Source organism: Corvus moneduloides, chromosome 2 (assembly GCF_009650955.1).
Source record: "Corvus moneduloides isolate bCorMon1 chromosome 2, bCorMon1.pri, whole genome shotgun sequence".
Classification (NCBI taxonomy): domain Eukaryota; kingdom Metazoa; phylum Chordata; class Aves; order Passeriformes; family Corvidae; genus Corvus; species Corvus moneduloides.
In genome coordinates, this window is record NC_045477.1 from 47,732,052 (window position 1) to 47,863,806 (window position 131,755).

Consider the following 131,755-nt stretch of genomic DNA (forward strand, 5'->3'; position numbering starts at 1 on the left):
GGGCCTCAGAGGAGACCTGTCTGCAAAATCTGTCTCAAGTCACAAGTGGATATAATTATACACTGCAGTCTAAGGGGAAGCTGAGGGGAGCAAGTGGACTGCAAAAGTGTCCAAGGAAACCAAGTGTGCAGGATAATCTTGGTAACTGAGAAAGAACCTGAGTCCTGCTCAGCAGGCTTAAGAGTGGGGCCTGCAGGAAAACTAAGTGTGCAGTCCAGAGCAGTTGGTTGTGTTTCTGAAAGCTCACGTTCATTAGTAACCAGCTGACAAGCTCTGGGTTAGCCCTGAGCTTTGAGGAAAGAAGCAGCTCATTCCGCTGTGCAGGACTCACCTTTGTCATTTTGTTATGCAATGCCTGTCTTTGTCATCGCGCTGATGTGCACTAAATTGTGTATTATCGGACCATGAGTCATGGCAGTATTATTCCCTGGGGTCTGTCATAGTGGCTCCATGGTTTGAATGATGTACCAAAAAAAAAGCAGTTGGTATTTTTCAAATTACAATGTGCTCACTTTTCTAGTATTTATAGCAATGTATTTTCAAAGAGCTCAGTATGCATAATAATTATTTCAATGTAATAAATAAAGCAAAGGCAGGAAGAATGGTCCTGTAGTTAATGTGCCAGACTGGGAGACAGGATATCTTTATTCTATTTTTGACTGTGCCAGATGCCGTCTGGGACCTTAGAGAGAGATTGTTAAACCTGAATTTCCAAAAAGATGCATCCTCTGCTCCAATTACTAATGTTATACACAGAGATTGGTTCTGGGAAAAAAAAAGGAAAGAAACACATATTACTCAGAATTTATTAGTGTAGTGGAAAACGTAACAGCCTAATCAAAGGTGAGAGCTAATTATTACCGAAAAAGAAAGAAAAAAAGAAAGAAATTAAAGAATGCTACTACTACTTCTGAAAGAAAAAATCAGAAATAATAAACCATTTTGGTTTTTTGTAGACACACTCTCCTGTCTGCCTTTTTTTTTGGTGTGGTGCTTACCCTTCCACTGCCCCTCTGGGACCAATGGTCGACAGTGCTGGCCTTTGTAAAGCAGTGGGTGTTGGGGCTGCAGCTAGTCATCGGTGTTTTCCCAACAAATTCTTTGCTGAGAAAAGCAAAGAACTGTTATGGGGCTATTTTTGTGTGGTTTTTAAAATGACTTCACACCTTGCTCTTTATCCATTTGTCTACTGCTCCACTTTACATCCAATTGTATTATATGGGATGCCATTTATGTATGTTACATATTTGTTCTTTGTGTAATCCCTCAACTCTCTTTGTCCACTTCCCAGGTCTGCACTGCTTTAGCTGACTACTGATGAGCTCTTTGTAGCTGCAAGTTCTCTACTGCCAAGGCTGTGCTCCTTTTTTTATCATCCCATGCCTCTTCTACAGTGTCCTGGGAGACCACTCTCAGGGGACTCTGCTGTCATACCAGGCCTGTATTCCGCTATATATTATTATGTTATGCATCATTATGTTAGTTATAAAAGATGTTATACATCATTATGTTAGTTATAAATATCTCATTCTCCACAGTAGAACTTCTTGTCACTCTCCATATAAAAGCCACAGTGGCGCCATACAAAGTTAAACAAAAGTAAAACAGTTAGACATAGCTACCTACCCATTAGAGACATTGGTGTTGCAACTAAATAAAAGAAAGCCACAGACAGGTCAATAAAAGCTCAGGCAAAATGAGGCTCAGTCCCAAGGCCTTGCAAAGTCAGTACAAAGCCTGTGGCCTCCTGCCAGCAGTGGTGGTATTAGGCTACAGGATGAGAGTAATTGCATGCAAGTTCTGCTTGTCTAACTCTGCTTGTCTTAAAAAAAAATAAAAGAAAAACAACATAATAGACTCTCTTGCTCTTAAACCAGATCTTTGTGCTGTGGTGCTTTGTCCTTGTTTACATGCACAGGATCAAAATGAGCATGATGCAGATAATATGCTGAGCTACAGGGGAGGTGTCTGTCACTCATCATGACATTTTTTAAAAGGTCAAAAAAAAAGTCAAAAAGTCAGGACTTGCTGTTTCTAGATTGATAGAGAAAGTGTGCTTGGCATCATTCAGCTCAGGAAAATAAGTGAAATAACTTAAGGATCTTCTTTGCAGAGATGCTGCTATCTATAGACAGATACAGGATGTGACCAGAAATATGTGGACATGTGGCAATGCATGCATGGCCCACCTGAAATCTCCTAAGGGAGCTGGAGTCTCCTATACTTTATAGAGCAGAAGGGGCTCAACAATAACACTCCTCTTACAGTTAACTATACCCACAGATTTAACTTGAAGGTGGAAAAAAAATACGATGAATTGCACATTCAGTGGGTGCATGGGAGAGGGGTGGAGGGGGAGGGTAAACCATTACCTATAAGTGCAATGGGAGAAAAAAGATTAAAAATTTGGAAATGTAGGCAACTTGATTAGTTACATGCCATTCAGGTTTTTCAGGTTTTTGAAAAAAGACACATGTAAATAAAATTGCGATGAGTACAATAATCATATTGATATGCTGGAAACTGAAATTTGTACTTATAGCAGGAGGTGATCTGTGATTTGCCCGAAAATTACTGAAAAACTTAAAAATACCGAACCCATTCTATTTTGGCACTTGTGACAATAAATAAAGAAAATAGTGAAACTGAATAAAGAAAAATAATGTATTTTTTCTAGTACACTCAAGACTAAGAACTTGTAATGACAACTTCTTCATACCTGCAAGTTAGTTCAGGAGACAAACTGTGCTTGCAGTACAGTTTTACTTTACCAGAATAACTCCAAGTTTGTATGGTTTTAAAGATATATTTGAAATGCAGTAAGCTAAATTGGAACCAGTGATTTTTATTCCATGGCAATGGCGTCAACAGAAAGAATTCGTCAGGCTGGAAATTGATGGAAAGCTCTGTGTAGAATAACCCTTACAAATGCTTTGCACAGGAAAGACATATGGTACAGTAGACCATAGTTTGGACCTTAACTTACATGGACCCAAGTTAGTAATTAGCTAGTAATGAAGAAAAATAATGTATTCTTAAGCAAAGAAGAATAATACTGAAGAAATTTAAAGTTTAATGAAGAAATCATAGTGATGCCATGAGGATTTTTGCCTTTTCTTTTATGCCCCTGTTGTGCCTTTTTGCGGCTTCCGTATTCCTGGTGCTTTTTGCCTACATTCTTGGACTTGTTTGTTGGGCTGGGAGACTGAACGTTTTGGAGGCTTCGTGGCTGGGGGTTGGTGAGCCCCCGGACCCCGGGGTCCTCTCCGGAGCATATTCTGTGAACCAGGATGGAGCCATCCAGGGGAGGGTTCCTTGGGGAGGGGGGCTCGCTTGGGCCTCTCATTGGGGAATCTTTGGTGGATATGCTGGTTAGTAGAACCTATAATGTTATACCCAATGCTGGGGGGGGGGGGGAAGACAGACACAGAGATAGACTCGGCGGGGTGCATCTCGATGCACATGACCTGGACGTGTACACCTAAGGATCCTTAAAATAAATACCAAGGTAAAATCCCTTTTCCCCTTCTAACCGTGTATGACTCTTGATTTTAAGACCAAGAAAAGGCATCAATAAAATCATAAAATGGCTTGGGTTGGAAGGGACCTTACAGATCACCTTGTCCCAACCCCCTGCCATGGGCAGAGACACCTTCCACTAGACCAGGTTGCTCAGAACCCTGTCCAACCTGGCCTTGAACACTTCCAGGGATGGGGCATCCACAGCTTCTCTGAGGAACCTGTTCCAGAGCCTCACCACCATCACGGTAAAGAATTCCTTCCCAATATCTAATCTAAACCTGCCCTCTGTCAGTTTAAAGTCATTCCCCCTTGCCCTGCCACTCCTGTCCCTGTAACAAGTCCCTCTCCAGCTCTCTGGTCAGCCCCCTTCAGGTACTGGAAGGTGCTATAAGGTCTCTCTGGAGCCTTCTATCTCCAGGCTGAACAGCCCTCTCAGCTGTCTTCATAGGAAGTGCTTTAAGATAAGATTGATTTCCAGAATGTAAATAGTTCTCAAAATGCATGAGGTGCATTTTCATTATTTTGATTCACTTCTCTGACCCACAGCTAGGTTGCTGGCTAATGTGAGTCCAATATTCTCTGGCTTTGTAATCAATGAGATTGGTGCAAAGGGAATCCAAGGCAGGCATAAAATGCTGCCATACTGATTTGGTGGCACTCACTTTGTACAGTTGTAAACAAATGCAGAAAAGCAAAAGTTAGTCCCAAGGAGATGTGCTCAGAAAGACTAAGAAGCTTGAGAGAACGGACTTATTTGTTAAGGTAAACCATACTCTAGAGGAAGTGTGTAAATATTCTGAAATATGTTATGAACCAACTACTATGGCCAAGGCACCATATGATTGGAAATAAGGGAGTTCAGTATATAGTTTATCTGTGACTTAGATTTTGCTTAAAATACTTTGATACAAAAAGAAAAAAAAAATCAAGTGCTGTGTACAACACAGAGTAAGTAAAAAAAAAAGGAAGCTCTTTGCGGTGAAGGTGGTGAGGCACTGGAACAGGCTGCCCAGAGAAGCTGTGGATGCCCCATCCCTGGAGGTGTTCAGGGCCAGGTTGGAATGGGGCTCTGAGCAACTTGGTCTAGTGGAAGGTGCCCTGCCCATGGCATGGGGGTTGGATTTAAGGCCCTTTCCAACCCAAAGCATTCTATGATTCTGTGATTCTATGCATACCCTAGAGACTAGCACTCACAGCTCTGCTTGTTCACATTGCTTTGGCAGACTAGGATAAAAGGGTTGCTGCTGATGCCTGAAGTGGCCACCTAAAACAGAGACTAGACAAGAATAAGAGAATAATAGTAGGTATTTATTTGAAGGGCCTTCAAAGGTACACCTTGGGCAGTCAAAAGGCTACACCCAAGATGGACCCTGGGTCACAGGTTCTTCACCGTTTTATAAGTTTGGTTCATTTGCGTATTAGGGTTAATTCTCCAATTATAACCTCAGTTAATTATGTAATTACCCCAAGTTTGCCCCCCTCTTCAGAAGCTTTTAGTTTACACATTTTGGGGCCTTGAAGAGCAAACCTAGAGAGGTTTGTTATGTCTAACCAGCATGAAGGAACAGCAGCTAACAGGCCACACAAAGCTTCAGAGTTACACACTAAGCAGTACAGGATTTGAAAAATATAAAAGTTAAAACCTAAGGCATCACTGCTCTCTGCCCTGCTGCTGTTCAGGAAACACGTCCAGCTCTGAGGGAGCAGTTCCTGCAGGCTGGAAATCTGCTTCTTGGACACCCGTCTCCAGGGAGCTTACAGAGAGGCAGTGCCATCATCCTCATTTCCCCAGGGCGGAGGAGGCAGAGGGAGCGGCGGTGGCTTCCGTCGGGGCATCTGGAGAAACAGCGCTGCGAAGGGATGTCCTGAGCGCAGGCTGGCGCTGTCTCTGCCCTGGGGAGGGCCGTGTTCCCCAAACAGGATCGTGGGAGCCGCTGCAGCACCTCGGAGAGCTCCCGGGGCCGGGCCGCGCCCGGAGGCGCCGCCTCCTCGGTCCCGTCGGTGCCGCGAGTCGAGCAGCAGTCACCGCGCTTGGCTGCTGGCTTTCCTCGGCATTATTTCAAATCGACCTAATTCATTTTGTTTCGGAACTGGCATTCATTTAAGATCCCGTTAGTATTTCCACACCCAGAGAAAAAAAGGCCGCAGGTGCAATGTCCAAGGAGCTTCTGCGCTGCCCCCCCTCCCAGGGCAGCGCCGGCCCCGCGGAGCGCGAAGGGAAACCGCTTTTCCCGCACCTTGCGTTCTTCCTCCCTCTCAGGGGAAGCTGGGGCTCGGCGGGAGGAGCAGCGCGTCTCCCCCCGCCTCCCGGGTTCCCGGTGTATAGAGTCCCGGGGAAGCTGACTTTAGTCGCACCCCCTCCCAGCTCAGGCTGCTCTATCGTATGAGAAATGCCCATGAAGTCTCGGCCTTGACAAACTGCACCTGGACTAAGCCCCTCTCCAGCTTATCAGAAACGCTGTCTGTTCCCAGGAAATAGTGTTGTCTAATGAGCACTTGTTTTATAACAAGCAGCCTTGGAAACTTATTTTTCTTGACTGACTAACAACCCAAGTGGAATAATATTTCTGTTGACGAACCTTCAAAGAAAGTTACCGACTTGAATTGTGGCCAGTATGAAAAATAATTATGACTAAACCCCACTCTCTTACAACTCTGTGGACAGTGGTCCAAAGGGAGACCCTTTTGAGCTCTCAGTTCCCCTAAGATAAGGGGCTCATGTGTGTCTCAAATACCGATGACTGGATGGCTGTGCAGCCAGCCAAGGACTGTTAGTAATAACAGACAAGAATTGTTGGGAATAACCAAGGACTATTGGTACTAGCACACTGTGAGAAAGAACCAGTTTTGGCTGGAGAAGGGGGGCCAGGTGGAGATAGGGCAGCACTTTTCTGTGAGAAAGATCCACAGCACAGTACAGGAGAGCGCAGGAATGATTGGCAGGAAGTAGACATGGTCTGTAAGGTGGGATTGGGACCACCAAAGTCTCCTGTAGCCCTCCGACCCATCTCCAGAAAGGCCTAAAAGAATAGACTGCATGATAATTAATTAACATGGAAAATGAGAAACCAGTCTTTGGGGTGGAGAAACTTGTCAATAAAAAGGTACTCCCAAGCCCAGGTGGTGACCCCAGAGCCCAGACATATCATCAGCTGGGCTGACTCAACTGGATCACCTCTTATCAGCTGGATTGATGCTGAAACGAGGGCTGATGACACCTTTTCATCTCTCTTTTCCTCTTTCTTTTCCTCTCTTTTTCTCTTTTCCTTTTTAAGATTAATATTTCCCCTTTTAGTTAACCTCTTTAATTTCCCTTTTCCCTCCCACCCTGCCCCTTTATCCAAAACCCACTGCCATGTGCCTAATTTTTCTTTTCCCTTCACCCTATGCCTCTAACCAAAATCCAGTGCCATGGGCATATACAGCAGGTCTGGAACTAACATACCAATTTCCACATCAAGTGTGTTATTTGCTAATAAAACTCCCTGTTTGTGGACCCTCGGACTTTTGTCGCTCCTTTCGACCAATGAGCATTTTCGAAGCTGAAGTGCTCCCTTCCCCTTAAGGGAGGGTTGTCACACGGTGCCCTGCTGCAAGTCACCCTCCTCTTCACAGGCAGGTCTGTGCCCCCAGACGCACCGCCAAGCCACCACTTGCTCCTTGTTGTCTGGCGCCCTCTCCTGCTGTGAGACACTTCCTCTTGGAAGCCGAAGGTTTCATCCGAATTCAGCTGGTCCAGGCAGCGCACAGGGATGAGCCATGGGCTGCTGTGGGACCCTGTGCACTGAGGCTCTGCACAGGCTCTTGCTCTCAGCGTGCTTCTGTCCAAAATAGTCCGGGTTATTCAAGTTGTTCTGGCTTCCCTAATTCTACCACCGCCATAGTGAGAAGGAATCTCATCACGGTACTTTCTGGGAGTTTGGATGCCTCAAATTGCATTACTCACATCTCACAACCTAGATCACAGAGAAAGGAGCTATAACTTGATTCATGTCAGAGCAGAGTGGATGCAGGGGAATAATCAGTGACTGAAATCAGCTGGGAGGCCAGAATCAGTTTGAGATTCATGTAACGAGAAAAAAAAATTGGAGTCTGTACTTGGAGATGCCTTAAAATAAAGGGGGAGAAGGGCTAAATTTTAAGAGACCTTTTGCTGAAATAATATGATTCTTTACTCTCACTGCGTATATTCAAGTTAACTGCTACACATATGCAGATTAACCTCACTGTATGCTCATACACATACTGGCAATTCCTACTCTTTCAGTGTTTATATGTATGCTGTTAACATTGAACAAATGGAATAAACTGTATGCAAAATGTGTTTAAGAACACAGTAAAAGAAATAGTACCAGCAGCCAAAGTGCTCTATTCCTGCATTACTCACTCAGAAAAGGGCAAGACCTCTGTATTAAAATAGCAACATGATACGCTTTCTTGGGCATGCATGCCTGAAGGTAAAGGGTGAGCCATTACTAATGTAGCTCAAATGTGTGTGAACTGCAAAAATAGCTCACAGGCTCTGTAAGGTATGACAGATGCTCAGCACTGCAGAACCAGTACTGTGCAAGGAAATACATCACAATGGAACTGGCCTAGTTGAAGTCTTAGTACTACTGATGAGATGGAAACGTTCAACATAAAAATCAAGTGTTTTTGTTGGAAGTACAAGCAGTATACTTTATCTGTCCCACTTTACTCAGGACAAGAACCCCAATTGCCTGAAGTTAGGCCTTCAAAAGGACTGCTTAAAATAATGGGACAAAGTGATCCCACATATCCCATTTTAGCTCTTCAACCTGTAAAAGAAAATCAAAGCTGTATTTGTTTTGTTTTAGTGTGTATATGTTTCACTTTTGCACTTCAAGCAATTTACATTACACTAAAGATAAATTTAGTGCTGGAATAAACACCTTCTGGAGTAAGTGTGAATGCCAAGGAGCAACGTGCACTGAGTATCTGGTGAACCTGCTCCAGGTCTCTTTCAGACTAGTCAAAGTCTAGTGTAAGCCCAAAAGAAAAAAAAGAAACTGAAGAAATTTGGCTTTGAGGTGCCTTGTGTGCCCAAAAGGCGGGCTAATCCCATTCCCTCTGTAAACATGAGCAGGCTGAGGGAAGTCTGCAGTGTGCTGGGCAGTGCTTGCCTGTTGCTGATGCTTTCTGCATGCAGGCTGAAATCAGATTAGCTGCAGAGGATCTCAGGAGAGCTAATTGTATTTTTAATTTTAAAGACTCATCTCTGGCAGTGTCTTTTGTTCTGAATGCTGCTCTGACCACAGCTGGGTATGCACAGCTCCACAGTTATAACTGTGGTATACGACTGGATAACAGTAATCCTGAGCTTTCTGACATTTGCCCCCTCTCTCCCTTGAAATCCTGCAGACTGCACTGATCTATGGTCAGTGCATTCAAAAGGAGAGTCAGGTCTCAAAGCCATTTCAGGAACTGGTAAATCCTACAACCCACAATGAAATTAATGTCGGTGTCTCTTTTTAGGGGTAGATATTGAAAGAAAGGAAACTGGCAAGAATACATACTATTTTCTGTGAAACAATAATGCAGAGATCTTCTGGACTGTTTGTCTGAAGATCCCACCTGTCTCTTCTTCCAAACAGGTGGCCTATTGCAGACAGCTACCACAACAGTGACCATGCTGGTCTGCCTGCTACTCGTGACCTGGCTCTCAGCTGGCCTCTCATCCATCCTGAGACAGAGCTCACACATTCCTGCTGCTCTCGCCACAAAGGGCAGCTCCTCCCCATCGCTGTCCTTCCTTAAGAGCCTGTATCCATCCATTGCAGCACTCTGGCTGTGTGAGCTATCCCACCAGGTCTCTGTGATCCTGATAAGATCAGAGCCTGTGAACTGCTTTCTGCAGACCAGCACTTGAGATGCTGATTTCTTAGAGAAAGTAAGGTATCTGCCTCCCCATACTGGCCTGTAGGGCCTGCTTTATTTGTGTGAACAGACCTGGAGTGAGTCCACTGCAACTCTCTTCCGTTAAGAGATTTCTTCTGCCCACATCACCTTTCACACTCTTGACTGCCAACTTGGCCCACCGCTTCCTCACGTGGCTGCAGGATGTCCTGCCTGTCCCCACATCATTCCTAACTGGCCTAGTGGTCAGGCTGGTTGGGCTCTGACCAGTCACTTGGTAGTTACCAAATGACTGCGCAGGGTTACTTCAGCAGGAGCTTGGGCATGGGGAAGTGGCATCTCCTTTTAAAAGCAGAATAGTTATTTTCCATCAAGGCAAAAGCATGAAGTGGCAGGACATAACCTGCTATCATTTAATGTTTCCTTTTACATTTCCAAATTTGCATGTGTTGCTAATTGTGTGGTATTTGGCAACATGGGAATCCACTTCGATGTCATATTATTAAAGAGACTATTACAGAGACATACAGGGCCATAATACCAGCTAGAAAGTCACTGATAGCACCACACAGGCAAGAAATGGAAAAACCTATTAATTCAGCCTGATATTTCTCTATATTTTTGCAGGGGTATTGTTCAAGGCAGCTCTCTGGGTCATGTTCCACATTAAGGTTTTCTACAGGCTCTAGATCAGTGCTACTAGTTGAGCTCAATTTAATATTTCATTTTAAATAAACTTATTTGTAAAAATTCTGCCCACATTTTTCTATTAAATTCCATATAAATAAATTACTTTTCTTAATGTCACCAAAGGACAAGGCAAAAAAAGTGTTTGGAGGGTGGGGGTGGCAGAGAACTGAAATTTTATCACAGAAATGGGGGTAACAAAAGCCAATACCAAACGGAATCACTAAGATTTAACTGGTCCCATCAATGCAATTTCTTGAGAAAGCTGAGTAACAAATTACATGCTTCTCAAATGGAGGGGAAATACTTGACAGCTTCCATGTGGTAGGACAGGAGTATTGTAGTGGAGGCTTCATGTTTCTTATCCCATAGCCTACTATTTCTACAGAAAGCTCTCACTGTACTTTGGCATATTCTGCTCGCAGCTCAGTTAAACATACCTGATCATAGATGATCTCATCTTGAACCATGTACCAAATTGTGCTCTTGCAGCAAAATCCCACTTGAATGAAAGAAGGCACAAGGAACCTCCCTTTACCTCTAGTGCATCAGCGTAGCAGTTGTAAGGATTAAAGCCAAAACTGACCTTGAAGAACCTGACCAGCAAAGCAATAGTGAGCCAAAGGCAGGTTTCTACATATGTGTCTTTTCAATCGGGCAGATTTCAAATATAAAAGAAAGTCATAAAGAAACAAGGAAGCAGCAGAAGGCATATATACATATATTTATATATTGTCAGCCTCAGGAGGTAACAGAAGTAACAGGAAAAAAAAGTAAAAAAATAAGCTAGCTCTGATAATCACATTTAAATCTCCTCACTCTTTATTGCAGCTAAGGAAGCACTCAAGGGAGGGGTCAGCAATGTTTGCAGTAGTTAACAGCACAAATTACATCAGAAGAGATCTTAATCATATCCTTAAATCATCTAAATCTCATAATAGTTTCTTAGAACTACTTTTAGGAATGAAAAAACGCCCTTCTGTGAAATTTATGACCCAAGTTTTTCACTTGCAGAACTGAAGTAGACATCCAATAGCCCACACTGGATTTTATAGCTACCCTTGAAGGATGAAGTATGTAATGAGCAGATGTTCTAAGTAAAGCACCTGGCTCAGAAGCACATTTGTCAAGGCCACTATCTACAGGCAGAGAAAGTCAGTAGAACCTGTGCACATCAAGTACTCTTTTTACTGCTCAGAATATACACACACCAGATAATTGCACAATTCTGCCTTTCTCTAGGGACTGAGGTGCAGGTTGCTCAGAAGATGAGCTTTGTAACGTTCAGTTTCTCCCAGAAACCCCTGGAGCGCTTTGTGCTGGGCTTTTATGTACCATAACAACTAACAGGCCAGGAACAGAGCTGGGGAAAAGTGGGGAAAGAATAAAGTGAAAACTGAGACTGAACATCAAGAACAGTAAGTCTTATTAATCTACAGGATATGGCTCAACAGTAATTCACACAAAGCCTCAATTACTTATCTTGCAACTTTATTTTGGTGTAAGTCATTGGTATAAAGTTTAATATCTAATTATACAGATACTGGGGACTTTCAGGGAAGCTTATTTTGTCCTTTTTAGTGTCTTTTGCCATTTAGTCCTCAGGCATGTTTCAAGAGGACTAATACTATATGTGTACCTTAAATTTCTGTACAAAAGCACTTCAAGCCTTTGTTTTGTTCTTCTGAGTAGGATGCCAAAACATGCATATTATAGACAATATCATGGTCAAGGAAATGTTTCCCCTCTTTAAACGAAGGCAGTTAAAACCCCAGGAATATCAACTGAGTAATTTGGAAGAGTAAAAAGGCTTCCTCAGCGCTCATTTATTCTTTGAGCAAGTAAGACACACCCTCTTGGAATTACCAATTTGACTGCTGTCTGCATTGAAAAGACAAAGATTGTCCAAGACAGCATTTAATTATGCACATTTCATAATGCCACTAACTCATCCACTTCTGAATAAGAACTCGTCAATGTTAAGAACTGTGTAAACCCACATGCAAAAATTCCCATAGAATTTTTTAAATAGAACCAAATTGGCAAGTTTTTGGAAAGGATATTTCAATGTTTTAAAAAAAAAGTCTATTAAAATGAGCACTTCAAGTAACTTAAATATCTTCAGCAAACATGTCCAGCAAGAGACTCTCTGTAAAAGAAATTGTTCTTAGAACAAAAAGCTAACAAATGGCTATTTAGCCACTAATTTTTCAACACAGTGGTGGGTCTGTGTGAAACAATTTGTAATCTAAATAAAGCGAGTCCATTACAATGTTAAAAAACATACATTAAGCAGGACTGATTAACTATTGCATTTCTGTATTTACAAAAGTGCTTAGCATAACAAAATTGCCTAAAAAAATATAAACTTTACCAATATCATTTGGTTCTATGTGTCCTCCTAGACCTGCACTTGGAAAAAATAGTATTTACACTGTTAGATTTAGATAAGTTTCCTATAATTTTTAAAGACATTTAACAAAACTCCCCCCCCAAATGGACCCCTATCTAAGTCAATGCATTTCATCTGGCTCATTACAAACAGAGCAGGAGCAGATCCTTGAGTACTGATCAGTACAAACAATTCTAGCCATTATCTGTGGCATTAGACCCCAAAACTGGCTGCCGACAAATTGGGCAAGTGGAGTTTTCAGAAAGCCAGCGATCAATACAATGAATATGAAACTCATGCATACAAGGTAACTGCCTTAGTTTATTCCCTGTTGCATATTCATTAATGCAAACACTGCACGTTTTACTCCGTTCGCTTTCAGTGTGAATATCCCCATAGTTCCGTGTAGAAAGATTGTCAATCTGCTCTTTGGTTAAACCTCTTAAGCGATCATCATCATCATCTTCATTCAGCAGGAAGAAATGGGCGAGTCGAAGGATGGGCAGTGTTCCGTTCTCCACTAGGTTGTTTGCATCTTGAGACTGCCTGTTATCTTGGTTCTCATGATTGCGCCCAGAGCGTTGACTACCACCCCTCTGTCCATTTCTTCCCCTCCTGCCTTCCACTGCATGTCCATTTCTAGACGAAACCTCACTTGGGACACTGCTGTTTGCTGAGCTTGAGTTATTCTGTGCATCTGCTAAGTGATGACCGCCTCTTTGTACTTCCGAATTAGATTCAGTTTCCATTAAAGAACTCAGTTCTCCAAAGCCTGTCATTATCTGTCTAAGGATTGATCGAAGAGCCACTGATGAAGGTTCCCCAAGCCCAGTTTCTGAAATCCGACGAAGAGGTATCCGTATAGTGCTAACGTAGGTCCGAATACCCGCGCGTTCTGATCGTGATATCGTGCGCCGAAATCCCCCACTGTCACTTTCAAAGGTAACAGTGTTTTCTGACATTCCTACTCTAGAACGAGTTCTACTGGCAATGCTGTCCCGGTCTCTGTTTTCTCCAGGACGAATTCTTCTCACCTGAAGATCTAGTGTAATTGTCGGGTGCCTTCTGACAGCAGCTACTGGCCTACTAGATTCTTCCTCTGCCGAAGTTATTCCTAAGGACGGGGCTAAGGAAGGCTGAGGAGCCTGAGCGTTACCTCTTGCTTGCTCTTCAGTAGGCTGTGGAGAAGCCTGAGCTGTTTGTCTCCTACTTCTGTTAACCTGCTGTGCATTTCTATCCTGCCTCTGACCACGTTCCTCAGAATGAGCAGTATCATCTTGCCTTTGCAGTGGGGAGCGGCTTCGACTACTTAAGGTAGACCTCAGCCGCAAAATTTCTAGTCTTTGGTTTGTATTCATCCGGACATTAGTTCTAGCTCTACCCCTTCTAACTCCTGCAGAAGCACCTCTTTCTGCTGTTTCTCTTGGGTCACCAGCAGCCGCAAAATTATTTTGTGTACTATTATTTGTCTGGCCTGCCAGCTCCCTCGTTCTGCTCCTGAGCCTCCGCGAGACTGCATGAGAGACTATTTCTGACCTTAGTGCCATGGCACGTCTTAAAAGCCTGGTCCTTGCAGCTTCGTTGTTTGCCTCTCTCACAGCCATGCTCCTTGTTCGTGGGGCTACTGAACTGGCAACTAGCTGACGCCTTCTTTCTACGTACAGTCTGGTAGCATCTATATCAACGTACTCCTCCCCAGCTGTTTCAAAACTATTATGATCATGATTTATATTGATTTCAAGACTAAAGCGAAACTCCCCACTGTTTGGATTCGTTCGACTCACAGCTCTCCAGGTTTGGTTCCCACTCTGTCCACTGCGAGTGGCATTTCCTGTGCGACGAAATGTGTTAAGCCATTCAAGCAAAGAGTCGCCATTTGAGTTTTCCCCAAGAACTTCAGAATCTGAGAGAAACAAAGAATTGCAAATATTCATACAGCTGCATGGCACAATGCACTCCAAATTCTCTACTCCAAATCCTCTTCACTTGCTGGGCTCCAATTTCAGACACGATACAGTAGCAGGGCACCTACCTTGCTATGCTCATGTACAAAAATATTCTCTATGAAAAAATGTCAGCAAAACTCACCAGTTCAACCTAGAATTTTTGTCTCACCAGCAGACTCACAGAGAAATGAATATGCCCAGATGGCCTCTTACGAGCCAGTGTTCCGATTCAAGTGGTCCAAAGATAGTTGTATTTGTCGAATACCTGCCCCTTGCTGAAGTTATCAGCTAGGGAATATTTTAACTACTCATTTTGATACAGCAGGGAAAAGAATAATAAGTCTTGTCTTCTTTTGGAAAACATTTTAAAGAATTGTATCTACAAGCAGTAGAATAAATGATCACAGAATCATTAAGGTTGGAAGGGACCTCTGGAAATAATCTAGTTCAACTCTGCTGCCAAGGCAGGGTCACCTAGAGCAGCTTACACAGGAATGTGTCCAGGTAGGATGCATGGTTTGAACAGATTTTCTCCTTTTGCGCAAATATACTCTTTTCCTATTACAATACCCACAGCTCCATTTTCAAACCTCCACTAACTACAAGCTCAGGAACAGATACAAGTGTTGTGGTTAGGGCTAACTATGTGTATAAATCAGGCCAGTTGTCATGACCACAGTGAAGATTTTCCCTTGAAGGGATCAGATTAAGTTCTCCCTACTCCATCATCTCTCAATGTCCAGGAAACCTCCAAGAACTTTGGTACCTTTATTTCTGAGCTGCCAATTCTTCTCCTAAATCTGACTAGAACTGGCCAAATGATTAAGCCAGTATTTCTGGGGAATTGAAGACATTAAATGCAAAAAACACAAGCCTCGCTTGACTAAAACAAATGGAAAAGAAACAACAAAAGTGGCAAAACAGTGAAGAGATTAACTGTTTTCCAATTAACTTCCTTTCCAACTGCTCTAATACATGATAAAAACCTCTAAGAACTGAAATATTAGTATTTTTTGTGCTATTACATTTACTAACAAAGCAAAATGAGGGAAAAAAGAGCAAGTAATTTGTGATTAACATAAACAAGTTTTCATCAAGTATTTCAAGTTTGGCTTGGTAGCATTAGGAAATCTCTCTTACTTTTAAACAATACCCAGAGACACATTGAAAAAAAGCAAGAGAAATGAGTCTCTCAAATATCTTTACAGAACTGTATTTATGCACCACATACTATGTGTCTACATATATGAATGAAGAATGTTTACCTCCACCCGTTCTACCTTCACCTTCTCTGTTATCCAGATCAGACTGTGATGTCAGACGCTCCTTAGCCCCCTCCAAACGTTGCTGCAACTCTTCTGCTGTTATTTCTCCTGAATTAATTTACATTTTGATAACACTGTTAGATAAGACACTATTACTGCCTCAACACAGCCATGCAGAAATAACATTTTCTATCTTGAATGAAAATCTTCAGAGGACAGATAAAACTGATGAAACCAGAAAGAAAACAGCACTAATGTGAGATTATAATGCAGGTATCAGAGGAAGTAGGTAGTGGGGTGGAAGAAAAACATGCTGAATATGTCAAGAGTATGCCAGCTTCCAGTAACAATTCAGAGGGCCCCAAAATTGCCACATATCAACAGACATACTGTAGTGTACCGAATGTTAATTATCTGTGTTTAGACACTCAAATGCAGCATCTTTGTATAAAGGTGAAGTGTTACACTGTTGTTCCATACGGAGGATTTTTTCCTTTCTGCAAAGCCACAGAAGTCAGGCTGCTTGAGTCACACTACCACACCTGGTGCCTAACAGCAGGTGTGTTGCTCCACCTTACGCCTCTTCTACTGAAGGTATGCATATCTTACCAGGAGTGCCAAGCAGGTTTCGGTCCCTCATTAACCTGTAGTCCTCCTCGTTGAGTTCGTTAATGAACTGGTAATAGGCCTCCTCCCTGCTGAGGCGCTCCAGCTGCCGCTGTCTCTCACCTTCGCCGTGGCTGCGCTCTCGTGAAGGCGCCTGCTCATTGCCATTTCCTGCACGGTGTCGGGAGCGATCCATAATGATAATGCCAAGCTGTCCTGGACAAAACCAGAAGATTAGACTGCACAGGAATTACAGGAAGAATTTACCTAATTTACAGTAAAACGTTCCCAGCATTTTCAAATGAATTAGTTTATTAATAGCTAAAGATGATTAAGGTGAACCAAGCTCCACATTATTTGCCAAGACACCAGTGTAGTTTATTATGCAAACATATAAATACTTCTAGCTTGCTGAAAAATAGTTTCAAGCCCCCTTCCTCACTGAAAGGGCATACTGGTTGGTATGGCAACTTTAAAATAAAAATGTAATGACAGGGTTTTTTTTTTTAGCTAAATAAGGATATTCTAGAAAGTTAAAGGAATGAACATAAAATTTATGTCCTTTCTCCCAAGTAAAATACAACAGCAGTGTGGAGTATTTTAAAAGCTGAAGTATAGCTAAAAACATGGTTCTCTGATTATTGGACTGCAATTACCCAGTGTAAACTTGTGACAACCCCAACATAAGACTGTATTTAGTATTTCCATCAGTAATATCCCCCACATAGCATACAGCCTACAGATTTGTTTTTGGTGGAATGACTCTTCTGACATTCTTACATTATTTGCATATTTTCCTTGCATTCTCTAATCCAAGGACTAGCTAGCAAAGGGATACACATCTCCAGAAAAGGGGTGTAAAAGGGATGGGCCATGCTTTAGCCACAGTTCTTCATCACTTACCAAATATTGAACCAGTAGGACCACACTGTTAGAAGGCAAGAATAACCTTCCAGTGTCAAAGAGGGATCATCTCCATTGCTTTCTGTGTCATTACCACCTCTCTCTGGTTAGGAATCAATCCAGGGCAAATCAGTGCTCAGACCACTCCTCAACTTTTCTATTTTCTGAAGGAAACCTGTTCTTCCACTCTCTATTTGGAAGACGATAAAGTCTCCTTTCAATTGAGCTGCCTGTTTAACAAAAGGCACCTGCTGAGGCAGACACCTGACAAAAGAGACCACTTCTCTAAAAAGCTCAAATCACACTGCATCATTCTGCTTGCACTTGGGTAAATGCCTTTCTTTTTTGTTTGCTTTTTGTCAATTCACATACACATAAAAGTCACTTCAAGTTTAAATTATGGGGAAAACACAGAAAACAGCATTCTAAGCACACTCCTGATCAGTAATTAGTCTTCACAAGACAGGTAATGAGACAACAAACAGACCAAATCAACTGACTATTAGAAATACAGAAAAAAAAGCCAATCTTTATCAATACTGCAAACAGATACCAAAAATGAGAAAATGTATTTGTCAACAGCAGAAACTGGCATACATTTAATATACCTTTCTTATGTTATTTGTGGGATCCATTCTGATGTATCCTTGGTTTCATTATTTCCACACCTCATGTTACTTCCCCCCACCAGCCCCTGCCCCAGGTAGCTGCACTTCTAAACACTTCTTCCAAATCAATCATCTTCCTCCTGTGTCCAAAACCACATTTTGATGCATTTAAAATCTTTTCTCCCCGCTCTAACTCAAAATAAATTAAATCTGAGTATCTTCCTTTCAAGACATTTTCCATTCCCGTAATTTTTTTTTTTAATCACTGCTGCCCTCTTTGCTCAGTCTCACAAGCTGTAGATAACTGCTGACTTCGATTTCCCACAAGGGCTATGTTCAAATCAGGTCACTTCTCATATCACACTTCTAAACACAAATTTCTCATCCAGCTCTTCCTCTTACTACCCCCGTTTCCTCATAACAAAAGCAGTTCCCACACAACCCCCAGCCCCTCAGTTAGCACATTCATTACCTTGACTACACCCATCATGACTATTACCATGAAAATCCCCAATCCATACTGCACTGAATACTGAAGTTCCTCTCTCCCAGGTGACTTACAACTTGACACAGGTGCAGCGGGGAGGGGATTGTTAAAATCAATTCAGTTTCACTTGAGGTTGTTATTTAGACAAATGCATTAAAACAACATGTGGCTGCTGGCTCGACAATGACCATACCAAGTTAACCGACTTCCCAGGTACATCAGTGTATTGCTGCACAGAAAAAAAATGCGATACATATTCTTAAGAAGTCCACCACATGTAGTCCCCGTCAACCTAAATTTAAAGTGTTGTTCAAAAGAGAGGTTCTTTAGTTTTCAGCTATCATCCACAGAAAATCTGGAAATCTCTTTGATTTTGTAGGTAGTTAGGGAAAAAAAATACTCTTTTGTTGACAACTGTATGGTAGGATGATTAGTCACACTCCTTAAATGACTCACTTAGAAACAGTAAGAAGTGTGAAGTGCTCGGTTGTCCCATCTGTTTAACATAACTCCACGGATGACAACTACTATCCCTACTTATCAAATGCCATCAAAACGAAGTACTTTGACACCTAAAATGTTTTAGAGTTGTGAAAGTTGAAGGGTATTAACTGCATCAAAAATGAGGTACTTTGCACTAGAATATTTCAGAGTATTTAAAAGATGAAGGGTATTAACTACTAAGATGCAAAAAACTGAAATCGAAATCCACTTATGACTCGGATTACTCTTCGTTTGCAAAGAGGTAGGGGCCACATGCCAACAGCTTACGTTTTCTAGAATTTTCAACCTAAGATTTACTCCATTAGTTCTCCATTCGTGGTTACTCTGGACTATTCCTTGAAGTTTACGACTATTTTTTTAATATATACCTTATGCTTTTAGGTTTTAGCCTGTATCCCTGAAGTACTACCCCCGGTTCAATTAGGTACTCATTTTCTGAAAGACTACCACCTGATTGCAAGGCGACTACGGAGTTAAACTGAGGAAGCCTCCTCGAGCCAGAGGGCTATTTAGCATTTCTGTCACACCGCAGCCTCCAGGCAGGATGATCTCACCGACTTCGGGAATAAAAAAAAAAATAAAAACAACCCCCAAACCAAACCCAGAAGCCCCCCACGCACGAAGCCTGGGGAAGGAGGGCGGAAGGAGAGAAAAAGGGAGAGTCAGAAGGTAGTGAAGACACAGCCCCCGGGACACCCAGAGCGACCCAAGCCGAGAGCCTGAGACTGTCCGCCCGCCCCACCCCCACCCCCGGCCGGCAGCAGGGCCTGCAGACGCCAGCGCCGCGCCAGGCCCCGCCCAGGGCAGGGCAGGGGTCGGGCCGTGCCCCCGGGCCGCGGAGCCACGAGGGCTCCGGGGACTCCGCGAGCCCTTGGGCCCGGTCCTGCCCGGCCCCCCCGCCTGTTGCCGGGGGGACGGGAGCGCCGTGACTGACGGGGCTCCCGCCCAATCCCCCGGCCGGCCCGCGGCCGCCGACCAATCGCAGCAGCGCGTGGCAGCTCGTGCCCTCCTGCGCCGCTCCCCCCGGGCTGCCCGGCCCGGCCCCGACACCGACCGCTCCGGCCGGACCCGCGCCCTGCCCGAGCCCACGGCTGCCCTGCCCGCGGCGGGCCGCGTCACCCGCTGCGGCAAACCGGGGAGGCACCCGTGCCGCCGCCTGCCCCGGTGGGGGGAAGCCTGCCGAGAGCGCAGCCGGGGAGACCCGAAAGCCCGTCCCTGCCTGCTGACCGGCCGGCTCAGCCCCGCACCGCGCTCTGCGCCCCGTCCCTCCCGGCGGCAGCAGGAGCCGCCTCCGCCGGGACACCGACCCTGGGTGTGCGAGCAGGGCGCGCTCCAGCTCCAATTGCGGTCCGGGTGCCGGCTCCAGCACGGATTGCGGTCCGGGTGGCTGCCAGCGCTGCCGGCGCAGGTTCCGCTCGCGAGTGAGGGGCGGGCCCCACCTGGAGCCCCGCCCCCTCGCGCGCACGCGTGTTGGCACCGTGTAATAACTTACATAAGGAATGACATTTTAGAGTTGGTGTTCTCTCTGCTGCTTCCTTGCCAGGCCTCCTGCGGCGTTAAATGGGACGCTTTTCCTTTTCCCGTGACCTTGCCTCCCTTTCTTTTCTTTTCTTTCTGTTTACGTTTCCTTCTGCAGGAATCTCCCACTGAACTTTTTCTAAAACGTTCAGAAAATAATTGCTCGGTGCCGTCACCTGTCTCAAGCCGTGATTTTAGTAATTTCCATTTGGAGAGCCTTAGGCAGAAGTTCTCCCACGCGAGGTGCGGAACCTCTCACAGAATTTTGCGCGTTCTAGTTGCGGATGCACTGAGGGCACCCACAAACTCGCTGTCCCGCAGTTGCCTGTGCAGATCTGTCTCTACACGCGCTGGAAGCTGCCACGCTGTGACAGCGGAGCGCATTTCACATCTTGCACAAACTCTCCGAACCGGCAAAATGAAGGGATTGCGCCAGAAGGGTTCTTCTATGGAAAAGCACCTCATCCCTCTCATATCCAAACTGCTCTTGTGTTCAAACAGGCTTGCAGAAATAAACAGAGTTTGGGTATTTTCCGTGCAACTGGTCTCGATACAAAGGAACACGACCCCAGTAATGAATGAGGTGGTAGGAAGGGCTCAGGGCCGCTTCCTAGGGAAGATACTTTCACACCACACCCAGGATTTCTTTATTCTGCTTAAGGGAAAGAGTTTACACAAGTGTTATGTTTAGATTTGGTGGTAGTTTACATTCCTGTTCTGCCATTAGATGGTTTCCATGAGACAAACTCACGGCTGGGATGCATTCTTATCAACGAAGCCAGATCAGGAACTACTCCTTGCCCACTGCATTCAGAAAATGGTAACCTCTTTGTTTTTCATGTGCCTTGCCAGAGTATAAATAATTAGTATTCTATTATGATTCACCTTGCCTGAGGCAGTTAAAATATGTCCTTCCTGAAGATCAATTTTACTTTCATAATAGAAGTCAGAGTATATACATATATATATGTGTGTGTGTACATATGTATATGTATATAGATATAGATATAGATATGTATATATATATATATAGTAGTGCATGGATCCCTTGAAAATTCAGTTTCTTCCCACAACTATTTTTGGTCCCGTTTTTTAAATATTTTCCTCATATGGTCTGCTTTTAGTAATCATTGTTCCCCAATCAAACACTACATCTTCTCTAGTATCAAGCCCACATACAGACTGTTCATCCAGAAGGAAGTTATTATTTAGATGGGTGAATAAACGTGTATTTCCATACCAAAACCTGGCACTGAATTAGTTTATTTTCCACTGACCTGTTCTCCAATGCAGAATTTGGCGTTCATGTCCTGTTCATAGTGATATTTCACAACAGCACGCTATAACTAAGTAAAGTACTTGTTCATTTTATGCTGTGTTGTTAATACAAAATGACAGGAGTAGATCTTTCCTAGAATATTATTGCATTGTAGCAATGCTTTCCACACTGAAATACTCTCTTTGCAACTATAACAAAAATAGCCTGTGGAGGGCAGCAAACCTCAGGCAATTATTAAGTTTTGTAATAACAAAGAATCTGAGAACCTGGATTTAATATGATTGTTCAGTCTTTTAAGTTCTTTAGAAAGTAGCTCTGTTCTATTATATTTTATTGTTTGATATAAGTAAGGCAGGGCCGCATAATCGGGCTTTTAAAATTGGATCTTAGTATGTCCAGGTGACACCAAAACGGTGACATGAAGTTGATTTGCTTGAGAGGAACTTGGACAGGCTGGAGGAATGGGACATCAGCAACCTCATGAAGTTCAATGACGACAAATGCAGTCCTCCATCTAAGGAGTGACCAGCCCCCTGGGACAATCCTGAATGGGAGCTTTACTGACTGTCTCTGCTGGAAATGTTGGAGCATCCTGGTGGCAGTCATTAAAGAGGATCAAGATTTCACCCCAGCAGCCATTAGCTTGGAGAAGAGAAGGCTGAGAAAGGATCTTATCAATGTATATAATGTGTCAAAAGGATGGGGCCAGGCTCTTTTTGGTGGTGCTGAGCAATAGGACAAGGGCGATGGGCAGAAACCGATGCACAGGACATTCCACCTGAACATGAACAAGAACTTCTTCACTGTGCAGATGACTGAGCACTGGAACAGACTGCTGAGAGATGTTGTGGAGTCTCCTTCCCTGGAGATATTCAAAAAGCTGTTGGGACACAACCTTGGTTAACGTGCTCTAGGGGACCCTGCTTGAGCCAGGAGGTTGGACAAGATGACCCACTGTGGTCCCGTCCAACCTGGCCCATTCTGTGATCCTGTAAACACAGAAAAATGATTATCAGGACATGACTGGGAAGTGATTACTTCCCTTTACATGGCTCTTGTTTGCCTGCATGTGGAATATGATGCCCAGTTTGGGGGTCTCCAGTAGAACAATCCTGATATGGAAAATTCCTGACAAATTGGAGTGAATTCTGCTGAGAGCACTGAGGGGCTGGAGCACTTTCCATGTGAGAGAGGCTGTGGGCCCTAGGGCGTCTTGAAGCTGGAAGAATGGGCAGCCTGCCAGTACTGACAAGGAACTTACTGGAAAGACAGAGGCAGGATTTGTATTGAGAGAAGGACAGAAAATTTCACCTGGAGGATAGTCAGGTCCAGAGAGGCTGTGGAATCTCCCTCCATAGATGCTTGAGTGGACAAACCCTCAAGCAACCTGAATTTAGGAGTAGCTCTTCTCTGAGCAGGATATTGTCCTAGATATCATCCAGAGGTCCCTTCCAACCTGAATATTTCTATGATTATATGAACGAATACAAACTAATATTTAATTGCAGGGTTTCTTTCCCCTCAGGCAAGGCTCTCCTCAGTAAGAAAAGTAACCATGAGTTCATAGTCTGAATTTTCAAGGTTTGAAGAGGCAGAATCCTAGAATCACTTAGTTTGGAAAAGACTTACAAAATCCAGTCTGAACCATTAACCCAGCACTACCAAGTCCAACACTAAACCGTGTCCCCAAGTGCCACATCTGCATGTCTTTTTAAATACCTCCAGGGATGGTGACAACTGAATCTCTGTCAGGATCATAACGCAGGCTGATTGTTACTGTAGGTGGTCCCAAGTCTGGCAAACAGATGTTTCACTGAATGCAAGCACAACTCTCCTATACAGCACCTGGATCCAAAGCGCTTGCACTCCAGCCAGAATCTAGGATGCTTTGTTAGATCAAGTTGATAAACTTTATAGTAAAATATAGTTGAATGGAAAATAATTTAAAAAAACACCAAACCCAACACATTGCTTTACACTGTTTGTAGAATCAGTACTCTACTTACTGGCATTAAGTAAATTGCGTTTTTAAGTGCTGCTAGTATTCAGCTCACTCATCTGCAGGTAAAAAACTGCAAGGTTACTGAAAAATACTCAGACTGTGCAAGTATGACAGTTTTTCTTTACATACAGAAAAGAAAAAAGCGCCACCACTTGCCTTCAGCTTTTCCTGGACTAAACAAAAAATGGAAGATGTATAGCACTTAACAGGACTGGCACTTTTTCAGTCAATACCAAGCTGGGAACACCTCAGTCACACCACTAAAGAATGTCCCTTTGGGGGTATGGGAAAATTTTAGCAGGTAGCTACTGTTGCATGAAAAGTTTTCTGAAAAGCAAAAGTATATTCAAATTTGGCAAATTAGTAAGTGGAATGAGCAGACACTCTAATGGCATGGGGATGTGATTGAGTGTTGTAGGTTATCTACTTATAAAATACAAAGAAAGCAAAAATATAAAAAATGTACTTCTCTGTATTTTTATTCTATTTTTGGAGACTGCAAAACAAAGAGCAAGTAGTTTGTTGTACATTCCCCAGCTATAAGTTTTGCTTCAGAAACTCTGACTCTAGCACCAACAGCATTGCCACAAGCATGCAAACACCTACCAAAACTAGCTTTGCTTTCAGTATTGATGCTCCCATAGCCCAAATGACAGCATCTGCTTATTGTGACAATCCAACCTTCTTCCCAGACAATCCAGGCTTTCACCTGAAAGACAATTCCCTGAAATACATTCAGAAATGTTTAATGATGTCAGCCTTCCTTGACTACTATCCTGTCCGGTCACAGCTCAGTTTGGTAACTCTCTCCAACACACTGCACATTACCAGTGCTGACATGGCAACAGCGGCTTTCCTGTGGAGAACTCAGCTATCCTTCACAGGTGTGGTAATGTCAAACAAAAAAAAAAGTCAAAAGGGTGTGTATTCTGGACATACTAGAAATTACACAAACTTGGATCAGAAGGATATGATAAAGCAAACCATGAATGTCAGGGGAAAAAAGAGAAAGAGGAAAGCTCCAAAAATCCAACTTCAGCAGGATGTGTTAAGCATATACTTTAAGACTGATTCCTGGGAGACCATGAAAGAAGGGAATGAAAAACAGGCAGTAAGAGATAAGAAATCCTATAAATTGAAAGGGCCACTGTGAGGATGGGGACCTGAGAGTCAAGAATACCAGATCCTGGTTTTGTCTGTCTTTTGAAGAGCAGACCCCAAAATGAAACTTTTCCTTGGAATTAATATTACATTGTGACAGATTCTTAAAATAAAGTACAGAAAGTATGCAACTTTCCATGAAACAGAGCTAAAAATTGACCTTGAAATGTCAATATTTATTTCTCATTATAAAAAGAGCCAAAGCGTGCTTTCTATTTCAAATTTCTCTTGAGTCAGGGACCATATGTCTGAATTGGTAAAATCAAACACTGGAGTCAATACAAGTACCTGAAGTGGAAACAGTGTGAAGGTGCAGCAGATTTACAGCTACACTCATTCTGGAAGGCATACAATTCAAATGGTATGTAAAACTAAGGAAAGAAACATTTGAAGAAAACTTGTAAATATTCTTACAAAAGGACCAACAATCTGGAAAAGAAGCTATCTCAGTTGTGGTTTTGACTTCTCAGAGTGTGTCAAAGTATGGAATTCTTTCCAAGTGTTTTATGCAAATGGGAAACATAGCACAGGTCGTCACAAAACGAATCTGGATTGTCTATTCTTGTTTTCCTTCATGATCTCTTTTCTTTCTAAGCAGACGTTGTTTGTCTTCCACACCCTGCAATGTTTCAGCTCAGGACGGACTAATCCCAGCCATTAGTTACCATGCAATGATTGGATCTGTGTGGAGGAGTTTGGATGTTCATTGCCTCCACGAAAAAGTGATAAATAACGCAAAGAAGAGTATAAAGTTACAGAAGTGTGGATATTGCTACTACCCTTGCTGATAGGACTGAGGGTAGTGAGCAGGCAGGAGGTGCTGTACATGGTGGGTTTGGCCATGCAAGCTTGGTCCCTTACTGTCCCTGAAAGTCCCCAAAGCCAGGCATCCCTGAAAGCAGAGATGGGGCTAAGGTGGATGAACTTTGTGAGGTGGATGGCATCCTCCAGACTGTTTGATCTTTATGGGCTGCTGGGCTGCCCTGACCTGTTTCTGTTTGATTGATGCTGTGATGTGCTGGGGAATGTTCTTTTAAAATTTAGTTGAGTGCTGGGCAAATAAAGTGTAATTTTGCTGCTTCTCTCAATTGCACTTATTTTTTGTAACACATGCCTTTGCTTTATTTAACGTACATAATATCCCTAACAACTGCATAGCAACATACTGAAAGTCCGACTGTGGGCATCTGACACGAGTCTGATTGAGTGATTCCAGCTTGAGAGGCAGGTAGAACCCTATCCCAAATTTTCAGGGATCAGTGCTAATGTGTAAATGAAAATGGAGATTTGTAAATGAAAACGGAGATGATTTCAGACCATTCCAGAATATGTTGCTTCTTCTTTTAGGAGCCCCCACATTCTATGATGTCTCTAAGTTAGGGGATTTGAGTGCCCACTTGTTTACTCAATGTGCTGCATTCTTGGCATGCAACGTGAAGCATACATGACAATTAAAAATGCCAAAGCTGGGCTGTAAGTAGAAAGATTGCTGTAGCTTTAGTTTAGTTCCAAGCTGTTTGTTCTAGGAAATTACCGGCTTTGTGTTGGGTGGGCAACTCTGTCAGCCAAGGGAGGAGTCGGGAAATGTCCAGTTACTGGTCACATACAAGGGCCTTGCTAAACATAACAGTTTTTGTGTTACATCCCGAGTGATCTCAGCAGCCACACAGAGGTTTGTCAGCACTGTGACGTGTCTTGAGAGCAGCTTTGGGCACCACAGTATAAGAAAGACGTTAAGCTCTTAGTAAGTGCCCAAAGCAAGACAACCAAGATGGTGAAGGAGTGGCTGAAGTCACTTGGTCTGTTCAGCCTGGAGCAGAGGAGACTGAGGGGGAACCTCACTGCAGTTACAACTTCCTCATGGAGGAAGAAAGGGGAGCAGGAACTGATCTCTTCCCTGTGGTGACCAGTGACAGGACCCGAGGGAATGGCCTGAATTTGTGTTAGGGGAGGTTTACTGATTATTAGAAAAAAGTTCTTCACCCAGAGCTTCAACCACCAGAGGGTGGTTGGGCACTGGAACAGGCTCCCCAGGGAAGTGGTCACTGCACCAGCCTGACAGAGCTCAAGACAATGCTCTCAGGTACGTGGTGTGACTCTTGGGGACGGTCCTGTGTAGGGCCAGGAGTTTGACTTGATGAACCTGATGGATCCCTTCCAACTTAAAATATTCTGTGATTCTGTGATTTCGTCCGTGTTCACAGTCGTGGAATTATCTTAATTACAACGATGCTAACAGATGCTCACAGCAGCACGAACCAACCGCGCTTGCCCTCTCCAGCCTGGATCGAGCCGGGGACCGGAATATTCACCTTAGCCAAGGCCCCGCGATGGGACCCCTCGCTGGTCGCGGTCGCTGCTGATGGCGGGCCCCCCGCGCCTCGTGCCCTGCCCAGAACTACAGCTCCCGGCATGCAGTGCGGCTCGGCTTCCCTCCCTCCGCCTGTACTACACCTCCCGGCGTGCGGCTGCGCCCGCAAGGCACGCCGGGACGGGCCCTTCCACGTGGTGCGCTGCCCGCGGCCGGGGAGGTGCCCGCGGTTTGCGACGTCCGTTTGCGGCAGCGCGCGCGGGCGCGGCCCCGAGAGCCCGCCCGGGGACCGGCGGCGGTGCCGCTCCTGGCGCGGAGCGAAGAGAGGGAGGGAGGGAGGGAGGGAGCGCCGGGGGTCGGGGCTCGGAGCGAAGGGAGCAGCCCCGCCGCTGGATGTTCCGCGGGGCGGCGCGGGGGCCTCCTCCTCCTTCTCCTCCTCCTGCTGCTGCTGCCGCCGCCCGGTGTGTGCGGCGGGGCGGGGCGCGGCTGCCGGGGGCGGCGGCGGCGGCGGGTCGCGGCGGGCGCCCAAGATGGACTATGACTTCAAGGTGAAGCTGACCGGGGAGCGCGAGCGGGTGGAGGACCTCTTCGAGTACGAGGGCTGCAAGGTGGGCAGGGGTACCTACGGGCACGTCTACAAAGCCAAGCGCAAGGACGGGTGAGTGAGCGAGCGGCGCGGCTCCCCACGGGACCCCCGGCCCGCCCGCGCCCTCCTTCCCCTGCCGCCTGCTGCCCCATGGGCTCGTGTGGCCCCCCCGCTCCCCGCGTTAATGCCGTCCTTTCTCCGGCCTTGCCGATCCCCCGCCCGGTGAGCCCCGCGTTATCCCGGCCGGCCGGCGCCTGGTTCCCCGTGGGTCGCGCCGAGCGTCCCCAGCCTCTCAGCGCAGTGGCGGAGTCGTGTTTCGGTACTGGTGGGCTTGGAGAAACAAATTTTGTGCTCGAGGAAAACCCTTTCCTTAATGGATTCTCGTTGTGAGTGAATCAGTGGCCGCTTACAACTGTTCAGCCTGACCATCGGCTTCATAGACGGTTTTTTTTTGTTGTTGTTGTTTGGTGTGGTTTTTTAACAATGCCCTTTTTTTGATATGATTTATTACTTGTAGTCACCATTTTGGGTTGTCTTGCTGGCTGCTTCTCGTGCCTTCGGGGCTTTAGAATGCTTTAAACCGTTTTTTGTGTATGACCCGTTCTCGGTATAGACCTGAGTAAATTAATTTCTTGGCATAAACGTTTTAGAGAAAGACCTAATGAAACTGTCATTTAGGTTTCTCTCGTCCGTGACACGGCATCACTTGCTGAACAGCGGAACAATAGGAAGTAGGGAGCGGGAGAAACAGGAGAGGCACGGGTTGTTCCTGTAGCAGGTCCTAAATTTTCAATTACATCCAGTCTTTCTGTTAAAGTCTCACCGCAGTGGTGCTCTGTATTCTGTCGTTCAAATAAGGTGCATTTTGAAAGTCTGGCTATTTTTATGTTGAATAAATAAACTTTTAAAGCAGGCGGTGGTCAGTCATGGCCAAAATACGATCTGGTTGGGTTTACATAAGCTTTTGATTCTAGAAGGAAGTGCTCTGGCTATTATCTAGAGAACAGTTGTAATAGAAATGGTTGCACCTTGTCTTGTCTGTGTCTTACAACACATGCTGATATAACATGCTGATATTAATTGCAGTTACTTCAGCCTGGATTTTGTTTGATGGTAGGAGTCAGGTAACTACCTTTTTCCATAACTTTTGTATTTGGATCCTTCCAGCTGTTCATAGGAAAAATTCTTTATCTTGCATGAATTCTTTCTATTCTGGGAGGGCAAGAGGAAAAAACCAGTTCTCCGTGCAATAGGCTGTTACCTCAAGCCTCCTTGTACACCAGTGCCAACGCTGCTGATACAGCCAGCTCTGGTTTCTGTGCTCATACAGAGATTGTACATAATAATACAAAAAATAAATCGAGGTGCTGAAAGATATGGCTACATTTCTAATGTTTATGTCAGGCTCTTTGCAGCTGTTCAGCATGTTGGACTGCAGCAACGTGTAGGGAATTCAGCATGTCATACTGCTGAAGCATTTCTAGTGAAATCATCGGTCTGCTTGATGTTGTCTGGGAGAGAGTGTTTAAAAATGCTGGTGGTAGTGCCATTTTGAGAAATTTCAGGAAAAAAATTGAATTGTTCGCTTTAAAAATGGGTAGTTACTCAAAGGTGGTTTTAAATCCTCACTCTTGTTGGTGAGTGGGGAAATCAAGGTATGGTATTTGATTAAAGTTTGGGGTAAAAAAAAAAGATGAGCAATGTATATTGTCTCATTTTTTCTTTGCTTTGTTGTTCATTTACTGCTTTGTTACCAATCCCTTTCCATAATACTTCCCATTTGCCTGATTTCTGTAAACTTTTTCTTCTAAATATGCTGTGTAATTGCTCTTGGACAGTCACTAAAATATATGAAATAGAAGCATCCATAGATGCTTTTGTAGCTTGTAATATATTTGTACGTATGTGATCTTAAATTACAAGGGTGGAATTAGGATTGAAGGTTTCATTTACATCCTTTTATCCGGAGGGAATCAATTAAATCAAAGAAGCAAATGTGTAACAACATTTAGTTTTCCTGAAGCTGTGGTAATGTATGGATGTTATGTCTTGTGGTGGGGAGTACCTGCTGCAGCATTCGGTGTTTGTGTATTAGTACATGCATATATTGAAATAATATTCTTGCATTGTTTTAGTATTCCTCAGATGGTAAGTAGTGATGGGTCAATCATTTTTTTAGCTGTTTCTGGTATCTCTACAGCTCAAATCTTCTTTTTTACATTTCCCGTGAGCTTGCAAGTGTTCTTTAAACTTTGTTGCATGATTCTAATTCTTAATTTAAATAGCACAAATATTTTAAGATACACATGGTAATTTTTAGAGTACTTTCAAGAGTGGGCTGCAGGACTGCAAATATTTAGTAAACAATATTGGTTCAGCTTTTTCTTAAATGACATCTTCTAGTATGGATGTCTAAGGGATAGAAAGATCACAAAAAAGAACTGAATTTTAGTAATCGGGTTTGTGCAAATGTATCTTCTAAGGCCCTTGGTGATAAAACCCAGTTCAAGAATACTAGGAGCAGTGTCTGTAGTACAACTGCAGTCTTCATCTCCTTTTTTTTTTTTGTTTTACTGCTTTACAGGTTTTACTGCTGCCTCTGAGGTGCAGTAAGGCAATTGAAAACTAGATAGCAGCTGTGTATCCTAGTTCTAGGAAGTTAATTGCATCATTGGAACTACACAGGAATGTTGTGGAGGACAGTTCTTCAGGAATCTTGGAGTGAGAATCCTTCTAATGAGGGAGAGATGTCCTGCAGTATGTGCACTCGTGACCAAATGAGGGTGTAACCAGGGTTTCGTGCCTTGCTCCAAGAAAAAAGCCAGTCCAGCCCTGAAGTGCCCTTTGCCACAGGGTGAGGCTTGGGGTCTCTACTGGTCCGTCTCAGAGGATCACCAGGTACACTCCATGGGGGTTTCTCACATATTAGCTGCCAAACTTGACCCAACTGAACACCAAATCAGCTGAGTGACAATGTCAGCCATCATAATTGAGCTCTATCTGGTGCATTGCCTGCAGCAAAATGGTATTTTCAAGTTTTTATTTTAATCCCTTTTATTTTAGGTTTGTGGCCTGCCTATGTGGTTGAATCTTCCTGGCTTTTTATTGAATGATGGTGTCTTTCTCATCAGTGCAGTACCTGCAATGGGCTCTAAAACCTGCTTAGAACAAAGTCTGTGAATTGATGGGGTTTATTTTTATAGCAGAAAGGTGTACAAGGAGGCATTTGACTCTTAATGGCAGACATTGGGAAGGGAGCACAGGCATGGCATGTTGAGCATCAGCCTTCAGATAAAGGAACTATTGCTCATCTCTAGTGTTGGTAGGATAGTTTACTTTTTTTTTTGGTCCAAAAAATGTCAGTTATTTCCTGCATAAAAGCTGCTTTGCGTGCCATTTGCGTGCTCCCTCACGAATGCTATTCAACCCAGATATTAAACCTACCTATTTGATTTATGCTGGGCTTGGAAAATATACCAGCAGTTTTTTTTTGGTGAACTAGCATGCAGATTTATTGGTTTTTATTTTTTTTCTCTTCTTTGAAGCTCACTAGGAGCCGAATGCCAGGTATGGGCAGACTGAGGTGGCAGGATGCTGGGGGCTCTCATGCAAGCCTGGCTGCCCAGCTTGTGCAGCACACCGGGTACAGCCCCTCCTGTGGCTGGCACCATGTGCTGAGCATGTGCTGACGTCAAAGCTGTGTGCCCAAGTTTAATGGGATTGGTCTTCCACTGCTTTCTTTGCTCTTCTCTCCCTTTTTATGATACAGCCACAGTCAGAAATCTGAGTGAGAAGCCTGTTCCGTGGAGCAAAGCTGACTGTTTCAGTGGCAATTTGGAGTGTTTCCGAAGAATCATTTTTCCTGTTTATCGGATGTGGTTTGGATGAGAATAAGAAACTATTGAATGTCCCTGTTAGGCAGTATCTAACTTTTTAATTACGACAGCAAAAAAATTACATAACTGAAGGTCTTGAACTCTAGAAATGTCCCCTAGTGCTTTACTGAAAGCTTTTCCTAATCTCTTGGAAAGAGACTTGAGTGGTGAGACGGTTGGTGGGAAACCAACACTAAGCAAACTGATGCTCTCCTAGCTATTGTCAAGAACTGTGAGAAGTGATATTGGTCCCAAACACAAGTGGAATTGGAATTTTTTGTAATTTCAGCTTTTACAGTTCTGTGTAAGTGGGGGAACAGATTGTTTAATTTGAACCTACTGGCACATTGTAATTGGCATTATGAAAATACATCTTGCATGCTTCAAACAGTCAAATCTAATCTACTTTTTTTTTTTTCCTTGAGGGTCTGTAGATTTTTCCTTGAGGGTGTATGAGTTGTAAAAGAAGCAAAATGGTGGAAATACAGTAGATGTCCAGTAAGTTATTGGGTTGCTTAATCTCTAATATGATATATCATAGTTTCTACAGATCAGTTAAAAGGAGATTGCAAGAATTTTGATTCTCTCTCAAAAGCTCTTGTTTAAAGAGAAACTGAAGGGATGAGGAATATTTATCTTGGAAAATAGAGAAGGCAGAACTGTTTAAGTTACATAAAATAATGAATGGATTGGGTAATGCGCAAGATTTTTGTGCTATTCTTGTTTCACAGTGTTTGAAGATGGATGATCTGAAATGTTTTTGGAAAACAAAAGAAAATGTTTTAATACATTATAGATAAACTGCATAACCTGTTGTCAAAGGGAAAAGATAAGAGCATAGTGTCTGTTCTGTAATGTTATCAAAAACAGTCACTTCTGACTGTTGTGACTGTAGAAGTTAAGCTGCTCGCTCAGAGATCAGGCCAAGCTCTGCGATGCATGCAGAAGACCCTGCTTTTGTTTATTTCAGGAATTCTGAGTTTTGGTGGTTGGTTGTTTTTTTTACACTAAACCACTTTCTGGCCCTTCATAACGTGGTTAGCAGATTAGTTCCAATTTGTCTGTGTTTGTGGATATTTATTGATTGAGTTACATCGGATAAACAATCACTTATTTCATCAAGGTCTATATCAAACTGATATTTAGTGAGAGGTACAGAGAGTTTAGTAGTGCCACAGATAGATGTAATGAATCAGAATTTTACTTGGCAAGGAGTGAAACAGCAGGACTGAATGAACTTCAAGCTTCTTGATTAGTTCTGTATCAGGCCTTTACAGGAGTTTTATCATGGCAGTCATGCTATTAGTTTTCACTAGAAATTTACAAACAACTCTTGTCTTCTCTCAGTTTAATAGATGTGAGGGTGGTGATTTTGTTGTTGTTTTTGGCTGAATGTTTGTGTGTTATTTTAACTGTTTTGACCCGAAGCAGTTGGTAGAGATTCGCAGGCAGGTGGTGAGAGCCGTAGAGCCGGCATGCAAGCCTTTGGCTTCTGACTCCTGTCAACAATGATGTGGAATTTCTAAATGCCACAGACTTTATTTATGTATGTAATATGTGGTATTATCTTCTTAAAATACATGCCCTGAGTCTCTTTTGGATCCTTCACCACAGTAGTTACAAAGTTCCTAATTAAACTATATCTACATAATGAGGTAGGCATGCTATATTGCATAAAGTCTTGCGCTCTTACATTTTTCTGGTCAACCACACTTTTAACGGTCTTCCATCTTCTTCCTTCCCTTCTTACCCAGTTACATGGCTTCAGGCTTTATAGGTTTTTAAGGTCATGTGGTTGAGTGAGTCCTGCTTTGGCCTTTGGACTTAATTTGGTGTGATCTTTTGTTATCTTGTCACAGACGTGTTGATTTATTTTCATACCCTGCAGCAAAGGTGAGTTAGTGTTTCCTTCCTACCTGAAGCCTATGACAAGTACAGAGAAGAGGCTGTGAAAGTAGTGTTGCAAAACAACAAAGAAAAATGCCAAAGTTCTCAATGTAATTTCATTCTGGATTTATAAATTACAGTAATATATGTAAATAATGGGGGCATGTACTGCTGTACATGATTTCTCATGAGAGAATAAGGGACAATTTTTGAGGTTGCTGATTATACAGAAGGTACATGTTGTCACAGAGCACTGCTTTTGGCCAAATGACATTGAGGTAGTATGTTAGCTCTAGATCTTGGGTATTCTTTGATTTTTCTGTTTTAAAAGTATTTTCAAAGGATTTTTTTTTTGTTTGGTTGTTAAAAATAACCAACCACATAACAGTGGAAATGTCATTTATTACCACTGGAATCTGAAGAGCTGTAATTTGCAGACTACTGTAGCAGAAACAGAAAAATCTCTTCATTCTTACGAATAGACTTTTAGTCTGGCTGAAATTTGAAAACTACAGATGAAACCTAATGACAGCAGAGCGGCTTGGATTTGTGTATGGCAGGGTTGTACTCCCAACAGTGTGCAGCAACAACCAACTTGCCAATAGGCACTTCACAAGACCTTCAAATTACAGCCCAGATATGTCCATTGTGTCATTAAAAAGTGATTGTTGTGCCACTGTATCAAGGAGGTTGTAAAAATCTGGCTCTTCATTGAACTTTACTGACTTATAAGCCATTCATTGGTGTGCCTGAAATACTTATAGAAGCAGATCGTTCTGAGTAGCCAGTTAATACCTAGATGCTTCTGTCTTTCACCAGAGTAATTTTTCCATGGACAAGTAGCAGGACAATGAAAAGCAGGACATGAATTGCAAAGGTCTGAGTAGCAGCACCTCCTAACAAAATACTGATTTGTTTCAGTTATTTTTTTCATTTGTCTGTCAGCTTTCTTTGAAACTGAATTCCTTCTGCTATGGATCCTTATCCTTGTGGAATTGTGGTTATGTGGGGTGGACACCGAGCTGCTGTGTTTAGATGAACTGAGGGTGCAAGGCATTGCACAGGCTGCTGGTGTGGACTGTGTCTTCCCACCTCCACTGTAGTTAATACTTTCATGTGCAGCTCTGGTTCCAGAATAGTGTAGTTGCCTTTTGGTTTTTTATTTAGATTTAAACATAAAATTAGTTTAGTGAGAAGAAGAAAGCAAAATCATGGATGTTGGTCTTACCAACATGGATGTTGGTCTTACAACCAATTGGCAGCTGGTATCTTTTTTTTAGCAGAGATCATGGGCTCCAGCCCCAAAAGGAGATACTTTATGCATCTCACAGAATCTCCTTTGTTCTGTGCTGACCAAGAGTGCTATCTTTGGTCTCTGCCATTTGCCTGGTGTGCTAGTATTTTTGTCTTACGATAAAATGTTTGCCATGTCTATATTTTTGCCATACAGCCTGTTTTGGGTGGTTGCCTCTGGCTCTTAGTTCCAGAGGATAGGCCTTTCATTTTGAAGTGTCATATTAATCTGAATTTTCCTACAAGAGTCTGTAATGGGAGTGATAAGTAGACTTCTCTGTCTTCCTTTCATGGCTGCCTTGGAAGCAGCAAAGATGTGATAATTATTTGTTGCAATGGTGCTGTTAGAGAGTACTGCTGATTAGGGGTAGGTGAAGTGAGGATCATAAATAATTGCACGGTCTGGTAGTGTCTTCTTCTTGGGAAGTATAAAAAAAAAATTAATTAAAAAAAATTTATAATGGCTTCGGTTACAGACAGACAATTGAAGTTTTCTGAATAGTTCTTTTCCCTCTAGACTTCTACATACATAAGAAAACTCCCTATTTATCATAGAATCATTTAGGTTAAGATGTGTGGTTGTTGGGTACACTGAAAAAATGCATTGTGAAGGGAGGGGAGATGAAACTGGAGCTAAACTGCTCCTCAGGAGAAGGTGAAAGAAGAGGTGGAGGTGGTGTGGTAGCTCTGCAGAGTTCAGGAGCTCAGAGCTTGGGCAGTGTATCTCTGCATGGGAAAGCATCTTCTTTTACAGTTAGGCTAGGTGTGGACTGTGGCAGTGTTGTGTTAACAAATGGTCTGAAGGCAGGGAGAAAAATGGAGCTGCAACTTTCCTGGGTGTGATCAGTGACCACTGTGGAGTAGGATTGGGTTTCTGTCTCAGAGGATGAGTGGGGTGGGAGAGGTGAGTCAGGGTCCTGGGGTCTTCTGGACCAGGATGACAGATCTTGCAGCTCTTGTTTCCGCTACTGAGTTGCAAGAATTTGAATAGATATTACGGAAAACAACCTGGGCTTGGCCTAGAAGGAGCCCCTTACCTTTGATATCTGAAATCAGGAATAAAATGGTAGAATTAAGGAAGGATCTAATTTTGTAATTTTGTACATTTGAAGAAAAGTACTTTGAAAACAAAAGTTCAGGTGGATAAGCAAGTGATAAGTACTCAGTGGGCATGTACTTGGCCATGCAGTAGCAGTTCTTCAGTCCACAGGTTGAGAGCAGATTCTGAGAAAGTGTTTCCTCATCTCTGATAAAGTTTTTTTGTGGGATTTTTAACAAAAAAAATAGAGGAGTGGCATCTCTCTTGCACTGAGGGATGAGTGTGATGAGGTTTTAGCACCCTTCATGCTTTTGCAGGACCTTGACTGGCCTTTGCAGTTTCTAAAAGAATAATCTGTAGCAGATGAATATCCAGATTTCCTAACCTTTTTGCTGATTTTAAGCAAAATTGTTTGTGGTCTCTTCATGTGATAATGATTCTGTGGAAAATACAGCTTTCAAGTATTTCTCCAAAACCATCAGGACATGTCTTAACCATAAAATAAAAAATACTACTTTTATAGCTATGCATATGAATAACCTCTATATTTCTTAAACTGCTAAAACGCCAAAGAATTTGTGTCTGTACAGAGTCCCTCCATTAAGATACATGAGGTTCTAGCTGCTTTTGAGATACTGGAAGATTGATGATGGGTGTGCAGCCTTGCTGTCTTAAATTCACATGGGCTGTGCTAGTTCTGTTTGCAGCTTTTACCTTGCACAGTAGAAATGTGATGGATTTTATGAAACCTGATTTATTTGTTCTACTTCCCAAGGGTGTTTGCTTTATTGTGGAATTATCCACTGTCTAAATGCAAGTTCAAATTGGAAGTATACGTGCAGCTGGGGTTGCCTCTTAGGATGAGGTACGTAATGTATTGTACAGAGGTAATAATCTGCCTGTCTTATGCCAGTCTGCTGCCATGAAGAATCTTAGATTTGTTTAGCTCAGATTATTTGAGGTTAAAATATTTTGTTTTCTGGACCTTTGTTGGGGAAGAGGAACTGCCAGATCTTAAACATTTGCAATACGACTAGAGGGCCCGTGCTGAAGGGAAGCATTCAGAATTCTCATTTTGAATCTGAGCAAGAATATGAAGATTATTTAATCACTATGTAACTAACTCTCTTTCTTTTATATTTGTTTAAAATATTAACAAAGCCAGCAGTTTTATAATACGATAAAATACTCAGTTCTAGATTGTGATTTTATGTAGAGGATGATAATCAGTTCATCCTTCTCTCTTAGTTAAAGTCTTGGAATTGTTCTTCAAGGTTCAGAACAGCTAAAATGTATCTAAGTATGTTCAAATAATGAAGGTGAGGCAGGAGCATCAAGATACTTCGCTAATAAAAGTCTTGCTTTTCCTTCTGGTAGCCTTCCACTGGAAAGCAGTCTTGAGTTTAGAGTAGAGAAGCCCGTGCTGTGTGAATGGATGGGAATAAAGTTTCAGTTTCAGGCTTCATCGTACCAGTGCTGTACCTCTCACACTCCTCTCCCCCCGCTGTCCCCCATCTTTTCTTTGTGAGCTTGGCAAGTAATGCTGCATGTTACTGCTACGTGCGGGCTGATAACCATTCAGGAGGGTTTTGTGTTCTGGCTGGCTAGCCTGCTGTTCTCTCTTGTCTCCTCCAAGGCTCAACAAATGGTTTCTGAGACCTTGTCAAGCCCCATAATAGCACATTTGGGATTACAGCCCTAGCTTTATTCATAGTTACAATTTTTTGTTAGGCTACTTGTGAATGAGTTGCTAACTTCTATGTAGTGAGGCTTCCCATTTGAGAGATAGCTGCTTGAATTTGGAAATCACTGGATGATCTTTAAGGTGCCTTCCAACCCAAACCATTCTATGATTTTATGAATAAATATATTGAATTTTGTACAGAAGCATATGAAGTCCTTAGAAGCTTATATAGGAAAGGTGCTAGATAGACTATTTTAATATTTTGCTTTTTTTAAAGTGGAGAGTTCTACTGATGTTGCCCTATTGAACATTGTTTTTGCATATCCTAGTGAAAGACTGACTTAACATAGGAATATTGGGATGCCAGAGAGTCCTTGTAAAATTATATGTGAATAATAAAAGAAAGGTACTGTTGTTCAGAGAAGAGTTTCTATTCAACTGTGTCTTAACTTCCTTGAGTGTTAAGTGGTAGTATGGCAAAGTATATTTTGCAATCAGTTTAGAATTTGCAGGAAAAGAAATACAAGCCAGGATTAAAGTTGCAGATACTTTTTAAAGGACAAAATGTTCTCTTGAACATAATGATTTTCTCAACTACAGATGCTAGGCTAAACATCAAAAATTAAAATTATCCTTGTAAAAAAATGCACGTTTTGTGAACAGGCAAGAACACAACTAAAGGTCACTGAAACAATCTGCCTGTTTTTCTGGGAAAGCTGTGCTGTGTGCTTGTAGCACCTTGCATACAAGATGTTGACATTTGAATAAAGGACACTTGAGAGTTGCTCTAAAAATGAAGACTCAATTCATTACTGTCTGTGTGAATAATAAGTGCAGCTGAGAACTTGAAATACAAAAGGATCTGAATTGCAGCAAACCCTTGATTCAACTTCGTGTTTCTGGCCAAAATATGTTTTCTGTGAGAGGCATAGCCTTACCCTGTGAGTGGGGAGCCCTAACTGCAGGTGTACTTCCAATTACAGCTTGCATTCAGATACTGGATAATCCCACAACGAAGCCTTGGAAAGTCAGGTTTATCAACTGTGTTTTCTCACAGAACTTCTGTGCAAGGTATGGAGCTTAATAAAAGCAACTGGAGCAAGCTTTACCTGGGGGGACTTGAAAACAGCAAGGCAGCAAACTTGTCCCTGAATGTAATTTGAATCTTACCTAACTTTTTGTACTTGAATAGCTTGGCTTTCAAAATCTCTCGCTTCTTTTTGGGTGAACTTCAATCCTGTTTAAGCAGGGTTAGACAAAACAACCCCTTGCAAGTAAATGTGCTAACAGTGCCATTCACTGTTACATTAGTTGCATTTTATAAAAGCTCAACTGGAAGCTTATGTGACTCTGCCAGATGAGTGTCAGATACCAAAAGACTGAACAAAAAGACTAGCTATTGCAACACGGAAAGCTCTGTGGGTAGAATGTAAGCGCAGGGGGAAAATATCATTAGGACTGCATTTACATCTGCCTGACTTGTTTGCCTGTGCCGTGTTGGATCAGCGAGGCTACAAAGCAGAGAATACAGTAATGAACAGCTCGTTAGGCTCATTTAATTTTGGTGGGTGCTTTTGGTCAGGGACGAATGTCACGACAAAACTTCGTGATAGCAAGTAGTTACTAAGTGAAACAGATAGTCAGAGCATGCACAGAGAATCGACTTGGGACTTGGCCTACAGTAGGGTGGAAGAGTAGATTCATACTGATACTCCTCAGGGCTGTCTGTGACAAACATGGTTTGTTCTTTGCTTCTGTGGGATGCCGAATCTATACATGGCTAAAGCAAAACCTGCTTGAAATACCGCTTCACTTAAAAAAGAAAATACGGGGGGTGGTGATGGGAGGAGATGGCCTCTCAAAGCTAAAACATAGCCAGGAAGGTGAAATGATGCAAGCTGCCTGGGAACTGTTTTTGAAGCTTTGCTGGGCTCTCAGTGAGGCGAGGGTGAGTAGGTACTCTAAACCCATCAATTTGAAAAATGTGACATGCTGAAGTAGTAGAATAAAGGAAGCCCTTGGGAATGAGGATATGTTCTTTGAAAAATAATGTCTTCTGTGAAGGATGAATAAAGAAATAGAGGTTAAGTGAATGTAGACATTGTGGAAGAACTTAAAGGATTGGTGGTGAAGACAATGATTGAGGGATCTGTCTCAAACTTCAGTGTTCATGAAGTGAAGAGCAGTCGTCAAGGTGAGATGTCTTTGCACATTGGAAGGAGCAGATTTCTAACCAGAAAGTATAACTCTGTGCTTTAAATGGTCCCAGTTATGAAAGACAGGAAAAGGGCAGTGGTGAGATAAATTTTTAAAAGGAAAAGTGGAAACTACTAACTGGTAAGAGTTAAAAGCAGAGATAGTGGATACATGATAGGTGCTGAGATGAAGAGAAAACAGCCTTACAATACACATTCAGCACTTCATAAGTCTATTAAAATCCATCAATGGAGTTAATATACAGGCTAAGACAATGCAGTTGATGTAATCTAACTATATTTCCAAAAGGCATTCTGTTAAGTTCCCTACCAGGGACTGAAGCTGAGCTTAGAGATGATCCTTCTCTGGATGGAGAAGTTAGAGATGTGAAATAATGGTGAGAGGTCATTAGTGGTATCTCTCAGGAGTCTGTGCTGCTCAGTTCTGTTTGGAAATCACTTGTCATAAATAGTTGGGGAGAAGCTTTCTTCAGAAGCTGATGTGTATTATGTGGGATAATGAAGGCAAGGACTGATTGTGAGGGCTTTACCCTCAGTATCACAAGGTCTTCCAATAACACATTTGTTTGGGAAAATGGTCCTTTCTTTACACACACAAAAATTTATTATTTAAGAAAACAGTTGTAGAGTTTATAATGACACTTTTGTGAAAGTGCCCATTCAATGCAACCAATTTCTAAAAAGCAGAGAGAATCACAGAACTTACTAGCAATGAAGTGGAGCACAAAGCACAGTGGCATTGTTGCTCTAAGTCTTATTTTCAGTATTGTAGGTGCTTCTAATTCCTTGATCACAGGCAGGATATACTAGACCTACAGAGGACCAACAGCAATACTCAGGAATGCAGAGTGGTGTCTGTGTGAAAACTTCAGTAATTTGCATGGACAAGGACTCTTCTGTCTGTGAGAGCAAGGGACAGGCAGTGTCTCTAAAATCCTGAGTGTCTTGAGAAGATAGGAAACATTTGTTCAGTGACTGGATAAATTTCTGAAAGAATTTCCATTAAGGGCAAATAAATAAGCAAGTATAATCTGTGAACTTGTGGCTCCTGCAGTAGTAAGTTTGTGACTGTTAGGCAAAGTTGTGACTTCAAAGGCTTAGGAAGTTTTTTTAAAGCAAGGAATATGTTGCTTCTTCCAGATAAGGTCATAGATTTGACTACTGAAGAAAAATGGACCAAGAATAGAAGTTACTCACTGAAATTTTGGTTTTTGGGAGTGTAGACCTGTGCTTTTCCCAGTTTGTTGTTGATGCTTTGAAGTGCTGTGTTTTCTTTACACAGCTTCTAGTTTCTGAAGTGGTACAAATACTGAGGTGACTTAAGAGCAATATGAGATGATAAGGAAAGTGCAGATGAAATACAGCAGTCTTTTCCTTTAGAGATTATTAGTTTAGGCACTTCATGTTTTGCTTCCTATAAAAGTACTGGTAAGACTTCCATGACATTTAGTAAAGCACCATGGAGCTTTGAGTCTGGAGTGGGGTCTACTGCCCATCAACTAATCTCATAGGAATGATCTTCATAATTGTGTGGGTTTAAAACTTAGGTTTTAGGCTGGCTGTCAAATTACAGTTTTGTGTGTTAAGAGAGGAAAAGATAATAAAATCCCAGGAATTCTTTCCTCTGTGGAAATTTTGTGCTGGAGTTAATTGCAGGGCAAGGGGCAAGACTGTCTTTTTTTGGGTTGTGTTTTTTTTTTTTTTTTTTTGTTTTGGTTTTTTGTTTGGTTTTTTTTTGTTTTTTTTTTTTTTTTTTTGTTTTGTTTTTTGTTTTTTGTTTTTTTTTCTTTTTTCCTGTGTTTTGAATTATGGACAGCCATACTCCCTGTGGTACTCCCTGTGGTTTTGCCACCACTAGAAAATAGGGTGTAAAGTGAGTGTTATCTTGCTTTTTCTCCTCTATCTCCATCTTTATTCTCTGCTCGTTCCTTTGCTGTCTTTTGCTCTTACCACATACTTTGTTAGTGCTGGTTTTGATACTCATCTTACCCTGCTATAAACTGACAGAATTAGTTAAGTCATGTTAGTTAACTCACTTAACATTAGCTAACTTCTTTTTTAGAAGTAGATAACACTTAGGGAAATGCAGGAGATGAATCATGTCATGGAGATCTCGCAGATCAGAGCTGGCATAAAGGGAGGGCCATTTTTTGGCTGGGAGCAGCAAGGCAGAGATGTTGAGAGAAGACTTTCCTTTTCACAGCAGCAAATTCTTAGATGAGAAGAACCACATGTGTAGTGCATCATTGAATTTATTTGGTTGCTTTGAACTTCTTGCCAAACTACATGTTGTGGCAAAAGTTGTTAATTAAAAAAAAATAAATCTAAGAACAAAAGGAAAAAAGTGAATCAGTAATTGCCATTCACCACATCAGCTGTCTCAGAAGCCCTAGTGTTTATTGGCTTGCTGTTGATGGTTTTTCCAGCTTTGGAAATGACCTTTTCTTTACTCACGAAAAGCTCTGATTATTGGAGGATTTATTTTGAAGTAGAAAATATTCTCAGCATAAGCCTTGCTATCTGATAAAAATAATGATGCTGTTCTGGCCCAGCAATCTTGTCATGTCCTCCTAAGTATTTTTGGGAATGGAAAAAATATTGATGCCTTAGCTAGACCTTTAATAAATTCAGTTCTGTTAGTGCTTTTTCCCCTGCACTAATTTCTTTTTGTTAGCATTGTGGTGAGTAATAAGGGTTTTTATTTTCACATGACCTCTTATAAAATTAGATCTGAGTCCATGAAACCAGCTTTAGTCACAAACTGTGCACCTTACATGCTTCTATCCTTTTGTAAAGGATTTTCTTTTTCATTTTTTAAAGCACACATTTTAAATTGCATATTAAAGTGTTAACAAGACTCAGTCATTCTGAAGCATTACTTTTCCTTCAGGATGAGCTATATGGGGGGGCAGCAGTGGACTAATAGCAGCAGTGAAAAGCACAAACTATTTTTTTTCCCTGCTTTTGAATAAGCTGTCTTTCACCTCTGCTTTTTCTGTGTGTTGTGTACATGTCTTTAAAAGGGGGAAAAAACCAACCCGTACCATGCAAATTTACTGAAGTGTTGCCTTAGAGAGAAGTCTTAATTTTTTTTCTTCTGCTAGATTGTTTAATGTTTACATTTTTAATATGATCTTTCTGTGATAGACCTCGAGTTAAATTTTAATTCAGCTAGAACTTATTGACAAACTTGGAAGATACTCACTGCCTGGCATTAAGGCACATATTTTTGTTACATCTCTGAAAAAAAAAAATAGGAGAAATGAGAGAACAACAGCAGGTAATTAAAATGAAATATGAAATTTCTGTCAACTTTTCTGAGTTTTGCGATGTGCAAGTTTTTCAGGGGTGCTATATTGTTCAGAGGCTTCATTCAGCTCTAGGGGATTCTAGACAGTTGTTCAATACTTTTTTTTTTTTTAAACATGCTTCTATGCATTTTTATTCCTATTTTTTCATGTATCTCACATTTGAAGTTGAAGAAATAAATAACATTTATTTCTGTAGAAATAGGGAAGCAGTCTGAAATCTCCCCTTTGGGGGTGAGCACTGTTGAGAGCATGTGACACTGTAAAGAGGTCCTGATGTTGGCATCTGTATTAGAATGGGTGGAAGGTGCTGCGTTTCGTGGCAGGGACAAATACGTAAGAAGTCACACTAATATATGAACTGAATTTGTTCTCATCTGCAGATTAACTAGTACCAGTTGCACTTTATTCCCTTCTCTTCCTGGAAAGACATGTTCCTTTATTCTCATGTTCTCTTTGCGCAGGTAACTTTGTAGAGGAGAGAAGAGTTGTGAACTAGTTTTTTTAGCTGAAATCTTTAACAAAATAGTTCAGATTCACAGATTTTCTGACTGGGTTGTATTATTCATAATCCTTCCTCATATATTAATACATAAGAGGCTTTCATGACAGAATCTGGGATTTTATCTCATTTTTGGCAGATTTCTTCCTTGAAAGAAACAAGCTAGAATTTATGATGGAATAAACTTTAAGCTGGTTGTAAATACATTTAAATACTCTGGGCTTGAATAAATCTGAACTTTATTATAAATAGTCATGCTTTGGTTGTGTAGCACACAGTTTATGATAGAGAAGATAATGTTAACCTATTTCCTGTAGGTTTAGTGCATGTTATAGAACTACTTCATTTTTCAAAATGTATTTAAGTTCAGTCAAATGAAGAAGCAGTAGTTTGAGCTAATACTTATCTTCTGATTTGGTACATCCTACTTATTTTAGCCAGTTCAACTGAAATGTGCTCACAAGACAGAACCCGTGAGTGGCCCTCGTAAAATTAAGTATTTGTAGAATAATCAAATTTTGGAAATTTGTATGTATAATATGCATAGAGCATCAGTAAAAGTAAAATAACTTTCAAGTCCTTCTTAAACAGCTATAAGAGAAGAACATAATTTTAGCTGATATTGTTTCCATATTTTGAAAAATATGTGGCTTTAACTACAGTGAATTTTTCCAGTGATCGTAATTACTTCTGCGGGGGGTGCTGCACTTAGCTGCAGCCTTCTGGCAAATGTGGATGTATTGCATCCAGCTGATGTGGAAATGAAGTACTGGTTAGAAGATAATCTGACTTCATCTTAAATGTGGACAGGAACTGCTGTACTTCTGCTGTGTCTGCTTTTTGGTTTTAGGTAACTCCGGTGTTCATCTGAGCACTCAGCAGGCCACTTCAACTTACTAATGGGGCAGAAAGTGTACCAGAGAAAAATCTGGAAATACCTTTCTGAATAAGCTCAGAACAAGCCCTGAACAAACTCATCTCCATGAGAAAATGAGTGCCTGGGCTCCAGTGCAAAGGACAGGAGCGTGTGTGGGAATGAAGATGGGGTTGTTTCAGCAGCCAGCTATTGACTTGAAGCAAGCTATTGTGCAAAACCTCATTGGTATTTTTCAGTTCTTTTTGTCAACATCACTGGAAAACATTTTGATGTATGAAAACTAGCAGGTTTTGCAAAAAGGAAATTATAAGATGATGTAGTGGTTATCATTGCCTCACTGTTAGCTCAGATATTTTTGAGAGAATGATTTGTAAGATCTTGTTCTTTATTTTAGGTTTACCTGAAGATACAGGGTCAGTGATGAGACTTGCTGTGTGTGCTAATTAGTTTGACAAAAGTTTTGACCTAAATGTGTTTCTGGAAAGTCAGGTGCTTATAGTGCGATTTCTCAGCCATTGTACCAAGTAGTTAGTGTCCAATTTTTTCCTATACAATTTATTTTCTGCTGATGCACGTATTTTTTGCTATTTGACTGTTACCCTCTATCCTCACAGAACTGTTACATCTCATTCTGCAGAGTTTTACCTGTTCAGCGTTGTACATTGAAATGTATGCAGTGATAACTGCTGGGTTCCGTACATTTAAATGTTTTGACAATTTGAAACTTTTCTCAGTCTCAGCTGTTGTGACAATAACCTTTATTACATTTAAATTTCACTGCATTCTTCAGTTATAAAGACAGGTTATGTGCTTGTTGAGGTTTAACCCCAGCAGCTCAGCCCCACGCAGCTGCTTGCTGTCCAGGCTCTCTAATTTGGCTCTGTGTGTATGAAGAGATCACGTCAGAAGCTTTGCTAAGGTTGAGGTAACATGCAGTGCTTTTTCACTGTCCATAGAGCTGTTCCTCTCATTGTATGGGACACTCAGGTTGGTAAGACACAACTTACAGTTGGAAAATCCTTGCTAGTTGTTCCCAGCCATTTGTTTTCCTTTATGGGACTGAAAATAGCTTCCAGGGCGGGTTTGCTGCATAACCTTTTCATGAACTGAGATTAAGCTGGTTGGCCTATAATATCACTGAACCTTTTTGCCCTTCTCCAAGAGGGTCCTGATATTTGCCCTTTTCTAATCATCAGGAATCTGCCAGTGAGCACCATGACCTTTTGCAGATGACAGAGTGGCTTTGCAGTGATATTTGCCAGCGCTGTTAAGCACCCTTGAATGCAGCCCACATGGTCACGTGGACTTGAGTGTGTCCAATTTGTTGACATGGTCCCTAATTTGGTTTTCCTCTACTTCTTTTCACCAGGACTGTGCTGCTAGCATTGGGAATGTGTAGTTGTGAAAGTTGTGATGTGAAAACCAATGCCAAGAAGGCACTCAGGACCTCAGCCTCTCATGTCCTTTGGCCCTTGGTTCTCCAACATACTTATTTTCTGGGTTGGTAGTTAATGTGTACAAAACGTAAAATAAATAGAACTCCTGGACTTATTCTGGCAAGATTATTTGGTGCCATGAATGTGGTGTTTGAAGAGGAGACAGATAATTCTATTCTTGGAAGTCATCATTTGAATGGGTACTAGGTCTGCCCTCATCTTGCTGCACTTTCTAGAAAATTACGCGTTCTTTTGATGTGTATTTAAATGTTTGTTGTGGCTATAGCATGGACATTTAGTATAAAATTTATTAAATCTTTCAGCTTCAAAAACTGCATTTGTGCTTTCATATGGTTCCCAAGAACTGAATTACTACTTCCTGTAGACTTCATTGGATCTCTTGTATGACTAGAATGATTTTCATTTATTTAGAAACAAAACCAAAAAATACCAGTGCTGTGTCTTGGGAGAAGAGGCAGGGGATGATGCAACAAAATGAAAATGCCAAGTCTCCCAAATGTTGTAATTTGCTCTTGTGTTTGAATTTCGTAATTGAATATGTAGAAATAAAAGAAATCCCTACACGTGTTTTATTGGTAGGCTTATCTTTCATTATCATTTTTTTTTATTTTTTAGGGAATAAGAGGCATAAACAGTTAAGAGATTCCTTAGAGTTTTCTGTGGAGGAGATACTGCATTTACAGTTTCTTTTGGTAGTTGAAAACTCCAGAGCCTATTTCCCTCAAATATTTAACTGCAGTCACATTTTACATCCCCTTCATAGACAAAGCTATTCCTACATTGTCACAGTTAATTTTGAATTTGAGATTTTTAACTGTAGTGTAAATTTAGAATTATCATCACTGATTAAAAGGATTTGTTACTTTATTCTGCTGTATTTATTACTCATATGAATTTTGAAATGTTCTAATGATCCAAATAAAGGATATATTGTAATGTTGTGTCAATACATTTCTTCAAAATTTATGGTATGTGAGATGAAATAACAGAACTATTTTTTTAATCTGCCTTTTATGTAATAGGTCTCCTTTCTTTTACTTATGTGGGCATTTTTTTAGGTTTTTTTTTCACCCCGGATGCTGAATATTTCTTATGATGCCTTTGTACTTCCAAATTCAGTAGAACTTAAAAAACTACAGTGCTTAGAAGCAGCATTATAATAAAAACTTGAAACTCTTACAGATGGCAATTTTTTTGTTTTAGTTTATTCAACCTGTAAGAGCAATGCCTTTTATACTTTTTGATGGTAATTTAGTAGGGGGGTTTTTTTGTTGTTGTTGTCATTAAAATCTACTGGAAGTGGTGTTGCAGGTAACCATCTTTTTCAAGTTTATGACTCAAATGTTAGTGTTGCCCCTCTGAGGATTTTCCACAAGGTTATGTAGTTTGCTCATGACTACAGTAAGCACTGCTGTTGCTAGCAGCAGTGTACAAAGTCAGTTTTCTTATTCTTGCTGCTCTCCTGCAGCATGTTACTAGTGGGGAGCACCACAGTGTTGAAGATACCAGCCTTCTTAAGTGCAGGAAAGTAAGAATAAATTGGTACAAAAGTAAGTTTGCAGATTGACCAGCTTTTCTAAGCCAACTGATAGGTGGAAGAGCTGCTGAAGTTACTTAATGTTTAATTCCAGGCAGCAGAGAAAGAACAGATTTTCCGAACATGACCTCTCTGTTAGAAGGAAGAAATTTAGTTGAATTGAGTCTTACTGTGCCCTTAAAATGCAACCTGCTAAGTGGCCCATTTTGTTACTCACAATTGGCTGTGGAAGATGTTTATAAACAGGGCTTCCCCCCCACCCCCCTTTTTTTTCTTTCTGCTTTTTTTTTCTGTTTTGTCGTTGAATGTCTCTTTATCTTCAAATGTCTCTCATCTTCAGAGAAGGAAATTGCTCCGAATCATGGAGCAGCCTTGGGCTGTGCTATGATTCTAAATAGACTATTGGCAAAATATTGTCTTAAGTTTTGTAAAATAAGCTTGGTCATTGTGTTTGGCACTCCTGTAGACTCTTACTGTTCCCTTTAAAAAGTATTCTCCCAGTTCCCTTCTCTCCCAAAGAATTACACTCGGTTTTACAATGAAAATATCACTTGCCTTAAAGGTAAAAGTAGGATATTCTTACTTCTGTAAATGGAAAAGCTGGTACTTCTGGTGTAATGGGGTAACCATGGTGTTTTAGCAGCCTCAGCGTAGAACAGATGTTAGGAGTGGGTTAGAAATTGGTGTATTACTTTGTATCTCAACTGTGCCAGCACAATTCAGAAAATTTAAGTCTTAGAAGGCTTTGGTATATTTTTTTCCTCATTCTGGAGTGGAGTGTAGCGTGGTGCTAAGAATGTGCTTTATCTCTAAACTTAATTTATTTTCCTTCTTTTTGCCATGCTTATATTTCTTCTAGACTGCTTGGGTAGGCTGGGGACCCAGCAGCGGCCACTTGGTCTGGGTTCCCACATGCAGCACCTGGGCAGAGCAAAGGAGGGAACAGTTCGTTCCCTACAGCCTTGGGTCACTGTAAGGGCAGAGCACGATTGGGCATTGAAGCTCTGGATTTCAGCTCTTAAAGTGGCCTTTAATGTGAGAAGATTAATTTTCAGAGGCTTCATCCATTGCTCTGAAGAGACCAAATGCTGTGTTCTTTAAGCCACCTTGTTGAATTTCAGCATCAAAGCCCTGATTGTGAAAGAGTTAACACACACAGCTGAAAGAGTGCTCCTCCAGTTTTGTTCTAGGAAACAGCTGAGGGGTTTCTGTTTTTTAAAAATTTCCAGAGGTCTACCATCTGGTATGGAAAATTTTAGTACAGATTTAATTTGGCAAAATTTGACCAATTAAAAATAGTTGTACCATCTTAAATGGATGGCAGGCTTCATTGTAGACAGTGGTTCCAGAAGTGCTTGTAGTATTGCCAGTTGGTAGTACTTATACTGGCTTGTATACTGACTTGTCCTTCAAATACCTTGAAATCTAAGCAGATAAGCAACAGGGCAATGAGAATAACCTTTAGTCTGACCCGTTTTGCTCCCTATTTTGTCAGTGGTAATGCACGTAACAGTAGCAGCTGTGTGGTAGCGCTTCTCTTGAAATAGAGATCTCTCCAAACACCTCAAAATTAAGTAGATGAGCACACAGGGCAATGAGAATAACCTCTAATCCAGTTCGTTCTGCTTCATATTTCTGTCCAGTAACGGCTGGATAGCTAGCCATTGCTAGCTAAGGCGGATAGAGGGTAAAACAATTTTTTGCTGGGAAAATTTGATCTTTTTGTATCAGCAGCATTGGAAATCTCTGTGCTGGAAAGCAGGTTGGGGTTGTTCAGAAGCTGCTCATGGAGTGGTCCATAACTCCCTTATCTACCGTGAGTTTGTGTAATTTGATCTTAAAATCAAATTACCAAAGATCACCAAAAGATCAAATTGTGTAATTTGGTCTTAAATTTGTTTATGCTTTTGATCCCTGTAATATTCATACATCATGAGTTGCACAGTTCAATTATGTGCTTAGTATCGTAATAGTTTCTTGGTTTTGGGCTGCATGCAACTTGTTTTCGTTTAAGGTGTGAACAGGTGTGTACTCTGGGGTATTGTGTAACACCTTGTTTTGGCCACGTAAGAGTTTGTGCTCAGCATTGTCTCTTTCTCTTCCAGGCTGGCAAGTTTCAGGGTTTTATTATATGGAAACTTCTTAATGCCTTCTATCATTGCATTCCCCTATTCTTTTTTTCCCCTTTTTTGTGTCAAATGCTGTGTATTTTCTTGTCTTTTACCTTGCTGCATCCATGTAATTCCTCTGTTACTGAAATCTTCTCTTGTCCACTTGCTGTTTGTTCTTTCTACTCATTATCTGTGTTCAGATTTTGTCCATTAATTTCCCACTTTCTTCTCTCTTCCCTAGGTGGTGATTAATAGGGGAAAGTGTGTATTTTGGGTAGGAATAAAGCAATTCAGAGATTTGCAAATTGTGAGAGCTGGAAGAAACTGGAATAAAGTGTATTTGTTCCCAATCCTTAGCTACAGCTTAGTTTTATTTGCCTTAAGGATGTTTGAATTGCATTTTTTTTTAGGGTGGCTCTTCACAGCTGGGAAGTCTGGACTAATTAAAAATGAATAAGGCTTGTTATGTAACTTAGAGGTTTGAGGCTATACAAGTGCTCCAAATATTGAAGGCAATGCTGTTACGTGTCATGCCCCCCAGGAGTTCTGTGCGTGCCTGCCCACAAGTGGGAAGGACAGGCACTCCATCTCTTCAAAGTTTTTGAGTCTTTGAGGCTGGGAATGGGCAAGAGTTCAGTGTCTTCTTTTGCTGCAGTGTATCTCTTCCTGATTTTGCTTTTGGTAACTGAAGTTACTAATAGGCTTGCTTGTGAAACAAGTGATTCTAAGCTACATACTGGTCAAAGTACAGGGAGGTCACGGTGTTGGTTTTAATATATGTTATATATGTTTGAAGCCAAGCAAACTTTTCATAGAATCATAAAATGGGTTGGATTGGAAAGGGCTTTCAGGGTCATCTAGTTCTAGCTCCAATGTCAGGGACAGGGACACCTTCCACTGGAATCCACTTCTGGATTCTTCAGATTGCTCTAATGTCTGGTGGAGTTTTTTTATTAATCTTGGCAGTTCTATTACCTTGGTAGGAACAAAATTTTAAGGTGCAGTTTGGTATCTAGGGGAAAGAAAAGATGTTTTAATGTGGCATTGGTTCTGGGTTACTCAAGAATTCATTAAAATATGGGTGAGACTTACTGTGTCCCAGAGTAATACATTTGTGTGAGATAAAGCCCTAGCAAGGCTTATTTCTAGTATGTGCTAATTGTTTACTTTGTTTTCTTTTTAATAAGAGAAGGAAGAAATGGAAGAAGTGTTAATCATTGCATTTTAAAAAGAAAGTTTTAAAATCATCTCAGTGTAGTGAGAGCAGACTTATATTTTATCATGGTGCTATGGTTAGCTTACAGTTTAGCTGGATGTCCAGACATTTAACTAGTAAAGAATGAAAAGAAAATAAGATGCATAATTTGTATTCATTAGAAACTCATCTCTGAATGGTACTGAGGAGCTCACATTGAATTCATGGTGCAATTAAAAACAAACCAAATTTCTTTTTCTCTTCACAGGAAAGATGATAAAGATTATGCTTTAAAACAGATAGAAGGTACTGGAATTTCCATGTCTGCATGCAGAGAAATAGCAGTAAGTAACAGTTCTTTTTACTAGCAAGCAAACTTACTAAAAGTATTAATTTGCATGCATCCTGGGTTATGTTTGCTCAGTCATGTTCTTCTACTGTGGGTGCCATATCTTTATCATAGGGGGTATAAAGTAAGTACAAATGTCATGGAAGATTTTATGTACCTGTTATGTTTGCTGTCTAAAATTGACAGTGTTTTGAAGTTGCAATTTACTACCTGCCTCAGGGCAGATTAGATGCAGCAGTTTAAAAAGATGATTGGAGTTAGTGACTTAAATTACACATTTGGTCTGACTTTTAGTACTTCAGTTCTCTTCCTAAAGAAATTAGTTCTTATTGGCTTACAATTATTAAAACATTTTAACTTCTGTTTAAGTGAAGATTTCAAACTAAACTGACACAGTTGTTGCCTTGGATGCTGTAATACAGCCATGAATGCTATTCAGACATTTTCTTCAGTTTTTCAGGTTTATATTTGTATATTTCATGTTGTTAGAAGCTGGTGAATAATGTAGTCTTGTTATAGTTTGTGAGAAGCTTGAGAAGAAACACTGGAAAAACCGGTATTATGAAGCTTACCTGTTGTATGTTCTTATGTTTTACTGCTGCTTGGGTTCATTGTTCTTGAAATGTTTCAAATGAAATTGCTTACTAAAAGGAAAAGCACATAACTTAAGGGGGTGTGTGGGAAGGAAATAGTTTCAGTCCATCTTCCTCAAGAGTGTAAAACTTTACCCTAAATTTCATTTTGATTGACTGAAGTGAGTACTAGGCTTTCTCACTTAGTCAAATTCCAGTTGGCTTCATGACAGCAAAAATGTTAGTCCTTGAACTGAGGTGAAAAAAATGAAACACAAAGAATATTCTTTAGGAGATGTTCTTTTTGTCCAATGGTGAAAGCTGAACCTTCTGCTATTGTAGACATCCACTCTGAACTAAAGGAGCAGAAAACAGGGTCTTAAATTTTGCTGCTTTCAGCCATTTGGGCAGAAGTTTTCCAAATGCTGTTACTCAGGCTGAATGATTTTAAGAAATGTCAGCTACCATTTCAGGGGGATTTGGGATGAGTTGTTGTCTTTCTGCAGTGATTTGCCTAAAAAGATTTGAAGAGTTTGTTCTGCTTGAACTTGGCAGGAGAAGCCTGGCCGTGTTAGGGAAGTGTCTCTGCTCTATGTAGGACCCTAACTCAATTTCTGTGTATTACGAGAATCATTAACTTGGCTGACAGGCAGGAAGGATTTGGCCTCATTCCTCTTGGGCCCCAGTATTGATGGAAAAGGAGCGAGCAGCAGGGGGGCTTCCTCCATGCTCTGAGCTGCTGCAGCATGTGCCTTTTGAAGAGAACAGCAGTACAGCTCAGGACCCACGTGGGACAAGGTTGGGGAGGGGAGGAGGGAACATAGTGCAAATACCAAAGATGCCAAAAAAGCAGGTATCGAGAGCAAAGAGGGGAGTGGAGCCCAAAAGCAGGTGTAGGGATAGGAAGAGAAACCTGAAGCAGCATTTCTTGAGCTATAGTTGGCTTTGCTTCTGGTTATGCTTCCAGGCTTGCAACTTCTAATACTGTGGTTGAGTTTTCCTGCAGTTGAATTAATAATTCACCATGGACTTTGAGGTTTGAATTTGGTTTTGCCGTTCTCTTCATGTTGCTGTTTGAAGTGACAGGAGAATTTTTTTTCCCCTGGAAAGGTGTTGTTTATTTTAATTCTGTTTAAAATAGACTTTTTTCCACCCTTCTATCAATTAATATTGTAAAAGAAGCAAAACGAATATCATATGGAAATTAATCAAATTGATGATAATAATCATAGTGTTTATATTGGTGATGTGAGTATATGTAACGTGTGAAAGTGCTACTGAGTTAGTCAGCAGTGTTGTACCCTGTGATCTGTGCATATAACTAATAAAATGATTTGGTTTTGTACTTAAAAAGTCAAGGCTGTGTGCCAGACTTTGTTACAGTGTGTTCTGGACTACCCAAATTAATGCATTTGAAGAACATGGTGGTGTTCAGAGGAACTTGGATGATTTGATTTGCCTTTGAGCTGTACCCATTTCAGTTTCTCTGGGGAGCTGAAGCTTGTATATTCTACTCTGTGACAATCTTGGAAGAATGTAGTTTGATATAAATCCCAGTGAAACTCTTGTTTTTACAGCTCTGCCATGGCTTTTGTCTTATGATGATTTACTTCAGTTTTGGATTATTGAGTAACTTTTATATTTAAAAATGCCCATAACTTACTCTTTTAAGACATCTGTTTGATGCAGACACCTAAGTTCAAGAACTGTGTAAGAAAAATAAAGTAACTATTGAAATTCATCAGTTGCAGGGAAAGGTTGGAACTAGGTTAGAGACCTGATTTCAGACAGCCGAATCAGTTATGGGATGAGCTCAGTATATAACTCAGTTTAAATAAGTTATTTGTTCAGGGTTTTTTTCTTCAGTTATTTTAATTTTGATTTTCTTCAACCGTTTGTTTACTTGGTGGAGTTAACAGTTACTGTGCTAATTGAATCAGTATGTTTCATATCAAGCTAGTTGAAGAGTTGTATTTTTCCTTATCGTTGCCCCATTCATCTACTGTGGTAAACATTTGTGAATCCTGCCTCTTTCAGAATTTTAACTGAATGTTTGGCTGCTCATATCTTGTTCTCTGCAGATCTGTGCACTGCCTGCTGTGCTGGGTATCTGTTTTGTGATCTGCAGTTTCAGTTCTGAGGATTTAAGCAGGCACTGAAAACTGCACATTCAGCATGCCAAGAGTTGAATTTGTGTTAGGTGGGAGAGCAGAGGGATAGAATGGTGAGAAGATTTGTATAAAAATATGCAGATTATACAAGCCCAAATGATTGATTCCTCGTCTTCTGATTTAATCACGTGGAAGAAAGTCATTAAACCGTATCCACTTGGAATAGTGCTGCAAATGCTATTTCACAGTTCGCAAAGCAGGAGAATTCTTTAAGGCTGTAGAAATCTGGAGTAGTTAACCAGGCTTTAAATAGAGCTTCAGGATTTTGGCTTGGGCAGCTTCCTATACAGGAGTCTTAGGTTTTGAAGCAACCAAGTGACTTGCTGACGTGTTTTGTGTTGATTATCATTTTTCATTCAGTTTTAGCAGGTTTGCAAGTACTTTGCTTGCATATGCTTCCTTTGGCTAGTGAGGAGTTGCTTAGGTTGAGGTTTTGTTTGGGATTTTTGTTTGTTTTTCGTTTTGTTTAGTTGAGGGAGCTGTGAGGGTTTTGTTTTTGGTTTTCTTTGTTGTTTTTTCTTTTTACCAATTTTCCATGTAATCTGTTTATTTGTGCCTGGTTAGGTCAACAGAAATACCCAATAACATTAATTTTTGACTTGGCCCTGAAGAGGAAGTGCTAGCTGTGGTAGCAGATGCTTTTGTTGATGGAAATGCTGAATGTGACAAAGCAGATCTGGGGTGGACAGTGCTGTGCTCTGCCTGTCTCCCGTCTGTGTTGTGTACTTTAAACACCATATCCAGTTTGTGCGAGTTAGAACAGCCTTGAGGCTGCTGGGGATGAAACAGAAAACTACAGAACAATAAGCAGCTGTCTTCTCTGGTTGTTTTCACTCTTTAGGTCTGCCTTGGAGGCATTCCTAGGATTTTATGTTTCCCGTTATAACAGGTGCAGGCTGTTATCATAAAAGGTGATGTCCTCGGTGTTGGATCTAGTGAAAATGTGACTGTAGGATGTTCATCTTCACTGAAGGGCAAATGAGCAGTTTTGTTAGTTTGTGGAGTGAGCAAGCAGAGTTGAGCCATCCTTTGGATGTGCTGGTGCTTCACATAACTCACATGAAAGGGAGAGGCTCTGCAGCAGGCCTGCTCACCTCTGTATCTGCACTGTCCTTACGGCTTTCAGCTGGGCTGGAGGGTGGCTGAGGTAGAGACAGAGGCAGAGCAGCAGGCCTGGCCCCCATGGCAAGTAAGAAGGGAGCTGCTGTTGGTGAGTGGTCTTGCCTGAGTTGAACTTGGTGGAGGAGGCTCCTCTGGAGAGTAATTGGTCCTTTTCACACACTGGGCCTTCCGTGCCCTGGGTGACAACAGTGTGTCACCATGTGGCTATCAGGTCTCTCTTCCCTCTGCCAGTGGAAGGGATGGAAGAAGGGTGTAAGGGCTCTTTCATAGCCAGTCTGACTGTGATCTCTGCAGCAACCAGAGGAACCCCATGAGGCAGAAGCCAAAACTGGGTGACACCAGGATTTACTCTCTTCAACACCTTCCCTCTCTTGGCAAGGAACAAATAACTCTCCCAGTGAGCTTGCCTGAAGAGATTCTGAACCAGCTGTGTGGCAATGAACAACAGTTGGGTGTAGGTTCCTCAGGTTATGGGGGCTGTCATGTTCCTTCCAGGCTAACAGTTGCCCACAAGAAAGACCAAACACAGAAATCACTTAGATGACTGCATGTCTTCCTCACGTCAGAGGGCATGTTATGGTTTCTTGGCAATCTTTCCATGTAGTGAAAGGTGACAAAGTACGGAGGAATTTGATGTCTGATTTGACTCTTTTTGGCATGTTTAATGATTCTCAAATGCTTTAGTTTAATACTAACATGATATGTAAAATATAAGTTGTGACTGAGTACAAGCTACATTACTGATCTGAAAACAATATTCTTGAGAGATTTTGTCTAAAGGGAGGGTAGCACTATTTTTAGTTCTGTGACAGTGGGACAAAGATACTGACTAAATGTAATTAGAATCCTTAGGAATCATAATGTTTTCTGTGAACAGCAGAATTTGTCCAAGCTTGACATCCAGTACCTGTCTCATCTGGGTACTTCACCCACCTCCTTACTTTCAGAGAACATTTAATAACATCTTTTCTAATACTTCAAATGTGTTTGGAATTAGAAGGTGCTAATAAATATTGACTTGCATGTAACATCACATAAGACTAATTTATTTTAGAAATTGTGGAAGCTAAAAAGAAATGTGGGGTTTTTTTCCTCTAGACATTTTGTGTTGCCAGTCTTCTTTTTTGCACATTTAGGACTTTAAAAAAAATCAAAAGAATAAAATATACAACCTTGTGAAATTGTTGCTTTGTCTGAAGAACTGGAGCTTCGAAAATGTGTTGTTAGCTTCATAATAAATTCTTAGAGTGAGCAGTTACAATGCCTTTGTAAGCTTTTATTTGAACACTTCTGAAAGGAAAACAGCATGTACTTTCAGCAGGTATTCTGTTCTTTTTTAGTACTGTGGAATGTCTGACTCGTGAGAGTGTAAAACTAAAATTGTATTTACACTGAAGTGAACAGATCTTGAACCTGCTGCATAGCAGCTAAACCAGCCTGGGATTTGAGCAGTTGTATAATAAAATTGGGGGGTTAGTTTATATAACAAGTTTAAAGTACTTGAGTAGAGCTCCACTGTTTCATAGGAAACTAAGAATAGTGGCTGGAAATTTTTTTACAAATTTTTGTGGCTTAGAATTGGGTGACATCTCTGGAGTTGTCATATTCTACTCCTGCTCTTGCAGACAAGCAAATGGTACCTTAAAAAATCTAGCAAGCTACAAGTTAAACTTGTAAGGAAGAGAGATCTCTGAAGGCAGTTTCTGAATCTCATTCTAGTAATGACTCTATGAACATTATTCAGCCTTTAAGCCAAAATTAATCATGACTAATTTGTACCCATTTGTACTTATCATAATATTGTCAGTTAAAATAGCTCTTCTTTTCTGCTCTCATTTTAAAGAGAGAGATAGAGACTGTTTCTTCTCTGCTTTGTTTTGGCAGGCTATAAGCATTTTGGCTTGGCTTGCTTGTTTTCTTTGAGCATTAGGCTCTCCCTTCCTCTGGGTGTGGGCTTGGGCTTTCTTTGCCCTGTTGCAGTTGGAATTAATCTTCCCTGAATGGGCCAGAATTATGCATAGTGTTTCAGGTAATGTCTTATTGCTGCTTATACTCACCTGTTGTAGCAGTAATTCCACTGGCACCTTACTTGTTACAGGATGAGTAAAATTTGTCATTCGCCTTCCAGTCTGAAAGTTGCCTCTCTGCATCAACTGCAATCTGCTTTGTATTCCGAGTCCCTGCTTACCCATTTTTCCATTGTAAGGCCATGGCATGACTGTTAATATATGATGTCTGTTGCTGGATCCCTTGGTGAAACTGATGTGAGCCTTCTTGAAGCATGAGATGATAATCATCATCTCTGATCAGAGTTTGAATTTATGCCATCAAACTAGCCAGATAATGCAATAGTGACTTTTGCTTAAATGAATGTTTGGTTGATACTGCCAATGGCTTTGTGTGTAGCCAGTTTTCTGACTGTCCTAAGGCTTGGGAGAAACGTGCTGCATGACACTCAAAGGAAGGCGGTCAGAGGAAGAAGCTGCTTTTTCTAAAATAGCAAATGTCCTGACATAGGGGAAGCTCCTTCTAGGCCAGATTACCTGGCAAATTGCTCTAACAGTTGTGCTCCATTATAGGATTTTAGAACCATTTGGGTTTGGAAAGATGTGTATCATCAAGTCCACCCATTAACCCAGCACTAAGCCATGTCCCTCAGTAACAGCACATCTGTGTGTCTTTTAAACCTCCAGAGATGGCAGCACAACCATTTCCCTGGGCATCCTGTTCCAGTGCTTAACAAGCATTTTGGTGAAGTAAGTTTTCCTGATAACTAACTGATCTTAACGTCCCCTGTGCAACTTGAATTACAGAAGTACGCATGGTAGTATTGCAGGGCTACATCTTGCAGGTTAACATTCCCCGCGGACCACAAAGATTATCAAGCATCAAGGGCGGGGGTGAAATGGCATTTGCAGTAGAGCTAGAAATCCTCACTTACATGAAGAGTGTGGTGTCTGGGCTCATGAGAAGTGTTGTGGTGGAGAGCTTTACAGGAAATGTGGGAATATCACCGGAGGAAGCAGGTTGTGTTCATAAAAAATTGTGCTGACTCTAGCTCATATTTTATGTGAAAGATAATTGTTGTTAGTGCAAGAAAAGATTGGCCTTAGTCATGCTGCAGTTTTCCTGATTCCTTTAGTGCTGCTGTTGATTATTTAATAACATCCTGTTTTATTTCACTTTGTCCTTGTTCATGAAGCAATTTAACAATTTTATGAATCATTGGGATGCTTTGATTTACTGTCCCTCAGCTACCCCATGGCTGTAGAATGAGCATTTCTTCATTTCAAGAGGGAGATGGAGGGACCTTAGTGTGAGCCCAGGACCTGCACACAGGGATGCTGTTTCCCTTGCTGGATCTTGAACAATATGAAAGCAAGGGCAAGACCAGCCAGGGGCAAAATGGGCTTCTAACCCTCAAGTCAAAACAGATATATTGGCATTTTCGTCATTTGCTGATTTCTGTTTCTTTGAAGGTCTGTTGGATCTCCTTTCTTTATGAGGTGGTACCCAGACTAACTGATGTTAGGAAATAGATTTGGTTGAGGAAATAGATTTGAATCATCATGTTATATGCAAATGAAAAGGAAGGCAGTTTACTAAGAGCCAAACACATCATTTTTGTCTGCTTTCTCTTTGTGTTCTACAGAACTGAACTAGAATAGACAGAAGCAGTTAGGTAACAGTCATTAGGCCAAAAAACAGCCTTTATCATTAGTAGACATCATACTGATACTCAAAGCATGTTTCTTGCAGTCTACTTTGTCTGAACTGTCTTTCTTTGAACTCTGTCAGCTGCTGGACACAAGTCAAGTCATCTGGTAGGAAAGGCATGTGGTTTATGGGCTAGAGAGGCCTGGTTCGTGGAGACTGAGGTTGCTGAAAATGCTCTTTACAGCCCATGTGATGCGTTATCATCTGCATGAGCTCTTTCAGATACTTCAGACAGAGTTTGCATTTGTCACTGTGTTTCAGCCTTTCCAAGACAGTGATTCAGGAATCATCTGTCACCACTGCAGCAATCATTTCCTTATTCTGATGGTTTTACTAATGTATGTTAGCCGTCTTATTCACTGGGTTGCTTGTGGCTGTCTGGCTTTGACTGAACCCATCAGGTTTTTTAAGCAGACTGAAAAAATGTGGATTTAACAGCTATTCAGCACAAAAGGCAAAGGCAGAAACTAGCAAGAATGATAAACTGAGTACACAGATGTGCAGACAGTAACAGCTGCTGTCAGTGGCAGTAACAAAGGCCAGAACTCCTAACACAATGGTGATGGGCTGCAAAAGGAACTTCTCAGGTGTGTTCTTGGCGAGTGTCAGCTGGGACGTTGTAACTGATGAGAAGGAAGGCAGGTTGCTGTGGATTTTTGAGGAGGATAGTGGGGTTTTGGGGTATTTGAGTGGACTGCTGGGGTGTTTAGAGGAAAAATAAAAGGCAGGAAGGGGAGTGATCAAGGTGGATGGGGGAGGAAAAAAGCAAGGAATGCTGTGAATCTCAAAGTCTGCAGTATTGACTGCCTCTAGAACAAACAAAGGAGAATTCTGTCTATGTTGCCTTGCTATACAGACAGGGAATCCTTCTGCTGCATTACTTAAAGTTTCTCATATTTGTGTCCAGCTTTGGTAGTAGTTCTCTGTGTGTTCTCCAAGCTGAATCACGTTTGATGTGAAGAGGTTGGATTTTTTTAGTAGGTGACAGCTGCTACCTGGGGAATAAGGAGTAGGACAGACTTAAAATGGGATCAGAAAGGACAAAAAGGAGCATTACATTATTTTTTAGAGCTCTGACTAGTATCTGTGTCTCTCATTAAGGAATAGTTTGTTTTATCTGGTACAGATGTGTCCATCAGACCACAGGAAATACAATATTTTGGTATGGACACATAGTTGCTGAACTGTCATGTAATCTTCTCGTAGAGGTAATTAAAATCTTTAGCATAAGTTTAATGTGTGAATTTTTGCTGATTAAAGAAACATTGTGCCAGTCCTTATAGAAAAATAGTTTATCATTAAACCCTGCAACATCATTCACCATTGAGAGGCTGGTCTTTGATGCTGTGCTGTGCCTGTCTGGCATGCAGTTAATCTCCACATCAGCCTGTATGATAGAGTGTGTTGAATTTGTGACTAAAGCAGTGTTGATAAGCCACCAGTGCTTTGGCTATTGCTGACAGTGTTCAGGCTTTCTCCGTTTCCCACCCCTGCCCCTCTTCCCTTTGGAGAGGTAGCCTTTGTTTGGAGACTGGCTGGGCATCAGTCTTCTTGTGGGAAGTTATATGTGATTGCCTTTGCACTGCTTCTCTTGTTTTGTTGTGGGTGTGATGTTTAATTCCTCTTTCCTTCACTTACTAAACTGTCTTACCTCACTCACAAATTTTCTGGCTTTTTTGTTCTTCCATACATGGCTTCCTGAGAGGGATGAGCAAGTGGCTCTGTGGAGTTTAGCTGCTGGCTGTGGTTAAATTACCACAGGCTGTCCCCACCTGTAATTGATAAAAAAGTGCAAATAAGCATTTCTTGGTTTTTCCCATGTTGATCTTATGCTTTGTAGGAATTACAGGCATTTAAAGAATTCCATACTTCTTGTGGATCCTGCCTTAAAGTGCCTCGATGTGCTGCTTTTACAAATCTTAGTTTTACTAGGCTCAAACTCTATGGCCTTCTGCATTGATTTCTATTGTTTTGTCTCCTCTACACTGTGTCCCTGTTTGGGCTCATACTTAAGGTAAAAGCTCTGTGAGCTATAGGTTTTTTACTCAAGAAATGCCTCACTGACTGGTCAGTGAGTCATAATGCGAGTCTGTCTCAAATGAAATAGGAGAGAAGGAAACGAACACAGATATACGCTTCCATTTTACTGTCTCAGTAGCAGTAAAATTTTAGCACATATGACAAAGGTATCAATAGTATCAATAGAAAGGAATGATTTTTTTTGTTTCCTCTGTTGTGTAGTGGAAAAATTATATTTTATTGAAAATAGATTGTTTCAGAAGTAAGTTCTGTATTCAAAGAGTCCTTTAATTTTCCCTTGGCTTTTTTTAAAAAAAGAAAAAGCCCTAACCATTCATTTAATAAAAATCATTTTAATAAAAGTCATCATTTTTGGCACACTGAACTGGCAAGCATTTGACTAGTTTTGGGTAGTCACAAGTTTGCTTAGACAAAGCTTTTGTTTCTTCCTTAGCAAGGGAGTGAGTACAGTATGATTGTAACATGACCAGTAAAGCTCAAATAGACTGATGCTGTCTGTATTCAGTTGTTGTGCTGTATCTCATCTGTTCTCCTTTTGGTGGGGTCAACTATAGTTTCTGGAGCAGCTGAGCTGGTTTAGTGGCTCACTGCTGCTGAAAGAAGTTCTAGGTGTGTCCCTTTGCCGGGGATGTCTCCGCTGTTAGAAGCCTGATTTGTTTCAGCTCAAGAGCTCTGTACCAGGTTACCTTTCACCAGCCTTTATGCATCCAGAATAGTTTTCTCTTGAAGTGGGTGTTTTTCTGCGGGTGGCTTCTATGAATGTACTAACTGCTGTAATCTATGTTGTGCCAAAAATCTGGACCCTCTTCTGTATAGAGTTGTGACCTTGTAGATCAGCAGAGCCCACCTTACAAACCCACACCTTGGTTTAGCTGACTGCATTGACACCTCTACATGAGCCATCCCATTCAGTCTCAAATGACTGCAGTAATTGAGAGTGAGGAGAAAATGGAGTACTCCAAATGGGATTGTTGAAGATTACAGCCTATGTGAAAGGGCAGATGCCACAGCTGGCTGTTTGCAGAGTCATCTTGGTCCTGGATAATAGTGAGGTTTTACATAGACTTCAGCTTTTAGAACATGAGTAGGAAGTGAATGCCGTGAGGGGGTTATGACCCACTTTCAGGTTTGGTTTGAAACTAATGACTGGTTCTTTCATGAAAAAATGTGGGTTTCTATGGCTTGCAGATTTCAACTTTTGTTGCTTGTGTTGTAAGTATCCCAGCTCTGGATGTATGGATATAACTGTTGTGGACTTTTTCTTTTGCAGTTGCTGCGGGAGCTCAAGCATCCAAATGTCATTTCTCTGCAAAAGGTGTTCCTTTCTCATGCTGATAGGAAAGTGTGGCTTCTCTTTGACTACGCTGAGCATGACCTCTGGGTAAGGTGAATTGTTTGTAGGTACCAGGCTTAGAGTTTTAGTTGCAGCAAAGGGACGAGGTCAGGGGAGACACATCATTTTTAAAACACAGTATAGCTATTTCCTACATGTTTGTTGGAAGCATTTTCAGTACTAAAGGAAAAGCAATGGACAGCTAACCTGTGATCTCTTCAAAAAGATAAAAATCTGCAGAAATGAGCTCTCAGTAGCTAGAAGTCTACTTAAATGTAGATATAAACCCCCATTACAGCTACAGTAGGGTGCAGGAAGATGTAATTGATTATGCAAGTGAATTGCCTTTGAAAAATGACAAACTTATTTTCTGAATAGGACAGTTCAGAGTTTTAGTTGCATTATCATCCATGCATGCATGAAATGAGAGTAGTGACACTGTACATTTAATTCATATATTTCAGTGGGAAGAATTTTTACTCAACTCGTCTGCAGAAATTCTGTGTATTTGGGAGGAAAGCTATTTATTCCTAATTGCAAGAGACAGCTTTAAAATATAAACCTCTTGCAGGCAAAGTAAATTTGTTTTAAGATATATACTGTATTCCTGTGTTAACTCGAATATTTGTAAGCTTAATATCCATTTGGAATGCTTGAAAAAATAAAGTAACATGGTAAAAACTGAAAAATATAATGTAGCCTTGACCTCCCTGAAAAAAGGTGTGTGCGCCTCAAATTAATGCTGACACAGATTTGGAGCATTGCCCTCAATGCTACAAATACTAATCTTAAAAGATGCCAAGATTTGCATCCAAGAATGCAACAGAAACAATTTAGAACACGGTGGAAATTTTTATGAATGTGTACATGTGAGAATTGCACAGTATGAGTCATGAGTTGTTTTTTCATCAGCATGTCACTTAGCACAAACCAAAGTAAAACTAATTTCTTTGGAAAATGGTGTTCCTTGTAGTTGGGAATTATTCTGTAGCATTTGCCTAAAACCCTAGTGTGTCAGTTTTCTTTCTGTTAAGCTAAATGAAAGATATTTTCTTACAGTTAAATATCTTGGAAGTTCTGATACTTGGTATTGGGGTTTTGTTACCAAAATAAAATTGGAGATTAAAAAGTTACCAACAGCTGCAATGTTGAGACATTCTAAAGGCTGATAAACAGAAACAACATCTTGAGGGAGTGAAGTTGTTTTGTTTTGTTTTCATTTTAGTATGAGGGAAAACTTAAGAGCACTCCTCTTCTCACTGCTCCCCCATATTAATGATATGCTAAGCTACAGAGGTTTAAGAAGGTCTGAGGGGTTTTTTGTTTCAAAATGTGCTACAAGGCTTCATATTTGTTAGGATGATTGACTATGACTTGTCCTTGTTTGTATTTATACATTTCTGCATTGCTTTGTACTTAACCTAAATCACCACAGAAGCGTTTTTGTTAATGAAACACTGGTTTGTACATAAGTAACTTAGGAATGACCCTCAATTTTGACCTTTATGCTTACATGCATATACCTGTATGAACTTCAGAATTCCCCAGCTGTACCAGCTCCTGGATGTTCACTGTATTGGGATGTGAGAGACTTAGTTGCTGTAACTGGGCTTCCTGTGTGCCCCAGAGAGCCAGCTATGGATCAAGTGCTCCAGCTCTGTGTTTAGCACAGCAGGTCTCAAGTAAGACTGGGAAAGGGCCAGATAATACAGAGTGTATTAGAGCAGGAACAAAAAAAAGTCTAGGACAACCATCTGTTTTTCTCTCTGTCTCTGAAGATTCACTTCTCTCTGTCCACTGTGTGAAAATAACACTTGTTTTGGAGTTGGTGGAGGTGGGAGGTGAGAGGAGGTGAAGCATGTGGCTCAGGCTGAGGGATGCTTGTGCGTGTGGTGCTTGGCTGATGGTGCAGAGACTGTCACCTTTTCATCAATGCTTCTTTGCTCTGTGCATCTCCATTTTTACCATTGTCAGGGCAGAAATGTGCCTGTTGCTCACAGGAAAGCCAAGCTTGCTGCCTGAAGCAAAGGAGGGCAGGCTGTATGGAGCTGGGCTGCAGCAGGAGAGGAAAGGCAGTTTGCCAAAGGGTGTTAGGTAGTTGGGTTACTTAGCTGGCACCTGGAATATGAGGGGTCATGAACGTAGGAAGAGCACATGATAGAAGTTTGGTGCCAGGTTTTGGTAGACAAGATCTGGGCTGTTTGAAGGAGGCAAACCTGGAAATGGTTACCATGACTGTGGCACACCTTGCTGTTGAACTTAGTGACACCTGGGACTTGAGTGCTAAGACAACACGTCCTTTTGGGCTCCTCCTTGGTGCCAGACATCGTTGCTTGTGTATAAACTTAGAATTGCTAAAGGTTCTTTTTCTGTGTCTGACTTGGTGGCTTACTTTCAGATGGATAGATTTGTAGACTTGATCTGTCAACAGCTTCTGTTTTGAGAGTACTGTGCTGTAAGGGTATAGTAAATAAAGAAGGAATAAATCTGGGCTTCTGATTTAAATGTATAGAATTCCTAATACAGTTTGCAAAAATTTCTGCTTGGCATTAGGTCTCGAATGTTACAGTCATTATTACTGTAGGAGAAGACCTAAAAGTGAAATAATGTAGGAGGTAATACACTTGTAATTCTGTGACGTGCAGGATATCAGCCTGTCTTAACAAAAAGACTCCCCAAATGAAAATGCCTCTAAAACTTTCAAGATCAGTGATCTACAAGGAAATTTGTGTTGATGGTCATATTGGTTTTGTATTCTTCATACTTTGCAGGGCTTAGCTGTCTGCTGGGATAAAACTACCAATTTAATTTTTGAGAGATTGCTTTGGGACAGTGATCACTTTGCCTAGTACAGTATTAATTTTTTAGTTTGGAAAACAAATCGTGAAAGGTTGAAAAAACCTGAAGAAGTCTGTAAGGAGTTGATGGCAATCTTGTTGTGTAAACATTGCACTTCTTTTATTTTCATTTCTTTTTTCCTCTTTACAGCATATAATCAAGTTTCACAGGGCTTCTAAAGCAAACAAGAAACCAGTTCAGTTACCTCGGGGAATGGTGAAGTCGCTGTTGTATCAGATCCTAGATGGTATTCACTACCTGCATGCTAACTGGGTGTTACACAGGGATTTGGTAAGTGGATCTGCAATGGGTTTTAGCACTGGGATGATGATTGAGGGCAAGGATTGTTGTTTTTTTTTTTTAATGGAAAACCACTGGGAAGCAAAAACCTTTGTGCTAAGAGCATGTACTAATACATATTTTTATACTGCAGTAAGACAGCCTTGATTAGTAGAGTGAAGTTTATAAGCTGGCTGTGATCTGATATGCTTATGAGAGCAGGTGTATCAGATGGCTGGTTTTGTTTTTTGATTTTCTAAATAAACTATTTTAAATGGGTTCATTTAAATAACAGGCACATTGAGGTACGGAAAATGCCTCTAGTAGTATCACTGCAGGCAAGATAAATAACTAAATACAGCTTTGGTATAGGTGGGGGAGAATGATTGGCTGTAAGAATGGCTGAAAAAAGGTTTTTTCTGAAATTATCAGTTTAACGTCGGAAAGTAACTTTTGAAAGCCCTGATTTTCTCCTAATGTTTATAATCTACCAGCAGTATAGCCATGACAACTTAAGATGATTTCTGCAAGTAAACGAATGTTTATCCAAACTACAATATAAGGAAAACATTTTTAACCTGGGTTAGTGTCTTTAACCAGCAAATTCTTTTCAACTGGTGAATCTCACCAATTCTTATATATTTTCCTTCAAAATATGCCCACAGCTAAGTGGTCTTTTTTGTCTGTTGTCTTGAAATTGGCTAGTTTCCTTGATCGACTTGTCTGTAGTTCCTATTCTTGGATAGCATTCTTTTTTTCAATTTACTTCTGAGTGTACCGCCTATGTACAATATTCTCATGCACGAGTGAAATTTCAGTGATTAGAGGTATCATTCCTATGACCTTTCATTCCTATGAGTCAGTATTACCAATGATATTCCATGTTTGGTGAAATAAGTCTGGCTTCTTTACTGCTCCTCCAGAGTCACCTTTTATCTTTGAAATAGCTTTAGTAGTGTTCCTGGAAATGTGGTCAAGGACTACTTATTTGTCATCTATTTTCATGCCTGATAAGTGCTTTTACAGAATGCCAGTGTCTCCATGTAAACTGAAGGAAAAAGGTATACCTCTGATAAATAGCATTTTCAGAACTGAAATGCAAGGAAACTTTGCTTTATTGCAGTGATTTTATGGATGGTTTTAATTTGCTCCTGGTTTTAGAAATAGAACCAAAGCCTCAGCACTGAGGGGAAAAAAATCAAAAAGATTCTGGTGGCTTTGTCATGACTCATGAAGTACTGGAGCTAAACATAATATAAAAATACATAGTGCATGTTACTACTTAGACAACTTTGTTATATTTTTAAGAGGCATACAGGAAGCAAATGATTTGTCATCAAGCATCTAAATTTTTCTGATGTTTTACTTTCTACAGTTTTGGAAAATTTATGAACTTAAAATTACACTTAAAAGAAAATCGTGCATGTTGTTAACTGGATGGCTCAGGAGATTGGTAATTTATTACAGAGCCTTTCACATCTAGGTCTGTAGCTCAAATACAGTTTAAGTTGGCAACTGCAAAAAAAACTACTGCCATCTTATTTTCTCTGAAATGAGTTGGTGGTCTCAGTTCAGCATGAAGTTTTCTTCCAGCAGATAATCCACCCATCACAATTGGCTATCTTTTGATAATCTGAGGAACAGACCAAAAGCTTGAGGCAGAGAATGAGAGGTCTTTCCACCGGAACCTTGTCAAGCTGTGTCGGTGAGAATCCTGTAAGAGCAGTACAGGGGCTGCCTGTGCCACCTTGTCCATGCAAACCTTCAGACTTGTTATTTTGAAATGTCCAGTTTGAGCTGAATTCAGAAGGCACATGTTTCATGCAGACCAAATGACAGAATTGTACCTGCCAATGCTTGCTTTCTTTTATCAGGGTCTGGAAATAACCTGGAACAGAAACAGAAGGGATTCTACTTAGTGTTTTGTCTTGGGAAGGGAGGGGCCTATTTGTTAAGCTTGAGAATTGGGACTCCACTAACACATGTATTCTGATTCAAAGCAGAATAACTGACATTAATGCTTAGATGTGATTTTCTATTCCAGGATACCTGTAACGTTTTTCGTCAGGAATATCAGTGTTAAATCACCAGTTTTAACTCCAGATTGGATGGCTGGAGAGATTTACTATGTTTTTCCTACTGTGCCTTTAAAATGATAGGTATTGCTGTAGTTTCTAGATGTTTTATGTTTTCCTGGATTTAGATACACCCACAAAGCTGCTTAAGTAACATGCTTGCTTTCATGTCATACACTATTATAAGAGTGATGGTGCTTGGGGGTGGTAGGAAGCTAAAGAGTATAGTACTTGGCAGAAAAATCTGTTATTCTCTCATAGGATAAGGATTTTTTAAAATGGGTGTGAATTATCTGTATAATTATCTTCCATCTAAGTGCAGTTTTATGGGTTTGGGTTGGTTTCCTGCTGGGGTTTTTTTGGTGTTTTTTTTTTAAGATGTCTTAGTGAAGTTAGCTTTCACGTAGGTAGTTTTTTGGAGGTTTTTTAGGATTTTGACTTCTCTAACCAGAAACAAAATATGTCATAAAGCAACTCCTTTCCTGTTAGCATCTACAAGCCAGGCAGTAAAATTTGGTGGCTATTAAAATCACATTAACTTAGACTGAAATTTGTCTTCACAATGTTGGAATCAAGGAATCTCAACTCATGTAAGGTTTGTATAAAGTGACTGTATTCTGTATGAAACAGTAAAATCTGTTGGAAGACAATAATTGTCTATTGTGGGTTTTGTAGTCATGGTGAGTCTTTTACAAAGGAAATGTGTGCAAATCTTCTCAGTAACTTAAATACTTGACTCTGTTTGTTTTTCTTTCACTGGGTACATGAAAGCCAATTCACCGTTTCCATCAGAGCAAGGGAGATGTTGATTGTATTTACCTTTGAATACTGCCTTGAATACTACTGTGCTTGAGTAGTTGGCTTTTCCATAAGTCTTTGAAACATACCAGTTAAAGTTTTCAACAAATAAATGCCAGCCCTTTTAAAATTTCTTATTTGACTTGCATATTCTTCAGCTTTTTAAAATTTCGTGGCTGAGAGCATTTGAAAGCAGATTGTTTATTCATACTCTGACTATAGCAGGAAGGAAATAAGAACACTTCATATAATTACTGTAAAGTGCATCAATTATAGTTTTAATAATATTTTGAATTTAGTTATCAAGCATGCTTGAAACATACTGCATTTTGCTGACTTCTTTTCTGAGTATTTTTTTCCACTTTATAATATGCAGCTATTGGACTTCCTCCTTTACTCAAGGTTCTTATTCCACACTAAAAATAAGCATAAGCAGAAGATTTGCCATAGATCTGTTTTCATCAGTATGCAACCTCAACAGCAAGGGAAAAGACAGGATGCACTTTGCAGCATGCTTTTTCAAGTAACGGGCTTAAAATAGAGGCGCCTTTGCATGGTACAGTAACTTTTAAGCCATGCCTGTTAGTGTTTGGAAGTGCATTTCTATTTAATTTTTTTGGTAGTAGTCCTGTCTACACAGTCAGGATCCAGTCTCAGGTAAGAGATGAGCACCCCTCCACAGCTTCTGTGTGGTGACAGTAAGAAAGTTAGTCTGCAATTTACATTAATAATGGAGTTGGCATCAAAGCTATTTAAAATACTTCCATGGTGCAGCAGTGCTTAAAAGCATACCACTGCCACCCCCAAAAAAACCCAAACAAAAAAACCTAGAGGAAATCTCATATGTCTTGTAGTACTGCAGCTGGGACACTAGTATAAAATTATTTTTGTTCCTAAATCTTCAGACTACATTCCCAGGCCCATTTCTTTGTGCATGGCGTGAGTGGGTGTTGAACACATGAATTGACACTTGGCAAGTGAGGTATGGAAGTGGGGAACAGAGTGCTGGGCTTCTGCTTCCCATTCTCCTCCTCCTATCTCTTGCCAAAGGAATTAACAGTCTCCTAGCCTTTGTCAATAACATCCGTGTCCTAGTTAGTCTGGGATTGTGTCACTGTGTTTGTGAGCATTTGCAGACTGGCACTGGTGCCAGTGCAGTCTGGTGAAGGTGCTTCTAGTGTACAGCTCAGCTAAAGGGCTGCTCTGGGATGAGCACTGGCTTTTAATAAGCTTTGAGGCAGTCAGGCTTTAATACAGTTGGCACATGGCTTTCTGAGATCTGGGCTCTTCCCAAGGATACCTGCTACCAGCTTTGGGATTAGTGAGAACATTAAAGATGTTCTTTTAACAATGAATGGGGAAAAGCCACGGCAAGAGTCTTTTTTTGTAGACAGGATCTTAGTAACTCTCCAGGCTCTGTAAAGTGAATCAATTAAATGTGTGCTTTAGGCAAAGTTAAATATATGGAACTTTTACCTTGGCAATTAACCATGTTCCTCATTAGAACTTCAGAATCCAAGGATGTCTCCCTGTCAATATTTAAGGATTACTTCAGAAATACAGGAATGCCCTTTTGTCTTTGTGTAAAGCTTCCAAAGCTGTGGTCATTTGAAGGAGTGAACCTAAATCCTTGAAAAGAAGAAAGTAGTAGTAGTGCACATTACTAGAAATAAGTTTGCAGCTTTAAAATTCAGGGTGATTTTGTACTTCAAGTAGATCAGCAAGTGATAGGTGTTATTTCCAAAAAAGTATTATAATGGCTTGCTGATGATTTGCTTTCAGAGGAGGAAAAAAAAACCCCAGCATTCCAAACCCAATCACTCTTCTGGTTGTCAGCTGTTCCATTTCCCAAGATTTTTGTTTCCAAGGTGTTTTTCATTAGGTGTGTACTTTAATGAGATCACAAAAGAACAGTGTGTCTGGCAGAACTTTATTTTCTTGCATATGCTTATAATTACATGCTTTCCTGTGAGTTGTACTGTACTATAGTTCTAAATATTCCATAGCTAAAAATAATATTATTTAGTGTTTCTTAATGTTTCTATTTACAGGGAGCATGACTACTCCCTTGCCTGCCTTTCTGAGCACTTTCTTAGTGTATTACTAGATTAGACTTTCAAACCAGTAAGTAATGAAAATGTAGACGTGATCAAAAGAGACTGCAAAATTTTAGTAGGTGGTGCTCATAGCAGTGATAAAAAAAACAAACAATAGCCAAAAAAACCTGAAGAAAACAGCCTGTTAGGTCAAACTTTTGACTGGGTAATGTCTGTCAATTTTGTACAAATGCAGATTTAAAGGTAGAAATAGAGCATATTGTTGCAGTGCTACCAGCCTTCTAGTTAGAAAAGCAGGGAGAGATCTTTGAGTTCACCATAGAGAAGCCTGTAGAGATATATAAAATCATGTGCTTCATATTTATGTATGCGAATAATTGTGAGACCACTCTTTGAAAGGTCATAGCCATCAGGGGACGTTCCTGAGGGGAAGAAAGCAAATGTCACTCCAGCCTTCAAGGAGAGTCTGGGAAATTACATTCCAGTTACTCTCACCTCGATCACTGGAAAGGTGATGGATCACATCCTCCTGGAAGACATTTTCAAACATTTGGAAGATACCAAGGTGATTGAGAGTAGTCAGCATGGATTTTTATGAAGGGAATATTGTGCTTGGCCAGCCTGAAAGCCTTCAAAGACTGGTGCGATGGATGGGACAACAGCAGTTGATGTTACCTGCTTTAGTAAGGCTTTCAACTCTGCATCCCATCCATCCTTGTAGACAAGCTAATGAAGTACACACCAGGAAGTGCACAGTGAAGGGGATCGACAACTGGATGAGTTGAAGAGCTAAAAGGATTCTGATCAGTGCCAGAAAGTTAAGCTGGCCACCATTCACTGGTGGAGTGTCCCAAGGGCTGATTCTGAGTTAAGTGCTGTTTTAACATCACCATTGGTAACCTGAACAATGGGACAGAGCACACCCTCAACAAGCTGGCAGACGATTTCCAGCGATGCCTTCCAGCCTCAGCCATTCTGTGAATGTATTGTATCTTCACCATTTGATTTGTCTTGAAAAATTCAATTAATGCTCTTTCAAAGTCTAAAATCCAGCTCATGATGAATCAAGAGATGCCAGGTGCAAGGGGTGCCTATGTGGGAGCAGGTGTGAGATGAATATGAAAGATCAAATAGCTCCTAAGGAATAAGGAACAATGTGAAGGAAGCAGTGAAATATCCAGTCTTTGAACTGCAGCAGGACATTTTTGCAATGTATCTTGACTGCAGTATGATGAGAGTTATGACATGGTACCATTTTCTTTTCCTGAGGGAAAAGGTGACGTATTCCTGAAAATCTTTTTAGAAGCTGTGTGGTCAAAAAATGAAAGCTATACTTCTACTGGATCATCAGTTGTTACAGACTTTGGTATGAAACATTTGTGTCATGGCAATATCTCTAGAAAGAGATACCCAAGCATTAAGATATTAAAAAACTGTCAATTCTATAGGATTAAAATTTTACAGAGATTTGTATTTTTAGACCTCTCTTGGATTAGCCCTATATCTTTTATTCTGTGCTGAAGGTGCTAAGTACTGACATCAAATGGAAAATATAAATTAAAATTCTCAGTCTATTCTTCCAGTTGTATTTAGGCCTTCACTGCAAGACTTCCTGATGATTTTGGAAATTGGCAATCTTTAAAGAAAGTAAAAAGATTTTATTTTTTTTAATTCACAGGCTGTGTCCCTTCAAGCAATTTTTGAATCTGAATGTAATCTTTCATAGCTTTTTACAGTTTGATCATCTGTAATCTTAGGACTTATAAGAAAATGTAAGGCCATTTAACAAGTTTTAAGTAAGGGTTGTGAAAGAATAGTACAGACTCCCAAGATTTATGCAGCCTGTGAGATCAACAGATAACACTTAAAAATTTTTATCCAAGAACTGGTGTTTAGCAAAAATGCTAAATCAGTCCTAAAAGGTATTTGATAATCTTTTACCACATAAATTTAGATTCCAATTTATAACAAGATGGAGTGCTAAATAGGGGAAGATTTGATGGATATTTTTTTGATTGCAAGTGAAAAGCTCATTTATTTTCTTGATATAAATGAAACTAGGGGTGAAAGGAAAGGTCAGAAATATCTATTCCAGGTACAGGATTTTCAAATCTGTGTCTCAGACTGCTGCCTTTATTTAAAGCCCCATTTGCTTGATTGTCAAGCCCAACCCTATCTGTAATTTTTTTGTTGCCTTTCATTATCTTTGGTAGGTGTTTCCAAAAGGTCTGACTATATCAGTGTGTCTGGGGTACTCACTTATCTTTTGTCTGGTGGAACCTAAATTTAGTTTTTCTTCTTTTTAGTTCAGTATTTCTTTTCCATAAACAATTCTCAAAATAATTAATCCTGTGTAGTCTCACAACCTTCATGTTTAAAACTGGCAGTAATACTGATGACAATTTTTTTTCTCTCTATTAATGAATATATCTTGTTTTGAAACTAGAGTAAATACAATCTCTGTCCAAAGTTTAAAGGGAAAGTCAAGGTGAACCAATATATGTATTATAAGGGGAGCTTTGCTAATTTACCAAGCCAATAATATGACCAAACTTAGGCACAAGTACTCAGACACTGTTACTGCCTAGAGGAAGTGCAGGTAAAGTTTCTGAAACTGGCATTCTGAAATCATTGTAGACTTCTAAATGAAAGAAGTACAAGGTGCAGAAAATAAATGGAAAAAGTAAGACTGCTTATTGAAGTACCACCAGATATGTTAGGGGCAGACAAGTGCAACACAGATGAGAATTTGTAGGCATGAAATTGCATTACATGATTATTGATGTTTTAGTGAGATATTTTTGCCTTATCTGCTGCAGAACTGTCAGACACAAGAAGCAATGGAAGCAGACTTTTTTTCCTGACATTTCTACATCATTGTAACATGGAATAATTTTAACCGGCAATCTTGGACCAGTTAACAGGCAGTGAAAACTGTTGCAAAAGGGAAACTCGGATTTTGAATCCAAAAGTAACTTGGAGGTTTTCTTTGTATGGCTACAAATGCTGTAAATGTGAACAGAACTGGTTTTGTTTCCTTTTCTCCTCATTCCCCTGGAGCCCTTCAAATAGAATGTTTCAGAACTGATCTGTATAACCATTTGCATCTTTACCTTACAGGATGTGAAACCAATTCAGGCCTTTTCTGTGCCTTTGGGAAGTTTGTCCTTGTCTGGTGGAATATACATTTAATTACAGCCCCAGAAATACATGTGTCTTCATATTGCATACTGACTTCTAAACTGGAAACAAAGTGGTACTTTAGAGTTGTAGACATGCAAAATGATAGCATGGCTTCTACAGTCTCTAGGAAAAAATAGTTTAAAAAATGCAAGTTGTGTTGCATGTTTTACAATTAAAAAAAAGCTTATGTTGGTCTTTTGATTCTGTGTGGTTGCTTAAGGATACAAAGCTTACCTGGACATGCTGGTTCTTTGCTGGTTTCCTCAAGTAACCTTTGTATCTGTTAGCATTTTTCAGGTACCTTTGGTAAAAAGATGTGGTATCAAAACAGACCATTTCTTTCAATGTCATGAAAAGCGAATGTCAAATAGAGGAGGGCATGTGTTCTGGGAGAAATGTATTGATAGTTCAGCCAGGGCCAAATGCTGAAATACTTCTGTTGCCTTTTTCCAAGCTTAGAAATATTTTGACTTTTTAAAAATCCAGGTAATTTAAGTAAATCGATAACTGAAGTAGAATGGTGTAATTTAAGTAATAAATTGAGGAATATAATTTGTAGATGATTACTTATATCTATCTGCATATATCTATATATTGCACACTGGGGGATGAAAATATATCGGCTGATGGGCAGACTATTAGACTTCTTTCTTTTCTGTAGCTATAAATTCGTTCTTTTGTTACTAACTTGTTTTTTCATGTGCTGGCTTTCCAAGATGGCCAGATACCTGATTCTGGTGCTGGAAAGAGTAATGTAAGTAATCCTTCACTGTTTGAAGGCAAACTCGGTCATCTCAGTGCATTGCCATGCAGTAGTTACACTAAACTGACTGCAGGAACTCTCATATCCATATATGTAAATACAAATAGAGGTAAGAGTTTTACAGAGGAAAGGCATGCTAAAACTTCAGATCTAATTCCTGCCATAAAGGTGATGAGCTGCACTAGTCGGGTGGAAAAAATACCAGCATACCTTGTGATTCTGACCTGAGAGAAGTATGGAGGACCAGAATCTCTTTGATCACAAATGTACCTTTAAAGTAAGTTTAGTCAAGAAAAATCCTGCAGTAGGATTTAGTAAAAACCCTAGGGTATGATTTTGGAAACACTTAAATGCAGTTTGCACTTTAGTTTGTTGGATTTTTTACTGCTAAATACCTTGTTAGGTTGTGGAAAAGTTATCACAGTATAAAATACTGTGAAAGATAGGAGTATGGATTGTTCAAAATACAGGAAATAGCCATAATAAGTGTTTTCACTCCAGTCTGCTGTACAAAGAAAAGGCTATGTTCTGTATGAATGATCTATATTCATGATGTAGAGGAAAAGATGATAAGAAAACAGGCCTTTGAGTAATTCTTATCTGAGGAGTTATTTTAAAATAAACTTATGAATAGGACACAGTTATCCCGTGTGAAAGCTTGTTCTTTATGAACTCCTGACTTCATCTGTCTTACTCTGAGCATGAGTGACACAAAACAAGGTATTTGGGGTATAGTTTGAAATACTGTATTTGTTCTGTGCACAAAAGTGCTCTAACAGGTAAATAGAAGCAAAGCCCATGCAACCACTGGAAAGTGCATAGTAGTAAATTATGTGGGCTTTTCACCTTTGGTACTTCTTCTTAATCCAGAACAGGGAGGAGTTGACAATTAATCCATACAAGTAGGGTGATATGGAAGTATTACTTAAATGAAAAATAACAGCAAAATAGGGCTTTTAAAGGAAATGGCAAGGGTTTGCACAACTGCATGCAAACCAAAGAGTACAGTAAGGCAATTTTCTGCCTTTGTGTGAAAGTTTTGGTATGTATGAGATTACAGTACTGCTGTACTGTACTGCCTGTCACCCTGCGGAAACTGCGCCAACAAAACTACTGAGCAAAAATGGTACTCGGGTTTTTATTACACATTCAAAATCCTTACTTGTGAGGCAGAACTTTGAATTTAAAAGGGAGGTGGAATTATATATGGGATAACATAGTACCTAAAAACCAGTTTCAGAGCTCTCCTCTTGCATTTGATCCTGCTCTGATGTGCCCACGGCATCCAGAGTCATCCTAACCTTTGGACAGGGTACTTGCTGGTGTAGTAAAACCCACAGGAAATCTATTTCTTCAAGACTGTTCGTTTTAATGAATTAAGTTAGTTACTATACTTTTGAATGATGTGTCAATGATATTGGACATGGTAGATTTTCCTGCTATAATAATATTTTTGCCTATGATACTCACCTTTCCTTGCTTGGAGGCTTAGTACAGAAAGTCACACCCTGCAGCTTGTCCCGACGTACATTTTTAGGGAGTGAAAGAGTTGGCCTGGAAAGTGTAGTTAATTTTTTTTATTCAGCTTGAATTCAGTTCCAGTGGAAGTGAGAAAAGTCTGTGTATTAGGCAGTGTGCAAGCCTTTATTTAATAAGTTACATTGCCCCAAGCTGGCAGTAATTGAGTGACAGCAGTGAAAGGAAATTTTTGGAGTGTGTTCAGAGCATAAAAACATAATAGACCAACAGCTTTCATCAGGCTGAAACAGAGATAAAATATGGTTGATGGTAACTAGCAGAAGGCCCCATTGGCATAGATACAGCATTCATCTATTTTCTATCCTATCCAAATACTTCCTGTACTTTTAAAACTTTTGGACACGTGTGCTTTGATAATTTAGGGGTTTGTTTTTGTTTGTCTGTTACTGGTAATTTTAATGGCTCCTAGTTTTAATGAGAATTTTATTTAGATGCTCAATTTATTTATTTTAAAGAGTGCTGAGATGTTCTTTATAAGAAGATAATTAGCAGGAAGTATTAAATTAAAATAGGCTTTCTTAATTTTCCAGTGCTTGTTACAATTCCTGTGTTTTCTAATCAAAAAGAATATTTTAATGTTTAGATTTAATTCTTGCGTTCTGTGGGGCCATTGTTTTCAACAGTGTTTGTCTTGATCTTTTGATTATAATATATTTTAAAGCCCTGATCAGTTAGTAGATGCAACAAAAATTGTCTTGATTGTGAATGCACATCTTTGAATTCAAGGAAAGAAGTTAACTTCAGAAAAGTGCTGATACTATCATTTGAATAAGGTTATACTGACACTGCTATTGTGCTGGAGTACTATTTAGCATTGAAGTAGTCAGTTTTGTTCAAAGTGGAAAGAAAATGGAATTATTTTGGAATGAAAATGCAATTATTTTTTCTAACCATAAAACGTTGCAAAAAGACAGTTCCAGTCCCTGCGAATGCAATAAGGGAGCATCCCACCTTGATAATAAGGAAATGTTTTGATGTAGGTTATGACTGCTTGAAGATCAACAAGGTTGTTAGAGATGTGCCAGAAGAAGCATTAACATTGCACCTTTTGTGAGTCATAGACCTTGACATGGCGTGTGAATTCAAGCCAAGCTGAAGGGCTAGTAGGTTTTGCTGCACAGCTTTTCTTGTTGGAGGACCTAACCTGATAAACCACATCAGGATGTTACAATTTTTACCATTATGCCACAGAAGTGCTCTTCTGAATAGGCTGCAACTTGTTAAGCCCTTGCAGTTGTCTTTCAAAACCTTTTTGTTTGTTTTTTTCTTCAGAGCAAGTGATTTCTATCTTATGTTTCATGCTTCCCAGGCATTTGCTCACATACTGCTGAAGAAGTTCAGTTATGGCTTTGTATGATTGTGGGGTTGTGTTTTTAAATCTGTTCCTATATTGTTTGATATGATACTTCGAAGTCTAAAGAAGTTGTTCACTATAAATCATAATAGAATCATTGTTGAGATCATGGTTGCAAAAGCAAAATAATTTAGGGATAAAAGCCCTTTGCTAAGTATTGTTCTTTTAAAGTTAAACTGCTGTTTTTTTAAAATTGAAAACCAGTGTTACATTCTTATAAATTATCATGGCTCATCACAGGTAGAAATGGATGGCACGGCCAGGTCTGTAATTTGGTGGCACAGACGTTAATGATGCACAAATAGCAGTGGCTAGCAATCACTGTGAATCCTCTACTGAGTAATGTTTTAGGAGCCAAACTCTTGAGTATTGGATTATCCGAATGAAAATTGGTTAGGATTATACTAAAACCTTATTAAAAGGTGCATAAAAAAGGAGGTGTAAAGGGTATGAGTCTGTTCATTATTATACATAGAAATGTTGCAAAAAGTTAATAACATGTGGAGAGGAGGTAGCATCCACATTAGAATACCATAATAGGTAATCCAGAGGAGTTTAGATTACTCACTGATACCTGTGTTTAAAATCAGTCTTTGAAAACTGGTGATTTCAGAAACAGACTAGGAGCAAAACATATATGGAATAATAGTTCCTGCAGACCTAGTTTGATGATAAAAGTATTAAGTATCAAAAATTGCAGTGTCTAAGCTGTCTAAAAATGCCCGGTTTGTTCCTCACTGCTTTGGTCAGGTAGAGCTTAGTGAAAGGAGGGCCCAACACCAAAATACTTTACCTGGAGCATGAGACAATGTCCTATTATTTCCAGACATCTAGTATACAAACATGAAATAAATAATCGTTTCCTGCTCCTATCAATAACTTGCTCTGAGCAGCAGGAATGACTTTTTTTGTCACATCTCATGAAGACATAGACTGGTATAATTTTCATTTTGTTTGTGTTTTTGCCTTCAAAACAGCAATTCAGATAAGTTCTGAAGTCTAGTTTCCCCTCTGTGAAAGAACACAACATTTTCCGTGTATGTTAAGAAGCCATATGTGACTGCAGTGTTCGTTCAAAGTAGTAGTCCTGCCGAAAAGATGTGAAGAATATGTGTGGCTGGTAACCTTAACATGAATCAATAGCCTTACAGAGTGAGGCAGGATACCATGCTGGGATCATATAAAGTGGAAGATGCTGTGCAAGGCATGTAAAACAATCCCTCCACTGCATTTAGCATTAGTGAAGCCCCAGCAGGAGCAGTGTGTAATTTGGAACACTTGAGTTCAAAGAAATGGGTGGCCCAAGGCAGAACAGCTAGAGGGAATCAGCAAGAATGATCACAGATGCAGGAAAAAAAATAGCCTACTAGGAAACAGAGCAGGAGAGAGTTTTTGGGGTTTTTTTTAATCTAGGTGATAGGACTGAAGAGAGATGTTTGTCCCAGGAAGTGTAAAGTTCTTGCAGTGGTTTCTGTGCCTTCTGCTGCTGAAGAACAGAAGCGGCAATGGGACTAACCTTGTCTGTTGTGTTAGAAGGAAAGGAAAGACACTGCGATGGAGAAGAATGAAAGAGAGAAGATTGCACGGGAATTGTGCAGCCTTGATCACCAGAGACTTCAGGATCAGAGTGAACACGAGCAGTATTGTGTGAAATCAGGCAGATGGGTGAAGGTGGCTGTCTCAAGTTCTTCACAGATCTGTGAACCTCTCTGGGTTTTTACCTGCCTTGTTGGAAATTAGCCTGCTTTTTAGGATTTCTTTTTGCACTTTGCAAGTAATTGTTAAATTAGAAGTGCCTAAAAATATTTCAGTGAGGATCTTTATTCTCTTTTCAACAGTAATAGTGATTAAATGCACAAGATTAGGACTTGTCCAGGAATCATAAGGAGTCCTACAAAGCCAAATATAGGACAAGATAAGATTTAGTGCTGTGCCGTGGTCACAAGGTCATTCTTTCGTGAGAATGAATTCTCCCCCTGCCGCTGAGGTGGATTTGGGAGGAGAAGGGTGATTTTTCTTGAATTTAGTTCTACAGAATTGCCAGACACTTTTGTTGGTCTCTGAAATACTCAGCTGTACATCACTGCGTGGTTCTTCACATTTGGTTTAGGATCATAACAGGTTTCTTATTTCCATTTGTCTGGCATGTGCAAATTATTTTAATGAATGGCAAAAGTAATTATGCCTTTATTAGTACAAAAATCAGGGACTTTAAGTTGATAATTTGTAGTTATAAAAAAATATAGCTGCCTTAAAGTAGAGTGTTTTCAGAACACAGTATAAGAACTGCTGAAAGATTTTGCTTCACTTGCTCAGCCCAGGTGATTTGAATAAGCAGTTTCAACTTCAATTTCTTCTGGATAATTAGAATTAAACTGAAAATTAACAAATTAAACTAATGCTTATCCAGATTTCTCCCTTTCTCCCTTCTGTTTCTAATGACTGCTTTTTTTTTTTTTTTTTTTTTTTTGCAAATAAGTTTCTAATGTGTAATGAGTTGCCCAAAGAGACAAATCTGGGGAGTTTTTGGGGTTTTTTTTCTCCAGATAGTGGACTTGATTAAAAAATACCTAAGAATAATTCCCGATCCATGTATTGACTTTTGTTAGTGGAGTTCAGTGTTTTTCAGGGATTCTTCAAAATACATATGCTTTAGGTATACCAGTACTATCCCTATACTGATTTCCGGTAGATATCCACCTATTGAATTTAAATTTCATTGTTTGGAAAGTTTTTTGAACTAAAAACGTTGTTCCAGTCTATGCGTACAATCATTTTAGAAATGGAAGCCTCCAGAATAAGACATCTAATTTAAATTTATTATTTTTTTGAGTTGTGATGTTGTATTTTTACAGTGATGTGACTATATAAATATTTTTGTCTGTAGGAAGAATCTTCTGTTCCAAACAGAGCTGTTTCACTGAAGGGCCTTTGACTTTAGAAAAAGGTGAACTGAGTATTCCACACCGAGGGATTTTTTTTTTTAATTTTGCGGCTTTAGAAGGCTCCTACACAGATTTCTAAATTGTCTCTATTGTTAAATGTGTTCTGTACCTTCTGAAATCTGAGTGTGAATCAAGCTGTTGATACTTACTTTGCTAACTAGTACTGTCTTATTGTGCTTTCTCGTCTCATCTCTACCTGCCTTGAACTTAGGTTAGATGATCTTTGGTGCAGGAATTGTTACCCAGTGCTGTGCTGATTAGTCATCTGGTATAAAGCAGTCTTTGTGAATAGGGCTTCTTGTCCTTACCAAAATCCAAACAGTAAAATATTTCAAGGTGAAAATATCATGAGGATGTTAAAAGCATTTTTGTAGAATATTATCAACCTGTGAATTTGCAGGGGAAAAATGGTGCTTTATATATTATATCCATGTATTATAATATATCTGAAAAATTTTAGTGCCTGTGTAATGTATTGTTAACGCTACTGAAAACATAATAATTAGGTGTGTAGCTTGTTAACACCCCATATATATTGAAGCAGATTTTGTAAAAGATGTGGATTTGTTCTTTGAGTCACTGTGTAGCAATAGAAAGATTTCTGTGGTGAAATGATGTGGTTTTTATACCTAGCAGATTGAATTGCCATAAAGTTCAGCACTGACTCTGAATTTAAAGATGTATGTTGCTTGTTTATTTTTAGGATTTTTGTAGAAGCAATCTAAATGGAATGCTTTGAGAGCTGTGTGCCCACATACTGCATTTCTTAACGTTGAAGCAATACTTACCTGGAGCGTATGCCTTTATTAAAAAAAAAAACAAAAAAACAAAAAAAAAACCAAAAAGGGGTGGTGGTGCTATGGGGGACAATTCTGGAAATCACAGCGCTAATACAGCACAAGTTGGATCTGTTCTTACTGCTGTTGGAAAGACAGTGGAATATATCTTAAATTTTGATAACATCCTCTATCCTTAACCTGTTCTCAGAAATGAAACACCTCAGATTCTTTTTACATATTTTGTCCATGGATTGTGGAGTTTCAGAAATCCATTTTGTAGCCTTTTGTAAACAACAGTAATTTAATTTCTCAAGGAAATCTTTTGCTGGATTAGTAATTTTTTTGTACCTTCTTTTACACAATAAGAATTACTTCTAGGTTGATAATTGAATTGTGGTCTTCTGCCTCTTTGCATGTGTTTACATTAGAGCCTGATAGATCCAGAAAGGCTTGAGAATATCCTAGAATGTGTTTAAGACATCACATTAAGATATTAGGATTTACTGTGTTAACTTTTAGGTAGTCTAAACTGTTTTGCTGGGGTACTCTTTATCTTCAGATCAATTTAAACTGGAAAAGCAAAGCAAGAGCTGTAACTCAGCCTTATTATAATCTTACAGGTCACAACTGAATAGGAGTCCCTGTTTTGTCCAGGATTTACAGAATGAATGGGTATCTAAATCACTCCATTTGAGAACAAGTCTGGCATACATTATCAGCTTTAGTTGTGAGTTTCTTTACTTTTTTCCCTTAAAATAAGCACTGCAGGTTTCATTATATAAACTGTGTTAGGAATTGAGAAATCCTCTGACTACAGATGCTGAGAATGGACTATGGGAAACAGGACAGCAGAAAATAGAGGATTATGAAGTGAGTTGTCATGTTTCTAACCAGCCGAACTCTAGCTCAGTTCTTTAACTTGCCTCCATAATAAAACATACAAAGGGAAGACAGAAAAATAACATAAAGGCAATGCTTTCCAGTTTTGCAGCTGTGTGAATTGGTAAACACTTGTAAATAGGAATAATTTAGATGAGTTTTCTCTCCAGTATCAAGTGATAATGATAATGTTTCATCTGTATCTCACTTGTATATTTTTTATGTACAATGTGTCTGTAAATGTGCTTAATAACCCTGGGGAAAACATGGTGTAGAGCTGGCTTCCCATCCCTGTGTTGGGGGTGGTGGGCAGCAGTGGGACTGCCTCCCACTCCCACTGAAAGGATCTAGGGCAATTTGGATAGAAATCCCAGCGACTCGGTGGCTGCCAGCTCACGTGTGTTGAGGACAGACACCAGGGTGTCAGTAGGGAATGTGGTGCTGGAGCACAGCCACGCCGAGAAGAAACGTGAGGAAGATGCAGTCAGGGAGAGCCTGTGTCTGGGTCTTTGCACAGCGTTACTGTGACAGAGAAACTTGTCATTTTTATCAAAACGAAGTTGGTTTAAAACTGGCAAAACAAAGCTTAACTAACTTTTCAGAGACTAATGTTTAGGTTTATCGTGGTATATGTATTGTATATTTATTTTTTTTTCCACAGAAACCTGCTAATATTTTAGTTATGGGTGAAGGTCCTGAGCGAGGAAGAGTAAAAATTGGTATGTTTATATCTTTGATAAGTCCCAGTGTAGCATTTAAGTTAGAATGTTCTGAAGGTGCAGTTGTACCACCTAAAGTAGTCACTGTAATACCAGTATGTGCCTGGGCACATTGCCTAAATGCTGTTTTCTGAGTGACTGGCTTCATCATATTAGCCCCATGTACCAGTTCTGACAATGAAATGCTGTAGCCTCATCAATAAAAAGTGGAAAATGTCATTATATTTTGCTTAAGTGGGTGTTTGTGTGGGATGGGTGATTTTGATGTGGGGTTAAAGATGACAGCTACCTAGGAGGAAAGGAGGAGAAAAATGGGATTTTAAAAGTTCCTCCATTTACCTCTAATGCCATGACATCTTGCTGCTGCTTATAAAAAACTAAATAGGGAACTACTCATTGCTACAAACCTTAAATCTTATAGGAATCAAAGATGGCATTTAGCCTACAAAATATTCTTGAAAGAATAGGCAGATCCCTTGGAGATAAACACAAGGGATCTTTAAAGTCCAGAGAACAAAGAAATCCATCCAAAACGTTGAGTGAGAGCTAGTGCTAAATGCTTAGCCTGAGGTGTACCAGATTAGAAAGAACCCAACACTTCCACACTATTGTAACATTTTCTGGTGGGAGTTACTATTTGCAGTGAGAGGATAATTTGTAGAAGTTCAATTATTTTAAACTAACTACATAAATAAAAATTAACAGTAGTCTAACAATAATAAACTGTACTAGGCTGTGCATTATCATGGCAGTGTTGTAATAGCAGACTACTAATGCACAGCCTGCTTACATTTGTTATGGTAATGCAGCCCCATTTGGAAGGGTTTTTTAAAGCTAGTTCATCTATTTCACTTCCCTCTGGCTTTCTTTTATGAGATTATTCTTCTGCATTGTTGCTCTGTTCTCTTACTGTTTTGTTTATCTGAACTATATTGTTAATCACTAGTATAATGATTCAGGGTAGGATTTTCTTGGAGCGTTCGGTGCTGCTCTAGGCCTTCCCTTGCCCTTTGGAATCCAGGGAGCGATGGGCCAAGGTTGAATGCTTCTGCAGATCCTGCTCTGAAAGTTTTTAATGCCTTTCTGAGCTCTAAGGTTGACAGGGATTGAGGTCTGCATAGAAAACAGGTACAGCACGGACAACAGAAGGGAAAATTTCTTCATATTACCTTACTCTTCATGGAGGGTTGCTTCCAAAACAGAGAATGTAGATCATCCTCTGGACTCACTTTTGACAGTGGTGGTGATATTTGCTGTACACAACTACTTGCTAGTAATTGCACACAGACCACCCATTTATTTCTTAATTTATAGTTTTGAATTAATTTGAGAATAACTTAGTAAACAACTAAATTAAATCAGACTCTCTTAATGGACAGGTGAAAGATTCTGTATTGGGCCACCGGTCCTCTGAGCCATCCATTCCCAGTGGGGAAAGAGGGAGGGGAACCTTGGATTTCTAAGTGTGTTATCAAAATGTAGATTTTTTTTTTCTTATTTTCTTAAGATTGCCACAGCAGTAAAAGAATGCAGAAGTTATACACATACCAAGGGCTTCCACTTTTCCAGTGTAACTAATTTTTCTAAAAAATACATAACTGGTATTTAACTTAAAATAATTTTTATAGGCTTTCTGTGTAATTTTGGGTCATAAATTCACTTTCTGCCAACAATTTTCCTTACTATTCATAGTTATTAGTGACTTGATCAATTTTGAGTAACTGATATTTTAATGTAGAAAACTGTAAAATGTTTCTCTTTTTAAATACATTAAAGCAGTCATAAATAGGAATGCATATGAAAAAATAATTAAGGATTGTGTAGTCAAGTTAGAGACCCATATTTATTACACTGCAGTTTTCCCTCAGTGAGCTATAGCATGTAGGTCCTTTTCCCTCAGGGTGGCTATTCATCTCATTTCATTCAAGTCTTTCTCAGCATGTGAATATCCCTAGATGATAGGGTCACTGTCTTGGGATTTGGGGGTTGCTGGGTCAGAAAAGCAATTTGGGGGGGGAAGCTGCATATTTTAGTCTCTGCCCATTTTTTTCTGTATGACTTATATTTAGTAGTTCAGACAACTTTCTAGGCAGTTGTATACTACCAATTCTAAAAAGCAGTTTTTAATTCTATAATGCCCACAACCAAAACTTTAAAATCTTAGCCTGAATGGTATTTAGTACTGGTATATTGATACTGGAAATGCACCTTGATAGAAAATCAGCAGGGAGGCAGATGCTGTAGGCTTAGTTGCTGTTTTTTGTGTGAAGGAACTCTTGCTACAGCTAACTTCATGAGGAGGGAGCTTTTGTCATGTGCACGTATGTATTATAAATCATTCTAACCTTTGCAGACTCTGCATTTTGCTCACTAAAAATTGCTGCTTTGTGAAAAAACATCCTGTGATAATGGGAGTATTTTACCAGAGAACATCAGGTAAAATGAGTCAGGATTTACCAGTGTCCTGAGGAGTTGATGCACTTCTTCAGAACAATGGTTAATTCTTTGTTGGAAATGACTCATGTTAGCAATGATTTATAATGATATACTTCATAGGTGATGCCATCCAGTAACTTCTACAGAAAGGAAATCTGCTCAGAGAGTTCATATCTGCTACAGTCCGCCTTTGCATTTTACTTAGGATTGATGATAGTGCTAACAAGTAAACTCAATCAGTTTGTTCAAAAAAAAAAAAAAAAAAAGAAAATTGTTAGTTTCCCTCAAATTTTAAAGCATCTCTCTTTGAATTTTGCAGCTGACATGGGCTTTGCCCGATTATTTAATTCACCTCTGAAGCCTTTAGCAGACTTGGATCCAGTAGTTGTAACCTTCTGGTATCGAGCTCCAGAGTTGCTTCTTGGAGCAAGGCATTATACCAAAGCTATTGGTAAGTAAATTGGACAAAAATGTACTATTTTGTTCTTTATGTAACTGTACCCAAATATTAAAGCTTTGATAAATTTTTCAGAGGACAGTAGCTGAGTTAAAGGTACATTACTTGTTTCTTGAAGAAACATACATCTTTGACAAATTGTTTAGTGTGGTCTCAGGCCATATATAGAAATGAAATCTATTACTGGGTTTTGGCTCCAAATGCCCTGCATGCAGTCTTAGTTTGTGGCTTTCACACAAGGCTTTCATAAATGCTGTTAGAGGCAGTAAAAAATATGGAAGCAGCTTTGAACTGCTAGTAGAATTCATATTAGGATGACTGTGAGGCACAGTGCATTAATTTTATTGCAGAGGTTATTACCTAGTGTAATAAATACATGAAATAAGGAATGTACAGAGTGGAGAATATAGTGGCTGCACTGAAGCTAAGCTGTAAAAGTAAGCTGCATTTTAGCCTCTCTGTGTCTTTTTCAAAGACAGATGACAGATGGCCAGAGCTGTTGTGGGCTGTAGAACAGGGGGAACAGCGCAGCAGTGAACTGGAGGGAGATTCATCTTTACTGGATTGATCAGCTTTGCTATGGAAGGGACAGAGACTGTAGGGAAAAGGACTGGGAGGTTTTTCTCTTTCTGGCTGGTTTAAAAGATGTCTTAGAGGCTGGAAACCAATTTTGGGAGGAAATAACTTCCCCAGCAGCTACTCCACTTGCTTTGCACAGACAGAGAGGTTGTAGGTCAGCATACTGTATTGTTGTTTCTGTAACCTGAAAGGCTTCCTCAGAACTCAATCTTTTTGTTTTCTTGGTTTGTTTTTTTTTTTTAAGATCATATCAGTGTTTCTGTCAGCAGTTCTCATGTTTATGCCTTAAATGTATTCTTGTTTACTTTTCTGTTAATACTGTGTTTCTTTTATAGATCAGATACATTTTTTATATGTTCCTTTAAACTGCTTAATTTTTTGTATTTGCATCTTCCCTCACTTTACTGGCATTTCTTCTGATTGCAGTGTGTGAAACTGCATGGGCAGTCATTGCCCTTCATACATAATTTTTTCAGTGCAGATAAAAAAATGACTGTGTAAAAACACTGAGTAGTGGGGTTATGCTGTCTGCATTATTTGCTTTTGTCCTTGTTTATGACCTTGTTCATTCAAGGCTCAATCTAGCATTACTTTGAGTTAAAAATTGCATTTGTATATACTAGAAAAAAATTGAGAAAACAGCTGGGAAAATTCAGGCTATCTGATTATAAGATAGGAAAGCAACAGTTAAAAGAAAGGTTGTGGGGTTTTGGTTTTTTTTTTTTTCAATAAATGTTATGAAAAAGTTGTGAGGTATGTGGGCTTCAAGCAATTTGCTTGTTCCTCTCTTTCAGGGTATTATAGATAGCATTTGGTTTATTCCAATACCACTACTTTTCAATTTGTATTTTTGGGGTCATTTAATACTACTTACACTTGGCTGATCAGCAGTTGCGCATTTCTTTGTCAGGACAGTGTGGCAGCAAATGGGCAAGATGCTGGTTGGCTTTTCTTTGTGTTTTGTGCGTTGACAGTCACCCCAATAGTTTTCTTCACTTTTTTTCTTAACCAAATAACTTTTTTACAATGTTAAATGGTAGCTACACTTAAAAACCCCACAAAAACTTGTATGATACTGTCTCAGCTCCTGTGTAGTTACTGAATTGGGTACCTCAATCCATAGCTAATAGAAAAAGTTGACAAGTACTGCACTTCTACAATAGAAACTTGAAGTTTTCAATGCAGGGACCTTATCTCTTGATAAGCTAAACACTGACATTCTGCCTCATCCAGATGCTTTTGGAAAGATTCATTTGTTGTTTTGTTTTGTTTTTTTTTTATTTCTGTTCTCCTTTTTTTAAAGATATTTGGGCCATAGGGTGTATATTTGCAGAGCTGCTAACATCAGAGCCAATATTCCATTGTCGACAAGAAGATATCAAAACTAGTAATCCTTATCACCATGACCAGCTGGACAGAATATTCAATGTAATGGGATTTCCTGCAGGTACATTCTGTATTTTTTATCACCGCTGTTCAAAGAAAGATATCTGTATTGCTTTCTTTGCATGTGAAGGTAGCAGCTGATCAAAGCAACAAAGCTGTTCAAACACAATCTTTATTTCATGAGTTACAAATCTAGAATCTAGTGGTCAAATTAGATATTTGCCCTTTTATTAATGATAGGGTTATCTTTGTATATATGTGTACCAATGCTTTATTATTTTAGAAGATTGTATTTAATGGTGGATGATTAAAAATGAGAAGGACTATTTCAGCATTTCATCAGTACTGATTATTGATTTGGAAGGCGACTGATGATTTATGAAACCAAGCAAAACTATATACTTTTAGTGAATATTATGCATTTGTTTAACTCATGCTAAATTAAACATAGCATTTGGAAGTAATAGAGGGTATTGAATTTTTTTCCCCCCTGGTGGAAGGCTGGTGGTATAGAGAAAATTTCTTTATTCTAAACTGGAAGAAAGAACTGCTTGCATGAACCAAAACAAATTACCGTGTGGACATCACCTGCTGCATTTTCCCTTCAGTGTTGATCATATCTTGTTTTTCTGCAAGCTGCCTTGCTTCAGTTAATACTTTGTCTTCTAGTGTTCACATGATCGCAGGAGTCAGAGTCAAAGGGGCCTTATTTTTACTTTTTATTTATCTTTCTCCTCACTGCTTGTGTTCCTGCTGTTGTCCATTCACTGTTAATTATGTTTTCCTTTATTGTTTTTCTGGACTTGCCTCTTCCTTTCACACTAATTTTGTGGTCTGTATGTTTGTGTGGTTCTAGAATTCTGTTATTAAACATGCTCTTATTTTTGCCTTTGACTATTTTTTGTGTGTATGTACTTCATTGCTTCTGTACTGTTGTATGAGATTCACGGAAATGTTGCCTTTGCATATTGTGTCCTTAGTTTTGCTTCTTTAAGCAGTACTGTCCTCATCTGCTTTTGAACTAGAATTTTACCCTTTTATGCTGTTCTTACTTCATTTGGGTTTTACATTGGTTTTTTACAGCTTACATAAAAAGATCATAGTCTTATTTTGGTTTTCTGATTGGTTTAATGAATCCTTTCTGATGGTCTGCATTTGACCTTTGGAGATCTTAGGTTCTTACCAAGGAATACTTTTCATTCAATTAGAGCGATATTTTTTGCATTTTAATTGACACTTGCCATATCTGAAACAGTTTCACATGTCTCTGGGATAGGAAAGAGGAGAATATTTTGCTTAACTAAGTAACAATTAAATAATTATCTCTGATTTATTTCTTTGTTTATTTAATGCTTTTAAACTCAGTGTTCTGCAGTTGTGATCAGACTTAGTAAAGATTTGAATTGAACCAAATTACTTGCCCACAGAGCCTTTTCAAGAGTTAGAGCTTAAGACATTCGAGGCTAGGTGCTGGGAGTGAGTTTTTTGTTTTATTTTTAAATCCATTTCAGCCTTGGTCTACATTGAGATGAATTATTCTTTAATTTGATCATGCAGACTTTACTTTTTCTTAACTTTTTGTTGGCTAGCAGTATTTCTTACTTTGCAGAAGTATCTGTGGGCATTTTTCTGTAACTAAGAGTGCTGTCAGCACAGAGAATCCCTTAGGAGGAAACAGGGTTTGCTGGAGTCTTGTGTACTCCTGTCCTGAGATCACAGCTGTGTCTAAATAAATTAAATAACGGTCCTTATGGGTTCAGGCACAAGGCCTGATGTGTTTTTCTTCGGCGTTGTTTAGTGGGCACTGTAGCTAGAATCTGTTTTTTCAAGTTCTTGAGTTAATCAGCACACAGCTGGAACCTCTGAGGTGTTGGTATGATTTATTGTGAGGAGGTGATGAAGGAATAGGAACCAAAGAGTACAAAGACCTAAGTAACTGCAAGGTTGGAGAAGCAGAATAAAAAAAGAATAAAAATCAAGGCTGTGGAGATACTTGGAAATGCTTTGTTTTACTCAGAGAGAAAGGGAAAAAAATAATTAATACTGCTTTGCAGATAAAGACTGGGAAGACATAAAAAAGATGCCTGAACATTCAACCTTAATGAAAGATTTCCGGAGAAACACGTAAGTCTCAGATGAGCTTGCTTAAGCAAGCATATTTTATATCTCTTTCCTACTCTTAAGTTTTTTGTAGTTCAGATTGTTTTTTATGTAGATGCCAAACAAGGACCAGGAAATCGTTATGACTTAAGATTGTGCAAAATGAAAAACAAAGTTGTTTCCGTGTGATGAACTTGGCCTGTTGAGGTGATGTGGCTCAGAAGAGTAGCCAGAGAGCCTGTAAAGGGTAAGGTAGCAGGTGTGAAACAGGTGATGCCAGTGAGACCCCACGCAGCTCTGAAGTTTGCAAAGCACAGTGTGTTAAAGCACAGCTGTTCCCAAACCTGTGGTACTGGCAGTTATATTCTGTAATAGCTGCATGAAAGGGGTCTGGTAACCTTACACCATTTCCAGCAAACAGTGGGTATAATTGTCAGGTTTGGTGTCTAGGGTAGCTTATGACGACTAAAGAAGAAAATACCCTTCAGCTTTGCTGTCACATTGCCACAGGCTAATACGTGCACTTAAAATGCCACCCTGTTGCGTGATTTCTGTGCTGTACAGTTACATACCTTTCTTGCACCTGCCATGCTATTGTAACCATTTAGAAACCTTTTTTTTTTTAAGTTTCTCTTCCAAAAAAGTAAATTCATGAATGCTTTTGTAGCAAACTGGAGGTTGCAGGAGAGTGTTCAGATGGGCTCAGTATTTATCTCTACTGTCATGAGAAATATACAGAATCAAACAGTGTAATAGTAAAATTGCTAACAGGCAGTTCAGATCCAGTTGATAGTTTACTGTCTGCATGTGGGTTAAAAGTGTGCTTTTTGTGTGAATGTGATGTGCTTTTATAAGGATATGAGGGAAACATGCCTTTCTGCAGTTCTGATTTTCAAGCAGTCTCTGGTGTTGGTAGTTGTAGTTTTTCCCTTCTTACTGGATTTGCAGGGAGACTAAGCTGTTCTTATTAATATGTTTTGTGGCTACTAAGGAAGTTTTACAGTATCAATGATTTGCATATTAGAAATAAAATTTTTGTTTCCTTTTCTAGGTATACCAACTGCAGCCTTATCAAATATATGGAAAAACATAAAGTTAAACCAGATAGTAAGGCATTCCACTTGGTAAGTTTGTGCATACATAAAAAATCGAATCCCTTGTATAAGTTACGGATGTTTGAAGTAAGAGTTGAGCTGATGTCAAGTCCACTGTAACTAACTTTACTTTATAAATAAAGTTAGGAATAACTGAACTCCGCAATCTGAAAATTGCAAAAATCACTTTACCTTCTCACATTGATGAAATGATTCTGAGTGTCATTCACTGGATTAGGTTCAGTATCAAGTAATTGTGAAGTTTTTGTGTTTAGGTCATGTTAGCCTGTAGTTATATTTGCAGTTTTGCTGCAACCCGTAGCTATTTTGCTGCTTTGCATACTTTCAATAGCTTATTTTTTTACTTTTAAAAAATTCCTATATGCCTGATTTTTTTTTTTTTTTTTTTTAATATTCATTTTTAAGCTTTTGAAGAGACCTTAGAGCAGACTTTCAATATGTAAAGCGAGCATTCGTAGAAACTTGTTGCAAGGACAAGCAGTGATAAGACATGGGGTAATGGATTTGAGCTGAAAGGAGGTAGAGTTGGATTGTATATTAGGAAGAAATTATTGACTGTGGGGATAGTGACGCACTTGGGACAGGTTGCACAGAGAAGTTCTGGATGCCCCATCCCTGGAAGAGTTTAAAGACCAGGTTGGATGGGATTTGGACCAGCCGGGAAGGTGCTCCTGCCCACTGCAGGGGTGTTGGAACAAGATGGTCATTAAGGTACCTTCCAACCCAAACCATGCTATGATACGATACAAGTTTGCATCTTACAGACTTAAAAAGAAAATTGACTTAAGACTTGGACATGTAGTTTGGAAAATTTTAAAAGTCTTCCTAGTTCACTAATCTTTGTAGCTTTCTTATGAATACTTCGTAGAACCCTTACAACATTTTTTTCTCTCTAGAATGTGTAACATTTTTTATGAAGACTCCAGTAAAAATTATGCACTAGTTCAGCCCTGGAAGTGCTTGTCTTTTGTTGTTTCAGAAATTACAGTACTGAGCCTTTTTGTCCGTGTTTTAAAGAACATTTAAGTTGCTGCAAGACAGCCTATATATGTATTTATGTATGGAGAAGAAAGAATTTAAGGGTGTCTAGTCTTTCTGAATGTTCATCCTCCTTATCCTGATGTTTCCTACTCAGATTAAATGTTTTCAGGCTCGAATGATAAAGTAAATAGATTATTTGGGAGGTCGATGGGAGTGAGGGAGGAAAAGGAGAAGATTTTTCTTCTTGGAGGTGAGAAGAACAAATTGGAAAGAAGGGAGAAGATGGTGGAGAGGCCTGGGTGTCTGAGGGCCACGTGGCTTTTGCTCAAGTCTTTGGAAGCTGTACCTTCCCAGATGATCAGACACAAGGGGTTTTTAAGATGCTGTCTCTTTTCTATTCCATACTCTTCCCTCCATATAAATTCTGGAATTTATCCTTCAGTCAGACCAGATCTGATGCAGTATTTTTCTTGTGGCATACTGCTTGAGGATGGGGGTTTTCAAGCAGATAAGTTATACTTCAGCCAGTCTAAAATAGAGCATATATTTAAGGTTCGGATTAAACCCCAAAGTACAACCAGCTGAATCAGGTAATGATTGCAGCTGTACTGTTCGGCGTCATTTACTGTGAAGTGTCTCTGCTCTCTGAAGTTAAAAGTTGGTGAAATTAACTAGAGATGTTTACGTAAGCAAGGAGACCAATCCTCTCTGAGGGAGGCCCATAGTAAGACTTTCCCTGAATGAACTAGCTTCTCCTACAAGCTGTGCATGCTCTGTCCAAACCAGTCTGAAATTTCTCATGTGTTCTCTGTCTTGCAAGATTAGAAATTGTTTTCAATGGAGCAACAAAACTAGACATAAGATAGTCAGATGAAAATAGTTTGAAACACTTACTGCAGCATTTTCTCTTCTCTCTGTAGCACAAGGGGATTGTAACTGTGTGAACGTGTTCAGCATGTTTGTACCAAAAAGCAGTGGTTGCGCTAAAATGCAGAGTCAAGGAATGCTGTCCTTTACCAGACCACTGGCACACTTCCATCCTTGGTTACATCTGTTAGTGCTGAACAACAGGATCAGAAGGGGAGTGTGGATGTGGACCCCAGACTGAACATATTCCTCAACTGGTACTTCACCCACCTTCACTCAACACAGCTGATGGCAAGAGAGGGAGCTTTGTGCAATTTGGATGGTGTCAGTCAGTGTCAAGGGAGCTAAAAAGCAGTCAGGGTATTCAGTAGTGTGGATGTAGCTGTGTTCTTTTGTACCTCCCATAGATCTGGATGTGAGAGAAGTACTGTGAAGTTCATTAACTGTAATAGAATTTTCTCAGTTTTCTGCTCACTGCTGTCTGTCAGAACAGTTCACTGGATCCTATTTAAAAAACCTGAGCTTCCCAGAAGAACATCTTAAAATACTGTTCATGAGCTGCCAAAATTTGAATGTGCCTTAGGTTTCTGCTCTTGTTGTTTGCGGCTGAACTCAACTGCAGATGAATGCCTTGGGCCTCTACAGCAAAGTCTGAACAAGTTCAGTAAATTTCTTGGTTACCAGTTCTTCCAGAGGTGTTCCAAGATCTTACCCTTTCACAACTATTAAGATACAAGTATCTTTTCCTCTTACTCTCTGCATCAGAACAGATTAAAACGCTGTTTATAATCTACTGTCTTAAAATATATAAATCCAGAGATTGTTGTCAGTGACAAAAATAAAATGCTTTGATTTCCCAACTTGAATGAACCAGGTTTTTTTCTCCTCATTACAGACATTCATGTACATGGTCCCTTTTCACATGCAGTACTGATGTGTTAAGAAAACTTTGGCTCCTTCCTGCTTTTGCAGCTTACTATTTTCCCACTTCCACATTCTTGATTTTTTTTCGTACTTACTTACACCCTAGAGAATGGAAAACAGCTGCTGTTTCTGGTTAATTTAGTGATTCTTGATCTTCCACGTGGTTAGTTTGGTCCATATGAACTGTAGTGATTGTCCCATTCATTGATGATGTTTGAAGTTTACTGCATTTTTATTGTGTCATTTAGCCAGGTGATCTTTACATCAAGCAGTTTTTAAAATAGAAAATATTTGTAATAATAAGAGGAAGGTTCACTTCTGTGTGGCACCTGTACAAGGGGGCAGAACCAAAGTTTTGATCCCCTGGGTGGATAATGGTTGCACAATTATTTGTGATTTCTTTTTTGTGTGGCTGATCAGGACCAAGTCTTGTCAGCATGTGATGGACAGCTCTAGAATCCAGGCACCAGAAATTATGCTAGAATCTTGCAGTGCTTTTTATTTGTGTTTTTCAGTGTGTTGGCAGTTCTTTGTCATGTTTTGCCTTTTCTGGCTCATTCAGCATGCTATTCTATAAAAACTTCACGTAGACTCAAAGAGCTGAAATAACTTACTGTGAGTCCTTGTGGATGATTTGAAAAACAAAACTGTACTGATGGTGGTAATCATAGTTACCACGTTCTTAACCATGCCGTCAAAATAGAAGGCTGAGGGGGGAAGTGTGCTTTCTTAACTTCAGCTTTTGAAGTGTGGAGATTTGCACTGTGGTTATGAATGCTCACTTAATAGCTAGTGAAAGGAGATGACCGGTTCAGACTTAGATCATGACACTGGATCTTTTTAAAAAGGTGAATGTATGAATCCTGTAAAAAGTATGAACAGGAAATTTAAATTAATATTATTTACATATGTAGTTTCTTGTTAGATCCACAATTTTAAAAAACCCCACTACAGGTTGAAAGTGAAGCATTTCTTTTAAAGACCATTGTCTCTGACAGTATGTCATGGTGTAGTTTTGCCTTGGGCACTGTGTTGTATTGGTGAAACATGAAAACTCACAGGTTATCTCATGTTGCTTGTCCAGCACAGCTGCATTCCACACAGCTGCTGGAGAGAAGTATATGCATGTACACCAGACTTTTTGAATGAGAAACACATAGTTTAAGAATGCATCACTGCAGCTCAGCACTAGAGCTAAATAAAATCCTTATGGTCTGCTGTTCCTAGTTCACAAGACCCCACCTGGGATGCTGTGTCCAGAGGAGGGCCATAAAGGTGCTTAGAGGTCTGGAGCACCGCTGCTCTAAAGACAGGCTGAGAGAGCAGGGTTTGTTCAGCCTGGAGAAGAGAAGGCTCCCAGGAGACCTTAGAGCACCTTTCAGTACTTGGAAGGGGGTCTCCAGGAAAGCTGGAGAGGAGCATTTTTTTGATAGAACAAGAGAGAATGGCTTTATTAATCGAAGAAGGTAGATTTAGATTGGATATTAGGAAGAAATTCTTTATTCAGAGAGTGGTGAGGCACTGGAACAGCTTACACAAAGTTCTGGATGCCCCTTCATTGGAAGTGTTCAAGGTCAGGCTGGACAGGGCTTTGAGTAACCTGGTCTAGTTAAAGGTGTCCCTGCCCATGGCAGGTGGTTGGGCTGACTGACCTTGAAAAGGCCCTTCCAGCCCAAATTATTTCCTGATTAAAGTTGCTAGTACATTGTGGAAACTTTCCGAATGTTTTGATACGACACTTGTGACTGGAACTGAGTGTCCTGAGCTTTGCAAGTGAAAATAGGTGTTCTTTGATAGGAAATGAAGTTGCTATTTTAACAGGAAAGAAGAGTGTGGTTATGCCATTTATGGTTAGGCTTTTGAGTTCAGACACATTTGTATCGTCTTGTCTTCCAGGAATACAGTGAAGTTTCTATAAATGATTTTGGTAATGTAAAGGTTTTTACCTTCTTTTTTTTTCAGCTTCAGAAATTGCTCACTATGGATCCAATAAAGAGAATTACCTCAGAACAGGCTATGCAGGATCCTTACTTCTTGGAAGATCCTCTTCCCACATCTGAGTAAGTGGTCGGTTTATTAACCTATCAGTGCATTCAGAGACGCTTTAGAGCTGTGCTTTCTCTCTGCCCTAAGTATGTTTGTGAATATTGAGCTAAATACTGTCTAACAACCGAAGAAAGCTATAACCAGTAAAATGCCATTCATGGTTTTTAAAATTAAGTAGTATTTTTATTAATTCTCTTGCTTTATGGAACTTTGATCCTATTAGTTGCAGCACTAATCTTGTTACTCACTGACAGGTTGATTATGCATGCTACAGATCTTGGTAGACGACTGCTAAGTGCCCGCAGGTCCACTTCTCTGCTCCAGAATGCCAGATGACAGTCTCTAATTAGTTTACATTTTTGTCTTAGCCTTTGTTGTAAATTCAGTGGGTGGGGAAAGTCAACTCTGTGTCTCTGTGCTGTCATCCTTAACAACTTAAATCCATTTTCTGTAGACACTCCTCTTTTTTGTTTGCACAGGCAGATTTACAAAAGGGAGAAAATGTATGGACAATGAATGATTTCATTAAAAATTAAGCCCCTCTTCCAAAAGACTAGGCCGAGAGCATGACTGTACACCCTTTTAGGAAAGCTATTAGTACATCCTGTGTGTGATTTTCTACCCTTCTGTAGGGAAGAATTTATAAAATATGTATACTTATAAGGAATTAATTAAAAATGAAATTATTTCACTAAAACCCACGGAATTATTTATAGCATCTCCTGACCTGTCTCTGTGATTTAAAGTCAGGTGAATGATTGTTGCAGAAACTGCTTTTAGAATGGTGTTTGGCTTTTTTCCTCAAGTTTAGGTTGACATTTTGATGTGAATACACAATGAGTATTGCTAACCGGTGTACAGAGACTTTATTATAAATACATTCTACTGATGAAGGGCAGGTAAATATTAGCTTTCACTAGCAGTAGTGAATCCATGTAGACCGTGAGATATGAATTGACAGGTGAAATTTCTAGTTACTTTTAAATTTTTTTTCCAGGTGGTTTTATTAATAGTCAGTGAAGTTTCCAGGAATACTTTTAGTTAATCCTGAGATTGTGAATTACACAATAGCTGTAGTGAGATAGCTCTTTGTGCCCTTGCAGATACCTAGCAGGTGATGTACCTTTCTAACCAACAAAAAATTTATTTTTTTTATAAGCTTAAGTTAGTGTATAAGAGTCAACTGAACATTAAAATTGAATGTGAATATGTTTTTACTAAGCTTAGAATATGGTGATAGTCAGACAGGGAAAGCTTCTCCATTAGTTACAGGTATTAAGTGATGGCTCAGGCAACTTGAAACTAGCATGGGTGAAGTGGGAATCTTACAGGTCTAACCCTTCTGTTCTAATACGGTGATAAATAGACTTTTTTGGGGGACAGTGTTTTTGCAGGTTGTCAAATCCCTTACCCAAAACGAGAATTTTTAACAGAAGAAGAACCAGATGATAAAGGAGACAAAGTAAGTACTAGAAGAACAGTATCATCATGTTTCACTGGCTTTTACACTATTTCCTGATTTCATGTTCTATCATGTACTGCTTTTGAGTTGAAATTTTTCTTTGTGTTTAAACAATTGAGAAGAACCAGCAGCAGCAGCAGGGCAATAACCATACTAATGGAACTGGTCATCCAGGGAACCAAGACAACAGTCACACACAGGGACCCCCACTGAAAAAAGTGAGAGTTGTTCCTCCTACCACTACCTCAGGTGGACTTATTATGACCTCAGACTATCAGGTATTTTGTTTTATTCACATATTGTGTATTTGTTTTTCATGTTTAGAGCACTGTTTCTTCAAACTAAAAAAGTAATTTTGTAAATGTCGCTGTATTAACAGTTACTTTTTGGCATCTTTCGAATTTTCTTTCAGATTCATTTAGTTGATGGTTTGTTGATATCCTGATGCTCTTTAGGTTAGCAGTAAGGAAATTAAGATGAGACATTATTAGAGTTACTAATTATTACCTTCATATTAGGGAATGCTAATGGTTATTAGAAGCCGGTTATGCTGTGCTCTGTATCACCTGAAAATGCCATTTCTTGCTTGAACAAGCCTGTAATTGTAGGAGGTAGAGGATATTGCAGTAAAAAAGCTGTGAAATAAGAATCTGAACAAGTATTTTAGTTGGGTAAATGGATGTGGAAACAGTATTTTGGATGACAAAGACTTGGCATGATGCTGTCATAATCTTTCTTTTGAAGACCAAGGGAGATTCCAGGTTGAGTAAGCCAAATATTACAGATCTGAAGATAGGTGAAGTGGTGGCAGTGAATGAATGAGGAAGATGAGGAGACACGTTGGGAAAAGAAACTTGAGGAAAACATGAAAACTTCTCACGTTTGCGCTTGTGGTCAGACGTTAAAAAATCAGAGCTTGGAGTATAAGAATATCTTGGTCATCCCAAGGAATGATACCTGAGGTTTTGGGTTTGGATGAGGCTACTACTGGAGACTGGGGAGGAGAGAGTTAAGGACAGAAGCTTTAGTTAATACAAGCTAAGAAATTACAGAAGAGGAGCAGGGAAGACTTCAAATGATTCACAGGAGCAGTTAGAGAATGGCAGATTTTTGGAAGCGTAGGGAATAGAAGATTTCAAGAGGAGGCATGCTGCTGGAAATGTTAGCCTGCAGGAACTATTGCATACTGATTCACATGGAATGCACAGTACAGGCAGCCGGTTGGCAGACAGTCTTGGATGAAATCAAAAGGATGGGGAAGTTGGAAACTACTGGCAATGTTTTCAGTTAATTTAAAGATTAATATCTAAATGTGAGACCCTGATAATGGAAACCCACTTAGCTGGGCTTATGTAGCAAAACGTAGGGAGAGTTAAGAAACTGAGTAAAGCTGCTGCTGTCAACTTGCCTTTCAGTTTGATACAGCTTCTCCATGAACCACCAGTGGGCTTTGAAGTCTTGCATTTCAGAGTTTGTTCCTCAGAGTACCAGATAGCCTCAGAAGCTGCCTGGAGGCATTACACTCATCCTTACCTAAATCTGTGTAGTCTCAGCATTGGCCAAAACTTGAAAGCACCATGAAAATGTAAAATAAGATCATTTTCAAGAGCTTTATTGTGAGCTCCTTCATATAGTCCCCAAGTGCCTTTGTTCAGTTTTTCCCAGGACATCAATAACACATCAGTTTGCAAGTCATTCTCCTTGAACAAGATACATTTTTAGAGCTGTTTGAGACAGTGGTGAGCCTTAACTACAGTTCTGCAGGGTGGGGTGCCTCTAAGTATAAATGTCATCTTTCTTTTAGTAGGATTATCCATCACAAGCACTCTTAGAGGAGTTTCATCCCTTTCAATTTGGCAAGCTGCAGTCGATTGCTGTTTTGGCCTTTTAATTGGCTCTTTCTACCACTTCTTAAAAACACACACACAGAGCAGAAGGCAAATGGAGCTGTAGCTTTCTTAATCTTGCCCTCCGGTGGAGTCACACATCTAAGGAGGTTGATGCCAGAGGTTGTGTGTACTGTGTCAGGGAGCCCCATTTACGTGCCCTATTTGCATGCCCTTCACCTCATTTTGCTGCTGCATCGTGACATTTGGAACAAACTTCAGCTCGTAGTTCTGTGAGCCAGAGCTGAAGTTTGCTGGCTGTCAAATCAGAGGACTCAAATTGCTCAGCTGGAGTTGGCATTGGTTTGTTTTCAGCTCATGCTCATCAAAATTTTTGTACTCTCAGATATCCATCCTGGAATTACAGCTGGGGGCAGCCCTTGTTGACAAACATAATTTCAGAATACTTTTCCCTTAAGATAATGACAACTGCTGCTTTTCTGTCTCAGGAGCTCTTACTGGTAACTTGACTACTTTTGACCAATCTTTTTGCTGTCTCTCCAGGAGGGGAAATACCTGGTTTTCAAAGAAAAAATATCTTCTTCCTCCTACCCTTGCAAAGAGGCAGTCAGTAGATTTTTTCTGATTTAGGTGTCTGGAAAACATGATAATCAAAGAGAGGAGACCTGAACTTGCTAGCACTAGAACAAAAGCAGTTAAGAGTTTCCTACTGATGGTTTCAGGTCTCCCTGAAAAAAACTCCTCACATTTTTTGCTTCTGATCCAGCCGTTTGAGGAGACGGCAAACAAACATTACAATACAGCCTTCTGTTTTAATCAAACACCTGTTCCTTTGTTCTTCATTTGATTTGCTCAAATTCCCCATATAAGGCTTGTGAAGAAGGATTGCCATCTCCTGGGCAAGGCACACTAAGACAGTTTCTACATTCACTCAGAAGTCAAATTACTCTCTGCAGGGCACATTGACCTTGTATCCTTTTCTGCCATGCATAAAAATAGTAGACACATGGCACACAGACTTCCTTGCCTCCTTGTTTAAATCTGCAATGTGACACTCCCAAAGGCAGTGTGATTAAACAGGCTGGAGCAATTCCACTACTCTGAGCTTTTGCTTGTGATAACCCTCTGGGTGCTTAATGGTATTTAGAAAGGATTGGATATTTACTTTTGTTCTTAAACAAAAGCCATTTGTTGCTTTGGGTGTCATGAAAGAAACTGATTTTTCATTGCCTCTGTCTTAAAATAAGATCTATTTTAGAAGTCAGGATGCAGAGAGTGCTTTACTACTGAAATGAATGGTCAGTTTTAAGTGGTTAAAGTTGTGATGGCTTCCTACATACAGGAGCCACACACGGGCAAAACCAACATTCAAGATTTTTGCCCTCTGAAGTACATCCTGTGTTTGTAACATGGAGAAGGGTGACCCAGAGCTGTGACCCTTCTGTTGATGAGTGACTTAGTCTTTCTCTGAGGGCTGAAGGCAAATGTCACAAAGTTCAGTCACTGTGCTAATGGTGCCGTTCAGCAGTGCTGGTTTGTTCGTACTGATATTAAGTGCTGGTCCAGCCATTTCTGCCTCTTTTCTCTAGACGTGTTAGCTCAGTCTTATGAGTGTGTTAACAAGTAGAGTATGCCTTTTTTATTTCTGCCATCATCTCAGCATCCTGGGTATAGCTTCTCTTCTAAGTGCTGTACAGCAAGAAAAAAAAAAAGGGTTTTTTTGTTTTATATTGTCACTTAATATTTTACTTTCTCAGGGTGTTGGTTCACCACAATTTTTCCTATTCAGGTCTCAGTAGCAATACCCTAGTCCTGGAATAGTCACTTTAGAGAAGTTTCCAGAACTTTTCTAGAAGTTTTCCTAAAAACCATAATATGTCCTGTGATACCAAGAATTCAGAAGCTACACAGTTTCTGAATACTGCCAAGTTTGTGAGGGCATGTAAACCTTAACATGAATGTAAACCAGCACACTAATGCACTGAAACCGTGTTAATTTAATGACATTTGATGCTACTAAGAGGTCAGATACTTAGATTGCAAATCTCATAGGCAGTCCTTCTTTCCTTTATAACACATGATCAGTAAATAATAACTTCCAGGTTAAGATTGAAGTAGGCAGTTGCTGGTTTGCTGAGAGCTTCTTGTAATGATGAATGCTCCACTCAATAAATAATTGTGGGAGTTCTGGTTGAAAGGGACCTCTAGAAACCACCTAGCTCAGTCTCCCACTAGGAGCAGGGCTGTTGCTAGTTCTGACTCACTCGGGTTAGCATGGCTTTGTTCAGCTGAGTCTTAAAAACCTTCATAAACAGAGACCTCACAGACTCTGTGGGCAGATTCTTCCAGTGCTGTACTGGTCCCTTAGTGGTCCCTTCTCCAATGTCCCACCTGAACCTCCCAAGCCACAATCTAAGGACATTTTTCCCTGAAATATATGGTTCCACTGAGGAACATGTTGCTGTTGTTTTTAAACTCTCCTTCAAGTATTTAATGCTGCTGATAGATGACCCCTTAGCCCAGTCACAGTGCTCTCAGCCTGTACTCCTAGGTCACACAAAAGGGTGGCAAGTATATCCTCTACGTGTGAAAATCTCCAGAATAAGGCAGAGTGGCTCATCAGCAGTAATGCCTTGTCTGGACCTCCACCCCAGCCTACCATCTTGGTAGGAGAAGGGAGCAAGTGGAGAAGACCACTGCCATGAGTGGTGGTAGCCCAGTGTCATGTGCAGGTGCAGTGTAGCCATCTGGAGGGTTGGCTGGAGGTATGACTGTGATGGGTGAAGATTCACAGGAGGCCATTAGAGTGGATAACAGAAGGCTGGCACCTGTCACTTTCTGGTCTGCTATTCCTGATGCCGGTTACCTGCTGTAAACAGAGTAAGTGAAACGAAGCCTGGAAGTGCAGCTGCTTTGAGGCCGTGTGCGCTGGGTGCCTCGTGAAGAAACGAGTCAGTAGGTGCAGTTTTCTTGCGATGTCCGTGTTACAAAGGGTCGTGTGTCTGTGCTTTCCTCCCTGCAGCGTTCCAACCCCCATGCTGCCTACCCCAACCCTGGACCAAGCACATCGCAGCCACAGAGCAGCATGGGATACTCAGCTACCTCCCAGCAGCCGCCGCAGTACTCGCACCAGACGCACCGGTACTGAGCTGCACCCGGTGCCGTCGCTGCGCCGTCGCTAATGCTGCAGGACCGGCCGCACGGCTGCGTGCCAGGAGCCCGGCTTGGGCCAGAGAATGTACTGTACAACCACACCTCCCACCTGTCCGACCGCCACGACCCATCCCCTGCCACAGGGCCGAGTGGGGGCTCCCACGTTGTACCTGGTTTTGGGGTTAGACTTGAAAAGAAAGTTGCTAGCACAGTTTGTGTTGTGGATATGCTACTTCTGTAGTTTACTTGACATGGTTCAGACTGACCGATGCATTTTTTTCAGTGACAGTCTGTAGCAGTTGAAGCTGTGAAATGTGCTAGGGGCAAGCATTTTTGTTGTCGTATGTGGTGAATTCTCTTGATGTAACAACTTTATCTGACCAATAGTACACGACATCTTTGAACTGGTACTTGAAACATACAGTATATGTTACCATGGCAAAAAAGCAAACTAACCATCTCTCAGACAGTTTTGATAGACGTTTATTTTTAGTGACTTTTGTGGGTTGGTTCATTTTCCACCTAGATCAATGTTTCATGACCGACACGATTGCTACGATGAGATTTTTTTAAGAACATGAAAGCGTTTGCATTTTTTCCCCAGCAATTACAAATGTCCCAAAGATTTATTTCCAATGTAAGTTTTTGTTTTTGTTTTGAAATCTATGACTTGACTGGTATTAAAGCTGCTATTTGATAGTAAAATAAGTATGTTGTCATTGATATAAACATGTTTGGTTCAGCAAACAAACTAAAATGATTGTCATAGACAGTGTTTTATTTTTTTCCTGTTGGTGTTAATGATTTGTGAGCATGCTTTGGGATTAAAAAAGCATGAATGATATTTCCTAAAAAGGTGCGGCATCCATTCAGATATTTTGTCATGATTTTTGAGAACCAGCTTGGTGTAGTGGATTTTAAATTTTGTTCAGTTAATTTTTTTTTTTTTTTAATGTTCGCACGTTGTTTAGGGGTGCCATTCCTACTGCAGAGGAACAAGGTGTTAGGAGAGCCTTAGAATTTATGAGGAAAAACTTACATACAATGTACTGTATCAAACTATTTTACATGAATGACACAAGTATTCTGAGTAAAAAAAAATCAAACATTGTTAAAACAAGGTGTTATGTAATAAATTTATTTTTCATAAATCTGCATATGACTTTTGCCTGTATTCCTTTTTATCAGTGAAAACACCCTGCTGCCCCATCCATACATCTGTATCAGGTTGTGTCCTGAGAAACAGCATCCAACGGGAATTTTTCTTGCAAGGCAGGCTTCTGTTAACTGGTGAGAAGGATAATTTTTCCTTTAAGCAGAAAAAATGTCACTACTCTTATTCTGTCCATGTAGCTGATCAGCTGGAGATACTTTAAAAGTGGGTTTACTACTAGCGACATTCCCTAGATCAGACAACTCCTCTTCATCTACAAAATCCAGAGGCATTCCTGTCTGGATAGTTCTTCTGAGGTTTCTGTAGCTCATTCTTATTTTGGAGGGTAGTACCACACCATGATTTTGACATAAATATATGTAATACACGCGGGATTTTTTTTCTGCAGGTGCTTCATGTAGTGTGAATATCAACTGGTGTGATTCATCCAAATGCACTGAGATGCCGATGGGGGGCAAAACAAAAACCAAATTGTTAGCCAGCCTGAGAGGCAAACCATGTTTGAGGTGAAGATAAAACCATCTGAGTGGATGGAGCACAGGTTCAAGTATTCAGGGGACTTTAAACTAAAGAAGAAACTCTTGAGTGCAGAATTTATGCTGCTTTTATGATACTGTATGATGCCCTCTTTATTTTGACGTAAGAGGTGTCAAAATCTCTCTTTCCTTGGTTTCTGGAACAAATGAATATACAGGTGGGAGTGCCTTAAACTTCATGGTTTGCTTTTCAAGTGAAAGCATTTTTAGTTTTTATCCTTAATTTATATATAGGCTTTACGCTTGCCTGTTCAGTATCTCCACACTGTTCCCAGGTACTCACATGGTGCCAAGAGTAACTTTTTTTTTTTTTTTTTTTTTTTGCTAAATTGCTCTTGGCCCAGATTTTTGTTTCCTATTGATGCATATTCATATTAATGCATAGTAGATAATACTATTCATGTGAAAGCAGACTTTTATTTGATACCACTATATTGTGATGTCTCCAGTTGAAAAGTAGCAGGCTTGCTTTAATTTCATTTTTGCAAAAGGAAATGCATCCAGCTGACAAAAGGTGCTCTTGACATTAGTTTATGCTTGAATTTAATTTTCTTATTAAGAATATATTTGAGATTAAGAGGCAGCTTATCAACTAATTACAATAAAACTAAATTATATTCTGCATTTAGTTTTGAATAGCCTACTACTCTCAGTGTCATTCACTCGTATTTTTGTTTTTAGTAGATGTATTGCAGGTTACATCAACATACAGATCCTACAGGGAAGTCATATCTTAATATTTGACTTGTACTGATGTCTTAGTCAGCTGGCCATTTGCTGGGAGGTACTTGAGGTTTCTTCCTCTAGGACTTTGGAAAGAAAAAGTTTTTCAATGCTTGGTATAACCTCTACTACCTTCAAGACAGGGTATGATTCTGTATTGCAGATAAGGTCAATCACATCATATGCATGATAATTATAAGAGATCTTCTGCATCAGACAAGCTTTTTAATACTGACTTTAGGAATACTGAGGGCAAGGCTCTAAATTACTTGCCTGAACTGTATAAAATAACATTAATCCTGTTGTGCTTTTGATAGGGCTTCTACATGAGGGTTACAGAGAGGGGAGGAAGAAGAAAGCACCTTTGAGAAGGGTTTAATAGAAGAGTTACAAATTCCTTTGAGGAGATGGCAGCAGCAGCCAGCGTGCGAGCCATGCTTCTTTCCTTGAATGGCTCAGCTTTTGTTACTGGATTCAAGAACTTCAAAGCTTTTCCTTATTCACCAACAATTATCTGGACCCATCTGAGTTAATTTAAAATAGCTGGAGTCTGGGAGCCTTTGTTGCTGTGATTAAAGGACAAATTGTTTTGCTAGAGTAGGCTTATGTTGGAAATGGGCTACAAGCTTAACTTGATTGTGAGGATAAATATGCAGTTGCACCTTAACCTTGGCACTCTCAGCAAGCCTGGCCTGTGGCAGCTCTGCATTTAACGTACCAAATAAAGACCCAGCTGCTTTAAGAAGAAATAAATAACTTTTGCACTGATCCCTTTTGAAGAGAGTTTCAGCATTAGTGGTGGGAGGAGCAGTCCCACCTTCCTAGAGGGAAGAACCAGAAGACTGGTTCTGTCCTGTTCTTCCCTGTGTGTGTATAAATAGGAAAATGCTCAGTGCATTCACTGAGTTTGCCCATGGCAGTGCCCAAGCAAAGCCCAGCTGAGGGGTAGGCCGGTGTTCAGGTTTTCTTCTAGATTCTTTTTTTCAGGGGATGTTTAGGCTGGATAACTTTACCCAGAGGGTGGCTGGACAGTGGAACAGGCTCCCCAGGGAAATGGCCATGGCACCAAGCCTGCCAGAGTTCAAGCACTTAGGTAATGCTCTTAGTCATGTTCTGGGATTTTTGTTACCCTGTACAGGGCCAGGAGTTGCACTTCGATGATCCTTGTGAGCCCCTTCCAACTCAGGATATTCTATGATTCCTTCATTCTGAAGCCACTGCTGGACAAACTCTTCTGGCTTCACTGAAAGGCAAGCTGTGATCTCTGCTTTTCATGTGTGGTGGCTGTTGATGATTTTATGGGCAGGGTTAGGCAGTTCAGCTGCAGCCAAGTGCGGTAATGGAGCCTGCAGGAGCTCATAGTGATGCCTGAGGTGGCCACCTAAAACAGAGACTAGACAAGAATAAGAGAATAATAGTAGGTATTTATTTGAAGGGCCTTCAAAGATACACCCTGGGCAGTCAAAAGGCTACACCCAAGATGGACCCTGGGTCACGGGTTCTTCACCCTTTTACAAGTTTGGTTCATTTGCGTATCAGGGTTAATTCTCCAGTTAAAACTTCAGTTAATGGTGTAACTGCCCCAAGTTTGCCCCCCTCTTAGTTTACACATTTTGGGCCTAGGACAATCTGATTGTCCTTGGAGAGCAAGCTTGGAGAGGCTTTGTTATGTCTACCTAGCATGAGACAACAGCAGTTAACAGGCTACAAGAAACTTCAGAGTTACACACTCGGTGTGGGGTATGCCCAGCCCCTGCCCTGGAGGGAGGCCTGCTGAGATAAGGAGATTGCATAACCTCCCAGCAGAATCCCCTGGAAAGGCAGCCACTTTTCAGTTACGGTGAGAAGAAGGCAGACCCAGAATCCTCTGGGAGACCCTGTGCAGATCCTTTGTAACCCACTGGCCTTTACCCTCTGACACCCACCCCTGTATCCCTATAAAAGCTAGCCCTCTGCCCCTGCGAGGGCAGAGAGCTGCCCGCCCCTGGTGTCCCCTTTGCGGGGTGCAGACTAATGAAGCTGCCCCATGTGGAACTGCTACACGGGTCTCTTCGTCTCTCTCCTCCTGGTCTGGCCTGGAGGGTGCCCCGCAGAGCAAGAGCTGAAATCACGAGCTGGAATCACTAAAGAGCTGACAGCCTCTGCACGGGCACTCCGGCTACGGCTGAGGGAAGACACCGGGCTCTGGGAAGACAGTTCCTCACGGGACCATCTCTCTGGACTGGTCACAGCTTCCTGGGTCAGAGCTACTGACCCCACAACAGCCGCCTCAACTAGGCAGTACAGGATTTGAAAAATACAAAAGTTAAAACCTAAGGCATCAATAGGCCTTACTGTGTATCAGGAACAAAAGACATGGAGTATTTCTTGGAGCCAGTGGTGAAGTCGCAGACCTACCATTTGGAGTAAATATTGTTGCCATGGTTAAAATGAGCCTCATTTCTGGAGAAGGAATGAGTAATGTGGTGTTCCCTATACCCTATTTTAGTTCCTCCCCTGAATAGCTCAGCCTTTTTTTGTTGAGAAGGGCAGCTATCCCAGCATCCTCCTTCAGGCTGAGTGGTGGCAGTGCTTCAGGCTGCTTCTGAGTGCTTCTGAGACAGTTTAGTATCTAGTGTCCCTGGAGACCAAGGTAGATGAGCCTGATTCAGTGTAATTTGCTTGTCACAGCTATGGATAAAGAGCACTGTGAAATAATTTGTCAGACATCTGAATGATGGGATGTACAAACTGCTCCAGCAGTAGGATAGAGAGAGAAAAAGGTGCTTACCCTTTGAAAGCAAAACAGAAACAAAGCTGCTGCTGTTTCCACCAGGTCTCCTGTGATAAGTTCCTCCTCAAGGATTTCAGGCAGGCTTTCAGTGATGGCAGGAGCTGTCTCCAGGGAACTGTATTTGCAGGGATGCTGTGCTGCAGAGCTGGGCACTGGCACTGATGTTAATGAAGCCATTGCTCTGAGGTGATGGACACGAGCTCCAGCCCAGGATGGGAATCTGGATGAGTTCCATCACTGCTCTGAAAGCTCCCATGTCACAAGATGTTGAAAAGTACTTTTCAGCCTGCCAGAATTAGGGTGCCTTTCGTTGGCTCTCATGGAGTTTAATTATCCCTGAGTTTAACTATCGCTTTGCATTTCTGCTCCTGCGTAGGTGGACTGGGTAGTCCCCCGAGCCAGGGGAACAGGTGAAAGGGCTATTACTTAAGCTGCTCAGCACATCTTGGCACATAGCCCTGAGCCCACGGAACACCAAGGACAGCCTTTAAGGCATGGCTTTTGGGAAGTGTTTCCGTTTGCTCAGCTGGGGATGTGGGAAGGCTGCCATATCCTTGGAGCAAGCCTTTGTTTAATGTTTGTGGGAGCTTTGAATCTGTACAGTGTGTCACCCACGGTGTGTGAAGAGCAGCAGCCTCTCTGACACCCCATTAGGTGCATATGGGAGGCAGCTGGCTGACCGAGGGAGGGAGATGAAGTAGGGATTTGTGTATGGACAGTGCTTACAGGAGTGCTGAGATAGAGGTGAAAAGCCCTTGTGTAGATGCTTATGAAGGACTGTGGTTACACCTGTCCCAAAGGCACTCTATGAGAAGGCCAAGAGGGATTGTCTTGCCCTGAGGTGTAAAGAGCATCCCTGTCTTTCATGGGAGCTCATTCCTTCCCTGTCCTGCTGTGCCAAAATCTGACCATGTCCTACATTTGTCTATGCAGAGTTGCCTTTAGTATTTGGCTGGTCTTCCCACAAGATGCTGGCCAGGTGTGCTAACAGCTGCTCTTATTGATCAGCTTTTAAAATTAAATTTCTGTTTCTGTTTATGGTGTTTCTCAAGTATACTTAGGGACCTGTGAAGCTTCCTACAACAGCCAAGCTCCACCATAGTGAATTCGTGCCCTTAACTGGGCAGGGGAGACAGTAGGATGTATTGCTTGGCATGCTTCACACCTGCTTCAGCCATGTGCTCCTGTAGATTAGAATATGGAGATACCCAGCAAACTGTGGAGAAGGATTCTTTGGGGATAAATCCTACATTTGGGTGCCAACAATGATCACGGGGAGGGGGAGGGGGGTGGTGTGCCTCGAGCTCAGCTCAGTGCAGTGCTCAGCTCAGTGCAGACAGCTTGTACACAGCCTGGCCACTCCTAATGTCCTCTGCACAGGCTTCAGGCTTTGCTCTGGCTCTCTGCCTCACCTTGCTTTCAGATCAAGAACAGATGAAGGGAGTATGATGTCCCAGCCCAGGAAAGGCCTGTATAAACTCCTAAAGTATGTTCCACTCCTACCAGCCATGCAGGTATGTAATACAGCCGTGCAATTTACTTGCACACCAGACAAAACCAGCTGGCTTGAAAATCCCCTCAGGGTCTTTGGAGACCTTGCTGGGAGAGCCCTGCAGGGACTTCTGACACAGAGCAGCCTGTGCCTCCAGAGTGATGGGCAGAGGAGGCCCGGGGCTGATGAGCAGCTGCTTGATCAGATCTCATCCAGCCCTCGCTCCATGGGTGAAGAGGTGAGGCTGTCACTTGCAATCACACGCTTCTCCAGCTCCCCAGGAGGCTCAGGCAGTGCTGGACCTGTCTGAGGGGAGGAGGGAGGGTGGTGGCTGCAGGCAGCAAGGTGCTGGTCAGTCATGCTGGCTGGTCTGTGCCCTGGGGCTCAGCAGGACATGGATAGCTCGAGATGCTGAGGGGACCCACTGTCAGAAGGGACAATCTGCTGGTAAAACACCTTTTCTCTGACGGAAAAGTTGCAGAGTGTGCGGGCACTCTAAGACAGTTCTAATGGGCTGAAGGGGAGACCAGCTCATGGCCTGAAGCTGCCTCACACAGCACCTGTTGCTCACAGTGCTTCGAGTGTCTGCTGGGATCTGCAATCCTGTCTCCAGCCCCTGGGGATTTATTGCTGTGCCCTTGCCCACAAAATTTCAATGAGTGCAGCACCCCAAGTGTGTGAACAATGAACACAGTCACGGGGGAAGTTGGTGACACAGGTGCCAAGCCACTGCTCTAATGAAAAACACGCTGGGTTGTGTTTACCGGAGATGGATCATTTTGGTTTAAATGTTAGAGAGCGGGAGATGGCTCTAAGAGTGATTTTAGCTTCCATCAGGAAAGAAGGCAGGGAAAATGGATCAACATAGAACATTATCAAGAAAGCTTGTCTGTCATATTTGTCTATTTGTTTGTTTGGGTTTTTTTTTAACAGAATAAAAAGTATGGAATCCAGTTCACTGGGAACAAGAAGGAATGGTATCCCAGAGGTTTGTGTTTTAATAGAGTAACCTATGCTGTACCATGCGGTGTCCATAAACCAGCAACATGCACATACCTCAAAGGAATGAGGAAAAACCAAACTGGAGTCTGGATTTGGAAGACAAAGTGGGTATAACAAACCTGCAGTTGGAACAAAAGGCCATGAAATGGGAGTTCCCCCCTGGTGTGGTTCCAGCACGTTGTACACACGTGCCCACAGGCAGTGACTGATCCCACTGAGCACGGCCCAGGGGTGCTGCAGCCACAAGTGCTGCTCGTGGGGTTCAGTGCATTTGAGGGGGGTCCTGAAGGGTGCAGGGCCACAGGCAGGGGGAGGGGTGGTGCAGCTTTTGTCTCCACTGTGTTTTTTTACAGACTGTTGCAAAATGGGACAGAAAAGCACCCCTGTCCTCCCCAGAGGACACTGGAATATAGAGATGTCATCACTGTTACTGAATCTGCAGTTTATTCCTTAACTAAAGGCATTTCCAGGGAAAAGGGTTAAACATCCACACTGCAAAACATTTTCACTGGCTGGAAACCTCATTAATTGATTGTAAAAATTACTTTCCTTGAGAGCAGTACCTTAAATAGTAATATTTAAACAGGGTGGTTTATGCTCCATGAGGTTACAAGTACACCTTTGTTGATCCTTAACATTCCTTGTGTAATTCTTAATAATGCCAGGAATTAAAATATTGATTATGCTAATTATTTACAAAATGTTAATTAATATCCAAGAGCTATTCAGAACAAAATCCTGTGCATAAGGAGCAACGATGCAGAGCATGGCCTGTCCTGAGAGGTTACTGATCTTCATGGTGATGTATCAGGGCAGATTATTGTATATATGTATATGTTTTTTTTTCCTTCTTGGTATTTCAGTCAATCTTTTGATCTGAAAATCTTGCAGCATCAATGGCTTGGAGCAGATGCAGTTGGGGATAAGGATCTCCCAAATAAACCATCACCACACCGTCTCAGGCTTCCAAGTCAGACAGGGAAGGGGAAAAACCCGCAAAAAAGCCAGAGACATGTCAAACCACAAAGCAGGGAAGGATAGACATGGATATGTCGTGGACTGTGAAAATACCAAAGCTGAGGCCATGGTAAGAGAAGTTAAGAGGTGTCCAGAATGAAAACTACTGAGAGAGAAAAGCAAACCAATGTTCTGGAGATACTTTGGAGCGGCATGAATGCGAGGGTGCTGCAGGGTAGGCAAGCAGTGGTGTGGTTTGGGGCTGGGCAGTTCCAGGACCTACTGCTCACCCGCCATGCCAGGGGCTGAGCCCACAGCTGAGTCCCCTTTCCATTCCCACATGGCATCAGCGTTTCCAAGTGCTGCTCCTGCCCAAATCAAGCTCCACTCTCTCGAAGAAGACAAAATGTCCTCGAGCTGGTGATTTGCTGGTGCCTGGCAGGAGCACATTGGGGAGCGAGCCCAGGGAGGGCCCTGTCCCTGCTGTGCCAGGGGCTGGGCAGAGGTGGATGTCATGGCTAGGTGGTGGCCAGCGTCATGTCCGCTTAGTGCCACGTTGCATGGAAGAGAATCTGATAAGAATCAGAGCAAATGCAGCTCTCAGGCTCTTACTGTTCAAGCCTCACATAGAGGGTGCTATTTCAAATAAATATTTTAGGCAGTAAAACATCCTTCAGAGAGGGCTGCTACATTCCCGTTGTGTGCCTTCTTGCTGGGAGAAGCCTGCCTTAGCTGCTTCAAATATTCAAATGCTTGATATATAGTAACTGTTTTATGGAAAAATGCCTCTGGGTGAGATGTGTTTAATACAGAGAGGCTAATATGTGAGTGATTTATCTCATTTTGCTAAGTTGATGCCTGTAATTCAATAACCCCATGAGCTACACTTAACTGTATTCAATAAAGATGATCTACAGGAGATGTTCATGCAGGTGAAGGATTCAAGAACTGGAGGAAAGGTTGTTATAAATAAATGAGTTTGAAGTAAACAGGGAGCTCAGGCAGAACTGTCCCCTAGGATAAATGTCTTGAGCATCATTAAACCAGTACAAATGGCTCTGTGAGCTGCAAAGATTTCTTCCTCTGAAAGGAAAAAGCTGTGAGAGAGACTTTCATTAGGGAGAAAATGCCACCTCGTGCTCCGGCCGTGACCCAAATCCTGCAGCAATCCTTCGCAAGCTGTCATCTTGGGGAGCATCCCCAGCAGAGCATGCCGGATCCTCTGGCAATGAGGTGGTGTTAGGAAGGGCACAGGAAGGTGGTTTTACAAGCAGACAGAGGAAAGAGGTGTGACAGCCCAGGGCTTTATTCTCCATCTGCTTTAGAAAACCTTCAGACACGTACTTGGGTGTGCGAAGTGCTTTACAGACAGTGCTGCGTGCAGACTCTGACAGCATGACAAGGAAAGGTGGTCTCTAAATAGCTGTTCAGAGCTGTAATTGCCCAGTTTGATTGTAAAACTAAAGTAAACAGCACTGGCAGCTGAGTCACCCAATTGCAGACCTGAAGCACTTCTAAGTTAGCTCTAAAAATATCTTGTGTGCTACTAAGTTACTGGCTGTATGGAGAAGAAAAGGGCACTGAGAAATAAAGGGATCACAGCATTGACAGTGACTGCACAAAGGGTTTTGGGATGAGGTGTGAGTGTTGTCCCTGGCCTGGCACTGTGGCCAGCACGGCTATGTGGCAGCCCAGCACTGGTGGCTCGCTGTGTGCAGATCCAGGTGCCAGCCTGGGCCAGGAACGGGCTCTCAGCCTCTGCCCCACAGCCCGCCCCAGACAGCCAGGGACTGTTCCTAGTTGAAAGTGTAGAGCAGTTGCAATAGCAGGGAAAATGTGGTGGTTTTCAGCCAAAAAGGTGATAGAAGAGGCCTGGGACCAGCAAACAGGCCATGGCCATCCATTGCCTTTTCCCAGCCAACACCTTGGAGGCATGAAGCAAAAGCAGGAGGCAGCAGCTTCAAAACAGAGAGGCGCTTTCACACCACATGTCGTTATGCAGTGGGGCTCTGCCATGGGAGCCAGCCACAGCTTCAAAACGTGGCAGGAAAAAGTCACAGGAAGGAAAATAATTTAAACTCTTGCCTACAGAGACACTAACCGTGGCCCAGGAGGTCCCTTGGATTCCCAGGGCTGGGGAGGAGAGGTTGGGAAGGTGCTACAGTGGGTTCAGCCTGTCCTCACCCTCCTCCCATGGCATCTGCGGCTGGTGGGGACAAGCTGTGGGGTCAGATGGACATTTGGTCTGACCGAGGATGACTGCTTCTCTACGACAAGCAGTCTCACACAGTGGGGGCAGTTGTCCCTGAGCCACCACATGAAGGTCACTCTGTGGCTGCAGCCTGGCAAACATGCTGTGCTCAGCTCCCTCAATCCTGCAGCGTGGCCACTCGCCCAGCACAGCTGGAGCCTTTTGATATGGAGTGCATTTGCCTGGTCATCACCTGATAGTCAAAGCCCAAAATCTTCAAAAATCTGAAAATCAGCCCTGGAGCAAAGTGAGAGGAGACACTGAGCTGGCACGGTTAGAGGAGGAGATGAGAGAGAAAGGTGCCAGAACCCCTGGGGCACCTGCTGCTGCTACCACAGCTCCTGGTGCTGGTACCACCAAGATCTTGGGCATTGCTGGAGGGAGTGGGAAGGGCCTAGGGAGCTGTAGAATAGTTGGCAGAGACAGAAAGGAGAGCAGATGGAGGAAAGGACAAACATGAGCAGTGGGAGCACCCCAATCTGTGCAGCCCACTGTGGTACACATGCTACTAGCTCCTGTTTTTGACTTCTCTTCCCAGTAATTATTGCATTGGAATAAACAAACCAGCTCTTACCCCCTGCAGACACCCTGTTTCTGGTGCCCACAGTCCTCTTCAAAGACCTAGCAGCCAGCACAGGAAGGGAGCTATAGATCTTGATTCTATCCTGACACATCATTGCCACAGATGGGGCTGGCAGCAGCAGCCTGGGCTGAGGCACGGCCAGCTGCTCAGCTTGTCTGGGATGGAGCTTGGGATGACTGGAGCACTGGAAGGGATTTTCCAAAGCATGTGTCACAAAGCTGACAGGTTTTGGGTTTCCTGCTACTTTCAGAAGGGACTTTGCTTGGTATGAGCTCACCTGTTTGTAAGGTTTGGCAGGAGCAGCCAAAGCACTCACCCTGCGTGGGCTGCACGCAGCCTCACAGCACCTCTCTTGGTCCTTGCCAGGGCTGAAGGAGATGCCTGACCCTGGCACCCCACACCTCCCGTTCCAGCCAGTCCATTGGGCCAAGTGGCTCAGCAAGAAGCTACATATACTCAAGTCTGTGGGGTGAAAGTTTGGAGGGACATGTTAAAGCAGTGCAGCTACATCTGAGGAAACAAGTCTGTCTGGGCCTTGAGTCCAGGACAACCTCCAAGGGTTTCTTTAGGTCAGTCACTCTTGTGCCTTTCCAAGTGTTTAGGAAAGCTCATTTTTTCCAGCTGGTTCAAACAAAGGCTAATGTTGATGTTTTTCCAAAAGCTTTCCAAATAGGTTTTTGAGCAAAGCTGTACAGGCCAGGAGTGGGAATAACAGGAATGTGCAAAGGCCCTGGAGAGCAGAAAAACTTCTCTTCTGGGTTGTATTTGTTCCTCAGTCTTTCCATAAAGTAGCTAATTGAGCTGCTTTTTTTTCTCCTTTGGTTATCATTCTTTTTGGCTGTTGATATGTTTGTAGCTGCTATTTATGTAAAACATCCTGCTAAAATTTGTCCCAGTCATCTTTTCACTCAGAAGCCACAGAAATATGATGTATTGGGCATCAATCTACCACCTCAGTGATCTCCTTCCTTCACATACTTTGCAGTTCTCTGTTTAGCATCTCTGCTTGCTGTGTTGCTTGCACACACTGTAACTATTTTGCATCCCATCTGCCCTCAACAGTGGTACCCTGGTCACCTGCACCAGCATCCATGGAGGGAAAAGTCTGGGGTAATCTGAAAGACACAGTAAAAATAGCAAATCTCTCTTTCTCCCCCCCCCCCCCCACCCTGGATCTGAATAAGCCAACCCTCATAAATATGCAGAGTAATAAAACCCTTAATGCAGTGTGATTAAAAAGTTACGGTTCCCCCAGCAACCCGAAGGCGGCTGCCTCGCGCGTGCCAAGGGTCTGAGATGGCTTTGCTGGGAAATTAATGCCTTCATCTGCCTCCGTGCGACACAGCCGGGCTGGGGTTGCCATGGGAATGGGAGGTCAGGTTCTGCCTGGTGCAAACGTGGAGAAACTCTCTGCTCCCCTGCCCTGCCCCGCTCTCCTGTGCCTCGGTGACTGGCAGCTGCCTCATCCAGCTGCCTGCTCCCAGCACGGTGCCTGAGAGCAGCTTCCTGGCCTTCAGTCCAGCCCCACACCTGGCACAGATGTCTCCCCCCACCTGGCACCTCTGTTTCAAACCCCTTTTCTTCATCTTTCCCTCAGCACCCAGTGCATCCCAAAATGTGTTCTTTTTTCAGTTGTTTATTTCAGTCCTCAGTCCCCTGTGAGGCTCGTCACACTGCCACCGGCCTTCTCCTTAATCAGCTCTGGGTCAGTCCTCTCAGCTCACCCTCTCCTTCTTGCTTTTCCCTGTACGCCCTTGCTGGGGACACAAGCACCTGCTGAGCCCTTTCAGGTGAGGACTCAGGGAACTGTTTGTGTAAAATATATGTGATAAATGTCCTGAATACTTTGGGTGGGTGATCCCAGGGCCCATGCCCCTTGTTTGCTCACGGCAATTTGTGAGTCTAGTCCATGAACAGCATTGGTCTCCAAGGCTGTCAGTCATCAGTACAATGAAATATGAAGTTTGGTTTTTGGAGGGGAGCCCAGGAAGTAATGCAGGTAAGGAACCCTGTGGGCAGCAGCAAACCCAAAGCAAGAATAAGGTATGAATTCTGTGAGGGTAATTAGTCTTTAGGAGCTCTCAGCCGGGATTTATGACACACATCAGGATTTTAGTGAAGACAGAGTGTCTTTCTCACAGATTCACTCCTGCTCGGGTACAATTGCCAGGCTGGATGCAGGAGCTCCTGGCTGCGGTTTTATGGCCACTTGTACAGGAGGTTGGGCAGCTGATGGCAACGGCCCCTTGGCCTTCCAGTTATGACTCTGTGAATTTCAAACTGCTCATTCACTTGTAGTAAGTGTAATTTACATGGAATGAAATGCCACCCAGACAGTGGCCGGGAGCAATGCCACGTGGCTGCTGCCACAGCCCGAGGCGGCCAGCGCTGGGAGAGGCAGCTTGCCAGTGGCAGCCCCAGCGTGCCACATGAAGCTTCCGTCACGGCAGCTCGTTAAAAGCCCACTGGGGAGGAGTTGGTCACACAAGGAAACCTTAATAATCCAAATGTTCCCTCCAGATGTGACAGGGACCTCCCATACATCTGTGCACTGGGAGCACGAATAGGTCATTGGCTGTGAACAAAACAAACACTTGGTGATTTTCACAAATCTCTCTACAGATGTTTTTCTTCCCTCTCCATCACCACCTCCCCTAGCAGTAGGTATCCTTCCTGCTCTTCTTTTTCCCTCCACTTTCCATGCTAAATTACAACTTCAGTAGGACATGTCTACCTCTGTTTGCCGTACCATGATTATTCATTCAATTCCATAATCTCTTGTTTTATTTTCACCCATTTTATCTGGAGGTAGTATTACTTGGAGACTGTTACTTCAGAATACCAAATAAATTTTCAGATTTTTTTTTCCATTTTCCCTGTAATTTCAGTGTTATTAAAGATGTACCCTGTTAAACCAAAATAGACGAGAGGCTAATGAGAGGTCCTGTTTTAACTCCACGTGAAGGGCAGGCAGGGAATAGTAGGTTGCAAAGGATCTTTCTCCTGCAGGACACATGCTGCAGTGATTGTTGGTCTTTTATTGAGCAGAACTGGGAGCCTGGAGAAATCCTTGAAAACGAGGATCCAGGGTTTACAGACACCTATCTCCTGCTTCCTGCCTTGGTTTTGTGGGGATCAGCAGGTCTCTGGGTCCAGGGATTTCACCTAGAGAGCAACATGACTGGTGCGGTGTCTCCTGGCAGAACTAGAGGGAAGGTACCTGGGCAGATTGGAAGTGAGTTATATCCCACCCACTCCCTGTGCTAGTGGGAAGTTGGAAGCTAGGCTGCTATTCCTAGCCTCTAAATTCATGCCATTACATCAGAACTGCAGCTTTCATTTTTGCAAAAAGTGGGAAAACTCGTAAATAGAAGACCTCATGTGTATTGGAATTCACCTTGAGATTCATTAGCTTCATTGCTGATTTGTTGAGCAAGGAGCCTTCACACTTAAGAATGTACCCAACAAAATGAACAGCACTTAGGCACTTGGCCACTCTTCAGGATTGTGAAGGGATGAGCAAAGCCAAAATACAAACCCAGGTTCAACTGTGTTTGGCTTTCCCCCTTAACTCCTGCTGCAGTGCATCAAGATGATTTAATCCACAGGCAAAATAGACAAGGACTGGGCCCAGGAACAGCCTGTGAAATCCAGCCCCAGCCAGCAGCACTGCTTGGAAGCAGAAGCAACCCCTGGATACCTCTCAGATCCATCTTAAAGGATGAGCACCTGGCTGTTAAGTGTATTTAATGAGTGTCAGATTAGCTGAGCTGTGGGAGATGTGGTTGGGATGTGGCAAGCAGAGAGTAGCTCTGTGGAGGGGCAGTGCCTCTGCCATGGGCTGTAATGAGGATGTGCCCCACATGGGTGAGGCCCTGGCGCCTGTGTGTGGCACCTGCCCCTGGAGTGCTGCTGAGCACCACGCTCGAGCTACATTTGTGAGTGGAGCACCATGCTTGAACTACATTTTTGAGTGCTGCTTGTGTCAGCTGGACACAGTCTAGCTTAAAAGTAATCAGTCAAGCTCTGGAGAGGTCTATGAAAATCACAGAGTGTGAAGAGCAAACGGGACAGCTTGGTTTTTAAATTAATGTAACCAGTTTCACTGTGAATTCATGTTAACCTCGGCTGGCTTTTCTCTCTGAATATTCATAATTAAGTGAGTTCTCAGTTGCCCTGAGCTCTGCAAACAACACAGTCACCTGAACACAGGGAAGATCTTGCATTCCTCTTTGAAGACTGATGCACGGACAGAGCAGCAATTGTTCCATGAAGGTTTCCTGACACTTTATTGTGCCATAAATTGAGTCTCTCCTGATGGGAGAGAATTTGCTGAAAGTCCTTGCAAGGAGTTTAAAAGATAAAGCGAGGCATCTTCTGTAGTTTCAATGCTTCCAGATAGTTGTTTATTAAGTCTTATCAGAGGAACTGAGCCACTAGCGTGAGCCAGGTACAGCATAGAAAGAGGCAAAGTAGGAGTGAGAGCGAGAAAAGCCTGATTATCAAGATTTACACAGCCTTTTAAAGACATTTTAACCAATAATTACTAAAAACATACATTATTTTCACTTTCTTACCAATTATTCAGTAACATGACTAGGAACTGCGGAATTTTCTATCCAATCAATCCAAACTGCTTTTACTGTAGAATATGGAGTGTTAGAAGAAGGAGAAGAAGGTCTAGAGAGCAACAGCAATCCTCCATTTTGATATTTTTTACTCTAATCTATTTACTACAAAGAGAAGCCTAAAACCTCTAAATCTTTCACCCTATGACAATCTTACATAGTAGTCTATCACCTAATTCACACCACTGCATTTTCTAGTTGTTGTCTGACTGTTGGTAATTTTTTCCAAGGTTTAAAGCTATACCAGTGTTGTCCAGGGGGGTAAAAACCCTTAAAAACAGGCAGAGAAATATTCTCGTCACTCTGGGTTCCTACAGTTTCCCATTTATCAGATTGATAGTGGAAACCAGGATCAGCCTCTGTGCCTGACTGGTCTGGGACTGCTCTGCTGGAGGCTCTGGGCTTGCATCTTCAGAGCACACGGGCTGCCCTGTCTTTTGGGAAAGGAGTCCTAGGCAGAACCCGGGCACAGGCCAGCTTCCCTCCAGCTGGCGCAGGAGGAGAGCTGCTTTCCTGGCCAGCAGGGAGCTGCTGTGCTTCCTGGACAGGCAGGTGCCTCTCCATGGGCCAGCGCTGACCCAGCCTTCCTGACATTCCCTGCAGCTACAAGGATTGTTCTGGCAAGCTTAGTTGACTTCTTCCCTGCACAGGCATCAGATGGAGATGCGCAAGGTCTGCCTTGGTGATCACGGCGGGGCAGAGTGGGGCTGTGAGCTGGGACTGCGGGCACAGCAGCCTCCCTGGCTCCTGCCCTCCCTGATCCCAGCCACAGCCCCCCTTCCAGAGAGAGCCTTGCAAGCTCTGCCAGGTAGAGCAGCTCTGCCGAGAAGAGATGTACGGAAATTGTGAGAGTTTAGATGGGCTGGTGAAGGCAATGCCTCCAGCCTTAGCACCGAGTGCTGCCAGGTGAGCGCTCCCCTGTCCGATGGGCAACCAGGCCTATGCCGCTCCCTTACCTGTGAGGAGCGACCTCATGCCCCAGCGCAGCCTTCGGGGCAAAGGAATACTCTTAGATTTGGTGTGGAACGGACCGTCTGGGAGCTCTGCATCTCTGGTTCCGGCCTCAGCAGCCGCGGGCGATCACCTCCTCCCATTTCCCTCAGAGTCTGGTCAACCTCGTCATCACCTTCCTGTCCTCGTTTTCCTCCCCTAGCAGTTATCCCCTCTTCCAGCTTCCAGACCATCCCCATGTTAGATCACTCTTGCTATGGTTTCCTTGCCATGTCTCCTGCTTGGTCCCCCTGCCCGCTCCAGCAAACACCGAGGAGCTGGAAGAGGCGTACCCAAGTGTAGTACGGGATCGCACCATAAGAGGGAGATGATTCCCTGTGGATTTTCTGGGAGACCTGTAGCCCCGTCCTGAGTAGTGGGCGCCAGTGGAAAAGATGGGCCATGGTGGGCACAGAGCTCTGGCAGAGAAGAGAAGAAGGGGACATCTCAGGATCCTGCACCTCGGGAGTGTGGTGTCCTTTCCATGGGTTTATCCCGGGAGGTTGTCAATAGGTCTTGGAAAGGCTGCTGTAACCGAAGGATAATTTCAGGTATTCCAGTGTGTTGCAACACAAAAAGGGCTGCGATCTCTTCTAGCCAAACTGTTTAAATACTATTCTCTGTAAAGTCAGTTTCTAGCCCCACAGAAGAAAAATACTAATTTTGTTGCAAAACCAGCCTTCCTTCTCCAAGGGAAGAAAGTTTTTTCCCAAGGTCTGAAGTGCAAACTTAGACCTTTTGAACCATGCTTTTTGAACTTCAACAAAAGAAGGGAAAACCCACATCAACCAAAACATATGTACCAGTGTGGGTATCTTGCATTATCACCCTGGCTGCCTAGAAAACAGCACCACGCTCCTTGGTGTTCATTTCTGGAAGAGATTTGAATTCAGGGACAAGGTGCGAGACATTTTGAAAAGTCTTCATTAAAGTGCTGAGATATTTCCCACCTCCTCCTCCTCTTCCCATCACACCTTTTTTTTCCTTCCTTCCTTCTCTCCAAGCCTTGTCACAGGAGGTTAAGGAGCAGAATTACATTAACTGCCTCTTTCTTCCAGTCCACAGCGATCTCCCTAGTGGCAGACATTGTTTTTGCCAAGACTGTTTGAAGCTGGAAAGGGCCTGAACTGTGCCAAGTTCAGAAGTTCCTGTGATGGCCGAAGAACAGACTGAAGTGTCCAACACTACTTCTCTACTCCTCCTGCATCCTGGTGCTTCCAGCAAATGCTTTCAAGCCACAAAAAATCTTGCTTGATGTTGCTGTTGGCTGCTTGGCTCCACAGAACGTGCATGGCCTCCCAAGGCATTAGGGAGAGGGCAGAGGGAAGAGAGCAGCTTGCTAGGAGAGGCTAGGTGGAATCCCCTCAGCATCTTTGCTGAGCCAGAGGTTTTGGGCTGCCAGGCTTTTGTGGGAGGCAGATGGACCACAGGGACTCAAGAGATGCCAGAGGAAGTCAACGGGCATGTACCAAGCCAGAAAATCTCTTGCCAGGGTAAAGCCTGTGGGTTGGTCTCCAGCAAGAGGGATGGGAGCAGGGAAACACTTGAGGGTGGGACTGTGAGAAGAGAGTGGAGCAGGTCTCTGGTAGCTTTGGTCTCCCCCACATTCCCGTCCCAAGAATCTTGTGTTGGTAGGTTATAGCATGCAGCAGGTCCTGGACAGTGAGAGATGTGGCAGTGATAATGTTGCAGCCCTTCAGTTTAACATCGAGCACTGGCAGGAGAGAGAAGGATCCCCTCTCCCAGATTTCTGAGGGCATCACGTTGAAGCACAAAGTGGAGATCGCTGCACCAAAACTGGTAGCAGATTTGCTCAGGGGAGTGAAGGCAAATTTATAGATTTCTTGCCTTCCCTTTATGGCCAGGAAGTCAGAGTTGTGAGCACCTGTTCTCTAGAGCTGAAAGCCATAAGCACCAAGGCAGCTCCATTCCTAGTTTGCTGCTAGAGAAAGTGGCTGAGTGAGCAGCCTACCAGTTTCCAAAAGGTAGGATCACCCTGTTCCTCTGGTGAGCACCTACCTAGGTCAGAACTGCTTTATGTTAGACATTTTACCAAAGGACAATAGCTTTTCTGAAGAGCTTGTATTAACATAATCTTCTGCTTTCTTCTTGTATTTCTTTTTGTATTTCTTCCTAGGGTAGCTTCTGAAACAAACAAAAAAAAAAAACCAAAAAACACCCCAAAACAAAACCAAACCCCCAAGCAAACAATCAAAAAAACCCCCAACAAACAACAAAACCCAAAAACCCCAAACCAAGCTACCCTAAACATCATCCTGCGAAATTCTGTACAAATATCAAATGAAGAGTTGTTCCCCACGGTAAGGTGCTGCAGTCAGTGCACATGAAAGCAGCAACCACATGGATGTGTCCAAGGGGCTCACCGAAGAGCCAGGAGAACATGAGACATGGCTAGGGCTATTTGGGAGCTGACAGCAGCTCCACATTTCTCTCCCAGAAACCCATTGTTTTCCAAGGCACATGGCCAAGATGGAACTACTGTTCCAAACCCTGTAAAGGACTGGCCCAGAGCAGCATGCATCAGTAAGGGGCAGCAGAGCCTGCTTTTGAGCAGGCCCTGCTTTGTCTTTTTGCAGAAAGTTGAATCATTTTAATGGAGGACAAGAGGGTGATTGAGCCTTTGGTGCAGGCAGGCAGAGCACTCATGTAGATCCCCTCTCCCTCTGACAAAGAAGGAGAAGGAGGACCTCCACAATACCCACACAGATAAAAAAACCAAACCAAACAAAACAAAACACCAAAATTCAACATTTTGGACATTGGACTTCTTATTAGATTTTTTTGGACATTGAACTTCTTATTAGAAGTTTTGCCTTTGGACATTGAACTTCTTATTAGATGCACATTAATTTCCAGTGATGTTTTGAGCCCAAATAAATTAATTTTCTTTTTATGAAAATATTTTCCTTGTAACTTCCAGAGGACTATCCATTGAGTATCTCTTTTCCAAGAAAAAAATAGGATTGGGTGACAAATGTCTACCCAGAAATAAAACAGAAAGAGAAATCAATACTTCCTCACCAAGCTGTAGTGCTCCAATTCCCCTTCCAAGCTGTGCCCTTGGTCCAATTAAGGAATGACGGGAGGTGCTCAATAGTCTATCAGCTGGACTGGGGCTCTGGTGACCCTGGGCTTCATCACATCTCCATGAGGAAACAGTCAGCTCTGCACTTGCTCGAGATCCAAGAAGTTCATGAGGGCTTAAATCCATCCTCACCTCATTTGCCACTGCCACCCTGACCAGGTTCTCCTTTAAAGTCCTGGTCAGACTTCATCGATCAGACTTTGGGGCTGTTGCTCAGGAAGAACAGAGCATCACCTTCTCGGAGGGAAACAGCTGCTTTGTCAAGCTTTGAAATTTGACAATTGTTTGATTGCCTGAAGCTCCCCCTAAATTATAGAGAAGGATCCTGGGAGGAGTGTTTTGGATGTTCTCAGGATCCACGGGAAGCTCCATGGAGCTGATCAGGAGACTAATTTTTTCTAAAGGTCACTTGTGGTCCAAATCAGAACAACAGCATAGACACATCCTTCGCATCCTTTGCCAAGCATCCAACATACCTAAGCCAATGTCTGCTTTAAGAGAAGTAAAATTGTCCTCAAAAGCCAGAGACTGCCTTGACTATAAAGGCAGGTTTACTTCTCCTTTTGTGCACCCACAGCTTTCACCCAGAATACACCAAAGCTGTGTGTCTGCAGGGATGAAAGATCAGAATCAAGCACACTCTTCAACCTTCAAAAGGCACAACTCTGTGCCTGTGCAAGGCCACTGGACTCCTTCCAGATGAGCTGAGCTCGCTGGGATGGAGAAAAACTCCCCATGGCCCTTTTTTGCCATACAGCTATTTTACTCTGTTTATGTGCTGGCTGTTCATCTGCAAATGCAATGCAGAATTGGCCCCTAAAAGAGAGTTCAAGTCAGCGAGGGAAACGTTTTTACTTAAATGAGCTTGTAGACAAAGACAAACAAAAGAGACTCTCTGGAGTCCATTAATTAACAGCATTATGTCATCTACAAGACTGCAGTAGGTAAGTACTGTCCAAGTGTTCTCAGCATTTCAGCCTCCGAGCACTGTAATTCTGGTTTGGTTAAGAAAAAGCTGTCTTTCTAGGGTTGCTTTCTGTTAATAAGGCTCCTGCTACTGCACAAATTTGGGCAATCTAATTATGCATGCCTTTTGTTTGAAAGTTTATGTAACTAGCAAGTCCGAGCTTCTTTTCAGAGTGTTTGAATGGTATCTCTTCAAGAGGTCAAAGGAGGAAATGTGAGATAATAGAGCAAAAAACAAATCAGAATCAGCTGCTTTCAAGTGCATCCAGGGGTTACAGTGGTTTCAGCCTGATTTGGGAACCAAGGAATTTCTCAGTAGCCTGAAACCGATGTAGTAAAAGAGACAAAGATATGGGAGGGAGCTTATGAATAGAAATAACAGGTGCTGCAGTGGCTGCTGATAATATCTTTGCAGAATTAGGACTTTATTCTTCCTGGTGCTCAAAGCTCATGTGTTTTGTTTTTTGGTTTAGTTTTGTTGTTGTTGTTTTTCTGGAGAAGGTTTCCTGTGTCTTTTTTCACTTAAGGTTACATCTTTGCTGCTGAAGTGGGCTTTCTGGTATCCCTCTAGCTCCATCCAGGAGTATAACATAACATACAGCCCATGTAGCCTCTTTCTTTAGCTGACATGGAGGTAAACAATTGAGTGCTTTTAAATTGTGGACGTAGTGCTCAAACAAGGAGCTGGGAGGGAATTTCACATCCATTAGCCAGCCTACTGAAACCAAAGCAGTAAAACTTACCCAAGCACTCACAGCCTGTAATTCTCCAAGTGGCATGTTATCCAAGGGAATTTACACACATTTACCAGGGAGGTGTCAGTCAGGAAATTTATTGTGTCTCTTAAATCCAGCCTTTTCAAAATACAATTATTCCTCTCTGTCGACTGTGCAGAGAACTGGGGTGCAGTAGGATGGTGCTGCAGGAGCTCACCGTGGCTGCAACAATGCTCTGCTCCTTTTCTGCCCCCTCTCTGTCCTCCCTGAGCATGGTTTGTCCCCATCCTTCTTTCCACAGGCTCCATCACTCCCCTCTGTCCCCCCCCCCCCCCCGAGCCCATTAACTCCAGTGGGTCAACAGGAAAACATTCCCTGCTTGCTTTGTCTGTGAAGACTGACTTTAGGGCCCGGAAAATGGGGAGCCAAGGCCTGAATGTCTGACCCATTTCATACTGTCATTTTCAGCCAAAGTGACCTAGAGATTTCACCCTGAGGTGATAGCCAAAGCTGATCCATGTTTATTCAACTGGCTTAATTCTCCTCCCTTGTGAAACTTTCTAGCCACAGCCCCACTGATATTATTTGCGTTACTTCATGCTCTCAGAGGAAAACAAGGCCTTCAGAAGCTCTGTTGTGATGATTGTGACATTTGCCGGAGGGAGAAGGATAGAAATAAGGAATTACTTAAATGGGCATCTGGGCTGCAAGTAGACAGCAAAATATATGAGTTTCACCATTTTTTCCCCCTGTGATCAGTTATAGGACATATGATGTTATAGCAATGTATTACACTATCTTGTCTTGAGAGCAGGGAAAAGACACTGTGTGTATATTTAAGGTAGTCCTTAGTCTGACTCCTAAATATCCTTCTCAGCATTTGCTTTTTTACCTCCAACTCTAGTCCTAAGGTCTATAAACAGCTCCACACTGGGGAAGAGGTCTCTGCTTCTGGATGGCAGAGCTCGACACTGTGATGGTGGGATGGTGCCTTCAGCCCTTTCTTCTGAGAGCAGTGATATGTTTTAGGTAAGACAGCCTAAGCAAACAGACACATTGTGTTGCAGGGCTGAGATTAAAACTCTATTTATGCTTTGCTGGCAATTTAGTTTGCAGTCATCTAACAAAAACCTGAACTTATCTCTTGGTGGGTAAATGGGGCTTTGTCTTACCAGCAGTGTCTGTGTTTACTCTTGGGGTGGGCTCAGAGGGGCCTGATGAGGGTGACTTGCTAATCTGCAGGTATCAGAAACACATTAACAAGGAGAGGAGAGATGTGAGGGAGTCTTCTCCCCGAGATGCAATCAGGTCCCTAAGAACTCACATAATATCTGGAAAAGGCTACTCTTAGGGCTGGTATCTTAATGCTGAGTTCTGGTGGTAAACTGTCCTCAGCAAGCAGAAGCAACATCTTTCCCAGCCTCTCTTCTCCTCTAGGGACTAGTCACTGAAATGTCTCCCACTGTTAACAGCCAGGCTGAAGTATCACCCCATCTAATCGTGCTCGCTCGCAGAGGAGATGGAAGTCACAGCTTGCTGGTCAGACTGCATGTGGCCAGCCATTCAGAGATGACATTAATTATTCTGCAACTGGTGTTCAATGTGTTGTTCATATAGGTTTCATGACGTCTTCTGGGGTTCTCTGCTGCTGTGGAGCTCTTTGTTAACTGAGGAAATCTGGGCAATACCTAGAATATAAGGGCTGCCAAGACAGACTTTGCTGCCCAAAGATGCGTCATACCTACACAGCTGCATGTGCCACCAACCCCTGAAAACCAAAGGTACCACCTCCTGTAGAAATCAAAGTTCCGTGTTACGATATGCTAGAGGTACAGGAAAGCATATTGTACATAAGAAATTGCTTTAGTAGGCAAATATTCATACTAAAAGAGGAAAAAATTATACAGAGGACACTTCTTACTTCTGTTACGTTGCAATGAGTCAGAGCCTGGGTAAAACTTCTGCCAGATTTACTCCTGATGAATCACACAAAAATCACTGGCAGAGGCTACAGATTTCTGTAAGAAGTCAGAAAGCAAAGGAAGCGTTTTCTGTCTGTAGATTTTTTTCAGCCCTCTCACAATGAAGTCTTGTAGTTTCTTTTTTCTGCAGCTGAATTTCTCATCTTGTCAGAACAAGACAGTATTTTGAAAAAATGCTTTTTGAAATTTTGAAAAAAATTTTGCATTTTGAAAAAAAAAAACATCCAAAGAATTGCTCTGAAAATATGACTTTTTCTCAACCAATCTTACTTGTACTTTTACTTAAAACCATATATGATGATCTATCCACCAAAGCATTTGGAGATCTTTATAATATTGATTAACTATGAACTACCTGCTAATTATATCACCTCTACATTTAACTTCATTAGGGATACATTAGCTTTACAAAACCTGACAAAATTTGGTCTTGAAAAATAAATCTAAATTGGCAAATACCATATCAACTTGACTGCCTAGTCTGAGTTCATTCCACTCAAAGAAATTATCTGACTACAAAATTTTATTTACCTGGTGTTCAATTAAATATAGCTAATGATTGGTAGGAAAAAGGTGGTTCATTCACATTCCTGTTTCTGTTTTCTTTTGACGTATATTACCAGAGTCAGAAAAACTTTTCTTGGCTGAACATAGGCCATGTTTTGGTTCAGTTCCCCATGGAGTAGATGAAGATCTTGCTTGCATGATTCCCTCTTTCTCATCATATTAAGATCAAAAGGAAGACATGGGATATAAGGCAGTGGGGTTTCAGCTATGGTATAAAGTGGGTTTATAAACAAGGGAAACCAGAGACTCCTCAAAAGGCACTGGATATGATTTCTCTAGAGGAAATATATATCCTGGTTGGGGAAAAGAAAAAATCATACTGGAACACAAAAGAGGAAAAGCTTAGCCATTTAACTGTAGCACTCAAGAGGATGCATTGGGTAGTGATATAATGCAGAATAATCTGTGAGCCAAGTGCAGTGTCACAGATCCTGGGCAATTGCATGTGGTCTGTGAATGGTGGCTCTGCAGCAGAGGGCCTCGGGATGCCCGTGGTGACACCAACTAATGTGTCTGGAGAGAGTCATTGATGGGAAAACTCAACTAGACCAATATCACACATCAAAATAAATTTGGGGTTCACCAATCTGAATCCTATGTGGATTTGACCAGTATCATAATTCGAAGCTAACCAAAGCTTTAACCTGAAGAAACAGCAAATCTGTCTGCTTTGAATGTTGCCTGTGTGATTCTGTGCAGTGGTTCTCTGTGCACACCCACACCCCTCCTTAGAGGCAAGAGATGATGCTTTTCTTGCCTGGGAAAGCAGTAAAATGCAAATTCTTTACCAGAGAAATGGCCTGTTGTGGGGCAAAGGTGCACCTCCCCAGTCCATCCAGGGCTGACACAGATTATACACTCCTGGCTGAGCCTCAGACTGCTTTGAGTAAAGCCCATCCATTTAATTCAGATCATCTTCAGTTTTATCAGGAAAAAGATCAGATATCTGGAATGGAAAAGTGTGTTTGGAAGCAATAAATTGCAGGTGTCTCTTTTGCTTGCTAAAGCTATTTATATCGTTACTTGAAAGATGGCATACAACAGGTTCGAGTCATTGCTGAACAGCTGAATTATAAAATTACTAATCCAAGGGCTAATTGCATTGACGGTTTATTATGTCAAGTTGTATTATACATGTGGGGTTTATTTGTTGCCTGACACAAACAAGGACAATTTTTCCTGGCACCACCCACTCATACCTTGTACTTACTGCCACAAGGGACTTGGGAAAAAAGCTGCAGTAATAAAATTTTAAATATTCTTACTGTAATCTCTTGCTTGAGGGGCTAATGCTGCTAAACACAGAAAGCTTTGTAAAGCGTTGTGTGTAATGAAGGATGAGCTATGAGAACAGACTTGAAGGAACAATACCATTATCACAAATTGCAAACTTCTTCAGAGTGATGCTTGGCAGTAAATTACAGGCTGTCTGCGACTTCCTTTCTGCAGCTGTGAGACATTTACTATCAGAACAGGCAACCTTAAATTAAAGGGCAGAAAGAAAGTTGGAAAACACAGGGAAAATGCATGCACATTGTAAAGGCATATACACTGTGCATAGGGGATTGATCTCCTGACCCAAGCACAGTCCTTTTCCCACTCAGATTCCTTTTTAATTCACTTTTTCTGCAAAGGATTTAGCATAAATCCTTTAGCATAAATTTAGAATAATTTGCCAATGAAAACTTTTTTTTGTACACATTCATAATTAGAATTTTTGTTTCTCAAAAGCAACCTAAAAACCTATACAGCCGCCAGATTGGACAGCCTTTTCTCCAGGGAATGTCACATCTCTCAGAAAATTATTCTTCCATTTCTTTCACCAATATCCTCTGCAGTTTGTCTTTAGCCTCTGGTTTTGTTCATTTTTGGACTCGCAGAGGCACTGAATTCCCACTGGAGCTGCTGATATTGAGTGAGATTTGCAGGTAGCAGCTTTGGAAATTCAGTGGATTATCTCAGTGATTATAGAAGGAAATGCTGGCATTTTGTCTCCTAAATTCATCAATTTCATCAGAGATCTGGAAATTTTTATCAAATGTTGGAAGGGCTGAAATAACCAGGGGAAAAACTATTCCAAGTAGTCAGTAGTAGAGGAAGGAGTATCACGAGGAGTGTGGGGTATTTTCAGCAAGGTTATATTTGTATCTAGATGCTCAAATCCTTTTGAAACTCCAGGTCACTGGCCTCATTTCTTGGTGATGCTGCACCTGCTTTAAATTGCTCTCCTCAGGCAAAATGACCATAAAACCAGAACAGTTAAGAGCTGAGTCTGCCTCTGTGGGCAAGGAACAGGGATAATGGATCCTACACAGCCCATTCAGCTGGGAATTTCTTCTGCTCTGTGGTGCTTGGCTAAAAACCATCTCAATACAGTGTTACCTTTGCTACAGTGCAAAACCAAAGGTACTGGGGATGATCTCACAGTTTTCAGGACCTTGTTCTGTCATACTCAGAAAAGCACATTAAAACACATAGCATAGAGCTGTTAGGAGCTGATGGGAATTATGTGCATGCACTGCACAGCCATGGGAAAAAGTAAGGTTTCTTACAGGAGTTAGAAATCCCTTGTAGGAGGGAGGTTTTGTAGGGCCTCAGTGAAACTGCTACTCCAGCTGAGTGACCATAATGGATGCTCTGCAACTGCTGAGCATCTCTTTCCCACTCTTACTCACATTGCTCTGGGAAAATGGTGAGAATATTAGTGCCTTCAGGTCCCTGGTGTGTGTAGCTGTTAACAGAGAGAGAAATCAGTAATTCCCTCAGTCCCCAAAGTATCGGGGATTTATTGAACGTGTTAAGCTCAAAATCTTGTTATGGACAGCTAAAATGGTTATATCCACTCCTAGTGTCTGGTCCTTCTTCCAGTGTTTTGCACCCCCTCCCACTGCCCTTCTGAGTGCTCAGATTGATGGCTTCATACCAAGGGGATAAGGGGCAACAGCACCCCTATGTACATGTCAGGTTGATAGTGTCTTCCTCCTCCTCTTAGGAGCCAATCGGGATTATTTCTGTAAATTTGCTGATTTGGTTCACACCTTGATTTGCTGCTCTACATTGCAACTGTATCTTACTTATGTTAGATACTTGTTCTTTGCTGTTTGCTACCCCTGAAATGTGCAGCTCCCGGATCATTTCTGTAACTGACCATTGGTGAGTTGTTTACAGCCCTGGGCTCTTCCATGTCAGACTCTGCCCTTTTTCTTATCATCCTGCCTTCCTCTACACCACTTCACTGTGTTTAGACATGAAAGCTTCATTCTGCATGGAAGAGCTCTTTGTTGCTACTGTCAATGTAAACATCATGGTTATAGCCTGCAAAGACAAGCAAAAGGAAAACTAATCAAGCATAGCTGCCTGGTCATTAGGGAAAAAAAAAAAAAAAAAGCAGATACAGCTAACCGTGTTTGAAAGGAAGCTCTAGGCAGATTAAGGAAAGTTCAGACAAAAGAGGGCTAGTGAACCTCAGCCCTGAGACCTTGGAAACTCAGCACTGCACGTAAAGGCCCACTATGAGCAGCGGCAGTGCTGTGGTTACAGGGTTATGGGTGCTCGTGCTTGAAATGTTTAAGCCTCTCAGCGAAGCTTAGCACTTGTGACTCATCCTTCATCCCGTCTGTCGTGCTTTGTGACAAATAGGGCAAGCTCTTCACCCCTCAGCACGTGCACATTCGCCTTCTGCCACGATCTGCTGCCTCCAGCCTTACTGGACACGTTATTCCTTTGGTACTACGAAGCTCACCTCCCTGGCTGTCCCCCTTTTCACCTGGCTGACTCCATGGCTCACCCACCTCCCCTTGCTGATGTCAGCCTCTGCTCCCCATGGTGGCCCCTGATACCCCAAAGAACCTTCTGTGATTGCTGAAGTCATTTCCATATGAACAGCATCCACAGCCATCCCAAACCCAGGCTTCCTGCAGAGTCAAGAAAAGTAGAAAGAGCTCAGATCACATGTGGAGTTGAAAGACTCCCCTTACTCCATGCAGTTATGGGGTGGGGACTGGAAGGGTGTGGGGGGGGGGGGGAACACTGCAGAGTAGAAAGGCTGTTGCAGATTGTGGCCAGGAAAAGTTAGAGAAGAAAATAAAAATGGGGGCTGAGCTGCTTTGACACCATCACTCTCATGTTGTGTTGATGTCTTCCCAGCAAAAGACGACCATCAAGATCAGCCAGCTGCAAAAACAGCTCTACCCCACATACATAACAGACAGCTAACAATAACATATTAATAAGGAAGAATCTTGTTGCTATATACTGAAGAACCCAAGAAATCTTTCCACGATAAAAACGTGATCATTAACAATATATAAAAAAATCTAAAGAGCAAGAAATAAGAAGTGGGCTAATCATTAGAGTGCTGAAAGTGTAGAAAATACAAGAAAAAAAAAAGATTTCTTACTAACATAAAAAGTAGTTAAGGAACACAAGTGAGAAAAGGTTATTATCCATTGATTTGCATTTCTGAAGCAGCTAGCTCAAAATTTTCTCAGTGCTTGGATGTAGGAATGAGGACAGCACCACTGGAGTTCTCAAGGTGGAAAGTGCCCAGGAGGTATAGACCAGCAGAACAGTCTAGGATAGTCTCAGAGAGCTCAGGTCAGACTAGCTCTTCTGCAACATGTGCAGAAATGGCAGCAAAGAAGGTTAGAAAAATTCTGATCCAAAAGCTGCATTTAAAATTCATGGGACCTCCAGGGCTGGCTGAAGACAGACATTATGCAGGTGAAGAAAGGCTCCTGGGAACCTCCACACTGAATGAGTGTTAGAGCTTAGAGTAAGACCTTTTATTCAAGTTACTTGCAGAAACCTGTCTCAGTAAAACCCAGTACTTGGAGGGGCTGGCTGAAACACAAACAGTTCCACTTCTCAGCTGGTTGTGTAATTCTTCGTGACAGAATAGGTTAAGCTTTGTGAGTGTTGTGTTGGCCAAGTAGAAACTACCAGATGCTGCGGGATCACTCCAGGTTTTAGGAGTTGGCAGTCAGCTGTGCTGCACCTTAGAGCTGGACTTTCTTCCTCATACTTCATGCTGGCAATTTTGGAAATATTTTTGGGCACAGCTGGGTAAGTGCACCTTGTGCTTCTGCCCATGACAATCTGCAGCACAGCCAGGCCACATTTGTGGTGTGGGAAAGGAAGCTCTGTTCATCCCTTTCTGAAGGATACTGGCAGTGAGAGAGGACTTGGGCAGCAGGGTAGGAGACACTCAGCTGAAGACAAAAATAAGTATTGAAAGAGAAGGCAATTATGAAGCTGAACCAGTAGGAGTGATCTGGGCCTGCGTTGTGCTGTCTTGGAAAACTTTCAAAGCCTTTTTAAGCAATTGGCATGAAGCTTTCTGCTGGCTATAAAAATGCCTTTTGAGAATCATCTCCCATTTGTACTTTTGCAATTCATGCTTTTAATATCAAAAGTGCAAGATTGCTTGACAGCCTGAGATAATGGAGTTCAGTCCAGGCAACATCAGTAGTATCTCAGGATTATTCCTGCCCTGCAAGTCTCAACCCTGCCTCAGAGAGAAGTGTTTTGGGGTGAAAAAGCAGGTCTGTTGGTAAGGCTGCTCCCATCCTTTGTGTGGATGAATCTGGGTTGTTGTAGTGGCTCTGATCCTGGTATCTGTTGAGAAGGAGCTGCCTACAGCCAATAGGTGAATTTCACACTGGCACACTAAGGTTAGATAACTCTCCTTCTTGGCTGGGTTGAAGCCAGCAGCCACCACCATGAGGCAGGGAGTAATTTCACTGGGAAAGCATTGTGTGTAATGGTACACTTTACACAAGTTTCTGCTCCACTGAAGTGGAAGGTAGTT

General features: G+C 41.4%; 2 protein-coding genes and 1 long non-coding RNA gene across 14 annotated transcripts in view; 2 read left to right on the plus strand and 1 right to left on the minus strand.

Moving 5' to 3' along the window:
- The window catches only part of LOC116439645, a 4,437-nt gene extending 2,561 nt beyond the window's left edge, over positions 1–1,876 (plus strand). Inside the window, exon 3 of the long non-coding RNA XR_004238220.1 lies at positions 1,292–1,876. This is a non-coding gene — a long non-coding RNA (uncharacterized LOC116439645). The remainder of the gene's footprint in view (positions 1–1,291) is intronic.
- Positions 1,877–10,802: 8,926 nt separating this feature from the next.
- On the minus strand, positions 10,803–20,210 carry RNF6 (ring finger protein 6). Of its 8 annotated transcripts, none has more exons than XM_032099469.1 (4): positions 20,105–20,210; positions 16,299–16,506; positions 15,690–15,797; positions 10,803–14,381 (listed from the first exon to the last, which is right to left on the minus strand). In XM_032099469.1, exons 2-4 carry the CDS (start codon positions 16,489–16,491, stop codon positions 12,673–12,675), a joined length of 2,010 nt encoding a protein of 669 aa, XP_031955360.1. In that variant the 5' UTR covers positions 16,492–16,506; positions 20,105–20,210; the 3' UTR covers positions 10,803–12,672. The 8 variants fall into 8 exon arrangements, with proteins under 8 accessions (XP_031955360.1, XP_031955359.1, XP_031955358.1 ...); XM_032099468.1 differs by having other exon boundaries at positions 16,299–16,511; XM_032099467.1 differs by lacking the exon at positions 20,105–20,210 and adding an exon at positions 20,025–20,040 and having other exon boundaries at positions 16,299–16,511.
- Positions 20,211–27,547: 7,337 nt separating this feature from the next.
- CDK8 (cyclin dependent kinase 8) lies at positions 27,548–102,657 on the plus strand. Of its 5 annotated transcripts, none has more exons than XM_032099470.1 (13): positions 27,548–27,726; positions 50,904–50,979; positions 61,877–61,987; positions 64,928–65,068; positions 82,090–82,147; positions 84,903–85,034; positions 86,923–87,066; positions 89,060–89,129; positions 90,157–90,229; positions 94,955–95,052; positions 96,422–96,500; positions 96,620–96,778; positions 101,370–102,657. In XM_032099470.1, the coding sequence occupies exons 1-13, from the start codon at positions 27,599–27,601 to the stop codon at positions 101,493–101,495; spliced, it is 1,395 nt and encodes a 464-aa protein (XP_031955361.1). In that variant the 5' UTR covers positions 27,548–27,598; the 3' UTR covers positions 101,496–102,657. The 5 variants fall into 5 exon arrangements, with proteins under 5 accessions (XP_031955361.1, XP_031955365.1, XP_031955362.1 ...); XM_032099471.1 differs by having other exon boundaries at positions 27,599–27,726; positions 96,623–96,778; XM_032099474.1 differs by lacking the exon at positions 82,090–82,147 and having other exon boundaries at positions 27,594–27,726.
- Positions 102,658–131,755: the final 29,098 nt, after the last annotated feature.

Excerpts from the sequence above, each read along its gene's own strand:
- CDK8 (XM_032099470.1), top strand. The coding sequence starts at position 27,599 with ATGGACTATGACTTCAAGGTGAAGCTGACCGGGGAGCGCGAGCGGGTG. Across the intron at positions 27,727-50,903 it reads AAAGCCAAGCGCAAGGACGG|GAAAGATGATAAAGATTATG; the intron begins GTGAGTGAGCGA and ends TTCTCTTCACAG. Across the intron at positions 85,035-86,922 it reads GCATTATACCAAAGCTATTG|ATATTTGGGCCATAGGGTGT; the intron begins GTAAGTAAATTG and ends CTTTTTTTAAAG.
- RNF6 (XM_032099461.1), bottom strand. The coding sequence starts at position 17,833 with ATGGATCCCACAAATAACATAAGAAAG. Across the intron at positions 16,507-17,806 it reads CCACAAATAACATAAGAAAG|CTTGGCATTATCATTATGGA; the intron begins GTATATTAAATG and ends TGTCCAGGACAG. Across the intron at positions 15,798-16,298 it reads AAACCTGCTTGGCACTCCTG|GAGAAATAACAGCAGAAGAG; the intron begins GTAAGATATGCA and ends AAATTAATTCAG.